At 37.7% G+C, this 144,179-nt stretch overlaps 2 protein-coding genes, 1 long non-coding RNA gene, 7 other non-coding genes and 1 pseudogene across 11 annotated transcripts; 2 read left to right on the top strand and 9 right to left on the bottom strand.

The window, feature by feature from the left end:
* Positions 1 to 1,203: 1,203 nt before the first annotated feature.
* TRNAA-AGC lies at positions 1,204 to 1,276 on the top strand. Its single transcript has one exon. It is a non-coding gene; the product is annotated as a tRNA-Ala (tRNA).
* A 6,371-nt stretch (positions 1,277 to 7,647) lies between these two features.
* On the top strand, positions 7,648 to 7,720 carry TRNAF-GAA. Its single transcript has one exon. It is a non-coding gene; the product is annotated as a tRNA-Phe (tRNA).
* A 9,817-nt stretch (positions 7,721 to 17,537) lies between these two features.
* On the bottom strand, positions 17,538 to 27,296 carry LOC105749528 (annotated as a pseudogene).
* TRNAF-GAA lies at positions 20,483 to 20,555 on the bottom strand. The gene has a single exon. It is a non-coding gene; the product is annotated as a tRNA-Phe (tRNA).
* TRNAA-AGC lies at positions 24,308 to 24,380 on the bottom strand. The gene has a single exon. It is a non-coding gene; the product is annotated as a tRNA-Ala (tRNA).
* Positions 27,182 to 27,255, bottom strand: TRNAN-GUU. The gene has a single exon. It is a non-coding gene; the product is annotated as a tRNA-Asn (tRNA).
* Positions 27,297 to 28,891: 1,595 nt separating the features above from the next.
* TRNAR-CCG lies at positions 28,892 to 28,964 on the bottom strand. Its single transcript has one exon. It is a non-coding gene; the product is annotated as a tRNA-Arg (tRNA).
* Positions 28,965 to 40,697: 11,733 nt separating this feature from the next.
* Positions 40,698 to 56,283, bottom strand: LOC100935028 (caspase-14). The gene is made up of 11 exons (XM_012543129.3): positions 55,659 to 56,283; positions 55,351 to 55,500; positions 55,031 to 55,253; positions 54,797 to 54,882; positions 52,200 to 52,313; positions 51,733 to 51,900; positions 48,434 to 48,656; positions 47,784 to 47,912; positions 43,313 to 43,387; positions 41,107 to 41,210; positions 40,698 to 40,924 (listed from the first exon to the last, which is right to left on the bottom strand). Exons 1-11 carry the CDS (start codon positions 55,731 to 55,733, stop codon positions 40,811 to 40,813), a joined length of 1,461 nt encoding a protein of 486 aa, XP_012398583.3. The 5' UTR covers positions 55,734 to 56,283; the 3' UTR covers positions 40,698 to 40,810.
* Positions 56,284 to 58,538: 2,255 nt separating this feature from the next.
* On the bottom strand, positions 58,539 to 71,392 carry ZNF213 (zinc finger protein 213). Of its 2 annotated transcripts, none has more exons than XM_012543185.3 (6): positions 71,251 to 71,392; positions 68,137 to 68,675; positions 67,219 to 67,378; positions 66,830 to 66,885; positions 61,039 to 61,162; positions 58,539 to 60,132 (listed from the first exon to the last, which is right to left on the bottom strand). In XM_012543185.3, the coding sequence occupies exons 2-6, from the start codon at positions 68,536 to 68,538 to the stop codon at positions 59,465 to 59,467; spliced, it is 1,410 nt and encodes a 469-aa protein (XP_012398639.1). In that variant the 5' UTR covers positions 68,539 to 68,675; positions 71,251 to 71,392; the 3' UTR covers positions 58,539 to 59,464. The 2 variants fall into 2 exon arrangements, with proteins under 2 accessions (XP_012398639.1, XP_003761966.1); XM_003761918.4 differs by having other exon boundaries at positions 66,800 to 66,885.
* A 3,684-nt stretch (positions 71,393 to 75,076) lies between these two features.
* Positions 75,077 to 87,467, bottom strand: LOC116420478. Its single transcript, XR_004230814.1, has 3 exons — positions 87,335 to 87,467; positions 83,212 to 84,259; positions 75,077 to 75,341 (listed from the first exon to the last, which is right to left on the bottom strand). It is a non-coding gene; the product is annotated as an uncharacterized LOC116420478 (long non-coding RNA).
* Positions 87,468 to 98,811: 11,344 nt separating this feature from the next.
* Positions 98,812 to 109,332, bottom strand: LOC100913581. The gene is made up of 5 exons (XR_004230815.1): positions 109,193 to 109,332; positions 107,594 to 107,794; positions 107,212 to 107,303; positions 105,124 to 105,244; positions 98,812 to 100,185 (listed from the first exon to the last, which is right to left on the bottom strand). It is a non-coding gene; the product is annotated as an uncharacterized LOC100913581 (transcript).
* Positions 109,333 to 144,179: the final 34,847 nt, after the last annotated feature.

A 144,179-nucleotide genomic window follows, 5' to 3' on the forward strand; every position in this document is an offset into this window, starting at 1 on the left:
ATGCTAAGTGAAATGAGCAGGACCAGGAGATCATTATATACTTCAACAACAATACTAGATGAGGACCAGTCCTGATGGATCAGGCCATCCTCAGCAACGAGATCTACCAAATCATTTCTAATGGAGCAGTAATGAACTGAACTAGCTATACCAGAAAAGAACTCTGGGAGATGACTAAAACCATTACATTGAATTCCCAGTCCCTATATTTATGCACACCTGCATCTTTGATTTCCTTCACAAGCTAATTGTACAATAATTCAGAGTCTGATTCTTTTTGTACAGCAAAATAATGTTTGGTCATGTATACTTATTTGTGTATCTAAGTTATATTTTAATATATTTAACATCTACTGGTCATCCTGCCATTTAGGGAGGGTGGGGGGTAAGAGGTGAAAAATTGGAACAAGAGGTTTGGCAATTTTATGCTGTAAAGTTACCCATGTATATATCCTGTAAATTAAAGGCTATTAAAAAAAAAAAAAAAAAAAAAAAAGATCTTATGTAACTCCATCCTACTCAATTAGCCCCACCTTAAGGAGTTGCTAACTTATTCTCAAAGAATTTCTTGATTACATCTCTAAACTGTGGGAGGTGTCTCTTCCCTGATTCTAGCAAACTTGAAGTCCACAAGGCAGTTTTCTTTGAATTTTTAATGATACTTATTTCATACAAGGTGCTTACACTGAGTATGCTAAGGAGAAAAACCAAAGTCCTTGCCCTCAGAATTTATATTCTCCTGGAGACAAATAGGATAACTGTAAGCGAACACAAATTTATGCACACAGAGAGAGAGCAATCAAGCACTACCAACTCATAATGATAAGCTTCCTCTTCCACTGGTCATTCTCCACCTCCTAGCCCTGCTGTCAGTGCACTTCTCTGGTCCACAGCTTGCTGCCAGTCCACTTTCCCATGTAGTTCTAATACAAATCTAAATACCATGCCAAGGAGCTAAGCTCATCTAAATTTAGCGTTCCTGGGACCAAGAAGCCTCCTCTTCACTCTATACCAAGTATCCTCTCCTCTCCTCTCAGTTTGGTAGTTTTGTTTCATTCCCTCTCTCCAGCTCTACTACTTAACGATTCTTAGTTTTTCTTTCTTGTTGCATTTTACTTCAAATTTCAATTTCACCATAGACTCCAACTCTATTTCACGAATAATATCGTAAGAGGAACAAGAAGAAAAAGCCTTTTCGACCTTGGGGGATTAGCTCAAATGGTAGAGCGTTCGCTTAGCATGTGAGAGGTAGCGGGATCGATACCCGCATTCTCCATGCCAGTTTTGTCCTCTGGCCTGCAGCTGGGACTTAAGCGGGAAGTTCTCTAGATGTGTCTGGGAAAAATTAAGTCAGTTCTTCATCATTAATACAATACCTTCTGTACCTGAAGTTCACAGATTGGCCCCAGGCTGTTAATGAGACCAAGAGTTCCTGATTTTCTTTACCAGCCAGTGTCAGATGAAGCTGTGCATTGTTCACCTACAAGTGTTCAAGATCGGGTTTTAGGAGACCCGGTATCGCTGATATAGTCCAATAAGACAAGGTCAAAGGACACTAAGACCGTGCAGCTAATTCGCGGCTTGGAAACTTTTTCTAGGTGTAGAGCGATCCGTACCCCAGATAAAGTCAGAGAAATCCGTCTTCTCCCATCATCCTGTGCTTGGACTGTGCAGTCATTGTGGAAGGGCCTCGGGCGGCCGGTTACCCAGCACTCCCTCTCCACTTCTTCACTTAGAAAAGCACAAGTTCTCTCCTCAGCAAAATAGCTCCAGTACGAAATAGTGGAAACGCTGACCGCGACCGAATGCGAGTCTTTCCCGCTACCCAGATCTGGGTGTTCCTGCAAGGGAGGGAGCACTTTGCCCTTGTGCCAGTGGAAGGAGATTTCACGTCGGGGACCCACACAAAAGCATCTCGTCCTCTGGCCCAGAACAGGCCTCCCTCTCAGAAGGAGGGTTCCAGAACAGGACTTCTCAGTCCTCCAGTGTGAGAGTCCCAGGGGAGAGAAGGGGTATGGTGGGAATGGGGTGAAGGTGGAAACCTTTGCTGCGTGTAGTGAGAAAGGAAGTTCAGCTGTGGGAGCCACTGGAGTTTCGTTCATAGCTGTCCTTCTAGGGAGTAAGAAGGGAAGGCTCAGGCAGAGGAGATAGAGAGGCTGAGATCACACTGAGACTGAAGAGTAAGATAATAGGTCTAATCTATAGGGAAAAGTGATAGCCTGACAAGGAATATTCATTTATTATTTTTATTATTATTCAAGGCACATATTTTAGGGGCAATTCAACAAGCATTTAACGAGAATTCTCCATTGCCAAGGGTGGGGATAATATTAATAATGAAGACCTTGCCTTGGATGTGATGGGGAAATGAAATAGATAAAAATACTCCCCGAGTATTGGGGGAGGAAAAGGATAATCTTCCCTCCTGTCTTTTGGGGAAGGAAAAACAGGACTACTGGAACCTGAGCTAAGCTTTCTGACAAAAGCTGTAGCAGCCTGAAAGCAGAGGTATATGGACATTTGTAAGAAGGCCCTGAGGAGACTCTTCCCAGATACCTGCAACTGGTATTTGGAGAAAGGTGAGTGGAAAGGGAGAGACTTCTTACCTAAACTATCTCTTTGTGGGACGGGATAGCCCGAATCTTTGCTCTTCATCTACCCCTAGCCTTCCTATAAGACTGTCCAGAGAGGACTAGGAGGTAGTCTGCAAAAAGCTACCAAGATTCTGGGCTGCATGTTAGAGTTGTTTCAATTGTTTGTCTTCTTGCAAAAGATCCTAGACTCATGATTGCAGGACAAGTCTGCTTCTTGTTCCATCTCTTCTTCTATTATAGGATCCTAGATACTAACTCAAACTTAGTGCCCTCTCTATTCAGTGGCTATAGATCAATCCTCCTGACCCCTGATTATATGTAAATTGATTGGGAGAATTGATTAGAACGAGGTAGGGAGAACTAAAATATTTATTTTTGATTGTTCTGGAATTAAGAATGGCACAACATCCATCAACTAGCAGGTTGGGAACATGAGATACATTGTTTTATACTCAATTCAATCCCATTTCTCTATTGCTCCAATAATTCTTTAATAGGATGTGGGGGACAAGGTGAGGAGGGACACCACATAAACACATCTCTGTGGTTAGATTCTATGTTGGGTAGAAACCAGGGACTGAAATGCTATCGGTAAAGAAGTAAGCTTTTGAGGGGAAGGGCTGTCTGTGACCCTTCTTTGTCTCTCTTAGTACAGTAACTAACACATCAGAAACCCTTAACTGTTATGGGCCAGAACTTGAAACAAGGTGCTAACTCACTGGAATCGATAGAAACAATGTTTATGTACTTGGTTCACACCTTTGGATTTCACACCTTTGGGAGAGTTCACATTAGCTTGCACATTAGAGTTCATACCTCTCACACCTTTAGAGTTCACATCTTTAAGAGATCATATCTAAGGAGCTTTCACAACCCAACTAGAGACTTCGGGAGATTTACAAGTCTAACCCACAATTCCACTTTGGGAGGAGGAGTCAAGATTCATTATAACTTCTACAATGGAATTTGAAGACTTTGGATTCAGAGAGAGCTGGAGGCTGAAGCTGACAGAGGCAAAGGAAAAGCTGCAAGAGCTCTTGGAACCAAGGAGAGAGATAGGCTTTTAAGAAAATTAACCAGGCTATTTTGAAGGAAACAATAAAAGATCTGGATTTTAACTCCTGGCTGCATTTGGGGTGATTATTGATTTGAACTGAACCTAAGGCTGCCTCCAGAAGCCCCCCAAGAAACCTGCTACCAGCAAACCACCATATTTGAGAAAAGAGAACATTACACTTAACTATTAACTTGGGGAGAAAAAGAAAGACTCACCCTGCTACTTATCTCCTGTTTGACCTTGAACAAAGTCCTTTAATTCTCTGGGCCTCAGATTCCTTATCCATGAAATGAAATAATCTCCCATCTTTAATGATTACTTATAGTTCTATTGATTACAAATTAACTATAAAATATCCTATATTACATGATAAATATTTGAAGGCAGGGGGCAAACAACACTGTGTGAGGTCTCAGCAAATTGGATCCATCAAGGCTGGATTTCCGGAAAAGGTGGCAACTTTAGAGTTGAGTTGTAAAGGCTAGAGAGAAATTCAAGTAGACAATAGTGAAACTGAAGATATTAGAGAAAACCATGTGAGAGGCTAACAACCCCACATCTTCTACCTTACCTCTCTTCCTGGAAGCAAGAGCTTCATTTCTCCTGACATCTTCCTTTTTTGCTCCATCCCTCCTGAATAACCCTACAAGTTTGCAAAACCTTTCTCAGAGCCATTCTTTATGGAATTAATTATCAGAGAAGTTCAGTTTTCAAAGTGTCCATTTTCAATTTTTAGAAAATGTTTTGTTGGAGCACTCTTTTCCCCACCCCACCCCATCATTGTCACTTCTCAAAGATTTCTCACACATACATAGAACCTTCCCTTATAATAAAAAGAGTCAAGCAAAACACATCAATTCTTTGGCCATGTCTAGAAATGTGTGCGTCCTTATATTCATTTTCTCTACTGAAAGATACAGTAGATGTGCTTCACCTTCAAGTTATTCATTCATTGTTACTTTTTTTCACTACATTGGTTAGAGTTCTGAATTGTTGCAATGTTGTTTTTTATTACATTGTCAATAGCGACAGATAAATTATCCTGATGAATTTCTTCCTTCTCCATTACTCCATACAGGTTTTTTTCAATTAATTGGAGGGGAGGGAGGAGGAGGGGAAGTGTTTATCAAGACAAGGCCAAGGAGAATTCGTTAAGTATTTCACACTAGGTGATTTTGTTCAAGAAATTCACACTCTAGAATTGAGTACTTGAGCCAATTCCAAAATCGTCTGTACTTCCGTGCAGTCCTTTGCTCCACTTTGCTCAGGATATGATTTGGTCAAAGAGAGACAAGACATACGTTATGATTATTCTGCCTCTATAACCTTCCAACGTTGATAAAAATGCACTTTCCTCCCTCCTGTGCAGAGATGTGGGACTGAATCTCTTTTCCCAGTCTTTCTTTTTTTCTTATTCCAAAAGAAGGTTCGGTGCCAAGATAAGGTCAAAATGGGTTCATGACCTAGGCATAAAGAATGAAATTATTAATAAATTAAAGGAACACAGGATAGTTTACCTCTCAGACCTGTGGAAGGGGAAGGACTTTATGACCAAAGCAGAACTAGAGATCATTACTGATCACAAAATAGAAAATTTCGATTATACCAAACTGAAAAGTTTTTGTACAAACAAAACTAATGCAGACAAGATTAGAAGGAAGCAATAAACTGGGAAAATATTTTACAATCAAAGAGTTCTGATAAAGGCCTCATTTCCAAAATATATGAAATTAACTCTAATTTATAAAAATCAAGCCATTCTCCAATTGAAAAATGGTCAAGGATATGAACAGACAATTCTCAGATGAAGAAATTGAAACTATTTCTAGTCATATGAAAAGATGCTCCAAGTCATTGTTAATCAGAGAATGCAAATTAAGACAACTCTAAGATACCACACACCTGTCAGATTGGCTAAGATGACAGGAAAAAATGATGATTGTTGGAGGGATGCGGGAAAACTGGGACATTGATGCATTGTTGGTGGGTTGTGAACGAATCAACCATTTTGGAGAGTAGTTTGGAACTATGCTCAAAAGTTATCAAACTGTGCATACCCTTTGATCCAGCAGTGTTACTACTGGGATTATATCCCAAAGAGATTATAAAGAAGGGAAAGGGACCTGTATGTGCACGAATGTTTGTGGCAGCCCTTTTCGTAGTGGCTAAAACTGGAAACTGAATGGATGTCCATCAGTTGGAGAATGGCTGAATAAATTGTGTGTATGAATATTATGGAATATTACTGTTCTGTAAGAAATGACCAACAGGATGATTTCAGAAGGCCTGGGAGACTTACACGAACTGATGCTGAGTGAAATAGGAAGGACCAGGAGATCATTATATACTTCAACAACAATACTATTGATGACCAGTTCTGATGGACCTGGCCATCCTCACAACGAGATCAACCAAATCATTTCCAATGGAGCAGTAATGAACTGAACCAGCTATGCCCAAGAAAGAACCCTGGGAGATGATTAAAACCATTACATTGAATTCCCAATCCCTATATTTATGCCCATCTGCATTTTGATTTCCTTCACAACTAATTGTACAAGATTTCGAGTCTGATTCTTTTCTACAGCAAAATAATGTTTGGTCAGGTATACTTATTGTGTATCTAATTTATATTTTAATATATTTAACATCTACTGGTCATCCTGCCATCTAGGGAGGGTGGGGGTAGAGGTGAAAATTGGAACAAGAGGTTTGGCAATTGTTAATGCTGTAAAGTTACCCATGTATATATCCTGTAAATAAAAGGCTATTAAATAAAAATAAATAAATAAAAAAAGAGAGATTATAAAGAAGGGAAAGGGACCTATATATGCACTAATGTTTGTGGCAGCCCTTTTTGTAGTGGCTAGAAACTGGAAACTGAATGGATGTCCATCAGTTGGAGAATGGCTGAATAAATTGTGGTGTATGAATATTATGGAATATTACTGTTCTGTAAGAAATTACCAACAGGATGATTTCAGAAAGGCCTGGAGAGACTTACACAAACTGATGCTGAGTGAAATGAGAAGGACCAGGAGATCATTATATACTTCAACAACAATACTATATGATGACCAGTTCTGATGGACCTGGCCATCCTCAGCAACGAGATCAACCAAATCATTTCCAATGGAGCAGTAATGAACTGAACCAGCTATGCCCAGAAAGAACCCTGGAGATGACTAAAACCATTACATTGAATTCCCAATCCCTATATTTATGCCCATCATTTTACGATTTCCTTCACAAGCTAATTGTACAAGATTTCAGAGTCTGATTCTTTTCTACAGCAAAATAACGTTTTGGTCAGGTATACTTATTATGTATCTAATTTATATTTTAATATATTTAATCTACTGGTCATCCTGCCATCTAGGGAGGGGTGGGGGTGGGGTAAGAGGTGAAAAATTGGAACAAGAGGTTTGGCAATTGTTAATGCTGTAAAGTTACCCATGTATATATCCTGTAAATAAAAGGCTATTAAATTAAAAAAAAAAAAAAAATCTACTGGTCATCCTGCCATCTAGGGGAGGGTGGGGGTAAGAGGTGAAAAATTGGAACAAGAGGTTTGGCAATTGTTAATGCTGTAAAATTACCCATGCATATAACCTGTAAATAAAAGGCTATTAAATAAAAAAAATAAAATAAAATAAAAAATAAAAGTTAAAAAAAAAAAAAAAGAAGAAGTTTCGGTGCATGTGCTTAGTGTATCCGTATTCGAAAATGAAACGAGTAAAAAAATAAAAATAAAAAGCATACCATTTTCCTCCCCAAAGATTGTATACCAGATGCCTGTTTCCTATTCGCGATAAATCGCTTTATTAAAAAAGTTATGCATTTTCCTAGATGAATAATTGTTTGGTCATTCACAACAAATTGAATCCCAGTGTTTCCTTAACCCAGAAAATTCACCCTTTCAATTAGGAATTCTTCAAATCTAGAAGATTTTAGAAGTGCTTAGAGAAGATGTGCTTCAAAAATCTTGAAAGAGCTGCCGAAATAGCTCAGTTGGGAGAGCGTTAGACTGAAGATCTAAAGGTCCCTGGTTCGATCCCGGGTTTCGGCATTCCTGTTGGTGTTCACTTGTTTTCCTTTTTTCATCTCGGTTACTCATCTCCTTTTAAGTCCCTTCGGTATTGCAAGTGTTTCTGTGAGACTTGAGAGCTCCATAGTGCCCTTTCTCCCATGGACTGAACGTGCAGAAATTAAGGTCACTGTGTGGAGTGGGCTGCGGGCTAGGCGCACTAATGGAAACCAAACCGTAGAAGAGGAATTTTGGGCCTTCTCTTTTCGAGGTCACGTGGTTATTTTTGAGCCCAAGAGCACTTGTTTCCTGAACTTCTGTTTCTCATCCTTCGTTACTACAGCCAACATCATCTTTCTCCTTTCTTCAGGAATGCCCCGGAGCGGCCGAAAGGGGTTGCCGGAAGACTGGGTATTGACATCTGCCACCTTCCTAGCTTTCTAATCAAGTGAACATTTCTCCACCGCCTAGTAAATGTCAAGCACTGTACTAAGCTCTAAAAACACAAAAAGAAGCAAAAAACAGTCAAGGAACTTATAGTATAACAGGGAAGATAACATGAGAATTAGTATATAACAAGCAAGCTATGTACAAGATAAATAGAAATAACGAAAAGGGGAAGTCACTGGAATTAAGAAGGGTTGGGGAAAACTTCCTGTAGGGTTAAAATTAGGATTCAAAGGTCAACAACAGGAGGAGAGGAGAGGAAAGAACGTTTGAGGGAATTGTAGATGTTCAGGAAGAATGCCTGGAGTAGATAGAGTGCCTTGTTCATGGAACAGCCAGGAGGCCAGTGTTACTTGATAGAAGTTCGTGTTGAAGAGTAAGGAATAAGAAGCCTGGAAAATTGACTCAGCAGTGCCCAAGGAAATCATAAAGGAGGGAAAAGGACCCACATGTGCCAAATGTTTGTAGCAGCTCCTTTTGTGGTAGCAAAGAATTAGAAAATGAGTAGATGCTCATCAGTTGGGGAATGGCTGAACAAGTTGTGGTATATGAAGATAAAAGAATATTATTGTTCTAATAAAAAAGGATGAACAAGCTGATTTTAGACAGGCCTGGAATGATTTACATGAACTGATATTGAGTGAAACATGAAAAATGACAACAATTGTCATTACTTCATCTCCATTATGGTAATAATGGAGATGAAGTAATGACAATTGTATAGATATCAAAAGAGAGAATGGAATACAAATGAGAGGTTTTATAGAGGTGAATTCACAGACTTGGCAGCAGGTCAAACATAGAAGATGTGAAATCAGGGATACCTCAGAGGGGTAATGAGGGTCAGTCAGTTGTGTCAGCAGGGAAAGCTTTATATCTGAGAGATGTCTTGAAGAGTAAAGACAAGAAGATTTAGCAATTGATTGAATATATGGGATGAGTGAGAAGCTGAGGAAGAAGCAAATGTTGCAAATCTCAGTGACTAGAAGGATGGTGGGACCCTTTGAAGCTATCAGCTAAGGAACACATGAAATTCTGGGATTGATTCAGGTAATTTTCCTCCCAGTTTCTCTGGAGTCCTGAAGGCAGAGACAGCAACTTTCCTTTTTATTCTTGGCCTCTAGCCCAGCTTGAGTTTATTAAGAGTTCCATAGTCCAGAAAGCTTCATGCCCAACCTCATTCATCCACAGTTCTTCCAAGTACTGAGGGCTGTTCTGACCCCAGATACCCCTATTCAGAGACTGCAGTCACTGACTCTTCTATCCTAACCAGAAGAAGACTCCCACTTATCTATTCAATTCTCTCTTCCTTCTTCCATATCCCTAGGCTTGGCCTAGGAAGCCAGAAGACTAGGTACCAGAAACCTAAGTGTATACCAGGATAAAGCCTATATTTCCACTCTCCAGTCTGGAAGTACAACTTCTTATTGTTGTTTCTCTGCCCAGATGGGAAAAAAATCTGAGATCTCTAAGTTCTATTGAATTTAGAGAAATGAAATTAAATGAAAGTCATTCTGAGCTTATACCTCACACTCATTAGATTGATTAGCAAAGACAATAAAACCAGAAAATGAAAGTTAGAGGGCTTCAGGGAAATAGAAATATTATTGTACTGTTGGTGGAGTTGTGAATTGGTTCGTCCATTCTGGAAATCAATTTGGAACAATGCACTTCAAATTATAAAACCATGTATATTCATTTTTGGTCCAGATACTAGGTCTATACTCCCAAAGAAATAAAACAATGAGGAAAATTACTAATATGTACCAAAATATTAGGAGCAACTCTTTTTTTTTATGGTTGCAAAGAATTGGAAATTTAAAAAGTGTCTCTCTACTATGAATGATTAAGCAAATAATGATGTGTAGAAAAATACTGGAGGGGGTCATCATTTCCTTTTCTGGCTCATTTTACACCTAAGGAAACTGAGGCAAGCAAAGTTGAGTGACTTGCCCAGGATCTTATAGTTTGTAAATGTCTGAAGTCAGATTTCAATTCAGGATCTCTTAATTGCAACTAAATAATCTATAAATGTTTACATGGAATTTTAAACAATCAGTTATCTCTCTAGGGCATTTGAGCTGGCTCTGGCTCAAATAAAAAATCACAAAAAGAATAATTTCAGAGAAACTTGGAAAAACTTCTAAGAATTTATGTAAAATGAAGTGAGTTGAACCAGAAAAACTGTTTATAAAATAACAACAACCTTATTAAAAAAAAAAAAAACAATAACTTTAAAGTAGTTAAGAATTCTAATTAATATATTAAACCAACCACTGATTCTAGGACCGGGCAGAAAACTATCCACATACATTTTTGGACACAGGCAATGTTAGAATTAATTTGGCTTGGTTATACATATTTGTTTTGTTTTGTTTTGTTTTTTCTTTTTCAGCTGGGAAGAGAGAAAAGAAATGTTTATTAATTGTAAAAAATAAATTTAAAATTAATGTGAATGTAAATGTAAAAAGAAATGTAAAATTAAAAATTTTAAAAATACCACAGCCAACATGGAAATTGGTTCTGCTTAATTATGTATATTTGTTACAAGGACTTTTTATTTGGAGAGCATATGTAAAGAAATAAGAAGAGAAAAAAAGGAAAGAAAAATGGATCATTGAAACATCATTTTTAATTGAGAGGAAAGAACAAAAGGAAAGCCAGGGAGAAAAAAAAAAGCCCAGACAATCAGAACAGCTTTGGAAGCAACAGGTTAATTAAAGACTTCAAAAGGAAAGTAAGGTATATGTAATAGTATATACATATATATATATATATGTATAATCTTCTTTGTTCTAAAACATGTAAATGCTTATTCTATGTGTTTTTAGGCTTAGAATGATTTTGTTTTTAATGAAAAAAAAAAGAGAAGAGGCAAAAAATGTTTTGGTGAGAGTTGGAGAAAAGAACACTAAGATATTTAAATTAATCATTCATGGAGAGTCCACATGGGAGAGCAGAAAAGAGGACAGCCTTAAAGTCAGTATTAATCAGGATTAAAATTCCAACCCTGATAAAACTGACTATGACTATGTAGGAGTTTCTAGATAAGCTCTGCTAAGTTCTCTCACTAATATAAAGTAATACAGCCCCTGCAGTGACCTACTGTTTTAAGTAATGAATCTTTTGATCTTTGAAATTCATAAAGATCTTTGAAACTCCTCAGTAAGGAGACCAAGAGAATCCTGCTCAATTGAGTACCACTTGATGAAATTATAGGATGTAAATAGGTAGGCTAAAGAGACAATGAGGTGGCTGAAGTTTTGCCTATTTGAAGTAGCCCTAATCTGTACCTTGTAAATGTATAAGACAATTTCACAGGTTGCAAAGGAGTGCAATGAATTGTTTATACTTATTTTTACCCTTAAGTATAAAGAAATCAAAGTTTATGAAATTATGAGATAATTAGTTACAACTCTTCTGAAAGATTAGCCATACCTCTGGTGACTTTTGAACAGCCAGTCAACTTTTCAGAGCAGTAGAGAAAAAAACACATCCCTGATAATTAAGGAAGTCTGCTTTTGATGAGGTCCTAAATAGTCCTGAGAGAAACTAAAGATCCTCAAAGCAGAGAGGAAGAAGGCACTGATAGAGATCATTTTAGCTCTATGGTCCCACTCTCTGGGGAGATGTTCCTGTCTGAAATCCAAGTTATGTCAAACCCTCCCTCTGTAGAGGAATTGAGCAGTATCACCTTGCCACACCCTGTTAGAAATCCTAGTCACATTCCTGAAATTAAATTTTTCCTATAAAATCTACTTATAGGTCATCCCATGACTGCTGCCCTCCTTTGGGTCAGTTCTTCCCATCACTCTGCCTTGTGGTGTCTTTCTCCTTACCCCACCCTACCCCCATGCTACATGGTATTTCCCCTAACTCCACTATACTTCCCAATCCCACTTCTCATCCTTACAGCTAACTCTTTTAGGATGTTAAGTCCCTTTCAGGATTTAGCCTGCCAGCTGAGGGAATGCCCCAAATTTGTGAGGTGCTCCCTTTCTACTGGATAAGTATGAAGTCTACTGAGGAACTTTCATATGCTCTCCCAACTCTATTTCATATTTATTATTCCTGGTGTCTATTTGTATTTCTTCATTTTATCTGTAACCTCTTCCCTGAATAAATCTACCCTTCTGCCAAAAAGAATGGCCATTGTGAATACTTCATATGACCAAACCCCAACTTTTGGTGCCTACCATCATCTGGTGTCTACATCACTCACATCATGTTGGTCGTTAGACCACATCATTTTGACAGTGGAACAACTATGGAGGGAGCAAATAGTCCCTGTGAGGAAATGGCTGTTTGTCTTTTCCTCTGAAGCAAAAATGACTTGCAAAGCAGCAGCTTGCTGGGGAGGAGATGCTTCACTCAGCACAGAATAAATCTAGAACTAGAACCCAACAGTCTCAGAATTGAGCTACAGAGAGAAGAAGGGCTAGGAAGCCCAAATAAATGTTGTGACCTACCTTGCAGAGACTCTCTCCCTGCCTTTCCTTCCTTTCTCCCATCTCCCATCTCACCTTTAATCACACTAATAAAAAGAAAAGATGAAGGAAAAGTTGTTGCAGTAATGGAGATTTAATGTGTACTCCAAGTGTGTGCTTGCCCTTTCCATTGATATTCTGTATTTTGTGGGGACAATAAACTCCAAATGTTTGGATGTATGGATGAATGTTTTCTTTCTACAGTTCATGCTATACCACATGAATAAATCACTTTGGTTGAGAAAATTGTGTCAATTAATTAATTATTGAAGTTAAGTTATTAAAACTCTGAGATTTGTGAGCTAGGATTTTGGAAGTGCAAAACTCACAGAGTATCCACCCTGAAATTTTCTGTGAACTCAAATTCATGAATTTGAATTTCAGGATACTCTGGAGGAAGTGTTTTCTATGAAAAAACCAGCATAACCTATCAGTTGTGGGTTGGGAAGACCCGAAATCAAGTTCTGTCTCCAGCATTTTCTAACTGTGTGACACTGAATAAGAATGAACCTCTTAGTGTCTTAGTTTCCTCAAATGTAAAATTAAAAGGTTAGATTTGATGGTGCCTAAAGTCCTTTCTAGCTCTGAATCCATGACTCAAAAAAAAAACAACAACAATTGAAAAATCAGCTTCTGGGGTGGTAGGAAAGTAGAGGGAAAAGGAGAGGATGTTAAAAAAACAAAGTTTTTTTTTTTTAAGGTGAATGTTGAAAAGTATGCATATTTTTGAAAATAAAAAGCTTTAAAGAAAAAATAAAAGAGAAAAGAAAATTGACGCACTAAAAAAAAAGGCATCTACAATTATTAACTTAAATTGTTCTCTAAGTGAAATCCTTTTCTAATAGCATAGTTTAACATAATATTGGAATAACTGGATCATAATAGCATTTACAATTTGGCTATAAATAAAAGGAAATATATTCAACAAGCATTTATTAAACACCATTCCATCAAGTACTCTTCTGGAAGGGCATACAGTGACAAAAGGAAATAATTCTTGCCCAGAAGGAGCTCATACACTGTTGGGCAAAAACTATGGGAAAAAACAAAAGATATACATCAAATGATAAATACATAGCAATTTGGGGAGGGGATTAGTATCTAAAGAAGCATGATTTGCTTCCTATTTTGATGTGACCTTTGAACAATGAATTTTTTTCAGTTTTTTGCAAGGCAGTTTGAGTTAAGTGACTTTCCAGGGCAGGTGCTCTATCCATTGAGTCATTTAGCTACTCTCAAGAGAGAATTCTATAAAATGGAGATGTAAGAGAATTACAAAAGCTAGATAAAAGAATAGTTCACAGATATTCTTTAGAGAAGCAAATAAAAGAATTGTTTTTATTCTCTGTTCCAAGATAAGAAACACATTTTCTGGAATATTTATCATTTTGCCTTTCAGAATATATGATGAATCAAGGAATACTATCAAAACATATTGCAACAGAATGGGACAAAGATAAAAATCTAAGAACCTGATAAGATCTTCTGAATTAAGTAAATATCTATTTTAATCTACAAATCATTGTACAGAAAATTTTTATATTTTCCCAATTATATATCAAAACAATTTTTAACACTTGTCTTTTTAAATTGTGAGTTCTAAATTATCTGCTTTTTTTCCTCCTGTTTCCCTTTCTTGCCAAGACAAGCAGTTTGATATAGATTGTACATGTAGTCATACAAAACACATTTCTAGATTAGTCATGCTATAGAAGAAAACACAAACCCTCCACCCCCAAAAAAACCAGAAAAATAATATTTAAAAAACACTTCAATATGCATTCTAACTATTTTAATTCTTTCTCTAAAGATGGATAACTTTTTTCATCATGAGTTCTTTGGAATTGTTTTGAATCATTGTCTTCATCAGAGTAGCTCAGTCTTTCACAGTTGATCATCCTACAATATTGTGGTTACTGTATACTGTGTTCTTCCAGCTCAGCTCTTTTCACTTTGCATCAGTTCATTTAAGGCTTCCTAGGTTTTTATGAAACCATCCCTCTTGTCATTTCTTATAGAACAATAGTATTCTATCACAATCATATTCCATAACTTTGCTCAGCCATTCCCTAATTGATGGACATCCTCTCAATTCCAATTCTTTTTCACCACAAAAAAGAGCTGTTATTAATATTTTTGTACATATAGATTCTTTTCCTTCTTTTAAAAATCTCTTTGGAATGTATTCTTAGTAATGATATTGCTGGGTCAAAAGGTATTCACAATTTTATAACCCTTTGTGCATAGTTCCAAATTGTTGACCAGAATGATTGGATTCATTAAAGACTCTACCAGTAGTGCTTTAGTGTTCTAATTTTTCCATTTCCCCACCATTTGTCATTTTCCTTTTTTTTTCATCTTAGTCAATTTGATGGGTGTGGGGTGGTACCTCAGAGTTGTTTTAATTTACAAAATGCTTGTTAATTTTTAAAAATAGTAATCTATGGTCTTTGGTCTCTTTCATTCTTTCTTTCTGAACCTTAATTTCTAATATATTTGGTGGTGTCTATGAAAAGGTAGTCTAGAAAAGGACTGCAAAATTATAGTGGAAAATGTGAAAGTTGTCAAACATACTTATGATGGCTTTCTCCTATCTAAAAGAAAAAACTTAGTGAGTTATTAAGCACTGTATTTATTGATCAGATCTAATAGAAACAACATCTCATTGGTAAATATTTAAACTAACATTTGGAGGACTGTTGTTCCACAGAGATTTACTTTTTACCAATCAAGCATCCCAGTTTGACATAATAAATCTGGTTCTTATATATTCATTTGAAAAATCTACTGAAAAATTTCTAGAATTTATTTCAAACTGTATATTTTACATTAAAGTTAAAAATTTAGGAATAGCATTTTTATAAAAGATAAATTTTGTGGTACATAAACAATAAATGCTTAGTTCATTTAGTTTTAGATACTTGAAAAGAATCTAAATCACAAGCATTCAAACAATTGAGAATAAATTAAATTCTCCCTTACCATGTATACAAAAGTATATCTTGTATTTCTTACAGTGTGCTAATATTAGCACATTAGTTATTTTGCTTTGTTCATGAACTACTAGTGTTTAAATTTATGGGTCTAGTAAGTTTATTGTTAAGCCTTATGAATTACTTAATTCTTCTATAAATTTGAGACCCATTTTGCTTCTACAATCTCATGAATACTTTCATCACAAAGAACATTATTTTGAGATTGGACATTGTGATTACAGAATACCCCCCCCACACACACACACAAAAAAAAAATATTCCCCAAATAAAGGATATAACAAAATAACCTTTCATTTTGAAATCCAGCATACTAAGTACTGACTTGTTAGAACAAACTTATAAAATCATTACCCAAGTAGAAGGAAGAATAAATATGAGAATAAAATATGCCATACTGTTAAAACAACACTAGTCTGATCTACTTAAACAAGTTATTGACCCTCAAAATGGAAAGGGATTACGATCTGATATAGATATGGACCATCTCCATTTGCTATAAGAAATGGAAGTTTAATTAAAATAAAGCAATTGCCATAATAGGAAGGCAAAAAGAATAAAGGAATTTCCTTAACCAGCAAAATTCCATTAATTGGTAAGATGTAATAGCAAAGCATAAGGCAATTAAAAAGTATAAACTACACAGATAATTTCACAGTTCAGTGGAAGGACAGATTGATATGCTAACATTGGGTTTTTTCCCCCTTTTTTATTCCACCTGTGATGGGAAGAACGAATAATATACTGGGAAATATGGTGTCAACACACAGCATATCAATAAAATTTATTTATTTATTTGGAATTTACAGTCTAAATTTTATTGTGGCTCATGAACTATGACACTTCATGAAACATTTTAATATTTTCTGTGGATCCACCTTTTCCTTTTCCCTCAAAATGACATCCCAGAGACTGCCTTGATTTTCTTTTGTTCCACCTCTGACTGTGAAGCTTCCTTCTAAAACTGGTCCTGAATTTCCTGAAAGTAGGGCCTGGGTCTGCTCCATTTTGATAACACTCAGCAACAGTACATAAATGCCAACTTTTGTTGCTTGAATTCTATGATGTTAGCAGTGTAAACCCCATTCGTATGCTACCATTAGCATCTGGGACTGTCAGAACAAAAAGGACTTCCTTTCTGTGATTGACTAAGATTAAAGTAATCCCTGCTCTTTAATCTCCACCATACCCTTCACCTTTACTTCTAGAGTTAAGGGGCAAAATTAAGAATATGTGATTGTAGAAATGCTGAAAGAATAAGCCTTACTTACTATGGTACTCTGAAGAGTAACTCCTTTCCTTCGGACATTTGTTTCCAAAACAATAAAAGGACTAAATAAGGGATATGAGATTTGCATTTTAAAACGGAAAGGAACCTTAGAATAGATCTTTCTCTAATGTTTCAAAGATTAAGTACGATTCCTATTTTATCCCTTATAACAAACCTTAATATTATTTTTGAGACCTTGTGGGTCATTTAATCCAATAACCATTTAGAAAGGGGCCAATTAAGACCAAGAGGAAACAGGTTACCTTTGGTCACAATAAATTTTTACTGGAGTCTAAGCTGGTTTGTTAGGGTATAAAATACTCACAATCTAGTATAAAAAAGCCCCAAAACACAGGGCAATGTGAAGATCAACTTTCACATTACAATAGTTAGTGCAGAATATAATAATTTAGGAATTAACAGGCAAAAAATAGTACCAAAGCACTGATTTTAGTCAAGCAATCCTGACTGGTCAGTTATTTTTTTTATCTTATAATATTAATAATACCACTGCTAAGTGTCTTTCCCTAATAAATGCCCTGGACATGGACCCTAAGACACAAACAGAATCCTTGTGAGAAAAAAAAAAAAGTATACCCTTCGAAGCAGACAGCATCAGAAGAGAATGCTGTTTGAGAACACCAGAGGCAAACAGACTATCGTACCACTTTTATTGACAAAAATAATCCATCAAATGATATTCACAGATGGCAACCACGATGACCACCCTTCCTACAAGAGTACTGTCAAGGGAGATTGGAGTGACATTCTCAATCTGCCCGATCTTCATTCCAGAACGCTCTCTTAGGACTGACTGTGCTAGGGCCAGGTGCTTTAGTCCTATTTCCCCCCTGTGGCCCGAAGTCTGATGTGAAAGGCAGCGATGACTAATTCTTTACATCTCTGGGCAACATCCTGAGCAGCCAACATAGCATTATAGGGAGAAGACTCATCTCTGTCACCTTGACCTTCATCCCATCAGTCACTCGAAATATGGTTTCTTTGCCACAGAGATCAGTTACATGGACAATGGTGTAGTTGAAGGAAGCAAAGATATGGCAGACATGAAACACATTCTCTCTCTCTGCAACTAAGTCCGGGACTGATGACCTGCTCTTCCTTCTTTTCCTTCCTCTTTCCAGGTGCAATCTCTGGTACTCCACTTGGACTGCCAACACCAGAAAGGGTAAAATTTATTTTTTAAAAGCACTAAAATGTTATTGAAAGAGCTGTGTGTTACTCCCACAATTCTGAAAAATAATTTTTAATTAAAGGAGGAAAAGTCACTAACTGCTTCATACTCTTTGTTGTAGCATTCTTATTTTGGGTGTATATTTCCATGGAGATCAAAGACAGAAAGTTCCTATTTATGCTAAAATATTCATAACCAAACTGAATGGCTATGAATAACGAAAAGAAGGAAATAAGGAAGGTGCCAAATCTCTAAGGATCAAATTGTGGTATATGAATATAAAGGGTTACAGTTTAAAAACTAATAAAACATTAACTTTTTCAATGTTTTCCATAAATTCTGATCTCTGTAGTTCTGTGACCTTTTGTAATTATTAATATTAACATATAATTTGTCTTTTTAGAAGTTTATAATGTGAATACTATCTTTCCTCATTTGGAGAATTGTAAATAAATTAATATTGCTTCTTATAGACTATATGTTCAACTATACATTCATACATAGCTTTATTAACAAATAAGGCTTTCATCCCTTGTTAAGATTTTTGTGTATGAGAAATTTATTCCTCCTTCTTTATAGAATTTAAATTTTCTGAATAATTTTATGGGGTTTTTTTTTTTTTGGCTTTCATTATTTTCATTTTGATTTCACTTTTTTTTTCCTTTCACTCCTAAAACGATCCCAGATTTCTTATTCTTTTCACCCCCTCAAATTTCATAGCCCTATTTAATTGTCTTTCTTGATCTCTTCCTTCATCTGCTCCAAATCTTGGTGCTTCGGTAACATGAAAAGATTTCAAATCCACCTCTTTTTCTCCTTTTCATCAGAGTTGGAGATCACCTGATTCCTAGTTTTCAGCCCTGGAATGTCTCTCTTCTTAGTGTCAGAAAGTTTTTAGTTCCCTCCAAAACAACTGATTTTTTCACAATAAAGAAGACTTGTAATATTTTTTCCAGTAATTTATTTTACAGTCTTCATTTTTCTGAGGAGCATAATTATTACTGAGTACAACAAGGATTGAATGTAAATCCAGAACTAATTTAATACTATTTTTGAAATATAGGAGTGAGAAAAAATGAGTCTTGGTTCATAGGAGTGGCTCATAATATCCCTCTTTATATAATCTTGCCCTCACCTTTAAAGAGAAAAGATTGAAATTTTTGTGATCAGGGACACATGCGTTCTATTTTGTTCTCTGTAGAAAGAGAACAAGGGAGTATATGCCTAAATTCACCAATGCTTATCTCCAAAATACAAAGGAGTACTCTATTATCTTTTAGAATAGGAAGTTGGTCTTGTTCTATTGTTAATCATTAAAGGCTTCTTTCTGTTCAGTCTTCTGACAGTCTCAGATGGAGACACTGAATTCTGAGAGCCCCAAAAGGATTGATTTCTTCTATTTATGGTGAGAAACTGGAAACTCCACCTTAAAGATGACACAGTGGGATTTTCCAGCGCAATGAAAGGCACACTATTTAACTGGTATTTCATTTTGTCCTTTTCTACAAAAAGTCCCTGGCAAGTTCACTTTCAGTCCCTACTCTAGAATAGTGGGAGAGCTACAGAAACTATATTACAAGTTTTATGAAATTTGGTTCAAACTGGAAACTGAGTGGATGCCCATCAATTGGAGAATGGCTGAATAAATTGTGGCATATGAATATTATGGAATATTATTGTTCGGTAAGAAATGACCAGCAGGATGATTTCAGAAAGGCCTGGAGAGACTTACATGAAGTGATGCTGATGCTGAATGAAATGAGCAGGACCAAGAGATCATTATATACTTCAACAACAATACTATATAATGATCAATTCTGATGGACCTGGCCACCTTCAGCAATGAGATGAACCAAATCAGTTCCAATGGAGCAGTAATGAATTGAACCAGTTACACCCAGGGAAAGAACTCGGAGATCATCCGAGAACCATCACATAGAATTCCCAATCCCTATATTTATGCCCACCTGCATTTTTTAATTGCCTTCACAGGCTAATTGTACAATATTTCAAAGTCCGATTCTTTTTTTTTTTTTTTTTTTTGTACAGCAAAATAACGGTTTGGACATGTATACTTATTTTGTATTTAATTTATACTTTAATATATTTAACATGTATTGGTCATCCTGCCATCTAGGGGAGGGTGTGAGGGGAAGGAAGGGAAAAATTGGAACAAAAGGTTTGGCAATTGTCAATGCTGTAAGATTACCTATGCATATAACTTGTAAATAAAAAGCTATTAAAAATTAAAATAAATAAATATACAGGCTAAAAAAGAAAAAAAAGAAAGAAAACACATCACTTCCAGTTGAGTTGTTGGGGTGTGGAAGGAGAAAGTTTTGGCACCTCGACGTGAATTGGGACTATAAAGGGATAGTTCTGCAAACATTCAAAGAACATTGCTTATTAACTCCTTGCCGAAACCCGGGATCGAACCAGGGACCTTTAGATCTTCAGTCTAACGCTCTCCCAACTGAGCTATTTCGGCCATGTTATGTTGATAAATAAAACACTTAAAAGACTTTCTTTTCAATTATTCTTAGACCATGGCATTTCATGGATAGAAAATTCCTCAAAGCCATCTTACTGATCATTTCTTTTTTTTTTTTTTTAATTTAATAGCCTTTTATTTACAGGTTATATGCATGGGTAACTTTACAGCATTAACAATTGCCAAACCTCTTGTTCCAATTTTTCACCTCTTACCCCCCCACCCCCTCCCCTAGATGGCAGGATGACCAGTAGATGTTAAATACATTAAAATATATTAGATACACAATAAGTATACATGACCAAAACGTTATTTTGCTGTACAAAAAGAATCAGACTTTGAAATATTGTACAATTAGCTTGTGAAGGAAATCAAAAATGCAGGTGGGCATAAATATAGGGATTGGGAATTCAATGTAATGGTTTTTAGTCATCTCCCAGAGTTCTTTCTCTGGGCGTAACTGGTTCAGTTTACTGATCATTTCTTACAGAACAATAGTGTTTCGTTACATTCATATACCATAACTTATTCAGCCATTCTCCAACTGATGGGCATCCACTCAGTTTCCAATTCCTTGACACCAAAAAGAGCTGCTAGAAACACTTTTGCATATGTGGATTCTTTCCTCTTTATTATGATCTCTTAGGAATATAGACCCAGCAGAGACACTGCTAGAGCAAAGGGTTTACACCGTTTTATAGCCCTTTGGACATAGTTGAATGATAGAAAACTTATATTTCAGCTCTCATTGATGTCCTTCTTCCAGTTTTGTTAATGTATGCTCTCTGAAGATAAAATTTGTTGGGATCATTTGCCAACATCTTTCAAAAAATTGCTTTTCAGTGTTTTGTGAAGTGATAGTGCTCAAAGGCATCCACCACTGTATTTTGCAAATGAGTTTACATTCTATTTGTAAGCAACCTCCACCATATTATCAACAATGATCTACATTTTAGAAGTAGCATGGAAGAAACATTAAGGACACAAATAAGGGGGGAAAGTGAGCCATTCACTTAGGGAGAGGATACCAGAAAAAGAGTCCTGTTAAAGTCACCAAATGGTTGCAGTGGTTTGGAGGAATGGGTGATGGGCAGGAACCAACTCTGAGAAAAGGATTTAAAACGTGATAATTCACTTGTTGCTTAAACAAGGCTAAGAAAACTTTTTCAATTTCTACTTTGATACTAAGTGACTTCTAGTGAAGGGGTGAGGGGAACTTCAATGAGGTCAGGAGAAAATTGTTAGTATTTATGGTTCATTCTCAAAGAGAACAATAACATCAGGGAGTTGATTCTGTGACAAGCCAGTGAGGGAGGGCTGTGCAAAGTCACCTGCCTCACTTTCTCTCTAGGAGCCATCTGGCTCCAGTGATAAGATATAATCCTTTCAAGGGGAAATAGCCAGACACAAAAAGATAAGAATTGGAGCAACTCAGATAGGGAGCTGGTCTCTGAATGAGAAAGATTAGATCTCAAGTCCCACAATTGACAAATACTGGAAAGTCATTTAACCTCAGTCAGCCCAAGCAACTCTCCAAGATAAGATGTAGAATAGGTACCAGCATGAACTGGTAAAGGAATTTTCATTCATGGGAACTTCTTTAATCCATGAAATTACAGGCATGAGTAAAGAAAAACTATTCAATAAAGGGAACTTTGATCCTAAGAAGAGGAATTTTACTCCTAAGAAGGTACATTTCAATTCAGCCCTTTTCTTAAAGAGATAGTTCTGGAAAGGAGTTTGAAAGCTAAAGTCTAAACAGACGTCATGACATTCAAGTGAATTGGATTTAAGTGAGGGAGGGCTGTGCAAGGTCACTGCCTCACTTTCCCCTCCAGAGACTTCTGGGTCCAGTGGCAAGATATATAACAGGATGTCTGGATATGGTCCTGGATGCAATGGGAAAGCTTGGCTCTTTTAAGCTAAGGTCTTCAATAAGTCTCAGTTTATATAGTAAGACAATGACAAAAGAACTACTATAGGGAAGGCTTTCTGTGTGTGCTGGGCAAGAAAGGACTTAGAAAGAAGAAAATACAGCTATCTGGGGATTTGACTTTACTCACTTTATTTGTTGTGCTGGGAATTTCGTTTTTTACTGTTCTACAATTAAGTGTATTTATCTCTTACATCTCAACTCAAATTCATATCCTTCATGAACTTTCTTTAATTGCTCCTGATGGTATGCCTTTTCACCTTCAGACCTCAGATAACAGTTTCGCACACACCCACCCTTATTCACTTATCATGTAATAGTGCATATTGTATTTAACAAAAGGTGTATCCTATTCCCAAGAAATGTTCAATTATATTAAGAAAGATGTCAAATCACTTGCCTTCTGGGGGTTGGGGTAGAATTTAGAACTCTTAAAAAAAGTTTTAAAAACTGTTTTTAATTGTAGTTTGAAATGCTTGTATACATATAATACAATTTTACATATATTATATGTGTGTATAATATATATAATTTTCCCAAAAAAGTCAGGAAGGAAGGCAAGGAAAGAAAGATGGAAAAAAGAAATGACATAGAAGGAAAGAAGGAAAGGAGAAGAAAGAAAGGGAGGGAAAAAGGAAGGGAAGGAAGGAGAGAGGGTAAGAGAGAAAAGTCAGTAATAAGAAAAAGGTCATTTGGTGACTATTATTGCATCAGTAGGGAAAAGAAAGGGTCAACTTAAGGCTGAAATTCATGCCTCTCATCTAGAGTCTTGGGGATCTGCCAATTGAACTACCAAAATATCTGGCTCTCTGTACCTTCAACTTCTATTTCAACAATCCACGTTACTATAAAATTATCTTCCCATTCTCAGTATATCTAATCCATCCTCATTCAGGCATTTTGTCAAGCAAGCATTTGACTGCTAGGGGGAGGGAAGGAATGATAGTGCCCTAGACAGAGGAGTGTTTTCTTTAATGATAGATTTTACACACACACACACACACACACACACACACACACACACACACACAAACAAACACACATACAAGACTGAGTAATAGCCCGCCATTTTCTTCCCGTAGGGGTCCTTCTCCTAGGGACAGTTAGATAGTAATGACTCAACCAGAGGGAAAATGTAGGAGCGTGCTAAATGAAGGCTCCCTTAGCGTCTTATTCTTAGGTGGAGATTCCCATTTCTTCACATTAAAAATGAGTAAGAGAACGGCGACTTTTCAGGAAAGATGTCAAATCCAGCTAGCAAGATTAGAGAAAGTTTCAGTTATGAGAACAGTGTTCAGTTCACCTTGAATTGGTATTCCTCCCTCCGCTCAGTGCCTTATGTCGGTGGACCTGCATTTGTGCCCGTGCCCATCGATGTTTCTCTCAGCTCTTTACATTACCCAATAAACAAACGGATTCTAGGAGGAGCAAAGGGATCTCCGAGGACCCTGTAGGTCCTATTCTTCTGCTTTCAATCTCCCAGGTTTTCTGGCTCCCTCAAAATATCGATAGACCTCTAGGATGAATACAGTATCTCTTGATGTCTTGGACTTCTGGAGTCAAACTACCAAAATATCACGTTTTCTCCTTAATAAGATATATTCTGGATGAAGGGCTCAAAATAAAATTATGAAACTTTAAAAGCACTATGTAATCGTTATTCTTGTTTACTGTCCTCCGGATTTGGAAGAGGGCCATAGGTGTCTATTCCATATTCCAGACCCTTTAAGATGCTTTCCACCTCCTGTCCATTCTCTTTCCAAGTGACCCTTGTGGCTGGGGAATTTGCCAGCTATCACACTTGGCAAAAGGTAACTGGAGGATGCGGGCATCGATCCCGCTACCTCTCGCATGCTAAGCGAGCGCTCTACCATTTGAGCTAATCCCCCACATTGTTTTTACTTTTATACTGGCTCATTCGAAGGTGTTGGTAGGCAATAATGCACTCGATTTTGTTCGATTCTAGTTTTCAAGAAAGAAAACACTAAATAAAAGGGGAAAACTAAAAAAAAAAAAAAAAAAAAAGTAAATTAGCAGTGATAAAGTCGGAGAACAGATTTCGGAATATCGGAAGAGCTCCAGCGACAAGAAGGCAACAGGCAAATTGGGGCAGCAAGGGGAAGCCTCGGAAACGATTTCTCTAGGGAGTGGTGCAGCCAGACTCCCCCGCCGAGAATCCGTTCCCCTGGTTTTGCCCTCCCGAAGATCAGGTTCTTTACAGCGCCAGGCTTCATACTCTACTCTTGAGGGATATGTGTGCGTGGAAGAGGCAGGATGCGTTTTTGCTGAGAAAATTATACGGGCTGATAAAGTGACTGAAGAACCTGCCTGAACAGCTGGGAGTGGGAAGAGGATGGGCTTGGTGGAAGATGTGATTATTGCAAGAACAAATTAACAAATAACTATGAACGCTAAGGCTAAAAATGAGGACTATCTGTGGCCACCGACAAGGATGGGTAGGTGAAGGAAAGCTTCCTATGTCCCCGATCCAATGAGATGACATGTTTAGTTCAGTGTCTGGCCCATAACAATAAAAGACCTTTCCCCTTCTTTCTCCCTTTTCTCCACCAACCCAAGGTACAATCCAGGGCCTTCGTAAATTGAACACTCACCCCTTCCATTATATGATCATTCTGTCGATCAAAGTCGAGAAATGGTCCCCAGATCCAAGAAACAAAACCCGGTGGACTGAGCACTGCTGCCCCCCACTGTTTTGTCCAAAAAGGTTTAGGAAGTAGAGGGAGGCAGTGAATGAATGGGGGGAAAATGGATTTCTTGTTTAGAACTGGAAAAGATGAGACCAGCCAAGCCACTGAACACTGTCACAATACAGTCTCCAGAAATTAGACTGAAGAAGATAGTATGTGCTATCAATTAACTCACAGGTGCCGGGATAGGTGAGATGAGAGGCAGATAATAAAGATTATTTAAAGATAATAAAGATACAACTGACAGTGCAGAACCTGTCTGAGTAGGACTTCCAATACCAGCGATCATGGAGTCAGTAAATTAAACAATGAAATAAAATCAGATCCCCATAATCCTGCCTCAATGTTCTCCTTAAAGAAGTGATAATTTGTAGTTGGTGGAGTAATGGAGAAATTTGATTGCTCGTGCTAAGACTCCAACTTCTACAAGTGGTTAGCTAGTTATCTGTTTTATGAAAGGTACTGGAAATTTTCCTCTCCTTTTGACGAAATCACTTGGAGATTACTTTTGCATCCACAAAGAGCGGACTGTACAGTACTTGTTCCAAGCTTTGCCTTCACCTTTACTTTTGATATTTGGGCCTGAATTCTCTGTTAGGGGGATTTGCTAAGAATGACCAGTTGGTTTGGCAATAAGAGAAGAAAAAGAGATTAAAGGAATTAGAGAAAGTAATGAGAAAACCAAATTATCACTCTTTGCAGATGATATGATGGTATTCTTAGAGAACCCTACAGAATCGACTAAAAAACTACTAGAAACAATCCACAACTTTCGCAAAGTTGCAGGATATAAGATAAATCCATATAAATCATCAAAATTTTATATACTGTCAACAAAGTGCAGCAGCAAGAGATACAAAGAGAAATTCTATTCAAAATAACTGTAGATAGTATAAAATATTTGAGAATTTATCTGCCAAGGGAACAAGAATTATATGAATACAACTACAAAACACTTTCCACATAAAGTCAGATCTAATCAGTTGGAAAAGTACCAAGTCCTCATGGGTAGGCCCAGCAAATATAATAAAAATGACAATACTATCTAAATAAATCTACTTATTTAGTGCCATACCAATCAAACTCCAAGGAAATTATTTTATAGACATAGAAGAAATAATAACAAAGTTCATCTAAAAGAACAAAAGGTCAAGAATTTCAAGGGAATTAATGAAAAAAATGCTAATGAAGGTGACCCAGCTGTGCCAGACCTAAAATTTATAATGCAGCAGTTATCATAATCATTTGGTTCTGGCTAAGAAATTGAGTAGTCGATCAGTGGAGTAGGTTAGGTTCATAGAATAAAATAGTCAATAATTATAGCAATCTAGTGTTTGACAAATCCCAGCAATCTTACTGGTAATTTTCTCACTAGTAACACAATCAGGAAACTTTTCAACACTAGTCCTGGGGGATCTTTGGAGTTAAATGAAATGCAACCCTTAAGACCAAAGCAGGAAATCTTAGGAGACCTCTTCTGGGAAAGAAATTGTTTCTGCTGGAACAGCTTTTTATGAAGGAGAATCACAAGTTTTTCCTCTTCCCTCGGACTGTCATTTGCTTTCTCTCAGTCATCCTTAATTCCATAAGATTCTAGAGGAGAAAGGCTGGTGAGTTTGCACAATCTCTCTAATTTAAATTCAATTCACTCTCAAGTTATGGCATAAATTTCCTGATGTCATGGTCCTTTTCGAGAACGAAGGACAAAACAATAGTCAAAAAGCCAACCACAACTACCATGAATTTGCTTAATTAAATCTAGTTACCTTTGGAAATGAGAAAGCGACTCGAGGGGAACTGATGCAATTTCTTAAACTCACAATTACTCCCCCCACTAAGGCCTTTGCAGCTAGTTGAATTTCTAGGTAGTTGTTTCGGTAGCACCCTTGGTCAAGTTCGGTGCATAATCCTTTTTGCAAAGTTTGAATTCAGGAAGTTCTAATTTAGCTTATCAATTTTTAATAGAAACTAACGGTAAAACACGTCCCTGGGTGGGCTCGAACCACCAACCTTTCGGTTAACAGCCGAACGCGCTAACCGATTGCGCCACAGAGACTGCCGATTGTGACATTTTAAAGAATTTCCTTTATTTGACATAAAGCGTTGTTCTCTGGCTATATATATGTAAATGAATAGGATTTCCGCAGAAATGCAAGTCTACGAAGGTATTTTATCTACGTATAAACTGTGACATAAATTTAAGACCCCACGCAAAGGCAGAATGGAGAATATAAAGACTCGTTTGCCAGTTCGAGAAGCTTCTGAATAGGAATTCTTCCTCTCTAAAGAAAAAGGCCACCACTACCCGACCTACCTGCACACAGGTACATAGTAGCTTTACAACTCTGGGTAAATTCTCCAGCAAACTCTAAAACTACAGGCTGCATATAAGTTGCAAATGTACATTGCTTTATATCATTTACGCCGAGGAAATCACTGTTAGGAGGAGAGGTAGTCTGGGGAGGTTCGAGGAGGAAGGGGCGAGGAACGTGAGGAGATACTTGAATATACAAGGATAATTGCAATCCAGAGCAATAACAATGGAATTTAATTACATTTAAATTCCTGTTAAATGAACAGGAGGGTCATTTAAGGTTTTCCGAAGGATGTGGCACTTGCAGTGAACCTAAAGCAAAACGTTTTCCGAGAGGCGAAGAGGAAGAGAGCAGATTAGAGATGATGGGGTGGAAGTGGGGAAAAAATAGACTGAGCAGTTAAAGCACGGAAGCGGGAGACTGAATTTGGAAATCAGCTGGTTGCCCCACTATGACTGGAATATAGAAGGTATGAGAAGTAATAAAGCTGGAAAAATCGAGAAGAGATTGTGGAAGACCTAAATGTCGGTTTATCTTATAGTCTTATAAACACTGAGGAGCAAACTTTCATTTTATACAGGAGCAAACTGAAGCCCGGAGAAGAGCTTGGTTTTCTTTCATTCCAAGAGCTCTCTGAACTAGACCTAGGTAGGATGCCAAGAAAAGAATGAACGGACCGCTGTCCTAAAGGACATACATCAGTGCATGGTTTGGAGGTCAATTCCAGGTCCTCCTGGATTCCAGTGGGTACCTGACATTTCCCCAGATTTTTCCTCTTTCAGTAGAGATTCTCTTACTTGGAGAAGTAAAGAATCTTGGCCCTCCCCTCTTTAAATAGAGCCCCTTGGTCGGGAATTCACTTGAGTCTCTTTGGGCATCTCAAGGACGTAAGAAAATAAAATAGCTGAGGCCTGGGACAACCATGCGGGGAGCATAGCTCGGGTTTAAGAATACACGAGAAAAAAATAGGGGGAAGGTCGGGTCGGATCGGGTCTAGCCTTGGGGGGAGAGGGAACAAAAAGGGGAAAGTAGTTTTTTTTTTTCACTTCTGCTCCTATGAAAGCTCTTTCAGTTGCCTTTTGCACTTGTGGTCTTTACGTTAATGGCAAACACCAGCTGTTATTGCTCCTGGAATCAGCAGTTCGATTTCCAACCCAAAAGGGAAGGGTGAAGGTGCCTCATTATGTTTCGTTCCTTTTCCCTTGTTGGAAATTTCTCCTCCGGGTCTATCTTTTCCCTGATGAGCACCCCAAGAGTCATGCCATCTCGAAAATACTTTCTGGGATTCTCTACTTTCATCAGTTTCAAAGGAATACGGAACAAAAAAGGTCAGGACCACAAGCTGACTAAGGAAAAAGGAATGCAGAGAAAAAGAGACGACCACGAAGGGACTCGAACCCTCAATCTTCTGATCCGGAATCAGACGCCTTATCCATTAGGCCACGCGGCCTCTTACGTAGGCTTGCTTCTGCTTTCCCTATAGAAAAGAGGAAGGGCGGAGCATTCCTATCCCTGATTCTGTGAGTAATTTCCTCTATCTGTATGTGGACCGTAGAATCCGAGCCCCAGCTGGAAGGAAAAAAAATCTGTTATTTCCTTCCTTCTGTTAAGCTTTTTTGGAAAGCTGAAAGGCGGAAGGCTCAAGCGAAGAGCGAAATGGAGAGCACAGGTCTCAGCCCACCACCCACTCCAAATTGAGGAGCTCGAGACCACGGGACGCTCAACAGCAGGAAACCTCAGCCCCAATACCCGGCTCTCCGACCGACTCGAACCGTATTTCTCCGTGGGAAAGTGAAACGGCCCCCACTGCCTGGGGCCAGGCTCGCCGCCGCATCTCAGCGCAAAGGCGTCACGGGTTAGTACGTTACCAAGGTGCTGAGCTGAAGCCATTCCAGAGCCAATGTTCCATCCAATGATTCATAATGATAATTATATATTGCTAGAGTGAAAGGATGCTAGTGTTTTCTCCTTTAGGGCAGTTGTCCATTCATACTTTTCTTAGCATCCTACCTAAGTCATAAACATAGTCCCATTTCTGCTGGGAATTTGGCTTGGTATATTGCTTGGAACAACAAGGAGCAGAGGGGACTTCCACATAACCAAAAAACAACTTCAGACTCCACCAAAAAGTCAGCTTCCAGAGGAAGGTTGGCGCTACCTTGGGTGGGGATTCAATCAAGGACATTCTGCTAGAACAATGTTCAAACCTCCCCAGCTCTGTTCTCCAAACTCTGGTCCTTAGATCCATGTGCAAATAGCACAGATTCTGAATCTCCTACTTTGTTTTCAGGGGGAATTGAGGTGTGGAAAGGGTGAATTGCCCACAATGTCATCCCCCTGGTTCCATGGAAACTAACAAATAGATTCACACCAGCTTATTTATTCTTGCAATCTTCAATTAAAACAGGAGTTCTTAACATTTTTGTGTCATGAATCCCTTTGCAATCTGGTGAATATGGATCCCTTCACAGGAAAAAAAAAAAACAAAAAACAAAAAAAAAACAACTGTTCTTAGGTGAATAATAAAAAGAAAGCAATAGGATTACAAAGTAAACCAAGTATATTGAAATATTACCCGATTAAGAGGCCCTTAGTTGAGAGGAGGACAACCCAAATCTACCCACTTGACTCTCAATGAAATTTGAGTCCAAATCAAAGTCCAAATTTGAGAAATGGAAATCTTCAAATATAAACTGGATTATGAAAAATGTGTATAGGATTTCTACTCAAGCTATGAATTCCCTTCCAAGTCAGAATCTATGACGCTAATTCCAATCTTATCGATTTAATAGGCCATATTTTGGGGTCTCTTGTTTCTTTTTCACAGAAGAGCAGAAGTGATCTGGATTTTTGAAGGCTCTGCCTATTGAATACATGCTTTTCCAAGTCCAACATAGAAAAGCTTCCAGGTCTCCTTAGCAAAGGATTTTACCTTTAAAGCTTCAGTTTTAAGTTTGAAGAAACTAGCGGACAGAAAGTTTTCCAATGAATGATTTTTTTTTTTCAGCCACAGAACTCCTAAAGACTAAGTCATGAAGATTTTAACCCACACAGATGGATCAAGGATCCTTAAAATAGGAATAAGGTTATTGAGGATGATAATCATTTTTGTTGTGCTACATGATTCCCAAAGAATTCTGAGAATTAAATGAGCTAACTCGCTGAAAATGTTTACACATAGAAATAAGAGGAATCTTATCCAGAGAAACTAAGTGCCACTTGCAACAGGAGCAAAGTAATCCACTCCTTTGTTAAATGATCAGTGACTCTTTTTGCCCTAATGATGAGGAATGAGAGTACTGATGAAGAGGTTCGGCAGGAATGGATGGGGTTCCATCTCTCCTAGCTCAGTTCTGAGCCCAGAGGCTATGGCACAAAAAAAGCTTTTATTGTTAAAGAAATACCCAAAGGGATTCTCTTGGCAGGCTTATCATTCTCAAGGAAGAAATGATCTGCAAAAAGTTATTTTTTGAAGACCCATTTTATGTATGAGTCTAAGGGAAGTCTCAAGTAAATGTGAAATCTTGCCTGGAGTTGTGACTTTGAGATGATGTGAGACCATTTGGGTTTGTAGATCAAAGAAAACATATTTTTTTGTGATTTTATATAATTTTACAGGACTCACTGAGGTCATACTGATTCCAGTTCAAGCTGTACCATCAAGAGCAAACCCCACCTTGTAGCCAAGGCTTCTATTATAAAAAGAGCCAATTTTAAGCTCAGTCCTTGTAGAGGACTTAATATGCCATGCCAAGGAGACTCTCTCTCCCTGGCATAGCAGCAAACCTCTGCATGCTGAAATGATATTCTCTTTCAGTGTTACCCTCTCTTAACTCTCACCTATTTCCTTAACAAGACTTTTCAGGCCAATTCCAATAGATTTGTGATGGAAAGAACCATCTACTTCCAGAAAGAGGATTGTGGAGAATGAATGTGGACCACAACATAATATTTTCATGGTTTTTGTTGTTTGCTTGCTTGCTTTTTTTTTTCCATTTTTTTCCCTTTTTGATCTGATTTTTCTTATGCAGCATGATAAATATGTATATATGTGGAAGAATTGCACATGTTTAACATATGTTGGATTGCTTGCTGTCTAGGGAAAGGGGTAGGAGGAAGGGAGAGAGAAAAATTTGGAACACAAGATTTTGCAAAATTGAAAACTATTATATATTTTAAAGATAAAAAGCTATTGTTTTTTTAAAATTGTTCTCAAGAGATTTGGCAATTGTCAATGCTGTAAAGTTACCCATACATATAATCTGTAAATAAAAGGCTATTTTAAAAAAATTGTTCTCATCCAGGTTGTACTAAGATTTCTTCTCCCTCGTAGTGTTGTACCAAAGTTCCCTTTTACCCAGTTTCTCCAATTGTCCTATTTAGTTATTCTGCCTCAGGTTATAACCTTTCCCTCTTAATGTTTGATGAGATAAAGGTCTACCTCAGTTGCTCTGCCCCCAAACCCCAGGATATAATCATTCCCTCTTAAATGGTTGATGAAATGAAGATTTTATATCTTTAGGTTATAGACATTCCTTTTTAATGTTTGACAGGATAAAGGTTTATCCATTTTAGATGTCATTAGAATATCAGTAACCTCCCTCCATTGTGTCATCCTAAGGGCCTCCCCCATCATTAGGTTATCCCCACCCAGGTACCTCCCCCATTAGATCACTGTTCTTGTTATACTATAAAAAAGCTTGCGGCCCCAGTACTCAGGGCTGGATTCTTTGAGATGATAGTCTTGTCCAGCCCTAGGACCAAGATCCATCTGGTCCCAGTATCTCTCTCCATTTAATAAACTATTGAATTGGTCTCTTAACCTCAGTCTTGCTCAGTTTCTTCGGCATTACTTTAGATAACAGAGAACTCTTTACTCTTGTGCATTCTATCACTTAAACTAATCTGTACAGCTTCCTAATTACTGTTTTACTATTTGCTTTGATAAGTATGTTTACTTTTTCTCGTATCTAACCATTTATTTCCCAAGTCTCAGTGGAAGAACTATCTCCTCTCCCCACTCCAGTAACTAGTAAAGTAAACCCTCTGAAGGCAGAGATTGTCTTCTTCATTTCTTTGTATCCCCATTTATTGAAACTGGTCCAACCACATAGTAGCTGCTCAATAAATGTTTATTGACTATTCCCAAACTAATTTCATGATTCAACAAAGTAAGAGAAAGGTCCAAGTATGATCAATTTATTAGTTAGGATAGCAGTAACCAATAAATTGGGTCAATGGCCTCTCTGAAACTGAAGGCTGGCAGTTTTTTTTGTTTTTTTAATAATGATTAACAAGATTACAAAGCAAAATCTCCCTCACCATAAGTGTGTCTTCTTTTGATTGGACTGACATTACATCATGAGAAGCTCTATTGGTAGACATTTTAATGAAGAGGTGATTTAAGTTACCTCAGCTCCTCCCCATTAATTTCTCTTTGGGAGATATGAGTAATAATCCTCAAGGAAATATATTAGTTTGTAGATTTAGGGATAGTCTGCTACTGCTTTGATTTAATCAACTTGAATTTGAATTAATTATGTAATAGGTGAGGTTATAAAGGTAGACAATCCAAGGAATTCACCATAGAATTGGGTACTGAGGGGAGGGATTTGGGGCGTTTTGTTGTTTTCATTGTTGTGGTGTATGTTTCTTGAGGATTGGTTTGGTCCTTCATTTTCTTTTATTTTCTTCTTTGTAATAATATTTTATTTTCCAAATATGTGTAAAGATAGTTTTCAACATTCCTTTTTGTAAGATTTTGTGTCCAAATTTTTTTTTCCCTCTATCTGATGTAGATTATATATGTGCAATTCCTTTTTTTTTTTTTAACTTAATACATTTTTTTTTTGTTTTGATTGATTGAGACCACAGATAAATTGAAATATGTGAAAGGTACTGAGTTGGAAATAATTGAACTGCCTGTTTCTTAAGGTGTTTTTAAATAGCTTTTTGTTTTTCCAATTACATGCAGTTAGTTTTCAGCATTCACCTTTGTAAAACATTGTGTTCCAAATTTTTCTCTTTCCCTCTTCCCCACTCCCTCCCATAAAAGGCAAGCAATCCAATATAGGCTAAACATGTGCAATTCTTCTAAACATATTTCCATATTCATCATGTTACACAAGTAAAATCATATCAAAAGGTAAAAGGAAAAAAATAATGAAAAAAAAACAAGCAAGCAAACAAATAATGAGAAAAAGGTGAAATTATTATGCCTTGATCCACATTCAATCCTCATAGTTCTCTCTCTGGATTCACATGGCTCTTTTTGTCATAAGATCATTGGAACTGGCCTGAATCATCTCATTATTGAAAAGAGCCAAGCCCATCACACTTGATAATCACATAATTTTGTTGTTGCTGTGTATCATGTTCTTTTGGTTCTGCTTGTTTCATTCAGCATCAGTTTGTTGAGGAGAAAGATACCCTACAAAATTAGAGTCCCCCTTGGTCTGTGTCTTGGGTTTGGTGAAAGAATTCACATATACAGTCTCCAAGATTAGGAGCAAAGATTTGGGGGTTTTCTTTGTTTATTTTTTATCTTTCATTATTTATTATTAAAGCTTTTTATTTACAAGACATATGCATGGGTAATTTTTCAACACTGACCTTTGGAACCTTCTGTTCCAAATTTTCCCCTCTCCCCCCCATCCCTGCCCCTTCCCTAGATGACAGGTAATTCAATACATTAAATACGTTAAAATATATGTTAAATCCAATATATGTATACATATTTATACATTTATCTTGCTGCACAAAAAAAAAAATCAGATCAGGAAGGAAGAAAAAAAACTGCAAAAGAAAACAATGCAAGCAAACAACAGAGAGAATGAGAATGCTATGTTGTGGTCCACACTCAGTTCCCACAGTCTTCTCTCTGGGTGTATATGGTTTTCTTCATCACTGAACAATTGGAACTGGTTTGAATCATCTCATTATTGAAGAGAGCCATATCTATCAGAGTTGATCATCTTATAGTCTTGTTGTTGCCATGTATAATGATCTCCTGGTCCTGCTCATTTCACTTAGCATCAGTTCATGTAAATCTCTCCAGGCCTCTCTGAAATCATCCTGTTGGTCATTTACATTATTTACAGAACAATAATATTCCACAGTATTCAAATGCCATAATTTATTAAGCCAATCCCAATTGATGGACATTCACTCAGTTTCCAGTTTCTTACCACTACAAAAAGGGCTGCCACAAACATTCTTGCACATGTGGGTCCTTTTCCTACCTTTAAGATCTCTTTGGGGTATAAGCCCAGTAGAAATACTGCTGGGTCAAAGAGTATGCACAGTCTGATAACTTTTTGAGCATAGTTCCAAACTGCTCTCCAGAATGGTTGGATCTGTTCACAAGTCCACCAACAATGTTCACTATCCCAGTTTTCCCACATCCCCTCCAACATTCATCATTATCTTTTTCTGTCATCTTAGCCAGTTTGACAGGTGTGTAGTGGTATCTCAGAGTTGATTTAATTTGTATTTCTCTGATCAATAGTGATTTGGAGCAACTTTTCATATGACTACAATAATTTCAATTTCTTCATCTAGAAATTGTCTGTTCATATCCTTTGACCATTTATCAATTGGAGAATGGCTTAAACTATTATAAATTTGAGTCAATTCTCTCTATATTTTAGAAATGAGGCGTGGCAGCCCTTTTTGTGGTGGTTAGAAACTGGAAGATGAATGGATGCCCATCAATTGAAGAATGGTTGAGTAAATTGTGGTATATGAATGTTATGGAATATTATTGTTCTGTAAGAAATGACCAGCAGGATAAATACAGAGAGGCTTGGAGAGACTTACATGAACTGATGCTAAGTGAAATGAGCAGGACCAGAAGATCATTATATACTTTAACAACAATACTGTAAGAGGATGTATTCTGATAGAAGTGGATTTCTTCAACAAAGAGAAAATCTAATTCAGTTCCAATTGATCAATGATGGGAATCAGTTACACCCAGAGAAGGAACACTGGGAAATGAGTGTGAACTGTTTGCATTTTTTGTTTTTCTTCTCAGGTTATTTTTACCTTATGAATCCAATTCTTCCTGTGCAACAAGAAAACTGTTCGGTTCTGCACACGTATATTGTATCTAGGATATACTGTAACATGCCTGCCATCTAGGGGAAGAGGTGGAGGGAGGGAAAGAAAAAGTGGGAACAGAAATAAGTGCAAGGGATGTTATAACAAATTACCCATGCATATGTACTGTCAATAAAAAGTTATTTAAAAAAAAGAAACGAGGCCATTATCAGAACCTTGGAATGTAAAAATGTTTTTCCAGCTTATTGCTTCCCTTTTAATCTTGTCTTAATGCATTAGTTTTGTTTGTACAAAAACTTTTTAACTTAATATAATCAAAATTATCTATTTTGTGATCAATAATGATCTCTAGTTTTGCTTTGGTCACAAATTCTTTCCTCCTCCACTGATCTGAGAGGTAAACTATCCTATGTTCTTTTAATTTGTTTATAATATCATTCTTTATATCTAGATCATGAACCCATTTCAACTTTATCTTGGTACACAGTGTTAGGTGTGAGTCAATGCCTAGTTTCTGGAGCAAAGATTTGTTATGCTGCTTGACAGTGGGCTAGAGTTCCAAAGGAGTTTAACAAAGAGGCAAGGAGATAATTGTGAAGCCAATCGAACTGGGCTAAAGTTCCAAGGGAACAAAGAGTCAGAATTAAGAAGATAACTTAATGGGAAAGAGAAACAAAGATTAGGTTGATATGTTATTATGGTTTAGAGATACAATTGTGGAGTGGTGGGGAGGGGGTAGTTCCCATCATTGAGCTCTACAGCTTACTGATCATCCAAATCAGTATTGAATTACTGAATTTAGTCAGCAGTGTTTGTGCCACTCTCAAAGCCTTCTTGCCCTAGGGTTCCTCAAGCTTTGCTACTTTTTCATACCAAGTTCATATAAGTCTTTCCAGGGTTTTCTGAAATTATCCTACTGATCATTTCTTCTTTTTTTCTTTAATTTAAAGCCTTTTAAAATATATATACATGGATAATTGTCTACATTCACCCCTACAAAACCCTGTGTTCTAATTTTTTCCCCTTCCTTCCCCTGACCTCCTCCCCTGGTCGGCAAGTGATCTAATATATGTTAATATGTGTAATTCCTCTATACATATTTCTACAAATATCGTACTGCACAAGAAAAATCCAATCAAAAAGGAGAAAAAATGAGAAAGAAAACAAAATGCAAGCAAACAATAACAAAAAGAGTGAAAATATTATGCTGTGATCCACATTCAGTTCCCACTGTCTTCTCTCTGGGTGCAGAGGCTTTCTTCATCACAAGACCATTGGAACTGGTCTGAATCAATTCATTGTTGAAAAGAGCCATGTCCATCAGAATTGCAAGGTCAGTAGAGGAGTGTAAAGTACAAACTTAGAAACACAAAATTATTTAAAAACTCCCATCCCCCCTAACCTTTTCTCCCATTGTATGGGGGAGTCCAGGCTTACCCTCTATATGTGGAAATCCATCCCAAAAACAAAAGAATAAATAACAAACTCTTAATTCAAATTTCCCTAGAGAACTACTAATGTAAACTGTGTCTCCTTTAATCTTTTGGGAAGCCCTGATGTAAACTGTGCCCCCTTTTGGGGGGGGAAGGGTGCTCCCTGGCTCTCAAACCATCTGTCTGGGAGGGGCCACACCCATTCATGAGGGTAACTTCCAGATGAGTAATCTCATTTAATTGGAAATTTCAACCTGGGGTATGGTCAACTCCTCTATGGAGTTGAAGATTAGCCCCAACTCTGGGCCAGGACAAACCCGATAAAGATAAAATCAAAGGCCTGTCAATCCATCTCTGCTAATTCCTAATCAGGAAAGCCCACTGGGAAGTTGGTTCTTCTCAGTATAAACCCATCTTTGCTAAAATCTTTGTAAAAATATCCTAACAGGATTTTCCCCACTAAGAAAGCTATCTTCTTAGTGTAAATAAATCCCCCTTTCAAAAAGAATCTGCCAAATCGACCAGGGCAGGATCTCTCAACCCTCAATGCTCACCCCTCATCACTATTATGCAAGCAGACATTCTTGGATGAGAGAATTCTGTTACCTGAATTCCCCAAACCATCATCACTTTTAAAAGAAGTACTTAAATGCTAATTAAGTAGTGAGAGAAACAAGAGGGAAATGTTCATCCAAGATGGTGAACACACAGATTTTTTTATTTTAGCTATAGCTCAACTTGTTATTGCAAAGTCTCAAGTCACAATTAGGGCATATTTCAAGGCCACATTCCCCTGAGAGGTCTTCACTCATTTTATAACATTCAATCCCTCCTCTTTATTTATTAATCTCTGAAGACTTCTCACAGCATTCTTGGTACATTTCTTCAACTATCTTGTTCTCAGTCTCCAATCTCTTTGTACTTGGTTTGTCCTTTTTCTCTATTGGGGTCCATCCTCAAGGAGCATCCAAAGAACCTCTTTTAACTCCTCCTCCAGATTGTCCAATCTTTCCCTTGTGGAAATTCCTTTCATGTCCCTTAGGTTAAATTTTCCCTTAAAAATATGCTTGTGGGCCATCCCATGGTTGCTGTCTTCTTTTGTGTCAGCCTATCACAGCATTCTGCCTTGTGATGTTTTTTCCCTGTCTGCTAACAAGTCCATTGTTAGTTTGGTTAGTAATTATAATTTACAAATAAATTGTAGTTTGGTTAGTAATTATTTCAACCATGGCCTAAAGTCTAATGAGCCTTTTCAGTGTACAAATTGGGATTCTATACCCTCAACTTTCAACAGGTTTGAGAGAACATCAAGGAAAATTAGAAATTAGTAATAGCAAAACACTTGCTGTTTCAGCTATAGCTCTTATAAAAATTGTTCAGATTGCTCAATTTGCAGATAAATCAGGGAAAAGTATATCACAAGCTTTTTAGAACAAAGTAATATAGATTATGAATTAAAACAAGAATTAAACTTAGTGGAACAATTATTAATATAGTTAGGAAATCATGTAAACAATTTGGAATCTTGATTACAGCTAACTTTTTAGCAAAAAACATGGCAAGAAGCAATGTCCATGGAATTGATCTTGATAGTGTAGCTAACCAAATTTTTGAGGGGTCAAAAAAGATAAATCCTGTAAATAATCTGACCTCTATGCTTTTGCATTTTGTTCCTCTCACATGTTTTTGCTACTAATTGGCTTAGCCCCTTGTGCTGTCAAGTATGTTCTGCAATCATTCTCAACCATGAGAACTGAAGTTCACAGACTTCATTTTTAATTAAAAAATGGAAGAATTGTAGAGGGCCAGGAGGTAAGACTCCATTCCAGCTTTTGAGTCTTACAGTAACTTGGCTCACCAAAACTCCCCTATTGAAATAGCAGAGACTGCTTGTCAATATAATAAATTAATAATCTAGCGACTGAAGCAAAATGCAAACACTACTTTTTGGACTAAAAGTTAAACCTTTGAATTTAGGACAGAAAAGAATATCCATAAGGAGACTAAAGTTATTTGGGAGAAAGATTGAGTCTATGGTATAATAATGGTATAATGGTATAATAAATTTTACTCTGATGCATATCTCAATTAATTACATTTCTGTCTAAATAACCAAGATCTGGTGCTTAAGGGGTTTAATCTTTTACATCATAGCAGAATTTTGTTAGACTATAGAAATTTTAAAAGAATGTATTTTGTACCAAACTTACAAGCATTTGAGGTATATATATATTTGTATCTCTGATCAATAAACTTCGAAGAGTCCATAAACAGGACTGCTCCGCCTGGCCCCGATATGGACATCCTTCATCTCACTACAGGAGCTGGACTCCAACAGATAAATGGTCAAAGGATAAGAGCAGACAATTTTCAGATGAAGAAATTGAAACTATTTCTAGTCATATGAGAAGGTGCTCCAAATCACTATTGATCAGAGAAATGCAAATAAACACCACTCTGAGATACTACTACATACCTCTCAGATTGGCTAAGATGACAGGAAAAGAGGATAAATGTTGGAGGGGATGTGGAAAAACTGGGACACTAATACATTCTTGGTAGAATTGTGAACTGATCCAACCATTCTGGAGAGCAATTTAGAATATGTCCAAAGGGCTATTAAACTGTGCATATCCTTTGATCCAGCAGTGTTTTTACTGGGCTTATATCGCAAAGAGATCTTAAAGAAGGGAAAGGGACCCACATATGTAAAAATGTTTGTGGCAGCCCTTTTTGTAGTGGCAAGGAAGTGGAAACTGAGCGGATGCCCATCAATTGGAGAATGGTTGGGTAAATTGTGGTATATAAATGTTATAGAATATTATTGTTCTATAAGAAACAACAGGATAATTTTAGAGAGTCTTAGAGAGACTTACATGAACTGATGCCAAGTAAAATGAGCAGAACCAGGAGATCATTGCACACAGCAATAGCAGTATTTTATGTTGATCAATTCTGATGGATGTGACTCTTTCACAACAATGAGATGATTGAGGCCAGCTCTAATGATCTTGTGATGAAAAGAGCCATCTGTATACATTCAGAGAGAAGACTGTGGGAACTAAGTGTGGATTACAACATAGCATTTTTACTCTTTTTGTCATTTGCTTGCATTTTCTTTCTCATTTTTTTCCTTTTTGATCTGATTTTTCTTGTACAGAAAGATTATTGTATATATATATAGTATTTAACATATATTTTAACATGTTTAACATATTTGGGATTATTTGCCATCTAGGGAAGGGGATGGGAGAAAGGAGGGGAAAATTTGGAATACAAGGTTTGGTGAAGATCAATGTTGAAAAATTATCCATGCATATGTTTTGAAAATAAAAAGCTTTAATAAGAAAATTTTTAAAAAAAGAATCTGATTCATTCTTTTCACTGATGATGAGGGGCAGATTACCAAGTATATGGAATTGTCACTTGATTTGCAATCCGTTCCCATTATTTCTTATAGAAAGTTTGGAAAATTTGCTACCCATTTCCTAGCAGAGAAGTGATAGTCTTAAAATGTAACAATGAGATGCATTTTTGGACAGGATCAATGTGTGGATGCATTTATTTGTTATATATTTGTTAAAATATATTTAAACGGGTTTTCTTTTTTAATTGTTCAACATAGGATGGAAAGGAAAATTAATAAATGATTGGAAAAACAAATAAGATTGAAGGGGGGAAAGAATTTATTAGACATCTACTATGTGCCAAATACTGGGGACTGAAAAACAAAAAAAGAGGAGTAAAAAACTGAGGGTTAGAGTCCTTGAAAGTCCAGATACACTGTCTTGCTTTCCAGCTCTCATATCTTTAAACATAATTGTTTTCTAAGGGAGCTCCTAATTTCCAAGTTCATCTTTCGTATTTCATCACTGTCTAGACCAAGCACATCCATTTCACACAGTCGCCTGTTTACCTGCAAAAATAAGATTAGGTATACAGTTCTCTGGGGAGCTTAGAGTTTGCATCTAAGTTAAGTCCCCCCCCCAAGTTTGGGCTCCCAGGGTTAATGAGATTATTATTTTTAGACAAAGGGGAGTATATGTAAGTATTTGGGACAATTAAAGAAAGGAGTTCAGCTGCCCTTTAATTACTCACTTCAGTCAGAAGCTCCAAAAGGTCATGGTCAGGATCAGCTATGATAACTTCTACAAGAGTCTGGATGAAGTCTGAGCCATTCTCATCTCGGTATGCCACATAGCCTAAAGAGCAATAGATACCAATCAATTTTCTATCTCATTTAGGGGGAGGCTAAAAGGAGGGAATTCCAAGCATGATAAAAGATGAAGGCACCTGGGATCTAGTAGAGGACTGAGTCATAGGATAGAGAGTAAGGACTTCTTTTAAGACCATAATCTTTTTTTTTTTTTTTTAATTCAAGCTTTTTATTTACAAAACATATTCATGGGTGATTTTTCAATACTGATCCTTGCAAAGCTTTTTGTTCCAATTTTTCCCCTCCTTCCCAACCCCCCAGATGGCAGGTAGTCCCATACATGTTAAATATGTTAAAGTATATGTTAAATCCAATATATGTATACATATTTATACAGTTATCTTGCTGCACAAGAAAAATCAGATCTAGAAAGAAAAATAACCTGAGAAGGAAAACAAAAATGCAAGCAAACAATAACAGAAAGAGTAAAAATGCTATGTTTTGTTCCACACTCAGTTCCCACAGTCCTCTCTCTGGGTGTATATGGTTTTCTTCATCACTGATTAATTGGAACTGGTTTGAATCATCTCATTGTTGAAGAGAGCCATATCTATCAGAGTTGATCATCTTATAGTCTTGTTTCCATGTATAATGATCTCCTGGTTCTGCTATTTCACTTAGCATCAGTTCATGTTTAAGTCTCTCTAGACCTCTCTGAAATCATCTTGATAGTCGTTTCTTACCAAACAATAATATTCCATAACATTCATATACTATAATTTATTCAGCCATTCCCCAATTGATGGGCATCCACTCAGTTTCCAGTTTCTTGACACTACAACAAGAGCTGCCACAAACATTTTGGCACATACAGGTCCCTTTCCCTCCTTTAATATCTCTTTGGGATATAAGCCCAGTAGAAACACTGCTGGATCAAAGGGTATGCACAGTTTGATATCTTTTTGAGCATAGTTCCAAATTGCTCTCCAGAATGGTTGGATCTATTCACAATTCCACCAATTTATCAGTGTCCCAATTTTCCCACACCCCCTCCAACATTTGTCATTATCTTTTCCTGTCATCTAAGCCAATCTGACTATCCTATGTTCTAATTTGCTTATAATATCACTCTTTATGTCTAAATCATGAACCCATTTTGACCTTATCTTGGTATTTGATGTTAGGTGTGAGTCAATGCCTAGTTTCTGCCATACTAGTTTCCAATTTTCCCAGCAGTTTTTGTTAAATAGTGAATTTTATCCCCAAAGCTGGGGTCTTTGGGTTTGTCAAATACAAGATTACTATAGTTATTGACTATTTTGTCCTATGATCCTAACCTATTCCACTAATCAACTACTCTGTTTCTTAGCCAATACATGGTTTTGATGCCCGCTGCTTAATAATATAGTTTTAGATCTGGAACAGCTAGGCTACCTACATTTGCTTTTTTTTTTCTCAGTAAAATAGTTTATTGGGAGTCTATTGGTATAGCACTACATAAATAGATTAGTTTAGGTAGTATTGTCATTTTTATTATATTCACTTGACCAATCCCAGAGCACTTGATGTTTTTCCAATTGTTTAGATATTACTTTTTGTGTGGAAATTGTTTTGTAGTTTTGCTCATATAGTTTATGACTTTCCCTTGGCAGATAGATTCCCAAATATTTTATGCTATCGACAGTTTAATTTTAAATGGAATTTCTCTTTGTAGTTCTTGCTGTTGGATTTTGTTAGTGATGTAGAAGAATGCTGACGATTTATGTGGATTTATTTTGTATCCTGCAATTTTGCTAAAGTTGTGGATTATTTCTAATAGTTTTTAGTTGATACTCTAGGGTAAGACCACAATCTTAAAAATATAACAAAATCAGCAGGTTTTGATCCTCTGAACAACCTGAACATTGGTTGGTTTCAGACCAGGCACAGAACCAAAATCCAGAAAAATGTATTCTAGATTAATAGCTTTTGTTTTTCCTTGGGGTAGAGCAGAAAGCCTACCCCATATATAGCAGCCATTTTTAGGGGGAAAATGGAATAACTTGCTTGCCTATAATTATCTGCTGGGATAGGAATCCAAATTCTCTTCCTATTGCCCATAGTTTTTTGATGTTTTTTTTTTTTAAACAGTTGTGATTTCCCTCATACCTTCTGCAGCTGAATAGACTCTCAAGATGTCCGCTTGGTCTGAGTTCCTAGGAAAGCACACCCTGGAGGAGTTATCTAGAGTAAATCAAAAAATATTATTTACTGTAGAAGAAAATAATTACTACCACCCTTATATTCTACCTCAAAGAAGTCCGATATAGGACTATCAAGCTATCAAGAAATCAAAAGATATTTCAGTCCTTGACTTTGGGGACCTTTTTAATTCTACTATTTTTTTACCCATATATTCATGGAAATGATTGCCTTATTATGCATATCAGACATTTACCCTGACTTTCTGCTGCCCTCATTTCTAGTCCTTAGCCTTTTTTTCCTCCCAGATAAATAATCTCATTCAATTGGAAATCTCTGACAAACTGCTCCCCAGCTCCCGACCAGGACAAACCTTATGATAAAACCCAAGGCATGTCAATCCACCTTTGCTAATTCCTAACAGGAGTTTGCTGGCTAAGAAAGCTGTTTCATTAATGTAAATAAGCCCATTCTTTGACACAAACATTGTGTCTGTATTCATTGGGGTTTGCAAATTTTTTCACAAAGCCTGCCACTAGCCAAGGGGATCCCACTGCTGTTGGGGGTTCTCTTACCCTCCATTCTCACACCTCATCATTTGGTGTAAACTGTCCACCCGGTACAGGGATCCCTGAGAATCTGGCCAAGGCAAAGCCTTTTCTTGTCTATTCTATAACTAGGATGATCCAAATTCCCAGGAAAATTTGGGTTGTTGGAGCTCCATACTTGAGTAGAATTCTCTCAGAGATGCCTGAAATGGGAACCAAAATGAGATTAGGGTTTCTGGTGGTCAGGGAGTTAAATGATAAGGTCTAGTGGCAGGTTTTGGAGAGGTTTGGCTTCCCTACAATCCCTTGGGATTCAGCGCAAGGATAGGGAGTTTTGAGGATTTCCTTCTGGCAGTGTGGAAGTTCTCTGTAAAAGAATTTACAGATCAGAAAACCTAGATTGACAAAAGAGATTTATTATGGGGATTGGAAGTAAGGTTAAAATCCTGACAGAGAGGTATAAAGTTTGGTTACGGAAATAGGTGAGGATAAGGAGAGGATGGCACTGGAAAAGAATATTATTCCAGTGGGCAGAGGTTTCCTTGGCATAGATAGCATGGCATAGCATGGCATGTTTGGAACCCCTGCAAAGAGAGGGTTTTAGTTTGGCTCTTTTATAATGGGAGCTTCAGCTGAAGGGAACTCGTAGGTGGAGTCCCAAATTGGCTCATAGCTGGGTTTCCATGAGTTTCAGGACTGAGCCAACCCCACCCAGATAACAAGGATGAAACTGTTTGTCCTTCGGGGCAGGGTCCCTCACTGAAGCAGAGTTGAAGATTTTCTCCTTTAAGGATTTTTAAGAGTTTCAGGGTCCCCTCTTGCAAAAGTCTGACAAAAGTCCTCTTAATCAGGGAGTCCATCTCTAGGGACACTTAGAGAAGGATGAGGCGCTATAGAACTGAGGAAATCTGGGGCTTGTGGCAAAATGGGGCAATCTCTTAAAAAACAAGAGACAAATTCGGCTTGAAAGATCTCAAAAAAGGCTTAAATTAAAACAGCACTGCAGGATGCTGCTTAAATTTTCTAGATTCAAACTCCCTCCTTCTTGCTCCTCTAAGGACCCAGGCTCCCTCCTTTGCACTTCTATGCAGTCCTTATCAGGAGGAGGCTTCTGAATCCCTTCCAGCATAGGACCTTAGGTTCTACAATATCTCTTTAACTCTATCCCTCTCACCTGAACCAGATACTGAGATTTCCCAGCCCCTATTCCTCACTCCCTCTGATACATGGAGTGGGACCCTTTTATCTCCTCCTCAGGATATTGATTTCAATCTCTGCTCCTTACCTTATAAGCAGCAGACTCTCAGGGAGAGACACTCAGAGCAGAGGTACCTCTTTCAATGTCAAATTTCTCCCAGATTAAGAAAAAAACTGGCCATTACTCTGGGGACCCCACCCACTTTTTTAAGGGGTCCAAGGCCAATGCCCTCCTTGATCTGTCCTGGGGAGATATTAATATTAAACAACCTGCCTCAGATATAACAAAGGAGCTGCAGAAGCCAGTTTGGGGCCCTCAAATTTCTCCCCCTCAGCTGCTAGAAACAGCTGTTGGAGTCTTTAATGATAGGGACTGAATTGCAGCAGAGGACAGAGACTGAAGAATTAAAGCGATGTTTGGAGAACAGTCCCTACTCTTGGCTGCTGACACTTCCAAGAACCATAGAGGTTCATGCTTTAGATGTTGTGGAAACTGTCCGAGGAAACTCCCCGGTCCTTGCCCCGAGGGGAATTGGACAAGAGATTGCCCACAGGGGACAAGCTGTTCCCCCCACACCCTCCCCCCCATACCCTGCCCTCTGGCAAGAGTTTGGGGCTTGGTCAAGCTCTCCCTCACTCCACCACAACAGCCCAACACCCAGTGGTCGATAAAACAATTGAATCTCTCTTTGCTATGGGAGAGACGTCTTCCTTTTTGCTCTGGCACTCTGGTCTCACTTGCCCCTCCCCCCATAGAATGGGGATAAAATTGTTTAGAAACTTTCCCTCTGCCTTGCCAGTTTTGTGACCTATTATTTAAACATTTGTTTCTTATTATTTCCTCCTATCCTGCTCCCTTATTGGAGTGTGATTTAATGGTGAAATTGGGGACCCTCTTCTCAGACCTCCAGAGTCTCCCTGCAATACTCCAATTCTTTCTGTTAGAAAACCGAATGGTGCAGGACCTTGGGGCAATTAATGAAGCAGTCATAGAATGGTTCTCCACCCTATACCTTAAAGATGCTTTTTTTTGGTATACCTTTGCATAAAGACTGGCAATTTCTCTTTGCTTTTGAATAGGCAAAGCCAGGGGAACATCCCCATCAACTAACTTGGACAGTTCTGCCCCAAGACTTCCAAGATAGCCCATAAGTACTGGGACAAGCACTCGCTAAAGAGTTAACAGATTGGGAGCCCCTCTCGAATCTGAGCGAACTTGGGATTCCACCCACAGGCCTCTCTAGCTGAATCTCTCATTATAAAAGAGCCAAACTAAAACCCTCTCTTTGTAGAGGTTCCAAACATGCCAGCCTTATGCTTGGCATCTCAAGGAGCCTCTGCCCACTGGAGCCCTGTTTCCGGTGCCCTTTATCCTTACCTATTTTCTTAACTAGATTTTAATCTTACTTCCATAGATGGCCCCTGCCAGCAGTTAACTCCTTCTTAGCCTTTCTGCTAGGGAGCTCCATGGGCAGTGGGAGAATTCAGATTGTTGGGTGGGCCATCAGCACCCTCAAGGCAGCCCACAGATGGAACCCAATGAATTTTTTTTTTTTTGCAAAGACCCCATTCCCAAACGTCACCATCTTCACCCTGGATGACACCCCAATTTTAATCTGCTCCTGAGATTTGTTTCCTCTAGGCTCCAAGTTCTTCTACTTCTAACTATTCCTTCAGCCTGAAGATCATGGAACACTCCACATTTCCTGCACTGAGCTGCTGCTTCTTTAGATCTCCCACTTCTCCTAGCCTGGACCCCCATTGAACATGGGGATAACTCTGCGACCCTTGTCAGCTTGAAGCAGCTGCAGACAATGAGACCTTCATCCTGTTACCCCAGATGAATTTGGAGGGACTGCTTGAGGGGGGGAAATGATGTAAATTGTGTCCTCCTTTAATCTTTGGGGGTCCCTGAAACTTCATCCCCCTTTGGGGGGGGAATACTGAGTCTCAAACTCTCCCAGCTTCTTGGGAGGGGCCACACCCTTTTGTCCAAGGGAAACTCCTAAAATAAATAATCTCTTTTCAATTGGAAATCTAGGCCTCCAGCATAGTCAACATTGAGTGGCACATTAGGGAATGGATTTATACACAAACATTTGAATACATGGGAATGGGTGAGGTTCAGAAGAGAGATAGTATAAACAGATGAGGACTGAGAAGAGAATTTGATTTAATAAAACTATGTTCCCCTGATTTTGGGGCCATGGACTTGGATTAGAAAAACCCCGAATCTCAACCCCTGCAGGCTCTGGGAAAACTACCTGGTTCCCACAGGAAACTCCCACCTCCAATTGATCTGGGAATCACTTTGGTCTGGAAAACAATCACCATCCTTATTGTTTGAAAATTAGCCCCTCGATTGCTCCTTAGCCCCAAGCAATAGAAAGCTAAATAAAATCAAGACTCTATATCCCAAACTTTGCTATCTTCCTAATCAGGAAGCACCCCAGTGAGAGAGTTGTTCAGTGAAAATAAACTCATTTTTGCCAAACCTCACTTGCAGATTAGGACTGTGACCCGACCTGGGACCCCCTTCACTGTTAGGGTATTTCACCCCTCAACAAACTCATTTTAAGGGATTGAGAGGAAGAAGAAGGACAATTAATGAAGTAGATAGACCAAGACTAAATAATCTCAGAATCTTTCAAGGTTCAACCTCAAGACCCCTCAAAGAAGAAGGAATCACTTACCTTGCATGTCAGCATAAATCTGAAGGATGTCTGCTTGAGAGGGGAGAGTTGAAGGCCTCTGGAGCCAGTGCTGGAGCCATCGTCCTAGCCAGGGCAAAGCTCTAGGTCTCTTGCCTGGGTCTCTGTTACCTGAAGGCCGGTAAAAGGGGGTTAGAAATGAGAATAATTTTGTGAGTGAGGAAGTTCAGAGAAGGCTGTTGCAGGACATTCAATTATAAGTAATAGGATTAGAACTGTCCCGTTGCCTTGAGTTTTAAAGTAAGTAATAACCTACAGACATTGGTTTCAAATTCATTGTTCTTTTCTCTACTTCCATAGAAAACCTGATGATACAATTTATTGCTCCTGAGGGATAGGACAAACAGAAGACAGTCTCTGTCCTTAAAAAGCATATAGTTTCAAGTAGGAGTCAAAATTTGCAAATGTGCAACTGTTAGAAACAGTACAATGTGTGAAACAGATGATGACAGAAGGGCTTGGGAGAGTTCACTTTTGGCTGGAGGGATCTGAGAAGGCTTGATAGACCAGCTGGGGTGAGAGTCACTATCAGAGAGAAGAGGGCCTGAAGCAAGAAGTAGGCTCAGAAGGGAGGAGTTGGGTTGGAAGCGGAACTACCACCAAAGATACAAGAGGGTGTGTCTCCCACTCACCCCCACGGCAACCCTGCAGCAGAAAAACCTTGGCCTTGCCCTGCAGGACCTGACAAGCGCTCAGCTCTCTCACCATCTCTTCCACTCCCACCATCTGTCCATCAGCCCCCAGAAGCTGCCCCTGAGGTTCCCCATGGGCCATAAGGACTATCAGAGCACAGCTCACAGTGGTCCCACAGGCATCCAGATGTTCCCGGAACTGAGCCAATTCCTTTCGGAAATCCTGAGAGCAAGGAGAAAAATTAGTGAACCTCCCAAGTCTGGGATCTTTTTCAGAAGGAATCCTTATTTTCTTTGAGACCATGTTAAATTTCCATGCACATACACCAGTGCTGACTCACCTCCCTGATCCTAGATGAAGCCTGGCTCATTAGAAATTATTTTGGTCACTAATTACTCCCTCCAGGCTCCTTATTTCAAATTCATCCCTTCCAAGGAAGACAAGCACATTGAGTTACTCTTTTCTGATCCATTTCCTCAATAATAGGACAGATGTAAGAGGTGAGGGGAAGGCAAAAGGAGCCTGAATAGGGGTTAGCATCTGGGAAGAGTCACGTAAGTCACTCTGCCTCTTTCACAATTTTGACAAGGGTCAACGTGGCTCATCACAATGAAACTTAATGTGTGTGGGATGGGGCGCTAGACACTCCTTACCCAAACTGACTACTTGGAGGTGTCTCCAGATACAAACAAAGTTTCTATTTGGTTCTTGCAAGAAGTGGGCCAGCATAGCAGTTAGGCAATCCAGCATGGTGTGACCCAGTGCAGAGGCAGAACCCGGATTATACAGCAGAAAAGATGGGGCTACATCCCCCCTTTCCAAATTCACTGGATGGACTGAAAAGAAAGTAACCATTGACCAATGGTCAACAACAATGCCATCTACTTCCTGGAGATCACATGAGTTCCTGTAACTTAGGCCTAAAGTCTGATCGACTTCATCCTATAGTCTGAGAAATCTTCACTTGTCCCATTCATTGTGGATAAATATACTTGGACACGAGTATAGAGTGTGGAGATATGACTAGTCAATAGCATATGAGAGGGAAAAAATATGCAATTGGGGGATTTTACTTAATGTTGAACAATTTCGTATGAACCCACAATGTGTTATGACAGTTTTTTAAAAAGTAAATATAATAAGAAGCTGCCTTAACAGAAATAGAAAATGGAAAAATGGCAGTCCCACTGTATTTTGCTCTCCTCGGGTTACAAGTAAGATATTGTTTTCAAATGTGGTAATCATGCTTTAGGCAAGATACTGATAAGCCAAAATCTAAAATTTTGTCTAAAATGAGGGTAACTTGGACAGTGAGGGGACTGGAAATAACAGCAGATGAGTCTTAAATGAGCTGGGCATGAATGATGTGACTTATTCTCTTCCCCAATCATGAAGAAGAGATTATCAGATAATTCTATTATCAGAGAATTCCCAGACTATCTAGGAAGGAACTCTTTAGCAATCTCCGGTGTCCATTCCCCAATATCTAGGTATCTTCAAAATAACTTTTGAGATACTGATTAGCATGTCTTTAGTCAAGTCTGGAATCTGGTTCCAATCTGGCTCCTGACCCCTTTCATTTGGGTTCTGGCCTTTATATATATATTTCCCCTCTAAAAGATGTTTTCCTCCTCATAGTATCTTCCCTCTAATGGTGCCTTTCTTTTTACTTTAGCTAACTCTGGTTAGTCTAATCTGATAGTCAATGGCTTATTCCCATTTCACAGAGTATTTCCTTTCTCCTGATTTATTGTAAGTTCCCCTGCAAAATTTGTCTTTCTCTTTGCCAACTATATGCTTTTCCAATTCTGTTTCATATTAGCCACTTCTGGTTCCTATGTCATTTCTTTATTTTGTCTGTAATCTATTCTCTAAATAAATCTGCCTTTTGCTAAAGAGAAGGGCCATTGTGAATTTGTCATATGTCAATTTTGAACTAGGTATTGCAACCCCAACCACATCATGAATGAAGTGAGATAGGAGCAGTAGTACAGGCATCTTCAAGTATTTGATGACTATCACGTGGGTGAGGAATATGATTAGATCTCCTTGGCCTCAGAGGAAAGAACTCAAAGCAATGGACTGAAACTATTTATAGGTAGATAGATTTAAGCTCTAAATAAGAAAAATTCCTAACAGTTAGAACTATTCACAAGAATAGGCTGCCTTGTGTGTAAGTCTTCAGGTAGGAGAAGGATAATACAAGTATCACTTGTGAATTCTCTGCTTCCTTTGCCCTAACTACTCTCCATCTATGCTTGTTGAAAATTGGGAAATCGCTATTAATTAAGAAATACCCTTTCCTAGGTTTAGTGATTGCTCATGCAATAAACCCTACTGCCATAATTCTTGGGTTCCAGCTCAAGCATTTACTAAGTACCTATTTTGTTCCAGGTACTGTGCTACATGCTGAAGATAGTAGGGAACTAAACCCAGGGTTCCCCCATGCAATCAATGCTCTGAAGTATTTCACAAATCTATTGAGAAAGACAACATACAAATATGCTATGTTCAAGATATATACATAAAAGACGGAGATGATCAACAAAGGGAAAGCCCTAGAATTAAAGGGTGTGAGGTGTGGAAAGACTTCTTGCAAAAGATGGGATTTTAGCTGGTACTTGAAAGAAGCAAGGGAAGGCAAAAGGCAGAAATGAGGAAGGAAAGGCTTGTAGGCATGGAAGATGGCCAGTGAAAATGATTCTTATTGTCTTGGGCCAGTGGAAGAGAATCTCAATCCAAAATTGGGAATTTTGAAAGAAGAATAAGAAGAAAAGGAGACAGTTATTGCCTTCCTGGTTTTCTTATGGAGAATGGGTATTTTGTGATTTATATTTTCTAGGAGAAGCTAGACACCAGAAAATTTAGATGGCCAATGAGGGAAAGAATAATGAAACAAAATGGAAGATGTGGTTGCCAACAAAGGAAAAAGGGTTAGTTGCTATTGCAGGAGGAGGAATAGAGAAGGATCTTAGAATTTTTTAGGTGCCAAGAATATGGGATGTTAATTTAGATTTATTAATTTAATTCATTAATTTAGATCTGGAAAGGACTTTAGATATCATCAATTTTAATCCTTTTATTTTACAAATATGGAAAATTAAAGCAAGAAAAGTGATTTTTTTTCTGAAAGCATATAGAACATAAGCTATAGAACTGAGATCTGAACAGTTGAGTCTCCCAACAAGGGAGGTTGGGGAATTTCCCATGTACTTGGGCCTTCATGAAACTCTAGGTAAGTCTAGTTCATTCCTTACTTCATTGTCTCCATCCTTTTTGCACCCTTCCAGTACCTCACCTGGGCAGTAGGATCCATCTTTAGAATGCTCTTAAAACCCAGGATTTGGAACAATCTCTTCAGGGCTTTAAGATCCTGTTCAGCCCCAGGACGATCCTGGGTGACACATAGGACGAGGGCTACCTTTGCCCCAGACATGTCATATTTTCCTTCGGGAGTGGGGCTGAGCTGTCAAAGCAAAAAGGGAAGAGAAGAGAGAAACATGACGGGTGTGGGGGGGAGTAGCTGAAGGGGAAATAAGCTCAGGCTTAACCCTGAACCTTTGTTCCCCTGCTCTTCTCACTCCTTTTCTCCCCTTCTCTCTCCTGCTTTTTCTCCTCACTACCTCTAAGCTCCAGCTCACTGTCCTGGGCTCTATCCACACAGATCCCTATCAGTACCTTCTTTTTCTTCGCCTGAGGTTTCTCTTCTCTTCCCTTTCACCCTAGGCCCTATCCCTATCAATAACATATCCAGTTACTTCTTACCTCCAGATCCTGTGACCTTACTCTCCCAAGGTATAGTGCACCTCGAAGGGAGCTCTGGAAGACGGGACACTTATGCCCTATGGTAGGCATCTCTTGAGTTACCTTTCCAATGACCTGTATAGGAAGAGTAAGAGCAATGAGCCAAGAGGAACCTGAGATTTAGCTAGAGATTTAGCCTGGAAAAGTATTAAGGGAAACATGAAGAGAAGACTATTCTGCCTAGCACAAGAGGGCAGAAGTAGGACCACTGGGTGGAAATTACAGAAAGATATATTTGTAAGAACTTGGTAACAATCAGAGCTGCCTAAAATGGTATGGACTACCTTGGTAAGTAGTGAGCTTAAAGACACTGCAAATTTTTGGGTAGAAGACAACTTTTTGTTGAGCATATTATAAGTACCTGCTTAAGATAGGAGCTGAACAGATTACTTCTGACATATGAAACTTGCTCATGATGGGATGGGGTTGGGGGGAACTATAACAGATTTCAGAACTCTCAGGATCCCTCAAAATTAGGCCTTAAATGGCCTAAAGATGAAGGCAATGGTAGGACCTAGGCCTATGGCACACGTTGGGTTCAAGGATCTTGGGAAGTTGTGCATGGCTCTTTCATTGATCTTGCTTTTAATTACAATTACAGTAATCATAAAAATGGGGAAAGTGGGGGGAAATCTGGAAAGGAGGAGGTTCAGCACATATTTACCACTAGACAGAATCTAGTGTCTAGACCTGACTTCCAGTACAAACTTCATTACCTTCAAGGCCTTTTGTGATCTGATGCTGCTCTAGTTTTCCAGCTGTTTCTCCCAAGAAGCACCCAAGTGACACTGTGGATGGATCTATGCCTGAAGTCAGGAGGACCCATGTTCAAATCCAACTTCAGATATTTACTGGCTGTGTAACCCTATGCAAGTTTCTCAACCTCAGTTTCCTCAACTGTAAAATGGTCATAATAATAGCACCTACCTCCCGAGCTGTTGTGAAGATCAAATGAGATATTTGTAAAGCACCTGGCACACTGTAGGTGTTTAATGTTTGTTATGGGCAGTAGATTGGACAATGGATAGAATGCTGGGCCAGAAGTCACAAATGAGATTATTTGTAAAGCATGTGGCACATTGTAGGTGTTCAATGTTTGTTTAGAGCAATAGGTTGGGCAGTGGATACCAGCTTATTTTACAGATGAGGAAACTGAGGCAAACAGGATTAAGTGACTTCCCCAGAGTCACATAGGTAGGAAGTAGCTGTGACCAGATTTGAACTCAAATCTTTATGACTTCTGGCCCAGCATTCTATCCACTTTACTTTTCTAAACTTGAATTTTGCACCTATGTCCAGTTTTGTCTACAACGTTTTCCTTTATTTCCCCCCATCATTCAATGCTTTTCATTTTTCTTTCCTACCAAAAGCTAACTATCTCCAAGACCCATTCATGAAGCTTTCACAGATCCTCCTACTCAGACGTTTCCACCTGCCCCACCTTGCCCCCATCCGGAACTATATGGCTCTCACTTCCTAGTTGGATGATGAAGATATTGTCTGATCTATTTCTTCATCTGCAAACTGAGAATAATAACTCATACACTGCATACCTCAAAGGTATTGTAAGGTACTTATTCAATCTTAAAGTATACTATTTATATGCTTTTTGTGATCTCATTAGTATCTCATTAAACAAGTTAATTCACAGTATCATAGACAGAGCTGGAAGGGATATTAGAGATCATCTAGCACAATTTCTTATTTTTACAGAGGAAGAAATGAGGCCCAGAGAGATTAAATCACTTCCCCAAGATAGTGACAGAGCCAGGATGTTTGACCTCAGGTACATGGACTTCAAATCCATTATGTTCCTCATTAAGCCATGCTGCCTAAGCTACTCCCATTGCCTTGACCTTAAATTTTCTCTCAGTATCAGGTCCTATGCAAGTCCTGGTCCTGGCTTGTATGATTTTGAACAAGTCCCTTGTTTTTTTTTAAATGGACTAGCTGATCTTTAAGCTTCTTCCTAAGAGATGCTGAATAAACAGTGCTAGTTAATAACATCAAAGAATTCTGAGTTGGGATGTAAGAGATTGGCTCAAATTTATCCCAAAGATTTACAAAGTACTTTCCCCACAATTCTGAATTTATACCAGTTTACAGATGAGAAAACTGAAGTTCAGGAAAGTCAAACCACACAACTCGGAATGAAAATTCAAATCTAGATCCCTTGACTGACTTCAGTTCTAAGATGCTCTCCACTAAACCACACTGTGCACTGTTTTTCACACACCAATTATATGTGTGTATGTATATGTGTATATATTATATGTACATTATACTTATTTTTTTTCCCCTGAGTTAATTGGGGTTAAGTAACTTGTCCAGGGTCACATAGACAGGAAGTGTTAAGTGTCTGAGGCCAGATTTGAACTCAGGTCCTCCTGACTTCAAGGCTGGTGCTCTATACATTGTACCACCTAGCTGCCCCCTTTAAATATATGTATATATAAAACTGATTATTGCATATATATATTTGAGAAATGAGGCAAATTAGTTGGGCCCCAGACATCATGTTAGGACCCATTCATCCATTATAACTAAGGGGTCCAGACCTGGGTGAGCACCTCCAAAAAGTGCCAGGGGGTAGACTGCCTGTAGAGGTCTGTCAGGATAGGAAGAAAAGCACTGGATTCCAAGCCTGCCGGAGACAGGAAAAGAAAAGTGGGTTCAGTTCAGAAAGAAAAGCTGGGACATAAGTGGATCTGGGAAGATATTGAACATGTTTCCAGTACTTCTGTTCCTGCCCTTCTCCTCAGACCCAGGTGACCCTGCTGGTTCTCACTCACTGTTGTTGCTGCCCAGCAACAGAAACATCTTGGCTTTGCCCCACAGGGCTTGGCAGCGGTTCAGTTCTCCAACCAACACCTTCTCTTGTATCTCCTTCCCATCCGGCCCCAGCAGCCACCCTGGACGTCCACGGTGGGCCATGAGAACAACCAATGCACAGCTGACAGGGCTCCCATGGGCATCCAGCAGCTCTCGAAAATGAGCCAGTTCTTCCTGGAAAGACTGAAAGAGCAAAAGTCCCAGAGGCTAAATTGCTTGAGCTTTGGGTGGGAAGTTAGACCCTCAGAGGGATGCAGAAGCCATTGGGAAAACCACTCACCTGGGTCTTGATCACTCTTCTAAGGTAGTTCTCAAAGCCCAGTGCTTGGTACATAGCGTCCAGAGCTGCAACTGCCCTATTCTCTCCAGTTTGCCCTTCCAAGACACAAAGGGTCAGGGCCACTCGGGCCCCAGACATGTTATATCTCCCCTGGGAAGACAAGTACAGAAATGGGGAGGGACATAAGAGAAGGAGAGCCTTTCTTTCGAGACTCAGGAGTCCAGAAAGGAAATGGGGGTCAAGGTTCAGCTTGAACTGGGGGGAAGAGCCTAACATCAGGGTGATGTCATTAGGTTTGCCTCACCTACCTTCCTCTCCAGGCAGTTCCTAGCCTCTGCCTTTTCCACTGCCACCTGCAAAGAGCCTGCCACCAGAAAGGCCATGAGCAGGATCCCCGTGCCTCTGCCTCTTGGACGCTTCTCTATTTCCCCCCACTAGGTTCCGATTCCCAAGTTCCCTCTTCCCTAGGTCTTGCACCTTGGAACTCAATTTATGACTTTCCCAGAGCTGGACTCTGCCCTCATGACTGAGATCTGAATGGGGAGCCGATTTCCTGATTCCCCAGTAATCCAATTCACTGCCCTGGACCTCATATCCAGATACCACTCCCCTTACAGGAATGAGACAGGCAGTTGGCCAGCACCTGGCTCTTCTCCTGGACCTTCAATCTCTTTCCCCAAGGCCAATCCTGTCCCTGGGTTATACTTAGCTCTTGCCTTCCTCTTCCCTGAGCTGGTTACACTTTAAGATCCCATTTCTGTTGAACTTCAGAGTATATTCTCACTCCCAGCAAGAAGAAAAGGCATTATAGTGTTTCATTGCTCTGTAGGTAATGTAAGATGGGTCTTTTCATCTGATTGGCCATTGAAACTTCCTATCATCTTACCCACAATTAAAATCTAAACTTTTTGTTGTGATTTGATCCAACCATTCTGGAAAGCAATTTGGAACTATGCCCAAAAGGTTTTCAAACTGTGCATCCCCTTTGATCCAGCAGCGTTAATACTGGGCTTATATCCCAAAGAGATCTTAAAGAAGGGAAAGGGACCTGTATGTGCAAAAATGTTTGTGGCAGCTTTGTAGTGGCCAGAAACTGGAAACTGAGTGGCTGCCCATCAACTAGGGAATGGCTGAGCAAATTGATAAATATGAATGTTATAGAATATTATTATTCTGTAAGAAATGACCAGCAGGATGATTTCACAGCGGCCTAGAGAGACTTACATGAACTGAAACTCACTGAAGTGAGCAGAACCAAAAGAACATTGTACACATTAACAAGATTATGTGATAATCAACTGTGATGAATTTGGCTCTTTTCAACAATGAGGTGAAACAATTCCAATAGACTTGTGATAGAAAATAGCATCCACATTCAGAGAGAGAACTATGGACACTGAATGTGGATCAAAGCTAAGTACTTTCACCATCTGTTGTTTTTTTTTTTTTTTTTCCCCTTTTTCATCAAATTTTTATTGTGCAACATGATGAATATGTGAATATTTTTAGAAGAATTGCATATGCTTAATGTACATCAGATTGCTACTGTCTGAGGAAGGAAGAAGAGAACAATATAAAACACAAGGTTTTGCAAAAGGAAATGTTGAAAACTAACTTTGCATACATTTAAAAAAATTTTTTAAAATGAAAAATCCTTGAGAGTAAGAACTGTCACTTAACTGTCTTTCCAACACTTAATACAAACATATATTTAATAGTAAATAATAAATACTTTCTCAATGATTTCTTTAACTTTCTTGTTCCATCTATAACATACTCATTGTGAGAATTGCTGGACTCAGTGACAATATGAAACTTTCAAGAAGGAAGGGCTCTCAGAGACCATCTAGTGCAATTGGTGCCTAAGCAAGAATTCTCTATATCAGGACTTCTTAAATTTTCTCCACTCTGCAACCCCTGTTTGTCTGAGAAATTTTTATGTGACCCTGGAGTATACATATATATAAAATAGATATACAAATCAAACATTTGCTGACAGAAAACCATAATTTTGCAACTCTCACAGTTAGTTATAAGACTCCATGTGGGGTCTTGAATCATAACACATCCTACAAGGTGTTATCTAGAAGACTTTGCTTGAAGCCCTCTGGTGAGAGGGAATGCACCACCTCTAGAACCAGCCCTTTACACCTGTGATAGCATGATTGTGGTAGGAGGGTTTCCTCTTCTGCCTTCTGGGATAAATCAGAACAAGCTGGACCCCCTTTCTACATGAGAACGCGTCAAATACTTGTAGACAGTTATAATTTCCTTGCTAAGTCTTTTATTTTCAAGATAACCATCTTGTCATTTTTCAATCAACTTCATGGTCCTTCAACATCTTGGCTGTTCTCTGTTTATCAATGGCCACCCCATAAAATGTGGGCCCCAGAACTGCACATGGGGTCTGACAAAGACAGTGGGACAATTACCTTCTTAGTTCTACCCATAATATTAATATTGAACCTGCAATATAGGTTAAAACATCCAGATTTCAGACAAAATGCTGTCTAAATGTTTGCCCCATCTTGTCTTTGGTGAAACTGCTATTTAAAAATCAATGATAAGATTTTACACAAGTAATCATCAAATGTCATGTCATCAGATTTGGCCCAACATTCTAGCCTTTCAATAGCTTTTAAAATTCTGTGATCCAAAGTGTTGGCTGCTCCCCCCCTGAGCTTTCTGTCATCTGAAAATCTGACATACATGTCACCTGTGACTTTAAGTCACTGATAAAAATGTTATAGTCCAGGACCAAGCACAAATCCCTGGGGAACACTTCTAGATACTTCTTTCCAAGCTGGCATTAAACCTCTATGAAGAGACATGCCCTGCCCCAGGTCACAGAGCATAAATGGCAGAGATCACCTAGGTCAAGTGACTCCTACATCAGGCATTACACTGCAGCTATGTTGGTTTTTACAAGGGTTTGGATTATAGTAGGCTCCTGAGGTCAGCCTTTAATTTTTGCTATGTTAACAAAGACAGAGATCTAGGGGCCTATCCAAGTCCATTTCTTTCCCTTTCCTTATATGCAAGAAGTTTACCCTCTCCCAGTACAGGTTGAGGAGCATTGGCAATGCCCCAAATTCTTGTGGGCCATAACCTTCATTCTCTTCTTCCCCCTATATTGTGTCTTACTTCTCTGCTCATAAGATAGCTTATTACTGAATGTCAGACCTGGAAGACCTTTTACAAAAAAAAAAAAAAAAAAAATATCAGATCTAACCCTCTCATTTTACAGATCAAAAAACTGCCAGAGGGGAAAGGAATTCTTTCAGATCATCTAGCAAGTAAGCAACAGGAATGTTCTGAAGAATGAAACTAAAATTCCTACAATTTCAATACACTCTAAAAGTAAGTTCATGGCTAGTAAAATCCTGGGAATGTCAATTAGAGTGTACTTTCCTCCCCCTCTATGGAGCAAGGATGACTCTACTAGAGAACTCATGGACTCTTAATCACTTGGGAAAGATATGGAGAACTTAAGGGGGATACAAAAGATAGCCACAGAAGGGCAAAAAGGTATGGGAGGCAGTTCTCTGCAAAATGTACTAAGCATGGAGAGGTAAGGGAGCTGTCTCAATTTCCCTGCATTTCTCTGTATGTCCTTATCCCTTCAAACTAGTACATATCCCCAGGCTCCAGGGAGGAAGATGGAAAAGAACATAAAACAAAAGAGAAAGGAAAAATAAACAAAATTTTAAAGATAGTAAAATTATTTTCTTGGTTTGGGAGAATTTGGATAGACGTATATGTCCCACAACTACTTCTGAAGTTGAATTTTAAAGGGACCAAGGAAATAGTAGTTTCTTGTGAAAGTCAAGTTTTCTTTGTTTGACTGAAGCAGTTATTTATTATAGATGGGTGTTAGGAGTTGCAACATAACCATCAGGGAAATGAAGGATGAGGAGATCCTCATGATGTCCTAAGGGGAAAAGAATGACCTTCAATTGGAAAGGGAAATGTCCAGATATTTTGGTGTGTGCTCAGACAGGCCATGGGCCATGGGCCCCAGCATCGACACTGGGAGGTCAAAGAAATCTTTTGTTGCCTTCCTTCAGAATCTCCTTTCTACCTGGAGATTCCCCCTCCATGGAGAGACCCATGGTTATCCCACTGACTGTGCCATCTTTGCATGAAGGCTCTGGTGGGCAATGAGGTGTGCCCGCTGCTTGAAGCTCTTGTCACATTCACTGCAGCCAAAGGGACGCTCACCAGTGTGCACTCGACGGTGGTCCAGCAGGTAGGAGCGGAGAGAGAAGCTCTTGCCACATTCAGTGCACTCATAAGGCTTCTCACCGGTGTGGATACGCTGATGATCAGTGAGGTATGCACTTCGGCTGAAGCTCTTGCCACAATCAGCGCAGGTGAAAGGTTTCTCACCTGTGTGGACACCTTGGTGGCGAACAAGGTCTGAGGAGCTACGGAAACTCTTCTCGCATTCCTGGCACTTGTGAGGTTTCTCACCTGTGTGTGTACGCTGGTGCCGTGACAGGTCTGACCCCCAACGGAAGCGCTTCCCACACTGCTGGCAGCTGTGAGGTTTCTCGGTTGCCAAGTCTCGGAACTGTCTCTGGCGTGTGGGAGGGCGACCTCTCCTTACCCCGATGGGGCGCTCTTGCCCCAGCTCTCTCTCAGGTCGAGTCTCACTTTCCCAGACTTCACCTTCCTCAGTGCTCCAGGGCAAATCACCTGCAGATCTGCCAGGCAATGTCTCCACTTCTTTCAAACTAGGCTGGGACGAAGCTTTCTCATTCTGGCTCTTGATCCCCAAACCTGAATGGAAAAACAGATTATCTGGCACCTCATTTGATAGAGGGAAGACAAATTAAACCACCGAACTTTAAGATAAAGGGAAGGACTAAGCTTTTAAACCATGTGAGGGCAAGAGACTGAAAAAGGAACCATCTTATTGAATGCTGCTATCTACTTTATAACCAACATGAAGTTTCTTTCATAACAAGGAAAGATTTGCATCCTTCTAATGGAATCTGGAAAACCATATGGGCAAGAGAAAGCACACACACATACGTGTATGTATATACATATACATACACATATATACATGTATATATCTATATGTATATGGCATATGTGTATGTATGTATATAGCTTCTCAGGAATTGGAGGAGGGGGGAGTTATTTGCTTAAAAGGTCAGCCAGTTGCACTTTCATTGCTATTAACCAAAATGTGAGGAGTCACCACTTTAAGTGACAGAGGGCTCAACAGCCTATAGAGTTCAGAGAACTGAACATGATAGATTTAACTATGGATAAAAACTATCTTTATAAATTTATTTATATATTTTTTTATTAAAGCTTTTTATTTATGCATATGCATAGGTAATTTTTCCAACACGGATCCTTGCAAAATCTTTTGTTTCAAATTTTCCCCTTTTCCCCCCCCCCACCCCTCCCCTAGCTGGCAGGTAGTCCAATATATGTTAAATATGTTGAAATACATGTTAAATCCAATATGTGTGTATATATATATATATATATATATATACACATTTATACAGTTATCTACAAGAAAAAACAGATCAAGAAGGAAGAAAAAGAAAAACTGAGAAAGAAAACATAATGCAAGCAAAAAACAGAAAGAGTGAGAATGCTATGTTCCACACTAAGTTCCCACAGTCCTCTCTCTGGGTGTAGATATGGATGAAAACTAGTCCTTACCCTGAGAGATATTGCGGAAGTTCTCCCGTTTTATATCCCAGAAGAGGTCCCTCTGAGTAGGATTCAGACACCCCCATTCTTCTCGAGAGAGATAAAAGGGCACATCTCCAAATGTCATCGGTCCCTGAAAAAGTAGAACAGTCTGGCTCAGTATAAATTGACCTCAAGACAATTGTACCCCTCAGGTCTGGATTTACAAGGCTGGGATGTGACAAGATAAAAATATCAATAACAACAACTAAATTTTAGATAGTGCTTTGGGCCATGCAAAGAGTTTTATAAACATATCTTAATTCAATTATCATGATAACCTGTGAGAACTACTGTCCCTATTTTATAGATGAAGAAAATGAAGCTCAAAAAAGAAACATCTGTCACTTAGCTTATAAGTACCAAAGGGTCTTTCCTGCTTTCCTATCCAATACTCTTGCTATCACACTATGCTGTGAAAGGAGGGGAATAAATCTGAAAAATAAAATGAAATGGAATCCCAACCTAAAAGGATAAACTCTGGGTCCTTTCTTACTCTGTTCTTTTAACTAACTTGCCCTTTCTCAGTTTCTTTGCCTGCTAGGTTCCTCCTCTACCCTTTTGGCACCCTGAAAAACTTATGGAACCCTTCTCAGAGTGGTTTTAAATTCATAAAATAAAATACAGAGGAAATCATTATATTAAAATATAGTTGTTATATTTTAAAAAAGAAACCCAACTATATGAATCCCAGTGAAGAATTATTACTTTAAAGCCATCATTTCTACATTGATCTGTATCCCTATTGCTGTTCTCTCTCCCTAAGTTCACTTCATCTCCAACTGTCTATAAGATATCTTTGCCTGGATTTCAAACATGACAAAATCAAGTTTTGCTGACAAAACTTATTCTTCCTTTTGATTTCACTAATGGGGTAGAAGAGAAAAAGACAGAGAATGAGAATGAATGAATTCTTTGGTCTGTGTTCAGACACCATTAGTTCTTTCTTTGGAGGAGGATAGCATTTTTCATCATGAGTCCTTTAGGGTTGTTTTAGATCACTGTATTGCCAAGAATAAGTCTCATGCACAGTTGTTTGTCATATAATATTACTTGTTATTGTATACAATGTTCTCCTGATTCTGCCCACCTTACTCTATAAATTCATGTTAAGTCTTTCCAGTTTTTCTGAAATCATCCTACTTGTCATTTCTTATGGTACAATAGTATTTCATTACAGTCATATACCATGACTTGTTAAGCCCAAATGATGGGCATCCCCTCAATTTCCAATTATTAACCACTACAAAAAGAGCTGCTATAAATAGTTTTACACAAGCAGGTTATTTCTCCTTTAAAAAAAATCTCTTTGGGATATAAACCTAGAAGTGGTATAACTAGATCAAAGAATATGGCACAGTTTTTTAGTCCTTTGGGCACAGTTCCAAATTGCTCTCCAGAATGGTTGGATCAGTTCACAACTCCACCGTCAATGCACTGGTGTCCCAGTTTTCCCACATCCCCTCCAGCATTTACCATTTTCCTTTTCTGTCAAATTAAGTCAGTCTGATAGGTGGTACCTTAGAGCTGTCTTACTTTGCATTTCTCTAATCCATAGTGATTTAGAGCATTTTTCAAAGATGAATGGATATAGATAACTGATAATTTCATATCTATAAATAGCTTTGATATACTATATCTGAGATCCTTTGACCATGTATCCATTGGGGAATATCCTCCGTTCTTATGAACTTGCCTCAATTGAGTATATAGTTGAGAAATGAGAAATGAGATACTTGTTATAAAAATGTTTTCCCAGTTTTCTGGTCTCCTCATTTTTGTTGCATTCGTTTTCTTTCTATTTTCCAGTTTTTCTTGCAGTTTTGTCCCCAAAATTGGGATCCTTGGGTTTATCAAACACTAAATTATTAGGATCATTTATTACAATGTATTGTATACCTAATCTATTCCACTGGTCCATCACTTTTATTTCTTGGCCACTACAAGATTGTTTTAATGACTACTACTTAGTTATACAGTTTGAGATCTAAGATGGCTAGGCTACCTTCCTTCGTGTTTTTTTTTTTTCATTGATTCCCAAAATATTTTTGACATTTCATTCTTTCAAATTAACTTTGTTTCTTTTAGTTCTATATAAGATCATTTGTCTTTTGGTATCACACTAAGGAGATTAATTTAAGCAGAATTGTCATTTTTATTATATTGGCTCAGTGTGCCCATGAACAATTAATATTTTTCCAACCCCTTAGATCTGACTTTATTTGTATAAGAAGCATTTTATTGTGTTCAAATAGTTCCTATATTTGTCTTGGCAGGTAGACTCCCAAGTATTTCATAGAAAGCACAGGGAGGGTGTGACCGCCTTCTTTTTATGGTGTTTTCACTTCTTTTTTGAGCAGTCAAGGGAGGTATGGACACAAGCATTATTGTCTATCAGTATTAGCAACCCATCACCCTGCAAGGATTCACTCTAAGGTGTGAACCAACAAGCACTGTATCAATTCTATTGAGTTAACACCAGGACCCTGACATCACCCTTGAGTTTTCACCTTGTTTCAAGTTGAGTTGACACTAGGATTCCAATAGCCTAAAGTTGTTTCAAATGGAATTTATCTCTTGTTGTTGGACTTTGTTGATAATATATAAAAACTGCTAATGATTTGTGTGGGTTTATTTTTATATCTTGCAATTTTGTTAAAGTTAATTATTTCAAGTAGTTTTTTGGTTCTTTAGAATTTTCTAAGCATACTATCATATTCTTTGCAAAGAGTGATAGTTTTGTTTCCTCACCACCTATTCTAATAATTTCAACTTCTTTTTTTTTCTCTTCTTGCTACAGCTAGCATTTTCAGTACATTTCAATATTCCATTGAATAATGTGATAACAGATATCCTTGCATGTTCACCCCGATCTTACTAGGAAGGCTTCTATCCCCATCACAGATAATAATTGCTGATGGTTTTAGATAAATTTTTTTTCAGGGACATCATGGCTGAATTTTTTATTAGTGATAACTTTATACTCTTAAAATGAATACTTTAAGTTTTTTCTTTTTTTTTTATTATAGCTTTTTATTTACAAGATATATGCATGGGTAATTTTTTAGTACTGACAGTTGCAAAACTTTTTGTCCCAATTTTTCTCCTCCTTCCCCTCATCCCCTCTCCCAAATGGCAGGTAGACCAATACATGTTAAATATGTTAAAGTATATGTTAAATACAATATATGTATACATGTCCATACAGTTATTTTGCTGCACAAGAAGAACTGGACTTTGAAATAGTGTACAATTAGCCTGTGAAGGAAATCAAAAATGCAGGTGAACAAAAATAGAGGGAGTGGGAATTCTATGTAGTGGTTCACACTTATTTCCCTGAATTCTTTTGCTGGGTGTAGCTGGTTCAGGTTTTAGATAAATTTTAAGGAAAGTTCCATTTATTCCTATGTTCTCTAGTGTTTTCAGTAGGAATGGGTATAGCATTTTGACAAAGGCTTTTTTTAGCATTTCTTGAAATAATCATAAGATTTTTATTGGTTTTATTATTGATGTGGTCAAGTATGCTGATAGTTTTCTTAATATTGATCCAGCCTTGCATTATTCATGGTATAAATCCCTCCTGACCATTGTGTATAATACTTGTGATACATTGGTGTAATCACCTTGCAAGTATTTTATTTAAATTTTTAGCATAAAAATTCATTCGAAAAATTGAATTATAGTTTCTTTCTCTGTTTCCTCTTGATGTAGGTCATCAGAATCGTATTTGTGGCATAAGTGGAATTTGGTAGGACTCCTTTGCCTATTTTTTCAAACAGATTATATATAGAATTGATTTTGCTTTTTCAATATTTGGTAAAATTTACTTGTGAATCCACCTGGTTCTAGGGATTTTTTCTTATGGAGTTCACTGAAGGTCTGTTCAATTTCCTTTTTTAAGATGGGGTTATTTAGGTATCCTATTTCCTTTTCTGTTATTTTGGCAATGTATATTTTTGTAAATATTCTTCCATTTGACTCAGGTTGTCATATTTATTGGCATATAACTGGTCAAAATAGCTTCTATTAAATTTTTTAAAATTTATTTGATTTTCCCCAATTACATGTAAAAAATGACATTTTTTAGTTATACATGTATTTTATTTTCCTAATATTTGTTTTAACTTCCTCTTTATTGGTGGTAGACTCACCTCTTTCACTTTTAATATTAGTAATTTGATTTTCTCTTTTTCTTTTTAAAAATCAAATTAACCAATGGTTTATCTCTTTTATTGGGTTTTTATATATATGTAAAACCATCTTCCAATTTCATATATTAGTTCAACTGTTTTCTTACTTTCAGTTTTATTAATCTCTCCTTGGATTTCCAATTTGGTATTTAATTAGAGATTTTTTAATTTGTTTTTTCTAGCTTTTTAATTGCATGCCCAAATTGCTAATCTGCTCTTTCCCCATTTTATTAATATAAGCATTTAGAGTTTGGTTTTGATGCATTTTTGTATTACAGATCTAAACAGAAGTTTTTAAGTTTCTTGGTCAGCTGATAGAAACTGAGGTGGTCAACCCTAAGCAATTTATAAAATCATTTGAGTACATGAAGAAATCAGGGATTATTATGTTAAAGTTCTAGAAGATGTCATTACAGGGCAGATTGTTGCTACAGGTAGCTACCCTGATAATAGAATATAAATCCATTCATTCATGTGCAAAGAGGAAAGTAGAAGATGTCGTAAGTGATGAATGCAGAAGAAAGTAACTGGGAAAACTGTTGTCAACTTTTACTTTGCTAAGTAAAAAACCAAACAGTTACAAAAAAGTCTGGATATATTGTATCTGAAGACTATATCCTATGAAGCTTGTATCCTGTTTCTAAGTAATGATACCAAGAATCATTTTAAGGATCAAAGCAATGAATTTTATTGTTACCAGGTTATTCTTCTGGAAAATTAAAATATTTTATTCCTACAAAAACAGTGACACTGCCCTACCCCTTCAAATATTGGACAAAAATTTTACTCCATAAGTTTGGCATATTATTAGAAGATTAATTTGGATTGGTGGAACATGATGTGATATTAGACTGTAGATAAATGTTATGAAGAGGATTACTTTTAATCAAAGGAGTTTTTTTTATTATATTTTTCTAAAGCTGTGTTTTATTTTTTTGTAAATTATAGAATATTTTTTTCTCATCCAAAAGAAATGCTGTGTATTAAAGAATATATTATAACATACAAAAATTATTAGATAACTAGTTTCTTTAGTTATAATCAAATACTTATACTGACAAAAGTTTAATTGCAGGCTATCTCTTAATATTAAATATACTATCCATTTTAACTTACTAAATAGAGAGATATTTGGGGGAGCTAATATAAATATTGACAAATATCAGATTATGACTTTATAAAAACCTTCCACTTGAAGTAAAAAAAGAGAATAAAAAGCTAAACTCAAATGTTATTTCCTTCATGAAATCTACTCTTATTCCTCAATTTGGCATTTACCTCTCTTTCCCTTATACTTCATGTAGCACTTTCCTTGTATTTCTTTGACTAATATTATTATTATTATTATTAATTCTTATCATATCTTATTAATAGACTGTAATCTTCATGATGGCCGGGACAATGTCTTAAACTTTGTAACTCCCTGAACATCTAGCAAAATGCTCTGTAATCAAAGTCAAGGCTATTCTCAGAGTATAAAAGTAGTTTCATATGATGTCATGTCATATCAGCCTGTCAAAGTCCTGAGTTACATAACTCACATGGGTCCCAGAAGAAAAGAAAGCATCTACCATCTCTCTGGTGCTCCCTTCCTTTAGAAGGGCAGGAAGCCGAGAAGCAGGTTGAGCTGTGGACAAAGAACAGAATCATTAAGGAAACTGGATCAAGTCTAGAACTAGAATCTCTCCCTCTAGAGCACCTGGAGGTCAATAGGAGGCACAAATGGCTTCCATGTATATCTACACCATCTGTCGCGTGGCCTAGAGAACTAATACTGACCCTATACTTAGAAGCATTAAAGTAACTATACTGAGTCCTTCTTTGACCCTAAAGATCCCACTGATCATACCACCTTCATCTAGGGTCAAGAAAAAAGTCTCTTCCTCACAAAGTCTGTGCTGAAAACCCTTCTCCCCTGCCCAAATGTTCCCAGTTCCTACAAGGATGGAGACTGACTTACAGCCACGACTCCTCTGTTCCTGGGGTTCTGTATCCGGGTTTCGGTTCCATGCCCCTTCTTCTTGAGATACCCCCTTGGTCTGGATCTCCCCCTGTGCCAGTGTGGGGCCTGAGGAGCCCCGTCTTCCTCCCTGAGTCTCCATCTCCTCTGAGGGCTCTTCCTGTCCATGCACAACATATATGCCCATCAGTGCAAGGTCCAGTTCAGGGAGTCTAAGTTAAAACCCCCAAAATAAAACACAGGGTACATACATCAGGGTTGCAAGAAAGGGGAATGAGGAAACAAATCATCTGCTTCCTGGAAGCATAAAACAATGTGAAATGACACACTATACTCCCAGTTAGAGACCAATGACAACCAAAAAGCACTGACTAGAACCAGAACCAGCCCCAGAACCATAGTATCAGGGCTAAGACCAGCCTAATCCCCTGTCCTCTGCAAAATCTTCTCTGTAGTTCCCCCAACAAGTCTTCAAACCAACCTCTGCTTGACGTATTACAGTAAGTGAATTGTCTCTCACTCAAGGTAATGAATCACATTCCTGGACAACTATGATTGCAAAGCCTTTTGGCTTTGCAATGGACTTGGGTTCAAGTCACAGCTCTATTTTTTTTAGCTGTATGAACCTTATGTTCTCTGGGCCTCAGTTTCCTATTCTATAAAATGGGGATAAGAATATTTGTATTACTTAGCTCTCAAGATGTTTAAGAAGACATTTTGTAAACTGTAAAATGCTAGAGAAATATGAGCTATTAGTATTGTTTTTGTTTTGCATCCTTAGCATTTACTTTTCTGAACAAAGATGCTTAAAAATACGGAAGACCAGAATCCAATGAGAAAATCTACATATACACCAAGGATGCCAAGCCCCTCAGTTTCTCCACTTTCTCTTTGCTCAGGTAGTGTCTACCAACTTACCTGCTGGAGTGGGTTTCTGGGATGTTTCTGTAGGTTCTCCACCATGGCTACAGCTTCCTCCCCACTCATTGGGCACCGATCTCTCACCCAACCCTGGATGCCTCCGGGAAGGACAGTCAGGAACTGCTCCAGCACCAGCAGCTCCAGAATCTGTTCCTTTGTACGGGTCTCGGGTCTCAGCCACTGACAACAGAGTTCCCACAGTTGTCTGAAAGCTTCGTGAGGCCCATCTGCCTCTCTGTAATGGAACTGCCTAAAACGCTGACGGAAGATTTCTGAGTCGGTGTCTTCCTTCAGTTGAGAAGCTCCCTGCTCCCAGGAGGAATCTTCCTCCACCTTTACTATCAGGAGTCCCTCTGGTTCCACTGAGGCCTGGACTTGTGTGCCCAGAGTTGTAGCCATAACCCCACACTCTGAGTCACAATATCAATTTAATTCTGACTTGTGTTCTGGACAATGACAGTTGTATTTCTGGGTACTAGATACTTGTGTTTCCCAAGACAACAATGTCTAACCTTTAGAGACTTATGAGAGAACTTCTGAGGAAAGAAAAAAAGTCAGAGTATTAGCTGATGTGTCACACTAAAAAACTCAGCCTATTTCATTTGTTACCAAGTGAGGGCCTTAGGAATAAAGAAATACTTCTGTGGGACAGCTAGCTGATGCAGTGGATAGAGCACCACCCCTGAACTTAGGAGTTCCTGAGTTCAAATGTGACCTCAGACACTTAAAACTTCCTAGCTATGTGACTCTGGGCAAGTTACTTAACCCCAATTATCTCAGCAAAATAAACAAACAAACAAACAAACAAATAAATATATACATACACACATACATACTTCTGTCAAGATCCCAACTCAGATAGTCCATCTATCATAAAGCCTTTCCTGATGCCTCCAGTGGAAAACTATATATTCCTTTTCAAATTTCTCTTGCCCTGCCTTATATTGTAGTTATTTGTACACATGACTCATCCTACCTCTTATCTTGTATAATACTAGTAAGCAGAGTTTTCACCTGACTTCATCTTTGTATTCTGAATGCTGAGAAAAGCATTTCATAAAAACAATATATCTGTTTACTAAATGTGAGTTGAATTGAAACTTTGTAACCTCAAGGGATCTTGACCATCAAAGCAGTTGAGAAAATTTGGTATAGAGGGATATTTTCAAACCTCTGATGTAATATTATGTGAAAAAAAGAAGCATATTTACCTGTATAGCTTCAGGAGCTCATAGATTTAGAACTGGAAAAGTCGGTCATCGAGTTCAACTACCTCATTTTACAAATGAAGAAAGTGAGCCTCAGAAAAATTGTTACTTAACCAAGTCACTTAGATAGAAAATTGAAGAATCAGAATTCAAACCCACATTGGATTAGATCAGAGAGTGATAGATAGATAAGATAAAAATCTTAAGAATGCAAATTAAACTTAAAATGTATCTTATATATATATATGTATATATATATATATATATATATATTTTTTTTTTTTTTTCAGAGAGCCAGTTTGTGAACCAAATTTAGGTCTGAACATAGAAGGAATTTTCTAACACACGGACCTATCCAACAAAGGAATAGACTGCCCTTTTAATTTATTAAGTCCCCATTCTGGTCTGGATGATCACTACTCTGAAATGTTAAAAGAGGGGACTCCTGCATAAAATGGAAAGTTAACTTGAAATAGCCTTCCAAATCTAAGCTTCTTTGGCTCTTAGCTACAAAAAATTTAGTCTCAGTGTTTTTCTTCCAACTTAATAAAAAAGAAAATGAGCTAGGATGCCACCTGCATAGAGAAAAAGGGTTCCACAAGGCAAGTGCAAGACTTTTTTTTCAGAATCTTCTTCTGGATCCAACACTGGGATAAGGGAAAGGGGTCCCAACCAGCCTACCTCCTTTCCAAATGGGAAAGGAAATTTCCTGAAGGCCCCAGAAAATGAGCCAAAGAATACCTGTCATCATATGTGATGACTCTGCATGCCTATCTGGACAGGAACCCTGTTATAATGGAAACAGCACAAGACCTGGTCAGGACTCCAGGGTCTGAATGTCATTTCTCAGACTTGCTTAGCTATCTCTGTGGGCAAATCACCTCACCTGTCCAAATCTTGATTCAATTCAACAAGTATTCATTAAATCTCTACTTTTTGCAAGGTCCTGTGGATTCAGAGATGTAAAACAATATAGTCAATGTCTTCCATGACTTTACAATTAAAGAAGGAAATTCTTATAAAACTAAGACAGATGGCTGTAAATTACAGGGAGACAGATAGGTTCAACTGAAGAAAGAACTTTCTAACAATAAGAAACTCCCTCTAATTCAATCCAATAGGCATTTGAATGCATTTAAATGTCTATATGAACAAAGCACAGTAGTAAACACTAGTGTTACAAAAGGGGGAAAATGTCCTTGTCCAAAAGAAACTTATTTACATTACATTGGGGAGGGGATTCAATATATACATATAATTTGAGAAGGGAGAAACTACCAGAAGCTTACTTGTATTCTATTAGGGGAGGGAATTCAGCACTCAAGGAGAGAAATAAATACACATAATTTGAGAAGGGACTATTGGAGGGAGAAGAGCATCAGCAAAGACTTGTCTTAGGAGGTGGCATATAAGCCAATGCTTGAACAAAGATGGGAGTTCTAAGAAGTGGAGATGAGAGCAGTACGATTTAGACATGACAAAGGCAATTAGAATGTCGAATTGGGGGAATGGCGGGGGAAGAGAATAAATATTTATTAAGTCCCTACTAAGCCAGTGTTTTGAAACAGTAATCTAGCACCTCACTATTACACCAGGGAGAATTTATTAAGCACAGAGGCTGAATACAAGGAGAAATTCACGAGATAAAGACTCATTTACAAACGGACAACTTCAGTTTGCATGCTTGTGTAAAAGAAATGTTAACTGCACTGGGCATGACTCCACCTAGTTATTGAATAGTAGCCTCCGGGAGAACAGATAATATGTACAAAACTAAAAGCTTTGTAATTTTTCAGAGCCTATTGCAACATCAACGCTTAATCAATGCTTGACTAACTGAATACAATTTGCGTGACATCACTGACATCTGTAAAATGGGTACGATATGAAATACCTGCCCTACCTCACTCAGAAACTTGGGCAGCGGTCTCTGGAAACAGCAGAGCATTGCGGGCGGCAACGCTGACATCGTTACTGCTAACGTGGTTGCTGTCTCGGCTCCGCGCTCCTCCGTCAGTCCGTCCGCCAAAGGGCGGCGCCTGGGCATCCAGCCTCGCCTGGGCGCAGTCGGTCGGGGTCCCCATTTCGTCCCCTCGGGCTCTGCCCAGCGGCTCAGGGATCCGAACCCAACCGACATCAACCGTTCACCGGGACCCTGCCAGTCCCTGGGGCTCCGCGGGTGGCGGGGACCAGCACTGACTTTCTCGGGACGCCGCGGGGGGCTCTCGGAGGCGGGCACGGGGAACGCCGAGCCGCCCCGGCCGCGCTTGGACGCCGCACCCCGGCAGACACTCACTGCCCGCTGCAGTGGAAGCGGCGGCTTGGGGTTCAGCTGCCAAAACCCAGACCCCGATTTTCCCGCCGAGCATTCTGGGAAACGAAAGTACGACCTGGAGATAGCCAGGAATAGAGACTGCAACACCCAGGATGCACCGAAGCACCATTCGGAAGTTGGAATTTCCTCCACCTAACCAATGGGCAAGAGGATAATGTATCTGAACCAATCACAGCAGGCTTCATGATTAACTTCATGATTAACCCCGGGTACCACAAACTGCAGCATATCCCTCCCCCTCTTTTATAATTATAATCTTTTATATTCTAGGATATATGGTTCTAGAATTGAAAAACTTGAGTGAAGCTGTAAATGTTCCTACCGCGAAGAGGAAAAGGCTCTTTATTATATATATATATATATATATATATATATATATATATATATATTTTTAGCCCTTCCTGTTCTGCTGGAAATGTCTTGGGAATTGTAGCCCTGGGATATTTGTGGATGACCTCCCCCTCTCTCAACTCCTGTCACCTAGGCTCCACTAGACTGTGAGTCGATTGTCCCTCGCGCGTATGGAGGACGGTTAAGATTGTCTGGGCTCATTCAGAAGTGAGACAGAGACTGGGAAAACGACCCTCTTTCGAATCACTCAATCTTTCCCACATCCTTCCTTAATTCCTCTGACCTCACGGTACAGAAGCATACTGGAAGTTATAGTTTGGAAGGAGGGACTTCCTGGGGAATGTAGTCAGAACAGGCTAAGAGAGAAGTTTCCTGAGGGTGGGGGACTTCCTAGAGATGTTGTCCCAGAAGGAGGCACTTCCCTTCTGCCTCTTGAAGGGTATGGTCTGTGAGGGAAGAAAGTCACATATTGGTTGTTGTCCTTCATTCTGGAAGAAGGACCAAAATGACATCACTATGTTAGAGTGGAGTTACAGTATGTCTGACTATGGCTGATCAAACCAATACAAGCTCGGGATGCTCTGCCACTGGTTGGACACAAATAGTCCCTATGGACATTTGGGGTAGACTCTCTACTTTGTGCGTCTTGCGTTTCTTCTGAGCTAAATGATCGTGAGGGAAGAAAGTCACATATGAGCCTCCACTGAGCTCTGGGAGTAACATTGGAACTATCTGGGTTTTTTGTTTATAGCTGAAGAAAAGGAAGTTTAGAGCGGTGAAGTGACCTGATCATGCTCTCAAAAGAGGAGGATCATGGGGGCTGTAGTCTGGTTGAGATGGAGGAGTGTTCTGAAGGATGTCTGCCACACAAGAGAGGAACTTTCTGGGAAATGTAGTCTGGGCTGGGGGGGGGGGGGGTGTAGGAGTATTCCCCTGGGTATAAAATTTTGGAACTCGTGTACATATGTGGTTTTAGGAATGAGCCAAGTAAGACCTCCATTGAGGACCGGGAAGATTCGGGCTAGACTGATGAAGCACATCCTTTTCTTTTCAAAATTTATAATCTCTGCCTCCCCCATCCCATTTTTCATTCATTGCTTCAGAACCTCATTATTGTATATATGTATATATGTATGTATTACTTGTCAATCTGTTAAAAAAGAAAGAAATGCGAGTTGCTTATATTTTTCCATAATCCCCCAACTGAAATTGTTTTCTGAAGAATTTCTGAAGAAAATTTACCTTAGCAAAACCTTAGCCTTGTTTCCAAGGCCCTCTGCAAACTCACCCCAGCCTATCTATCTGAACTTATTAATCAATCAATCAATCAAAAACAAACATTTATTAAGTACCTCCTATATGATGCGCACTATTAGGTGTGGGATTATAAAAACAAAAATATGAAACAATTTTAACTTTCAATGTTTGTAGTCTATCAGCATGTAATGTGTATATTATTAAATATATAAAAATAATTGTAAGGTAAGTACAGGGGAGAAGCACAGAAAACTTTTGGAAAGATATAGGAGGGGATAGTTGAGCTGAGTTTCAAAGAAAATAAGGAATTCTAAAGGACAGAGTAGAGGAGGAAGTGCATGGCTGTTGATAAGCAACAAGATACAAAGGGAGATGAGTGAGAGAGAAGCAGTAGTTGCTGAAAGTGGGACAAACCCCCAGTGGAATCAGGTGATAGGATCAGTGACACAGATGGAAGACTTGATATTGACCAGGAAAAAAACATTTTTTTCTTAAGTACTGTAGCAAAGGTAAAACAAGTGGTTGAAAATGTATATAGATTTTGAGGTGTGGATTAAGAAGATAAAAAAGCTCATGATGGATGATCATTTAAATTTTCTCAGTAAAGTGACTGGTGAGGTCGTTTACTTAGGAGACTACTAGGGGAGACATAAAAGAATCGAAGAGAAAGAAAAAGTTTTGAAATAGCCTCCACGTTATAGTAATTGGAAATATATTTTAAAGAATTACACATTTAACCTGTATCAGATTGCTTGCTGTATTGGGAAGGGAGAGGTAAGAAAAGGAGGGAGAAAAATTAGGAACACAAATTTTTACAAAAATGAATATTGAAAATTATCATCATATGTATTTGGAAAAATAAAATACTATTGGGGGAAAAGTTTATATTAAAGAAAAACAAAAGGATTGCTTTGCCAGAGTAAAAGATCAATTGAGATTAGATAATATGAATTTTGGTGCACCTATTCTCAATTCTAAGTTTAATTAGTGGTATAGAAACACAAAGCAGATGGCTGGGGAGGACAAAAAGGAGGGATATAGGATTGAATGATAAAGTATGAGTAGAACTAGGGGGAAAGGGCTTTCAGAAAGAAAAATAAGTATATAGTAGAAATTCACAAAATAAAGACTGAAAACAGTAAAGTGAGGATTCAGGAGGGGTGATAGATTGGGAAAATGGAGAATATAGGTCAGGTTTAGGAGGAGTAAATAAAGTAGGGGGACAGATGAAAGGAAAAGAGATTATCATAGAACCTCAGAATTAGAAGGGATCACTAATCCAAGTGATAACAGAATAAGAATCCCCTATTAAATATAACCAAGTTTCCCCTTGAACTATTTCTCAACAGTAAAATGGGGATAATAATAGCATCTACCTGGCAGGTTTATTTTGAGAATCAAATGAAATTTTCATGAAGAACTCAGCACACTGAGAGATAGTACTATATGAATATTGGCTATTACTAATAATAATGTTCTGTGGGATGGATGCATTGGGAAATTTAGGTAATGTAAAATGTAATGTAAAAACAGAAGCAAAGAAGTAGAGAGGGTATGGGAGGAGAGCATCAGAGAACCTTTATTAAGCATTTGCTATGTGAAAGCACTATAATAAGCACTGAAACCTCAAGACAGAGATTTTTCCAAAATGGAATGAGTAGCTGTTAAAGAAATTAAGTGGGAAGGGAACAGGTAAAGGGAAGACATTACTTAAAAACTAAAACAAATTGTAGTGCCCAGAACTGAAGACTCCAGGTGTTACCTGACTAGGACAGATTACCCTGGGATTTTGATGTTCATCATTTAATGCAGCCCTAAGGCTGCAATAATTTTTTTGGCTGCTAAATCACACACTGATTCATTATGAGCTTATGATTCACTAAAGTAATTTTAGATGAATTGCTTGCAGATTGAAGTTTATTTTATTTTTCTTGGGGTTTTTTTTGGGGGGGGAATCTCTATTTTCTTTTACAACATCACTTCTTTGGAAATGTCTTGCTTAACTTCACAAATGCCTTCTCAGTAGTGGGGAGGAGGAAAAGAGAGAGAATCTGGAAATCAAAAGTTTTAGAAACAAATGTTTAAAAATGTAACTGGAGAAAAATGAAATATTAAATTAAAATAAGATGAATTGCCTTCTAGACTCCTCTCCCATCCTTGTGCTGTAGAAACACAAGTTTAAGATTGTATCCTTCCTATTAAGTTAAGTGCAAAGTTTCAGCCTGGCAAAAATCTGTTTGAATCCTCATTTACGTTCAAAACTTTGTGATCTTTTTAGAGTCTGTCCATTTAACCAGTTTCAAATTTACCTAAAGGTAAAATTTACCTAAAGGTTCAGTCCACATGTCTAATCTTTCCCATAGTGATAGCAGTAGATACTTTGTCAAATGCTTTGCTAAAACCTTAGTAAATTATATTACAGCATTTCTCAGATTTATCAGTCTAGAAAACATGCCCCCCCCAAAAAAAAAAAAAACTGGTTTAGCAACATCTGTCTTGTATATCTATGTAAATTGTGGTGACTAAAAAATTCATCTTCAAACGATCAGTCTTCTGCTAACTAGCCACTCTAGCTTGATCCTTAGATAGCAGATATTCAGTTTCTCACTAGCCATTATCAAATCTATACTCAAAGCTTTTCCAACTAGGTAGGATATACCAGAGTTATACTTCATGTAATCAGGAAGCTTTCCATTTCACAAAGAGGCATTAGATTAAGACCTTAATGGAGGAATAACTCACATTTACATAGTACTTTATACTAATCTCATTTGATCCATACAATATCCTTGCATCATAGGTAATAGAATTATTATGCCTTTTTAAAAGATATAGATTTGCTGAAAGTCACCTAAAATATAATATGCAAATATTTGCTAAATGTTTTCATAGACACCAGAGATACAAGGTTTATGTAAAACATAATTTCTATTCTCTAATTAAACAAATTGCACTAAAAATGGAAACATTTTTCAATCTCCTTGTAGTTGGCTGCTGACCTATCTCATAGATAAGACATCTTGATGTACTTTACAGTACTAAACAGAAGCTCCAATGAAGTTAACCTGTTTACTACACTTATACAGCACTCTTTAGAATTCTGATTAGAAGAGTTAAAACTTAAATCAGAAATCAGATCTTTTTTTCTTGTACAATGTGACAAATATGGAAATAATGTTTAAAAGAATTGCACATGTTTAACCTATAAAGGATTGTGAAGGAGAGGAAAAAATTTGGAACACAGTCTTTCAAAAATGAATGTTGGAATGAGGTAATACAAGGCCATTCCAATAGACTTGTGATGGAGTCATCTGCATCCAGAGAGATTGAATGTGGATCACAGAATAGTATTTTTTTACCTTTTTTGTTGTTGTTTGCTTGTTTTTTTCTTTCTCATTTTTTCTCCTTTTGATTTGATTTTTCTTGCACAACATAATAAATGTGGAAATGTGTTTAGAATTACAAATGTTTAATCTATATTATATTACTTGCTCTCTAGGGGAGGGGAGAAAAGGGGAAGAAAAGGAGAAAATTTTGGAACACAAGGTTTTGCAAGGATGAATGTTGAAAATTGTCTATGTATATCTTTTGAAAATAAAAAGCTTTAATAAAAAAATACATGCAAAGATAGTTTTCAGCATTCACCCTTACAAAACCTTTGTTCCATTTCCCCCCTTCTTCTCACCCTCTCCCCTAGATGGCAAGTAATCCAATATATGTTAAACATGTTTTGCATGTATTTTAAAAAATAAAAAGTTATTATTTTTTAAAAATGAATGTTGGAAACTATCTTTGTGTATTTGGAAAAATAAATACTATTGAGGGGGGAAAAAAGAAACTCAGGTCATAGACTTAATTGTATCTTTATTCTTTATTTTGTTGCTCTGTGTAATCCTCAGTTCTGGAACTAAACAGATAAAATTTCATACAACTTATGAATGTCATGAAGTCAGATACCCACATCAATGCAATAATAAGATAACAAGATCAGCCACTGGGCTCTGGCAGTCTTCCTACTTTTTCTGTATCTCCTTCCTTAACCTAATCAACAGATTTAGAAGTATAGGTAACAAACAAATAGATATGGCAAAGGGGTGAAATCTTCATCTTTGAAATATATCTGGGATAGGATCTTGGGAAAGAGAAATATTGGCACTTTTTTGTGTAACTGTGTCTCACAACCTGATCTGGGGATATTGGTATGAGATTTTATCTTTATATCAAGACATATAGGTCCTTCCAAAAGTATCTGGAAGTAAAATCCATAGTATTTTTCAAAAGAAGCTATCAGCAACATTGTGATGCTTCAGCACTAATAAACAGTTACTGGAGTATTCTGATGACCAAAGATCTGAAAAAGGTTTCTCTTCTTGAAGGCTCAGTGACATGCCATATTTAAATTTTTTTTTAATTTTAATTTTTTATTTTATTAAAGCTTTTTATTTGCAAAACATATACATGGGTAATTTTTCAACATTGACCCTTGCAAAACCTTCTGTACCAAATTTTCCCCTTCTCCACCCTACCCCCTCTCCTAGATGGCAGGTAGTCCAATACATGTTAAATATGTTAAAGTATGTTAAATCCAATATATGTATACATATTTATACAGTTATCTTGCTGCACAAAAAAAAAAAATTGGATCAAGGAAGAAAACAATTCAAGCAAACAACAACAGAAAGAGTGAAAATGCTATGTTGTGGTCCACACCCAGTTCCTACAATTCTCTCTCTGGGTGTATATGGCTCTCTTCACCACTGAACAACTGGAACTGGTTTGAATCATCTCATTGTTGAAGAGAGTGATGTGCCCCATTACACAGATAACAGTGTTGACTGAGCCAGAAGAGACCACGTTGATTAAGCTTAAATGGTGGCCCATAAAAGAGACAGAGTCAGAAATCAACACTAAGATATTCCAGGGTTTAGTCTGCTGAGTCTAGTTTTTGGGGAAAGGCAATGAGTGCAGAGGGGCAGTCAAGCTACCAACACATTTCCCCCAAATCTAAGAAAGTGCAGTCTTATACTCTGAGTCTTAGAGGACTGACATTTTCCACCTAGGTATCCTGATGGACTGTTTTTTTTTCCAAGTCATTCTCTCAAGTGGAGTCCCAAACTGGCTACATTCCTTAAAGATCTAAAGCAGGCTGTCCAGCGATCTCTCCTTTGAGTCCTTATGACTCTGCAGGACACATATTTTTGGACTTCTCTGTCCATGAAAGTCATAATAAGTATAGCTATTGGCTAGCTTTTAGGGGTGATTAGACTAAGCAGTTGCTTATTAAGACTTCTAGAATTGCAACTTTTCCCAAAGCACAACTTATTTTTGAAAACTAGTTTCCAGGCAGCTAAGTGATGCAGTGAATAGAATAGCCTTGAAGTCAGGAGGACCTGAGTTCAAATCTGGTCTCAGACATTTAACATGTCCTAGCTGTGTGACCCTGGGCAAATCACTTAACCCTAATTGCTTCAGGGGAAAAAAAATCAGTTTCCATACTCAGTATTCTTCAATTAATAAAATCAGGATTGTGTCCATATCCCTTTTCCCATTTTTCTGATATTCATAAGGCTACAGATTTATAATCAAAATTTTCTATTTTGTAGTCAATAGTGATCTCTAGTTCTTCTTTGGTCATAAATTCCTTCCTCTTCCACAGGTCTGAGAGGTAAACTATCCTATGCTCTTCCAATTTATTTATGATCTCATTCTTTATGCCTAGATCATGAACCCATTTTGACCTTATCTTGGTGTACGGTGTTAATGTGGGTCAATGCCTAGTTTCTGCCATACTAATTTCCAATTTTCCCAGCAATTTTTGTCAAGTAATAAGGCTACAGATCTAGAACTGGAAGGAATCTTCGAAACAATCTAGTCCAATCCCCTTATTTTACACATGAAGAAACTGAAAGATTGAGAGACCTACCCAAGGTTACCACTATGAATAAATTTTTAGTTTATTTAGGAAACCTGCTTTCCACACATGCATAACAACCAAACTTTCAGTGATGGAGGAACCTTCTGCCTTCAATGGCACTTACACTAGTTTTGAACTTGTTAGTAAGTTTTCATTACATCAGATCAAAATTTGCCTCTTTGTAACTTTTAGTTCTGACCTCTAAGAATCAGTTAAACAAATCTGATCCCTTTTCTCTATGAGAATTCTTAAAATATCTGAGAACAACTTTTATGTTCCCTAGACCTACTATTTTCCAGGTTACACATCCTCAGCTCCTTTAACCAATCCCACATGCCATTTTCTCAATTTCTTCATCATTTTTGTCACTGATCTATAGGTGCACATCAAATTGTCAACATCATTCCTAATCCCCCAGCCCAGGTCTAACCAGAACAGAGACTTGCATTAATTCACAGTAAGCAATTTAGTTCTTTGTAATTTGTAAAGCCTATATTATAAATGTGGACTTTTATCATAAACACCTAGAACATTATGAAAATCCTCCCGCTATACTTGACATGTAAGATCCTTCATCAGTTATGTATTGCTACAGAGGAAAATAGTACAAGAAGAGCATTTAGGACAAATAACTACAGTAGAAGAAAGAAAAAATAAAAGCTGTTGGGTTATTTGATCTGTTTAAGAAAAAGCGTTTTAAAACAACTGTATAGTGTGGGTGTTCACACTAGAAATCATGACTTTTGCCTTCTCATCTTGTACAATTCTTTTCCATATCTTTTCATATTTACTGTTCAGAGGGTCCGGGCAATGCCATTCTCTTGATTTTTAAAATTTTAACTAGGGGTTCCACGGAGGCTATTCACATAATGACTCACATTTTGGCCATCTTATCACTTCATTTTCTTTTCGGGTCATGTATGTCATTATTATCTTTTATACTACTTCCATACAGCTTCATTGCTTACTTTTACCATGTATTTACCATTCATTGTTCTTTGGCAATAGTTTTCTGAGACTGTGATGGTACATAATTCATAGCCATCTTGCTTCAATGGAAGAATGGCATTAAAGATATAGTATTTTGTTGAAGCAAACTGAATATAACTGAAAGTACTTAAATCCAGTGATATTCTCCTAATCTAATTTGGGTCCAGCTCACTATCTATCATTCCCTACATTTTTTAATGCTGAAATTGAACATATACACAATTGACTATTGATAATGAAAAATTATTACAAATTGTCATCCACTGAATATAAAAATGTGCTTACAATGTAGTAATATGCAGTCTAAACACTTCCCGATAACAAAGTTTATTAGGCCTTAGTGGGAATTATCAAAAAAAAAGTTAATATTCTCACAAATTGTTAGAATGGACTTTAAAGACAATTTAAACCTCTTCATTCTGGTTAAGGAACAGGTCCAGAGGGCTAATTTGACTTGCCCAAGAAAGTCAAACTTAGACCCAGATACCCTAAATCCAGGGTTAGTACATTTTCCATTCTATTATACTAGCCTTCCAAAAGATTATCAGTGGATTATCAGTACCTTTTAACTTCATCACTGTAAAGATGTAGTCTGCTGCAGACCTCTAGAATGCCTCTCTCTAGACCTCAAGAAAGCCTGCCTTTTATTTCAGATATCTTCATAATAATCTCACTATATGTGTAGATAATTCTTGTAAAGATTTAATGAGTAAGTACAGATGTAGATTAGCATTGATGTTCTCATTAGTACATTTAAAGAACATTAATATTGTCTGTGATTTTTTTTCATATCCCTCTCTAAGGCTGTAAAACAATCCTTAAATATAACAAAGCTATGCAACATGTGGCATGGATTACATTTGATGTATTCTTAATCTGGTCAAATCACATTTCCTGACTTCATCTTCTAAAATTCCTCATATAACACACAAATGTGATGATCCCTACAAAGTGCAAAGTGCTATGTATGCTAGGTGCTTGGGGAAAAAAAAAAAAAAGAAAAAATTGTCCCTGCCCTCAAGGAATTTATATTCTATTATCAGTGATTATGGAATTAACATATAATTGTTGGAAAACATATTCAATTTTCTATGTATTTCTCCTGAGATCTCATCTATCAACAGCCTTGGAATTCTGTAACTGTTGGGTCACACACCAAAGTTTCATTTTTTAAATTAAAATTTCAAAAAATTAAAAATTTTAAAAAATGTTTTATGCTAATTGTAATTCTAAACCATCTTCCTTTATAGTGTTTTACCAAAAAAAAAAAAAAAGTATTCTAAATCATCTTGTTTCTGGCTTCACCTCTCCCTGATAAGACTGTGGGATAAGGCAGTTTTTGGGTTCTTTGATCTCTACATTGTCATGACTGTTTTACATTGGTTAAGCTTTTGCAGGAATTAGTGATATTCAAAATCATTAACTTTGCTTTTTTCCCATTTCTGATTTTTATTAACAACTCATCTAAAGCTATTCTAATTCTTCACAATATCTTTGCAATATTTTATCTTTTCCCTTCTTGTAATGCTGATTTTTACCTTAACTAGTTGATGTTTTAGTTCAGATACTGCTCCCATATAAATAACCAATAATCTTTAGTCACACAGTCTATTTCATTCTTTTTGTTGTGTGTAGTGCTCATCAGGTCCAGAACCTTTTGACTTTCTTCTGGAAGAGAAAATTCCTGATATATAGTGATGAAGCATATGACATCTAAAAGCTTTTGGCCTCTTGCATTTCTTAAACTGGAGCATATTTGCCAATATCTTCCTATATTTCTTTTCCATTGAAATCACCAAACATCAAAGTAAATGTTGGATTGTTTTGCATAATTTTATCAATTTCTTGGCAGAATTTCTCTGCATGTTCTGCAACCTATGATGATTGTTGACAACTGATTGTTATCTTTGTGGTGATCTTCCTGTGACTGCTTACAATGAGCACTGCAAGATGATATAACCATGTGCTTTAAAAAATACTTCTTGTTGTTTTAGGATACAAAAAAAATCAACTTCACCACTTTCTTTGTTTCAAAATAGATGGGGATTCTTCCATTAACTGAAAATTCCTTTTGTTTTGCTGTATTAATTGCAAGAATATAAATATTAATGTAGTTCAGTTTTTCTAATATTATGGCTATTTGCTGGTCACCAAAGATATCACATTTAAAGGATCTGAAGTTATTATTTCTAAATGATCTAAAAATTATGATTTTTAGCATCCCATGCTCCCTTTTCCATCATTGTCACTGTGGCAGTATAAAAGTGCTTCACTGGAATGAAACTGTTTTTAACGTTTTCTTTGCTACATTTATATATGTCTATATGGCATTTGGGATTTTGTTGTTGTTGTTTTTGGTCCAGACTTGTGATTTAATTAATTGGTTTACAGAACTCCCACTAATACAGACTAGCAACTCCCATGCAACTTATGTTCTTAGCTTTGCATCTATAATTCTCTGTGTATATAAAAATACACGCAAAAACATGAATGATATTAGATACAACAACTGAGTTACATGAAGATCTGTATTTTGATATCAACTTTTAAAAAGGATTTCACAACCTATGTTAGGTTGTCTAATTGAGAAGTTAAAATTAGGTAGGTTGGTATTCTACAAAGGCAAAAACAATTCTGGGAATTCTGAAATGGTTGAAAAGCCCTAAAACAATAGTGTGGGGTCCTTTAGGTGAAAGTATGGATACTTAAGAAATCTCATCAAAAGCCAAATTCCTCCTCTATCACAAAGTAGTTTGCTAACCCAAAAGTTATTGTGAAAAACAGATTAGACAGTGAGAAAAGGCGACTTCCTTAGCTTTATCTAGATCAGGTGTTCAATATTTTTGTTCTGGGAGCTCTAAATATGCTTACATAATGAGCTTCAATGTTGTACTATAACTTTTTGGGAATGTTCTGGCCAAGAATAGAAGACACTTGCTTTAAAATTCTACAATTCCACCCCCAAAAAATTATTTTATTTCTCACCAAGGCTCCCAGAATTGTTTCCTTTTACTTACCAAGTAAATTCCACTTCATGTTCCAAATAAAGGTCTCCCTTCTCACTCTATCACTTTTTCCTTTCTAGTAGGTGAGGCAGTAGAAAAATCAGGATCAGAAGTATCGAAGTTGGGACTGGTACCTGGTGATTGTGCCACATGACAGTGCCACTGATGCTGAATGAGATTTGAGCTTTTGCTAAAGCTTTTCCCACAATAGTTGCATTCATAGAGTTTCTCCCTCATATATACATGATGAGGTCTGAGTTTCAGCTGAAACATTTTCCACATTCACTCCATTTGTGAAGTTTCTTTCCAATATAAGTTTGCCAATGTTTCCTCAGGTCAGAGCTCTGACTGAAGCTTTCCCCACAATCACTGAATTTATGGGATTTTTCACTTATATGGTTTGTCTCATATTGATAAGATTGAAGCTCTAGTTAAAAATTTCCTCACATTTATTACATTCATAGGACTTTTCTCCCAGGTAGTTTCTCTGATGTTGAGTAAGATCTATATTCTCATGAAAGCTCTTTCCACATTCATTCCATTTATAAGCTTTATTTTCTATATGGTACCTCTGGTGTTGAATAAGATTGGAACTCCAACTGAAAGTTTTCCACATTCACTGCATTCATGTTTTTTTTTTCTTTATGAATTCTCTGGTGTTGAATAAGGTATGAGATTTACATGAATATTTTCCCACAGACTTGAAATTTATGTAAGTGTTTCTCCATTGTGTGTGTTTGCCTGTGCTGTGTAAGCTCAAAACTCTGGTTGAAACTCTTCCCACATTCAGTACATGTAAAGTTATTTTCTTCTACAGAAATTTTTTGGTGGAAAATCATATGTACAAGATGATCCTTGAAGCTTCTTTTCTAGAGATTTAGTTTCCCCCATTTCTCTAACAGAGAAGTTTCTAACATATTCTCATTCTCACAGGCTCTTCCTCCTTTCAAATTCTGAAAGTGTTCTTTAGGCTTCTGTGATATATTCACACATGTTCCCACTTCCCCAGATATTTTTTCCTTTAAATTCTCTTCTTCATTTTGGCTGGTGATCTCAAAACCTGAAAAAAAAGAAAAAAAAAAGAAATTGTATGCATACAGTTAACTCATTTCCTTTGAAATGAAGAAAGAAAGCCATGGGAGAAAGAACAGATGATAGGCATATTCCAATTCTTCAAAGAATTATGATATAAAATGTGAAATATGATATAACATGTGAACGGAAACAGTATTACCAACAGTTAGTTCCAGAGGAACAATGTTATAAATGAGCCACAAAAAAGAATGATAGTCAGGAAGCTGTTATGTATTAGAGTAAAGGTAGTTATATCCCAAGTTCTAGCTTAGATAATAAAATAATGCAATTATTAATAATAATAAAACCTTGCTGGATAAGGTTCACTAATACAGATCAATGAAGGGAGGTGTTCTAATCTACTTTATTCTGAAGTAACAATACTATCCAGAATTTCCTTCCTACAAGCCCAAAAGGAAAGCTTTCTGGATGTAAAGACAATTAGGTAAAACTATTTTGTAGGAAAAATAACTGAAGTAAATTTAAAATTATCTCCTTATCTAGGCTTAGTTGGCCCAGCGATATTTATTCTAAGAGTCAATAGTTTATTAAAGAATCTAATAAGAGAACACATATAAATATGTACAATAAAGTTGATTTTAAGTATCATTTGCATATTGTCTTTCATAGTTTCAACATAAGTTAAAGTGCATAAGGAATTAAAGATTCCTAGGCAGGTCTCAAATATTTTGTATTTACAATTTTTATTATTCAGATATTTTATATGAACAAAACAGGATGGAATGGATAATAAACTAAAATATTTGGGAGAGGAGGATTTCAACTTTCTGTAAGAGAAAAAGGTGGTAAGAGATTGTTCCAGGCATATGACAGCAGGGAAGAAGGCAGAGAATCTGCAATGTGGGAAAGAGACAGACAAAGTAAAAGAGAATTTGTTTTATTTTATGAAACGGGAGAGATGAAAGAGGTACATGTAAAGTATATCAGTTGAAGATTATTTTAAACTTAAAAGAAGAATGAATCTCAAGAAGACTAGCAGAGGATTTGGAATGATAGAATGAAAATCTCACACAGGTTCAGTCTAACAAGCATATATGTTAAAGAGTTCCAGGGCTTAATTTCTTCACTTATCCAAAGACAGAAAATATTTCAGAACTGTTTAGAAAGAACACCTTCATGGGACCAATGAATTACTAATGTGATAACATTAGCATAGTGTTCCTGCAAGATATTTCTGGAGAGATCTCTCTGAGCAAGATCCATCTATCCCTATTCTTGCTGAGAGAGGTAGATAGATATTCTCAAATGTCACTGGCATCTGGAACATCAGGAGACCCTACTCAGCACCTGCTGCCCCAAGAACAGTATCACTGTTTGGAGTGATGGCAGCCATGAAAATAATTTTTAAATGCCGTTCTTTGCCAAGCAACAACACATAGTTTTTCACTTTCAAGTACCTTTCCAGAAAAAGGGGAACATAATGTAATGATTCATTACTCCCAGCCAATCAAATTCCCCAAATTCTCTCCTATGGCTCTTGGCTCGTGGCTTATGGCTTCCTTCCTTTACCAAATACAACCGGATACTTAATTTTAACAAAAGAATTCTGTTGAATCACATGATAATAATATTTATAAATTACTTCATAGCTTGCAAAATGCTTTACATTACATTATCTCATTTGATTCACACAAGAATACATAGATACTATTATCAAGACAAGGTTATTTTTTTTATCTTTATTTTAGAGAAAAGGAAACTGAGACTTATAGAGACTGAATAAATTGTGCATAGTCCTAGAGCTGTGATTCAAAACCAGATCATTTGACTCCAACTCAACTCTATCATTCCTTGTTACTTCCTCACTTCCTCATGTTCTTCCCAAAGTTGTTCTTACCCTGTAAGGCAAAGAATGGAACTACTTCTCGTTGGTCATTTTCCAAAATCCTTGCCACTTTAGAATAAATAATTGAAGACCATGGGACATTAAGAAGTGGAACCATTAGGGCAGCTAGTAGATGTAGTGGATAGAGCATCAACTCTGAAGTCGAGTTCAAATGTGACCTCAGACCCTTAACACTTCCTGGCTCTGTAACCCTGGGCAAGTCACTCAACCCCAATTGCCTCAGCAAAAACAAACAAGCAAACAAACAAACCAAAAAACCTTAGACTAGCAAGACACCTTGCTATTGACTCTGAAAGCATCCCTCCCACACAAAAAAATAAGTAAATCCTCTTTCCTGGCAAACCTTGTAGAGCTTAACTACTAAGGTTCTGATTCTTTAAAAAGTGGACAACCCATATCAATGAAATAATAGGTCTTATTAAGTTCTGAAGTGCAATAATTAAACATAAATGCTAAGCTACTCTTATATATGAAATTCATTATTTAACCCTGTAGCCAATCCTAACCATGACATCATCTGGAATTCTTTCTGTCAACAGGACTTTCTATATTCATACCTGACATGATATTTTGGCAATCTCAAGCTCCCTTGATAGAAGAATCACTATCCATAGTAAAGGATAAAAAGAATGGGATGAGGGGGTGGGGGGAGGAATCCTAGAAGTTACCAAAGGGCAGAAATTTGAAAGATTATAAGAATAAAATGCTTGAGCTGAGAATAGCCTTAGAAAAACAGAACATAAAATATTTGAGTTTGAAAGGACTTTAGAGCTACAATCTTCCCATATTACAGATGAAAAAAATAAATTATAAATTAGCCAAAGGAATAGGATCAATCCAAGACTTTTCCCGGGAGCCTCCTTAGATAGTTCCTCCTGTCTCCATCCAGCACACTAATTCTGTTAAATAGCATCAGGTCACATCTTAAGGACCACAGCCTGCTTAGATAGGCAGTCCAGGTCTAAGTTTCCACATAACTGCAAATAAGGTAAGCAAGGTCCAGAGAAGAGACCCGGGCCATACCGCAAGTAACAGGCAGTGCTAGGAATCGAACCAAAGTCTCTGGGCGCAGCTCAGGGCTCTTCTCAAAGCTACACCAGCCTTGCTTATCTCGGCTGGATCACAGGCTTCCCGAGACAACCTCTCCCCAATCCCACCCACGCCGGTCACTTCCCTGTCCCTGTTCCCCTCCACCTGGGGCGTTTCCTGGTTCTCAAACTCATTCAGATTGAGAAGTTAGGTGACCAGGAGATTGCAGACACGGGTGACTCCGGCAGCCAGTCCATCAATTCCGACCCCGAAACAAAGTCACAAAGCTGCAGGTGAAGGAGGGGACCGGAAGTACCCACGTTAGGGCCTCTGCTCAAGACCCAGGACCTCTCTAGGCTAACGGGAGGAATTCTCATCTCAGTGGTTTGACCGGGAATCATATGGTCCACCTGGTAAGCATGGGGGGCGGGGGGGGGGGGGGGGGGGGGGGGAGGGAGAATCCTAGGTGTTACCAAAGGGCAGAGATCCCCGAGATCCTTTGAAAAATTATAAGAGGTAGGAGGAAGAAACAATCACACCATTCTGGAGATCACAGAGGCATACTTCTGGAGCTGGAAGGTGACCCTCCAATCCATTCCCTCTACAACATCCCCAATAAGTGGTGGCCTAGCTTTTGTTTGATGAGTTCCAGTGATGGGCAAACTCACTGTTAAGTTAACTCACCCCTTTTTGGGATAGCATTGACTTGGAAGTTTTTCCTTTCCATCAAGCCAAAAACCTGCCTCTCTGCAACTTGCAGTCTTTTGACCAAGATTTATTAAAAGTGTGTTGGTTTAAAGAAATCAAAGAAAGAGGAAGAGGACAAAATATACAAAAATGTAAAAAATATTTATATATTTTCCTATGGTGGTATAGAATTGAAAAACAGAGTGCCCATCAGTTGGGGAATGGTTGAATGAGTTATGGTATATGAATATAAAGTGATGAAAACTTGCTTTCAGAAAAACCTTGAAAGACTTGTATGAATTGAGGAAGACAGAAGTGAGCAGATCCAGAAGAACAATTTATACAATAACAACAATATTGTAAAATCAGACGACTTTTTAAAACTTAGTAATATTGCTTAATTCAGTGACCCATCACAATTACAGGAAACTCATGATAAAACATGTTAACAGATATGGAGATGATGGACTCAAAGTAAAAATTGAGACTCCCCACTCCCCGTGGTTAATTTGAGAGTTTGTTTTGCTTAACTACACATATTTGTGAGAGGGATTTTGATTTGGGAAGGTTTGTTTGGTTTTTTCCCATGCTATAAGGAATTTTATTTTAATTGCATTCTCAATAGGGGCAGAGGGAGAAGGCAGATTTTCATTTTTAGACATTTAATTTTTTTTTTTAATTTGACTTTTTTTCTTGATCTCAGAGGTGTTCTTGAAAATCTAGGACATGTGATTGTCATATGTATGTCTCATGTATTCATTAGAGCTCATCCACAAAACTTTCATAGGCCACAGGATTCATGCAGACCTTTACAGGACTCATAAAGGTGCTCTTTTTAGTTCAAGAAAAGTTTCTTCTCAAATATCATTTTGCATTTGGGTTGGGTCCATTGACTTCTCCCTTAAAGACAAAAACTCCAGAACTTCAGATACAACAAGTTCCAAGAAATAGTAATCAGATTTGTTGTTTGGTTTGGGAGGGCAAGTCCAAGAAAAAATTACCAGAAGATAGAAGATAAATAATATTCTTATTTATTTTCTTAATTACTATGCTAAAATTGTGCTAGAACATGATTTATTATAAATAAAGAAAATTCTTATAATTAGAGCTCCTGATATTTCAGGAGGATAAATATCCTCCTGAATAAATAAATATCTAACTATATTTAGTTAAAATTGACAACAAAGAGTAAGGATCTAGAAAGCAGAGATCAGTAGGTTGAGAAAAATTCTTTGCTGGGGCCATGAAATCTATTAATCCTCTCATGACCAAACAATGGGATTCTTACCAACATTTCCTAGTAATTCCAGAGGAAAACACCATGCTTCCCACTTCATGTATGCTTTCCCCCCTTCCATGTCCATCATCACAAAGTGAAATGTACTGTGTACAAAATAATACCAATGTTTTGGGATGACTAGATATAAGTGACTTTACTTTTCTCAGTAGTATGATGATCCATGACTACTCTGAAGGATTTATGATGAAAAATTCTATCCCTATCCAGAAAAGGAATTGATTATGTCAAATACAGATTGAAACATTCTCTCTCTCTCTCTCTCTCTCTCTCTCTCTCTCTCTCTCTCTCTCTTTCTTTTTAACTTGAGAGTTTTTATTTTCATTAGGGTGGGAGATCTATGTTTTCTTTCACAACTTGACTTTTATGTTTTGCATAACTTAACTTGTGGTTTCTTAATTGTGGGTGGGGATGAGAGAATCTAGAACTCAAAAATTTTAAAACAAATATAAAAAATTTGTTTCGAATGTAATTGGGGAAAATATTAAACAAATAAAATCAAATAAAAAGTCTCCTCATCTTTCTAAGAACTAGGTCAAATATAATCTCCCATTAATCTTTTCTGATCCCGATGGCTGGAAATAATATCTCCTTCATCTGAATTTCTATAGCACTAAATGTGTGCCTCTCTGAAACACTCATATCTCTACTTTGTATATCTGTTTTAGCTGCCTGAGAATAGGTCTCTGTCTTTCTCAGATTGGGATCTCTAAGGAGAGGAGCCAGGCCTATTCCTCTTGTTTCTGCAGCAAGCACAAAAAAAAATTCTACAGTATTCGACCTGGGATTGATCAAGTTCAGGACACCGCACTCCCCACTTTCATAAAAAAAACTCGCATTTTCTTCAGTATGTTGTAGCAGATAGAAGAGAAGGGTCAAATTTGAGGATGAGAGAAGTAAGTCAGGGTCTTGCAAAACATCAAAAAGCACATTATCTTCTCATTTAGCAGTTTCCCAAGAATAATAGTCAACACTGATATACTGCTCTTTATATATTTTACATATTACTTCAATTTGATTCTAATGACACTGAGTCCCGTACTATTATCCTCATATTACTGATCAATGAATCTTAAAACTTTGGTCCTACAAGATCCCATCTTTCCTTGTGCAGTTATCATAGTGAATAAAGTGAAAATAAAATCTATTGCAGTAAGGACAAGTTAGGCTAGATCAACCTTAAGAAAGAATATGAAGGAAAAATAGAAATAGAAAAAAATACACCCATCACCACCTCAATGAGATCCTTTGTGGAAAATACTTAGGAACGTTATTGCCAAATTTTGAAACCTTCAGATCAAATTCAAATATGCTGGAGATACAATTAGAATTATATAGAATTTATCAGCAGCCACAGTAAAAGACTGCAGATCCTGGAATCATATCTACTGACAATCCAATTAAATTATAGATTTTCAGAACTTTTTATCAACCAAATCTGACTTAATAGAAATTTTAACATATAAAAGCCAATATTAAAGATCAATTTCAAGGAATTCAACATGGATAAATTGGTTTTTTTATATGGGAAATTTATAGCATATGTTCAACCATATGACAGCTCAAAAGAAAGATTGAGGCAGAGTTAAGGTGAAAATAATAATTATGTCAAACAAATGAGGTGCAGAGGGAGGACAGACACAGAAGCATTATAGTAGGGAGGAGGGCTCCTAGTTCTGAAAATGTACTCACATCAGGAATGGGTTAAATAGGCAACACTACATAAATACTATGAAGGGCATAGCAACCTTCAAATTCTATAAAGAAATAAGGAGGAAGGGATGGGGAGACAGGGAAGCAAAATGTAAGGGAAGAAGACAAGGGAGGGATCCATGGGTGGGGGAAGGTTAAGTAATAACAAGGGAAATTAGGAGCAGAAATAAAGCAAAGGATCAGCAGGGATAGGAAAGATATGTGTGTGTGTATATATTTACATATGCATATATAAATATATCTTAATTATAGCCTGCTTGGGGGTGTGGGGTGGGGATGAAAGGAGGAAAAAAGAATAAAGTAAAAAAGGTGTGCAGCAGAGAACAAAAGAACAATTTATAATAAAGAAAAGAAAAGATGGACACTCATGAATATAATTGCTTCTACTGATATATATATATAATATATAATATATATATACTTTCTCAAACTTGTATTTGTTGTTATATATTTTGAATCCTCCTTGGTGTTCTGCTGGGCACATGACAATGATTTATTTTGTTTTGTATTCCTTTTCTGTTTTTCATTTTTCTTATTCTGTTTCTTTAAAAAAATAAATTTTGGGGGAAAGTTTTTTCTATCACTTTAAGTCGAGATAATCAGTAAAACAATAAATCAATCCCTAATATGTAGAGTTTGCACAGATATAAATTGTCATACTAAAATTTTAACTATTAGAAACATCCCAATAAGATCATGAGGGAAATAAGCAATTATTATCACCAATATTATTCAATATTGTATTAGAAATGCTAACAATAGCATTCAGTGAAGAAAGAACAATTGAAAGAATCAGAATGGACAATGAGATAATAAGACAATCTTTCTTTGCAGACAATATGATGACATAATTGAAAAATCTTAGAGATTCAGCTAAAAAGTTAGTTGAAACAATTAAAAATTTTAGCAAAATAGCAAGATATAAAATAAATCCACATAAATTATCAGCATTTCTACATATTACCATTATTGCCCTGCAAAAAAAAACAAAACAAACAATAAAAGATATCTCATTTAAAATAACTGTAGGCTATATAAAGTATCTCAGAATAAACCTACCAAGACAAACCCAGGAACTACATGAACATAATTATAAAACATTTTTATACAAAATAAATTCATATTTAAATAATTGGAGAAATATTAATTATTCATGGATGGGCAGAGCCAGTATGATAAAAAGAAGAACCTATTTATTAAATGCCATCCTAATTAAACTACCAAAACATTATTTTTTGAGCTAAAAAAATAATAATTTGGAATAACAAAAAGTCAAGAATATCAAAGGAATTAATGAAAGATGTAAAGGAAGGAGGTTTAATAGTATCAGATCTTAAAACTATATTATAGGACAGTAATTATCAAAACTATTTAGTACTGGATAAGAAATAGAGTGGTAGATCAATGTAAGAGAGTAGACATATATAATATATAGCAGTAAATGACTAAAATAACATTGTGTTTCATAAATGTAAATATTTAAGCTTTTCAGACAACAATCATTTGGTTAAAAAAAATTTAGGAAATCTGGAAAGCAGTCTGGCACAAATTGGGTTTAGATCAATATCTTACATAATCTATGAAGATTAAAGTCAAAATGAATATATGACCAGCATAGAAAGGGAGATATTATAAGAAAATTAGAATTATCCATCAGACTTATGCATGAGAAGAATTTATGAATAAACAAGAGATAGCATTGTGAGATATGCAATGGATAATTTTAGTTACATTAAATTTAAAAAGGGGTTGTACAAATAAAATCAATGTAGCCAAAATTAGAAGAAAGCAAAAAATTGGGGAGAAAGTTTTTAGACAATTTCTTTAATACAGGTCTCATATCTCAAATGTATGGAGAACTTTGTCAAATTTATAAAAATAAGAATCATTCCCCAATTGTTAAATGGTAAAAGGATATGAATGGGTAGATTTTTAGTAGAGAAATCAAAACTATTTATAAAATATATATAAATGTTTGTAAATATACTCTAAATTATTTGGTTAGAGACATAAAAATTAAAATACTTTGAGATATAACTTCACACTTATTAGATTTTCTAAAATAATAGTGGGGAAAAATGACAAATATTAGAGGGATGTGAAAAAATTGGGACACTAATCACTGTTGATGGAACTGTGAACAATCCAACCCTTTTGGAGAATAATCTAGAATTATGTCCAAAAAATTATAAAACTATGTATTCCATTTGACCCAGCAAAACTACTATTAAGTATGTTTTCCAAGGTGATCAGGAAAAAAAGAGAAAGTAGCTATATGCCCTAAAATATTTATGGCAGCTCTTTTTGTGGTAGCAAAAAACTGGAAAATGAAGAGATTCCCATCAACTGAGAAATGGCTAAATGAGTTGTGATATATAATTGTGCTATAAAAAGAAATGAGTTGGTTGGTTTTATTTTTTTTCTTGGGACAAAGATTATCATTTATTAGAGGAAATAGCTCATGGACTTAACCAAATATGACTACGTCAGGCAGAGTATATATGATTAAGCAATGTGCTTTAGGGTATGAAATAGCTTTTTATTGACAGAACATATGCATGGGTAATTTTTCAACATTGTCCCTTGCAATCACTTCTGTTCCAACTTTTTCCTTCCTTCCCTCCACCTCCCTAGATGGCAGGCAGTCTCATACATGTTAAACATGTTAAAGTATATCTTAAATGCATTATATGTACATATTTGTACAATTCTCTTGTTGCACAAGAAAAATCAGAATCAGAAAGGTAAAAATAACCTGGGAAGAAAAACAAAAATGCAAGTAGTAAGTTGGTTGGTCTTAAGAAAACATGGAAAGACTTGCATAAAATTATGAAAAGTGAAATAAGCAGAAGTCAAAACCTCTGGTTTTCTTTCCACTTTGCCTTACTAATTGGGGGAAGGGAATAGAAAGTGAAGGATGGCATATACTTTCTAGAAGTGCCTGAAATTAGCAATCTTGTTATCCATCTGGAAAAGATATATCGGTTTCATAAACTATAAAGCATTCTGTGCACATGTTATAGCTATTATGAGGGTGATTTTGTATTAATTTAAAAGAACTTCAGTTTGACAAGCAATACAGCAGAATGAAAAGAAACGAATTTCTGATACATAAGACTAACAAAAATGGGATTTAGGCAATGATTCAGGGTTTTCTTGTGCTTAGAAACTCAGTGGATACATTGAAAAGCGTCAGCTCTAATGACTAAAAACCATTACATTGAATTCCCAATCCCTATATTTATGCACACATGCATTTTTGATTTCCTTCACAAGCTAATTGTACAATAATTCAGAGTCTGATTCTTTTCGTACAGCAAAATAATGTTTTGGTCATGTATACTTATTGTGTATCTAAGTTATATTTTAATATATTTAACATCTACTGGTCATCCTGCCATTTAGGGGAGGGGGTGGGGGGGGTAAGAGGTGAAAAATTGGAACAAGAGGTTTGACAATTGTTAATGCTGTAAAGTTACCCATGTATATATCCTGTAAATAAAAGGCTATTAAATTAAAAAAAAAAAAAAAGAAAAGCGTCAGCTCTAGAGCAAAACATTTATCAAATATTCATTTATGGAACTATGGTCATCCACCCTTTCCCATTGCCTGCAGGTGGACAAAATTGTTGTGAAATGAGACCAAGGTGATTTGGACCAGCGGTGAACAAGCAGAGAAGTCAAGATTTGAACCCAGATTTTTTTTTTTATTCAAGCTTTTTATTTAACAAAGCATATGCATGGATAATTTTTCCAATATTAACCCTTGCATGATCTTTTCCAAATTTTCCCCTCCTTTCCCTCATGCTTCCCCTAGCTGGCAGGTACAGTTGCCATTACAAAAAGGGTGCTACAAACATTTTTGCACATGTGAGTTCTTTTCCCTCTTTTATAGTTGAGGAAATTGAAGAAGAAATACTGATTAACCAAATATCACACAGCTAACTCTACCCATTGTATCACTTGGCTATCTCAAACATCTTTTTCCTCACAAATCTGAATTGTACCTTCGGTGCCCCTCAAGTCTTCCCAAGGTTATGATAATGGGTGGTGGAAACAGGTTTGAAGATTTAGTAAAATTGGCTTTGGAGGCAAAATATCTTGGTTTCAATCTTGACTGCTCTTTACTGTGTTGGCAAGATAGTAAAAACAAATTGTTTAAGCCCTCTGGAACCCAATTTCTTCATTAGTAAAAGTTGTTGGATGTATTGTTTCTAAGATTCCTTATAGCTCTGGATCCCATATCCTACTTTAGTATGATTCCAAGTATTTTATCCATTATATAATATCCCATGAAAGCAGCTGACCTTGAAATCTGATTACACCATGCTACCAAGTAGACTGGAGCCTAGAGAGATCAAGTCTGAGGAAGAAAAGAAGTTGGAAGGCAATCTTTAGAAATGTCTTTATTTCTTCTTATGATAAATATTAGAAAGTAGAAATCCCAAGGGAAAGAAAAAATTCAGATCCACAGTGGGGAATTGACTAAAGTGAGGATTATCATTATTAATTATAACTATATGTAATAACATATTAATGACATGTAATAATTATAATATTATATGATTAATTATAATAATTATCATTAGGACTTATAGAACATGTTAAGGCTTTATACACATTTTTATGCACATAAAAAGCATTTTATACACTTTTTTTTCTTTGAACTTCACATTTACTTCTTGGAAAGAAAGTACAACATGGTGGACAAGAACCTGCCTTATTCATAGGATCATAATTCCATCACTGCTATTAACTTCAAAGACCATCTTGTCCAGTTCTCATTTTATTTATATATATATATATATATATATATATGTATATATATTTATACATATATGTATATATATATATACATATATATACATTTATAACCTTATGAGGTGAGTGCCATTATTATCCCCATTTTATACTTAAGGAAACTAAGGTAGACAGAGGTTAAATGTCTTGTTTAGAATCACACAACTAATAAATGTTTGAGATCATACTTGGATTTAGGTCATCTTGATTCTATCCATTACAACACCTAGCTGATAGAAATAGAGATAGGAACAGAATAGGATGGCAGAATAGATAGCAGTGTCATCTTGTAGGTAGCTATATACATGGCTAAGGGGAGAGTGTCCCATTCAGGGAGTTTTGGAGCAGGTTTGCCTCCTTTTAAGGTTGCTACCACGCTAATAGACATATAGCATTATATGTAAAGCTAGAGCTGGAAGAGATTACAGAGAAAAGGGCATTAAAACTTAAAATTTTATATTTATATTTAGAATATGGTATGCTAAAACACCTTTCTTTTTCAAAATACTTGCAGAAGTACTACAGAAACAAATTTTGGGCTCAGATCTTATTGCTTTACTGTTTGGATTAGCTTAAATTTTTTTTTCCCTTTTTGACAAGAGACAGCCTATTTATCATGAGCTCTGTTCTCCCAGGTTAAATCATACCTTCCACAGGAAACTTATCTCCCTTAACACTACTGTCTTCCCTCTGATGACGATCTCGAATTTATCTTGTAGATACTTTGTCTGTACATAGTTATTTGTATGTTGTCTCCCCCATTACATGCTGAACTCCGTGAGAGCAGGAACATTTTTACTTTCTTTTCATCCCCAGTGCTTAGCATAGTGCCTGGCTTAGGAAGTAAATAAATGCTTATTGACTTGGTGGGAGGGGAGAAATACTAAGAAATAAATGTCAATAAAACAATAAATATAAATGTTATATACACATATGATATTAGGTCTGGAAAGGACTTCAGAGATCACATAGTCCACCTTCATCATTTATAGAGCAGGCTGAAGTCCAAAGAAAATGTGTCTTTCCTAAAGCTGTATAGCTAGCAATGCCTTGACTGTCTTAGAACTAGCTGTACTGTATCCTCTGAGCCAAGACCTTGAGGGACATGAGGGGTATTTCAGGGCACACATAATTCTATTTCTAGGAAATAGTTGCAGTTAGCTTAGCAACACCAGTACAGAAGAATGGGAACTGCTCAGTCCGGACCCATTCTTCTCAGATGGCCTCTAAGTTATTAGCACTATGCCTGGGACATAATAAAGACTATATAAATGTTAGTTATTTTTAATGTCATTATTTTAAAATTTCCTCTTCCATTTTTGTGGCTCTCTTGTTCTGTTTGTCCCTGGAAAATTCGGGAAGTATTCAAGGCATTTTGCAAGGTGTTCTCTGAATAAGTAAGAACTTAATAAAATAAAAATGGTCAGGAAGCTGAGTTGTCAACTCAGCATAACTCAATTTCATTTTAAGAATAAAAATGAGGACTAGGTTTAACTTGTATCTTTGAAATGTAAATAGTTGTGTGACCATAAGTAAGTACTTAATCTCTCAGTATTTTGGGCAGTTCTCTAAAACTAGATTTATAGAATGTGAATCTTCATTAGTAAAGGAAGTTTCCTCTCTAAGAGTTCCCTACAGTGATGAGATTACAGGACTAAACAATACAGAGTGAGAGCAAGAGCATCTATCCACCTATACACATGTGTGTATATATATATATATATATAGTCATATGTAACATACATGTGCATATAAATACACACATATACATGTATATATTACTTTCCTAATAGCAAATCTATTGTCTAAGTAGTAAAATGATATCTCCATTTTACATGTGGGAACATAAGTTTAAAAATACAAAAATTTTACCAAGGTTCTGACCCTAGTAAATAAGAGAGCCAGGAGTCTAAGCTTGGTTTGAACACCAAGTTCCATGCTCTTTTCCCTACACTATATTATTAAAAAATGTTGGGGAGGGGGGTTTCACGTTTGAGAATGGGGGATTCTCCAGAAGCAGGGAAACACAACTGGGAATAGAAAGCAGAAACCCCATATCCTGAGGATGACTCGCTTTTCTTGGGCCCGAGGGCAGGTAAAGTAAATGCTGCTGTCCAAGGTACAGACTGTCCTCGGAATTTCACCCTCAGCGCAATTCTGCGTCTGAACACCAGAGGGCAGACACATTGAGAAGAAAAGGCTGGGAAAGGTGCAAGGGAAGACTGAAATCTGAGATGTCTGCATGAGGTTCTCTAGTGCAGTGGACAGAACAGAGGAGTTAGTCAGAAAAATTCTCTTGCAGTCCTGAATGTAATATTAGCTATTTGACTGAGGATAAAACCTGCATTTTCTTCAGCTGCAAGACAAGGATAATAACTCCTGTATTGCTTGACTGAAAAAAGTGACATAAAACTTAGAGCCATCTAAAAAATGTGAGCTGTTATCTCCTTGTCTCTGGATTTTGCTAAAGTCAGTGAGGGAAATGGGATGAATGATCACCAAGGCACAGAGAATAACTCTCAGGGTCACATAGCCATTTACCATTTCAGAGTTAAAACTTAAACCTTGTCCTCATTTTTAGTATTAAAGTGAAGTTGAGTTACACTGAGTTATTTGGCTTCCTGACCATTTTTATTTTATAAGACCTTAATCAGAGAATTCCAGAGATCAGAGAAATATCCAGGTAGGTGATGATTGGGGGGAGGGAGGATTTCTTCCTAGTGATGAATTTATCTTAGGGGAATAACTATGGTATTTGGTATCTCTTATCCCAAAGACTCTTTCTCTCTATCTTTGCAGGACTTCCTTGTCTTGCATGGAGGCCTTACCAAGATGTGCCTTTGGCTAAAAAGGAAAGAGTCTAGAGAGAAGAAGAAAGTGACTGTACTTTGAGAGAGGATGGCTGCATAAGACATGATTTCAGGTCAGCCCAGTACAATGTCAGCCCCAAAGTACATCCTTTTATCTTCCAGACTTAACAGTAGGTTGGGACCACATTGGCTGGAGTCATAGATTGGTTTCAAAGGCTTTTTTTTTAAGATAAAAAATTATTTAAAATTTTTTTTCCTGAGGCAATTGGGGTAAAATGACTTGCCCAGGGTCACACAGCCAGAAAGTGTTAAGAGCCTGAGTCACATTTGAATTCAGGTCCTCCTGACTTCATCTATCCATTGCACCACCTAGCTGCCTCAAAGACTTTTAATTAGAAGATTTACCACTCTTTCTAGCCCTAGCTCCTCTTTCACATTCCTATTCCCAAGCCCATCTCTGTCAACTCCCACCCTGATCCCCATAATGATCTACCCCTCTCCCTTTCTGATTCCATGTGGCTGTCCTCTTTCTCATCTTTTCCCTCTCTCGCTGCCTCTGGCCCTTGGATTAGACCTATCCTGAGAATAAGCTCATCAGCATTTGCTCTGGAGTCCATATTCTCACACCATTCTCACACCTTGGTTTGTTAGGGAGGAGTAGGTTTGGGGTTGGTGAGAATTCCCCCTTGTCTCCAACACCAGCACAGCCAGGCCTTGGGAACTGTGTGAATCTTCTAATGTCGAAGAAGATTAGAATGCCGGCTAAAGCTCTTGCGGCATAGGGGACAGGGATAGGGCCAGACACCACGATGAGTTCGCTGGTGTGCAGTGAGGTGGGAGCTATGACTGAAGCTCTTGCCACAATCACTACAAGCGTAAGCCTTCTCCCCTGTATGGGTACACTGGTGAGCAGTGAGGTTTGAGCACTGGCTGAAGTGCTTGCCGCACACTGGACAGGGGTAGGGCTTGACTTCCGTATGGGTCCACTGATGAGGGCTGAGCTCTGGGTGAAACACTTGTTGCATTCTGGGCATCAATGAGGCTTGGCACTTGTGTGGGTACCCTGATGGGTCACCAAGTCTGAACGCCGGGTGAAGCACTTGGCACATTGGTCACACAAATAAGGCTTCTCCTCAGTGTGGATGTGCTAGTGTTGTACCAGTGTGGAGTGATGGCTAAAGCTTTTCCAGCAGACAGTGTGGATGATCCAGTGCTGGAAGAGGTGGGAGCTTCGGCTGAAGCACTTGCCACAGTCTGAACACAGACTGTATAAATGCGCTGGTGGTTCACCAGATGAGAGTGCCAGCTGAACCCTTTGCCAATATTTGGGTCTTCACATGTGTATGTTTTTTTAGTGGGAAGGATAAGCTGGGGAGCAATGAGTTCTGGTTCTGGTCCAAGTTTCTCCCCTCCTAGGGCTGGGCCGTCCCCATTGCTCTTTTGGCAATATTTTTCAGGGATGCAGGGTTTCTTCAGAACAAGAATATCCATCAGTTTTTAAAGATCTTTATCAAATAGGACCAGTGTCTTCTGGCTCTTCTTCAGGAGATCAAGCTGCTGACTTTCCTCTGAGCTCTCCCTCCTGTCTTCCTGTCCCATGGCTTGTGGGACATCCCCATGGACTCTTCCCAATCCAGTTCCATACATCTTTGCATCACCAGCACCTTCCAATGGAGGAATAAACCCTACTTTTTCCATGTTTTACAGCTTCTAGATAAAGAGAGAATCAGATAAAGATTTTAGAAAGCAAACTGGGAAAATATGCTAAGTTCTAAAGGGCAGCACTTCAGTTCTAAGAAGGTAAGGAAGAATTTAAAAGGGAAAAAAGTACTTTGAATGCTATCTAATTCAAATTCATTTGACATAGAAAACAGTAGCCCAGATAGGGAAAATGAGTTATCTGGAGTCAAACAGGGGAAAGAGAAAAATATCAGAGATATTCCAGAAAATCAGGAATCAAATTCTTCAGAAACCAAGAGAAAAACTCAGAGCAACTACAGCCCCAAGGAATGGGGTGAGAAGTGAAAGTTAAGTGGGGGAAGGCTCCTTCCTATACAGACGGGGAAAGACCTACATAAAACAAATTAAATTTGAGAATCCACTGACTATTATTATGCTTTATCTTTCATTATAATGAATGGGAGGAGCTAGGTTGATTTATAGAATAAGGAGTAGAGAATAAGCATTTATTAAACACCTACTGTTATTAAGCACTTACAACTATAATCTCTTTGGATTTGGCTCTTTTCAGCCAAGATGTGATTCAGGGCAATTTCAAGAAATTTGTGATGGAGAACTATGGAGACTGAATGTGGATCAAAGCATAGTATTTTCATGTTTTTGTTATGGTTTGTTTGCTTGTTTGTTCCTCTTTTTCATGGTTTCTCCCCCCCCCCCCCTTTTTGATCTAATTTTTCTTGTGAAGCATGATGAATATGGAATTGTACATGTTTAACCTGATTGCTTGTTGTCTAGGGGAGGTGGTGGAGGGACAGAGAGAAAAATTTGGAATGCAAGGTTTTATGAAGGTGAATGTTGAAAACTATCTTTGCATTTGGAAAATTTAAAAGCTATTATGGAAAACCCAAATATTTGGAAAAATTATATATGCGTATGTGGAATAGAGAGAGATCAGATAAAGAACTTACAGGAATGTATGAATTCTTTTTCTATATTTTATTTTCATTATTTCTGAGTTTCCCCTATGACCTGTATAACATGTGCAGGCTCATATTTACTTGAGCCTTGGCCAGCTAGAAACATATTTACTTAACCTGAACTGATGACATTTATTGGTATTTGACATTTATCAATATGTCCACTATCTGCTTGATTAAGCCTGCAGGCCTGATTTTGTTTCCTAGGAGATTTCGGGGAAACAGAAACCTTCCATTCCAATTTCTCCAAATAGCAACAACCAATTAGATGCCTCCCCCTCCACTTCTCAATGCTCTCTTACTTGTGATGTACTGTCTTGTATAAAAGCTATGTATCTTTACTATTTCTTTAGCCCTCCTACCGGGAGCTTTCTCTTTCTTATCTCAAGATGGGAGGGGCTCATCCTCCGGAGGTTTTCAATAAACAACTTTTCTGTCTTCTACTGAGTGATCTGAGTAGTCATTTCCGGTAAGGTTCTTCTACATCCTTCACATATACATATATGTGTGTGTATATCTATTTATCTATCTATCTATCTATCTCTATATGTAGAGAGAGATATATAAAGTCTCATTTGATCCTCCCAATATCTTGGAAGTGAGTGCTATTATTATCCTAATTTTACTATTGAGGAAACTGAGGCAGAAAGCAGTTAAGTCACCTTCCAAGTGACCCAACAATTCCTTAACACCAAGTGACCCTTGGCACTAAGGAATTCCAGCTGAAGTTGGATTTAAATTCAGGACTTCCTGACTCCAGGTCCAGAACTCTCTCTACAATCTAGCTGTTTATTCTAGGATCATAAAATTCAAGCTGTGATTGCAAAGGGCTTAAGACATCACCTAGTCTGGGCTAGCTGGTTGGCACAGTGACTAGAGCACTGTTCTTACATTCAGAAAGACCTGAGTTCAAATCCAGCCTCATAATTTAACACTTACTAATTGTGTGACTGGGTAAGACACTTAACCCTGATTGCCTCAAAAAAAGGAAAAAAAAGAAGTCACCTAGTCCACCTACTGGTGGATTTCATTAATGGAAATGACTTGCCTGTGGCTATGCAAATAACAAATGAAAGAATTGGGACAGATCCATTCCTTGCCCCTGTAAAAGTCTTTCCTCTACTTCATGGTGACAAAATCTAGGTGACTCCCCTTTCTCTTCTAAGGGAGGTACAAGGAAAGCCTGCAGAAAAAGATCTTGGCCATCATTATACCTGGCACCAAACATTGCCAACTGCCAGGGAGTATTTTAGAGTTCATGGACCATTTCAGGAATTGTAGCTGTAGAGTTAGACAGAACTTTAGAAGTCATCTAATCCAGTCCATCTGGAATGTCTTCGACAGATCTCTATTTGAAAACTTCCAATGATGGGGATTTTGCCCCACTTAAGATAGCCCATTTTATTTGGGAACAGCTTTAATTGACTGTTTTTATCAGAAATCAACCTTTATTGTAGTTACATCTTCTGAACTAATCGTCTTTCATGTGTTTATCATTCAGGGTTTTTTGTTGTTGTTGTTGTTGTTGTTGTTTGTTTGTTTTTGCTGAGGCAATTGGGTTTAAGTAACTTGCCCAGAGTCACACAGCTAGGAAGTGTTAAGTGTCTGAGGTCACATTTGAACTCGGGTCCTCCTGACTTCAGGGCTGGTGCTCTACCCACTGCTCCACCCAGCTGCTCCTATCATTCAGTTTTTTGATGACACTTTATGGCTTCTTTAGATTCCCCAAACTCCTTCCACTAATTTTCAAGTTATCTAGTTCCCCCATCATCCCAGTTGCTTTTCTTTGGACATGCTCTAGCTTGTCTGTGTACTTTCTTAAAATGTGATGCCCAGAACTAATGTGCCATACTCTGCTTATAGAATGTCAGAGTATGTGAAGAGCCAAGATTTGGGGAGCCGAGGAAATTGGGAATTCGAAATCATTATCATTGAAAATCATTTCAAAACTACCTATTTCGATTTCCTGGGCCAGTAAATACTCTACTACAGAAGAGACAGTAGGCTCTTGAAAATTATTTCTCAAAGTGCATTGTCTTCTGTTGGTTTGGACAAGCAAAAAACAGAGTTGCAGTGGTGGCATGGTGCCCCAGGCTGATACTCATAGGGCAGAGGCTCTCTATTTCTGTAACTCCCAAATAGCCACTGTAAACATTCAACATCAACATCTGTCCTGAAGGTCCCTTGTACATGCGGATTATAGTCAAAATACAAAGACATATTTACTTCAGCATACATGGCAGTCAACTAAGATACATGAGGGGAGGAGGGTGGCTGGAGAAAGCCCAGATGGGTTAATGTTTCTTCTGCCTATAATCTTCTGTCTGAACTATTCCTTATAATTTTCCCAGCTAAATTCCTCCCCATTTTTCAAGGACTAACTTAAATGTCAAATCCCCCAGAAATACTTTCTCTGATCACCCATTTGGGAAGGACTTTTGCTTCTTCAGACAAGCAATTTAGCTGTTCCTTTGATTTTACAGAGAAGTCAAGTGTTCACTGGAAGTCAGAAGAAGCAATACAAGGACACTCATTTGGAGCCCAATCTGTGATAGAGGCTGCTAAATTCTGTTGGTGTGATCAGCCAGAATCAGACACATTGTACTCATCATAGTGCTGTCATTGTGATCTTCTCTGAGCACAAAGGACAAAAAATAACCAGTTGTTCCTCTGTTAGGCGCTTATCAGGTGTCATATTCACCTGCTAAAAAATAAAGTCAATAACACTGCAATGGGGACAGGAACCAGCCATTTATCTAAACTATGCATCTCCTTCATCTCTTAATGTAAAGCTCTGCAAAATTCCACTGAATTAAATATCTATTTATATAGTCCCAACTCAGATGTTAATTTTTTTATTGATTCCACCAAATAGAAATGATTCTTCCCCCCAAAAGTTTTCAATTGAAGTTCTCAATATATTCTATTAATTGTTACTGTTTTTGTTATGATTTATTATTGTTTTGTTGTTATGTTTGTTTATTAATTGTTGCTAAATTTTGTTATGTCTATCTGTACATAAATTCTGAGGTTTATATGCAACAGCTACAACAAAATTTATAAAATGCAGTATGTTGTAAGTTCTCTGAAAATAGTTACTTTCTCCTGGAATTCCAGGTCCCAGAACAATACATTGTACATATAAGACACTTAGTGAATATATGACTAATTGAATTGAATTGGTTAGAGGAAAAGAGATGGAGAATTTGAGGTGCAGAAGAATGAGGTAGCAAAGATATAAGATTTAAATTTTTCAAATGAAAACCCCTCTCCTCATAGGAAAGACTAGTCAGGAATTGGAAATTGCTTTTGTTTTCTTCAACATTATAAGCCAACATTATTTGTATTCTGGGTATCTATATCTCTCAAAAATGGTAAGCTGAAAGAGTGCTAAATTTAAAACCAAAAGACCCGGGTTCAAGTCTTATCTATGCTACTTGTAGGGCTACATGACTGAACAATTCCTTCAACCTCTTTTGACCTTTCATTATAAAATAGGGATGTAATTTGCACTCCTTACTTCAAAGGGTTGTTGTGAAGAAAGAATTTCACAAACTATGAAGCACTATAAAAAATGTGATGTTATTATAAAGCAGGGTAATTTGCTAACGGTGGAAAGTACAAAGTGGCAAATTTAGCTTTGATGTGAGGAGAAATGTCCTAGAAATTAGAACTGTCAAAAAATTACTGCCTTGGGAGATAATGGATTCCTGGTTCTTTCTTTAACATTTTTAAGAAGGATTCAGAGACAGAGTAAGCATGAAGGGAAAACTCAAAGAATATAGACCTCCCAAATGGACATCAAAAGGTAGTTCCAGACTCAGGGAACAAAATATAAGTTTCAGTAGAAGGAAATATCATTTGGAAGAGAGGAATGGATTGTCAAAGTCATGAGTTATATGGATCAGAGTTTAAACTCTCCAAACTTCAGGGGCACAGGGCACTTACAGGCCATCCCCAGTATAGAAACCACAAGCAACTGAATCCTCACCTAGGGCCAGGACATTTTTCTCTTGCACAATATCTCGGTAGAAATCCCTCTGAACAAGATCCAGCTGCCTCCACTCCTCCCTTGAAAGGTAAATGGCCATATCCTCAAAAGTCACTGGCATCTGGAAAAATAGGACAATGCACCTCTCAGTCTCCACAAGCAAAAGTCAGGGACCCACAAACATGAGTCTTACAATTCTACAACAAAAATGATTTGAAAGATCCAGAAAGCAGCGCTGTGGGACAAATGATGGGAGCTATGATGACTAAGATAACCTAAGGAAGAAGAGACTAAGGGATGACTTTAAAACATTAGTTTCAAGATTTAAATATAGAAAGTAGTTACAAATTATATATCAAAGAGAGAGTATCAACCAACTATATTTCATCTCCAATAAGGGCAAATCAAGAACATATGTTTCCTTGGTGTGATTGTTTAGAAAAAAATTGCTTTTTCAGGTCTTTCCATCTGAATCATCCTCAGACTTAGTGCTCCATAGAGAAAACCTGAGAGTCTTCCCCTTCTAGATTCATTCATTTATTTAGAAAGCGAAAGTGGGAGTGAAAGGGGAGATTCTTTGCCTCAATTGCTACCTAATCATAATCACTGAATGTGGGCGGCTTCAGTTAAACTGAGACCTGTTGAAGACCTCAGCTTAAAAAGGCCATGGTCTCCCATTGCATCCAGGGCTATCTCCAGCCATCCTGATTTATATCTGGCCACTGGATCCAGATAGCTCTGGAAGGGAAAATGAAGCAGGTGACCTTGCACAGCTCTCCCTCATTCAAATCCAATTTATTTGCACATCATGGCATCACCTCCCTGATATCATGGTCTTCTTCAACAATGAAAGACAAACAACAACAGTCCCACCATTTTTCTATGCCTGAAATTTTTCATGTTAACAATTTCCATGGCCCTGCAGCCCTTTGACAATTGGTTCTACCTGTAATGTCAGAATTAAAAACATAAGCTTTTCCTGATCAAGACTCCCTATAAATCCTAATCCTGGCCTGTGTCAAGACTGCTCCAGTCATTGGGCTTCCCTAGGTTTCCTTGTTGAATGTATTGTCTCAGTAGAGGTGTCATGTTAGTCCATTGCTTGAATCTTGAAGGTACGATTCCCAGCTTCTATGTGTGTAGACCCTCTTGCTGTTCTAAAGGAGGATACAAAACCCCAGTCTTCGCCTATATCAATTAGAAATGCCTAGAGAGCTGAAGTTGGGAGTGCCAAAGTAGACTACTATTGAACTCCCTTACTCTTCTGTCTACAATCCAAAGACCATCATGCACAGCATGTTGCTCTGGTCTACTTTGGGCTCCCACACTCACTTCTCCTTGAACTTCAACATTTCTCTTACTTGAATTAAACGAAGTCTTTCCTGGGTGCCAAGATTCCATTAGGCCATGCATATGACTTTGCCTGGGTAGATGCATTCCTGCTTCAAGATGACCTCTGAAGGTCCTTTCCAATCCTTTCCAATTCTGAGAGAATGTTCCAATTTATAATCCAATCCTATTATGCAAGCCCCAATATTTGGTAAAGTGTCTTAGATTGGAAATGATATTATCAGTGACTAAACATGTCAAAAGTAAAGGGGATGTGTAAGGGAAGAAAGGCGAGAAAGAAAGAACAGTACTATTTTCTTTCAATTTGTCCCTGAAAGATGGACTAATACTCCTCTTTCATATTATTCATGATACTCATACTCCTCTCAGGATCCTAACAACAGTGGTAGAAAATCCAGTTTCAAGTTTTCATATTGACTGGGAATTATAAAAAATGCTTTTAAATTCTGATTTCTTTTCAGGAAACAGAGAACCTCTCTGGCTCTGGAGCCTCACTAAATCCAGGACTGAACAGAAGCTAACATCATGATTTTCTCTTCAAGTCCCTTGGCTTCTGGCACAGTGACGTAATTATGTGAGTCGGGACCTAGGGACCCAGGTAGCTCAGGAGGTGACTATGTCAATGTATCCATATAAGCATCAGAAGCTAGAGTGGGCCACTGCCCTCTGCAGCTAGAAAAGATGAAGGGAGAAGGATGCAGGGAGGAAGACAGTCAGAGAGACAACAAATATACTCACCTGGGACCAAGTAGTAAAAAGTGCAGCTGCCATTTCCTGATTTCTGGTGTTCCCCTCCCAGAGTAAAATAGGAATCTGTGGAATGGGAAGAGCTGATGGAGAAGAAAGAAGTCCTTAGGAAGATCAACCCTGTCTTACTGCTTCCTTATTCACCATAAATAGGAGAAGAATCTATTCTCAGTCTAAACATCTAGGTTATAGAAACATCAACTATCTGACTACACATAAGGAATTCCTATAGGAAGCAGGTACAGAGTCATACCTTTAGATCCCAGCTCATCTTCCCCATCCCATCTCATTTAGTTTTCTTCTCTCTGTCCCAAAGTCCTCTGACTTTTCATAATCTAAACCCAATTCCTCTCCCTTTGACCCTGTGTTTCACCTTTGTCTGAAATGAATTGGGGTTGCTCCTTAAGACAGCAATCCAATGTCTCTTGTCTCAGTTATGGGTTCTGTATCCCTTCCTTCTAGGATAACATCTCAGGCTGGCATTCTTTCAACTCTGACTTGAAGTCTGATGATTAGTGGGCTGCTCCTGAGAGTACCATTTTCCCTGAAAGTACTTCTTTTCTTTGCATAGTGCCTGGAACATGGAAAGAACTTTGTAGAAAGTTACTACAAGACCATACAGTGAGGAAGATATTCTTAAAGAAATTCCTGTTCCCTCATACCTTGATTACTATAACAGCTTTTTAATGACTTTCATCACTCTAGACCATTTTTTATACTACTACCAAAGTAATTTTTCTTAAGCATATGACCATGTGACTCCTATATTTAACCATGGCCTCTAAGATAAAATAGAAAGTCCTCCAGGTTTTAAAGCACCTTCCCCAATCAATCTTTCCAATCTCTTTAGAATGGTTTGGATTATTCAAACCAGGCTACAGTCCCCGCTGTGCAATCCCAGGCAAATCTCATAATCTTGTTTACCTCAGTTTTCTCATCCATAAAAATGAATTAAAGAAAATGGTAAACCATTTGAGCATCTTTGCCAAGAAAACTCCAAATAGCATCATGAAGAGCTAGACATGATAAAAAACAACTGAATGACAATAAATTTATGAGTAGAGACAAAAAAAAACCCCCACAAACAAACCTTACCCAGTGGTCAGTTTTTTAGAGATGTCTTGGAACTTAGCAGGGCTGATACTTAGATGAGAAACACATAGACCATCCCCATACCCCTTCTCTAAATTTTTCCAATTTTGTAGAAACTGTCAGAGCTCATGCTCAGATAGCTAATATAGATTTCAGTAAGAACATTAACTCTCATCTTCGATGAAGCATGAGAGCAGGACTTTTAACAGAAAATCATTAAGTCATTAGATTTGTCATTATTTTCTTCTTCATGGCTCTCATTTATTTTTTAAACATGTGTCAATTTGCTACAACATGAAGATCTTAATACAGGCCCTAGAATACAGAAAGAAAACATCAGCATGGTCCCCAATCTTAGAAAAGTCCTACTTTGAGTTGGGGTATCACCAGGGAAAGAAAAAGGTGGGAGATAAGAATGCTGTTTTAACCAAATTCTCTTGGCACTACACGGAAGAGAGGAAGCATTTTACTTTAAGGAAACCAAATATTACTATCTCTTTTTTTTTTTTTCTGGCTTCCTTTCTCTGCCTGGGAGCTCACTGATCAAAAGCAAAGGCTTTCGTGGGAACTGATTGCTGATTTAATAGATTTTTCCTCATCCTGTCACTATCTATAGCTTTCCCCTTCCCCTGAAAATATCAGTCTTATTGTAGTACAGTAGAAATAATATTAGATCATAGTCAAAGGATTCTGCTTTTTCCTATCTTTGTGATCTTGGGGCAAGACACTTGTGAAATGAGGGAGTTGTAGCAAATGATTTTGAAGGTCCCTTACATTTCTACCATTCTATAATATCAGTAGTTCTAATGCTTCTATCAGTCCGAGGAATCTGGACAGGAAGTCCCAGTCCACTTGCCTTGGTCCTGTCATTATTTCTTACCTAAGGAATTCTTTCCTTGTCCCAAGGAATTAGGAATTTAGAAGATGCAGCCATCTTTTAAGTCTGATGGTGATTTCACTCCAGTTGATTATTGTATCCTTTTCCCCTCTTATGGTTCCAGGCATGGCAACTTCTGACGAGGTCCTTGGACAGAGGCAGAAAGCAAAGAGGATCAATAGGGGACATTCTTGTCTATCTAATTTCCTAGGTTACTGCAAACAAAAGGAGTTTTTAGGTACTTGTCATATAGCTTCTAAATGTGTCTTCTCTTCTAGAAGTAATGTGAGATAGTAGTCAGAGCACCATACTTAGAGTCAAATGTATGTATGTATATTCTAAGTCTCCCACAGGGCACTTATTAGTTGTGTGATTGTGAGTAAATAATTTAATTCTCTTGGTCTCACTAATCTCAACTATAAAATAGGAACAAAAATACCTATACTATCAGGAAATGTTGAGGGAAAAGAGCTTCATAAAACTATAAAGGATTATGTAAATATGCATCATTATCTAAAGAACATTATAGAATATTTTCCTGCTCATCACTACATTAAGAGATACAAAGCCCAGACTACCCTAAGTGAGCAAGTGGGTTTAACCATAGAAGGCTGAAGCTGAAATAAGAACCCATATTTCCTGGAGGATGGGAGTCCAAAGCAAGAAAGATGGCAGCTGAAGATTCTTAGAGCCCACCAACACCTGGACTAGTACATTAACTATAGCAGTCACTGAAGTTTGTAGAGTTAAGCTGAGTGTGTCTAGACATCTTTCCCCCTTGTCCTTCAAAGAAGGGGAGGAAGGAAGGAAGGAAGGAAGGAACGAAGGAAGGAAGGAAGGAAGGAAGAGGAGGGAAAGAAAGGAAGAAAGAAAAAGAAAGAAAGAGAAAGGGGAAAAGAAAGGGAGAAAGAGAAAGAGGGAGAAAGGAGGAAGGGAGGGAGCAAGAAAAAGAACTACAGCCCTTAGATCCAAGCTTAACAATCTGTCTTCTCACTCTCAGCAGTTGCAAGATCAGAGGATTTAGGGTCAAGAAATCTGGGTTCACAGATCATTACACATGGCAACAAAACTATACAATGATCAATTCTGATGGACGTGGCTCTTTTCAGTGTTGGGATGATTCAAACCAGTTCTAGTTGTGCAGTGACAGAGAACCATGGGAACCGAGTGTGGAACACAACATAGCATTCTCACTCTCTGTTGTTATTTACTTGCATTGTGCTTTCTTTCTCAGTTTTTCTTTTTCTTCCTTCTTGATCTGATTCTTCTTGCACAACAAGATAATTGTATAAATATGTATGCATATATTGGATCTAACATGTATTTCAACATAGTTAACATGTATTGGACTACCTACCAGCAAGAGGAAAGGGTTGGGGGAAGGAGGGGAAATTTTGGAACAAAAAGTTATGCAAGGATCAATGTTGGAAAAATTACCCATGCATATGCTTTGTAAATAAAAAGCTTTAATAAAAAAAAAAATCTGGGTTTTCTGCATCCTATGTGTAACCATAGGAAAGGGACTATGGCTTTCAGTTTCTTAACCTGTAAAATAAGATTGAACTATAAGTCCTGTCCCCTCCCAGCCTTAACATTCTATGATCCCCTCTAGCCAGACTTGATTACCCACCTTCAAGAACCTCAGTATAGTGCCTGCTTAACTCTAGATCTTCCCAAAGATGAAGCCTCCTGTTCATCCATTCTCTCTTCCTGTGCCTCCTCTTCCAAACCCAGGTGTTGGCCCCTCCCAGCTCCTTATTCACAGTCTGGCATCCTCCCTGACCCAGTCCTCACCTGTTCCTGGTCCCAGGTGATATTCCCCAACCAGCCCCCTGGGCTCACCTATGTGAGGGCAGTGGGGAAGGGGATACCTGCAAGAGGAGAGAGATGGAGAGAGGAGTGATTCCCTCTTGCCTGGGGAAAGCAGGCAGGCTGTGCAGCTTGCACTGGTTGCTGGGAGCCAACAATGGGGGCTGGGATCCTAGACACAACAGGAAGTTGCCTCCCAGATCCTGTGCCCCTGCGCAGCTGTAACCTTGTAAGCTTCCAGGGTCTAAAATTTATGAGAACCATAGGATCCTCCTATTTCCAGTCCCTTGACCTGCCTCAGGAGCTAGGGGAAAGCCTGTATTTCAGCATATGGAATATTAACTAGCTTTTATTCCTGAGGCATCTGCAGCTTCCCAGAAATCCCAGAGAAGGCTCTTATATTGTTCATCAGCTTCCTTTGAGTACACACACACACACACACACACTCTCTCTCTCTCTCTCTCTCTCTCTCTCTCTCTCTCTCTCTCTCTCACACACACACACACACACACACACACACACACACACTCCTAAGAAGCTGAGAGTTCTAGCCCTAAACCTTCAGATATCTTTGCCTTTCAGATACTTGGCTCTCCTACTCTCTGAAATGAGAGAAGAATATGTTACCAAGTTGATGGCTGTATTATGGTATTATGGTTAACTGCCCCAAAATTTCTGGCATCAGACAACAGTTCTCTGCTCTGACTCTGATAAAGTCTCTGAGAAATGATATCAGAGTCAGTGAAAGGAAAACTTTTCTTTTTTTTTTTTTTCATAATTCTTCATAACCCAACTGGACATGAGAGGATAGGAAGGACACAACACTGCTATTATAATCCAGAAAGGTTTCTGGACTCTTCTTAGAAACAGATGGGGAGCAACAGATATTAATCCCTTCCCTAAGAACCTTTGCCCTCTTTTAAACCTTTAGGAGTTTAATAAGTTCGGAGCTTCTAACTCAAATTTATCTCCCTTTCTTCCTTCTTCCTTCCTCCCTCTTTCCATTCCTTCTCCCTCCCTTCCTTCTCCCTCCCTTCCTTCTCCCTTCCCTCCTTCCCTTCCTTCCTTCCTTCCTTGCTTCTTTCCTTCCTCCTTCCTTTGCTTCTTTCCTCCCTCCCCCCTTCTCTTCTTTTCTTCCTGGTTTTGGTGATTCTTTACAATCAACCTCTGAGGCCTGTTCACTGAGCTCAACTATTAAGCCTTTTCCAAACTTTTCTACCCTCCTTCACAGAAGGAATCCTTATCAGGGATAGTGATAGGCTTTCTCATAGAGTTGTTTCTACCTCCAAGAGTGGAAGTATGATTGGCCCAAGAGAAATACTCATTTGTTAGGGTTTATTATTGCTATTGTTTTTAAATACTTAGAAGTAGGGAACCTTTCATTGTTCTAGCTTCCTTAAATACATGTAGATAAGGTTACAGAAGCCAGTCAATAACTTTTTTCATATTTGATGAATTTAATTAGATTATGTGAAAGTATAGTAAAAAATCAAAGCAATAAGTAAGTGAATCAGAGTGAAGCATTCCATTCACTTCCCAGTTCCTACCTCACAAAAAAACAGACACAATTTATTCAGATTAAAGTCTGATTTTTCCAAATACTGCTTCCCAAGACTTCCCCTTTTAATTCAATTACTATTTTCCTAATTCTGGTCCCTCTCTAACTCTAACCTGAACTGTTTTATTGTTGTTTTAACTTCAAGAATAATTCTTTACATAGAGGCAAAAGTTAGCCGATGCATCTGGAACTAAAGATGTAAAACCTGGGCAGTTTTCCTGTGACTAAAAAAACCAGGGGGATATACAGAGAAAGAAAATATAACAAAAAGGGAATTATTTGCTCCAGTAGCAGATCCCAGAAATGGATTGTGAATGAATCTGGTACACAGACTAAAGTGCGTCCAGCAGAAGTATAACTAATCTAGGACTAGCAGTGCTTTGCCAGTATAGCATACTTCCTCCTAAAAAGGAGTTGTCACCAAACATTACTTCTCAAAATTGTTGAGCAAGATGTCATGGGGTACAACCACTGTCCCCTGGGTCACACATATTTTCTTTTTTTTTCTTTTTTTTAATTTTTATTTAATAGCCTTTTATTTACAGGATATATGCATGGGTAACTTTACAGCATTAACAATTGCCAAACCTCTTGTTCCAATTTTTCACCTCTTGCCCCCCCCACCCCCTCCCCTAGATGGCAGGATGACCAGTAGATGTTAAATATATTAAAATACAAATTAGATACACAATAAGTATACATGACCAAACTGTTATTTTGCTGTACAAAAAGAATCAGACTCTGAAATATTGTACAATTAGCTTGTGAAGGAAATCAAAAATGTAGGTGTGCATAAATATAGGGATTGGGAATTCAATGTAATGGTTTTTAGTCATCACCCAGAGTTCTTTTTCTGGGCATAGCTGGTTCAGTTCATTACTGCTCCATTGGAAATGATTTGGTTGATCTCATTGCTGAGGATGGCCTGGTCCATCAGAACTGGTCATCATATAGTATTGTTGTTGAAGTATATAATGATCTCCTGGTCCTGCTCATTTCACTCAGCATCAGTTCGGGGTCACACATATTTTCAACTTCATATCTCTCAAAGGGCCACCTTCCTCCCCACACTCTGGGTGGACAAAGTGGACTGATCCATTCTCAAAGAGACTATCTCTCCTGTCTCCATCTCTATTCTCCTGGTTTGTATTTCTTGATACTATGCTCATTTCTCTTATGGATCCTTTAAAATCCTTTCCTGTTTGTCTGTTAATATTCACCTTTGATGTTTCATCATGATGTAAAAGTTACTACAGGATCTCAGAATTAGAAGGTACTTCAGAAACCATCTAGCATGATACAAATATGAATAATAATCCATCCCCACTCAAAATAATCAATCAGCCTTTCCTTGTTTGTACATAGTTTGCATGTCATCTCCCCCATTAGCTTGAGAGTTCCTTATGAATGAGAGATGTGTATCTTTACATTGTTTTTTCCTATGTCCCAGTGGGACATGGGCAGATAGGCTCTTTTACAGATCTAAGCCCAAGGACTGTTTAGTTTGGCCTCTGAGCCCATGAACCTATAGAGGAAAAAATAACAAGCATTTCAAAGCCCATGTGAGGGTATAATGTCCAGGCTAGCTTTCTGGAGGGTCTCTGGACTGGCCTTGGTCTTTAGGTGGAGAAGTGATGAAGGCACGAGAGCCACCACAAGGCTGATCAAAGATGGAGTCCGGAGTCTGGAATCTGGAGTCTTCTCTGTTTCTGTGATTGAGACTCCCTTAAATACTTCAGTATGATTACATTACAACAGCACACTGAACATTCGACAGTTTCCCTCTACATAAAAGAGTGACACTCCTTATATATAAGGAAATACCAAAACTTCACCTTCAGATTGCTGTGTCAATCACATCCGTTATCACATCTGTTAACACTTATCAGGACCTTGCACTAGACAGTCCCTAAATTTTCTTTCTAAGCTTCCTTCTGACTCCCTAGAAGGGAACAAACTTGGGGTTATTAAAGCAGTAAGACCCTCTTCCATCTGATTTGCAACAACCAGAAAACTCACAGAAATAGTGAAAAACAGAGTCTAGGTTTTTTGCTTCAAATCATGGCTTAGTCTTTTGCTGATCCTCCAAATTCAGGGCCATGTGAAAATCTTCAGTCTAAGAATTTTAACATTCTTCCCAAAAGCAGGGACATAGGAGCTCCCATAACTTAGGCACATGGCTTCCCTCTCCATATCTGTTCTCTCTGGCTTTAAGACATTCTACCATTGTCTCTCCATGGCTTGGGTCTGGTGCTACTTCCAATCCTTGTGATTGAGAAAACGTAACCATATTGTATCTCTGCTCCAAAGCTGTTGTTAGAGGTTCCCCAGGGTAGAAATTGCATTGCTGGACTCTCTTCCTCTCTGGACCTCTTCAGGACACAAAAACATTCACCACTACTATAGTTCTCTAGTTTGACCTCTGATCTGTCAGAACCCCAGCCCCCCAAAAAAGAATAATTCTGCCTCCTCCTTTCTTTTTTTCCCTTCAGTTTAACAAATAATTATTAAACAACTACTATGTATTTCTTGCAACATTTGTTACAATATTAATTCACCTAGTGTAAGAAGGAAAGTGGTTGAGTGTGGAAAAAATCTATAAAGTTTCTCTAAAAAGAGTTTGTTATTTAAGATATATAAAAATACTTTGTATTTATTACATAGTAGTTGCTTAATATTTTAATATACACATAGTATACTGTCATCCATAATAGTTGCTTAATAAAAAAGAAGCTGTGGATAGAGAACTGGACCTGAAGATAGGGAGACCCTACACCTCTTTTTTTCACACTCCTAGCACAAAAGGATCTGCTGTACAAAGTGCTGAGTCAATATATTCATCCTTAATTGATTCACAATAAATCAATCAATGTAGCCCTATGACCCATTATCCCAAGTTCTGCACTTACAGAGGTAAGTTAGGAGGCCACTAGGTGGCGAATGGATAGAATACAGGTCCTAGAATCAGAAAGACTCCAGTTCAAATGTAGCCACAGACATACACTATCTTCATGACTTTGGGCAAGGCACACAACCTCCATTTGCCTCAGTTTCCTTAGCTGTAAAATGAGACTAATAAGAGCACCTACATCCCAGGGTTGTTCTGAGGATCTGATGAGAATATTTATAAAGTTCTTAGCACAGGGTTTGGCGCATAATTGGTGCTATATAAACGTTAGCGGGGATGGTGGTGGTGGTGGTGGTTATATCTTGGGAGCTCTTCCAGGATGCCTACAGACTGCAGGTTCATAGGAAGGGGGTTGATTGACTCCCTAATAGCCCTTAGTTCTTTCTCTTTAGTTTGAAGTTTTCTCCCCTCCTTTTTTTTTTAATTTCCCTTTTTTTTTTTCCTGCGTTGGGGTAGATCCTTGCAAGTACCAAAACAGACATGAGCCTAAAGGAACTTTATATAATTATGTGTTGAGGGTCCATATTATCCCTCGGCTCACTCAATTATGGAAGGTCTGAATTAAAACAATTATAAATAATTATAAAGCAATTATAAGAACCCTGAAATATATACGCGTGTGTGTAAAATGTTTGACCCAAACATGTGCCAGTTTGTGAGAAACTGCAAAAACAGACACGGTTCAAAACAATTTAAACTTAACGTAAAAAGCTTTGTGTAACTTTAGTTACCCAGCAAATTGATGCAATATCTGATCCATCCACCAGGTAGCAGTCTCCTCTAGCAACTGGTCCAGGAGCCTCCTGGAATATTTTGGGACAACCCCCTAAAAAATGAATTATTTCCATTTGCTGCCAGAGGACACTGTTTGAAAATGCGTATACTACTTCTCTCTTGCCAGTACATACAGCCCCAGGTGGCTGCTGCGCTGATTATATTTTGAATATAAATCAGAAGGTGATATTACTGCTTAAAAATATTAAACGTGGGAGACCCACAGATCTAGCCCTCACCTTGCATTTTGAATTTCCTCTTTAAGTCGATTCATTGGAGGAAGGAAAGGACGGCATGGTGGGGCATGCCTGTATCCCCTATTACTGAAAGAGGTGAGGGAGGGGAAACTGAGGCTGGTGGATTGCTTGATTTTAGGAGTTCTGAGCAAGTCCCTGGGAGTGAAGGGCCACCAGATTATGCTTGCTATTATTCCCTAGTATGTCCAAAGAAGGACGAAGAGGCCCAGGTGGAAAAAGGCAGGTCAAAGTTTCTGAGCCTGGGAGTGACCCTGCACTTCCACCTGGGTTGACTGACATAGACAAACCCATTCTCTCGCCTTTCCACAAATAAATGTCTAGTGCCTCTATATGGATTCCTCTCCCTTCAACTGTCCCCAGAATATTCTCCCAGCCAGGTCTTTCAAAAACTCCAGCCCCAAATCATCCATTCCTGAGTTTCACTTGTAACTGGAAAGGTAGAACAAATCAGGATACTATAGAGCGAAGGCAACCTCCATCATCCTAGAGTGGCAGGAAATGCTTTTATATGGGGGAAAAGCCATACAGAGGGTTTCCGGTGACTTGCTCTGATCATTCCGGATCGGTCTCCCCCAGCCTCAGCAATGAAACCGACTGATGGGGGGGAAATCATATTGTGGAGGCTGAGGCCTGGGGTTCTAGAGGGAACGCAAACTGTAATGGCAGAGCCAAGTTAGAAAAGGCGTGCTTGAAGTTTCGAGGGGTTTGGTTTGCAGGTTACGTTTGTGTCTGTGCACTGCCTGAGGGCAGGCCTGCCCCTGCTCAGCTGGGAAAAATCATATCTGGCTCCGCAGAGTTGACTGAGCCAAAAGTGGGATATTAAGTCTTCATTTCTGCCCCGTGAGTAACACTGAGCACCTTTGTATATGTCTGTAGCTGAGAATTAAAAGAAGAGCACATTTCAAACGATTGCTCATAATCTAGAGATCAGTCTCCAGCCCACCCTTTCTTCCTATTTAACTTTGGGGGAAATTGAGACCCTGGAAGATCACATGGCGATGACATCTCTGGGATGTGAACTTTTTCTTATAAAAGGAGGTGAAAAGAGCCCTAGATTTGAATCTGGGGGGCCTGGGCTTGGAACCTGGCTTCCAAAAATTACCTTCTCCTAGTTGTGCCCTACTCCCACTTCCCCCCTTTCTATCTGTAAATGGGGGTAATAACATCTATAGTCCTTATCTCACTTACCTTTTGTGAGGATCAAACAAAATACTGTATGTAAAGCACTTTCCAAATCATAGATCCCTGCGTAAGTGTATTTTTATTCATTAATAACACATGAACTACTTAACTTCACAGCGTTGTTGTGGGGAAAGTACTACTTAAATGAATGATGCCAGTTTAATCGTTACAACAACTACTACTTTCACTAATATATTACAACAGAAAACTGATGGAAGTTTCTTCTCTGGAACCGAATTAGGGGTGGGGGTGGAGCTGGGAAGTATCCCTGTGCTTTGTCATTTCCTACCCAATTCTTTCCTCTTCACCACCATGGCATCCTGAAACAAAAGAAACCAAAACCCAGTGATTCAACTAACATGCAGTGTATTAGGTGCAGAGTAGCTACCAAAACCAAGGAATAGTTCACAAGTTTACTCTTTATTAAAGAAATTTACAATCTGTTGAACCAAGAATTATCTCAGATTAGTTTGTCCCCCAAAGAGAATTCTTCCTTATTCTCCGTCCATACTTAAACTGAGTAATTTCCCTAAAGAGAGTGAGTCTTACAGTAGTGAAGGAGAGGACTTAGATATTGTGAGAGGTAGGCTCTCCCTGGAAGTGCCTTCTTTGTTTTGTTTTATGCTGATGTCGTTTTAATAAAACTGAAAGAAAAAAAAATGGTACTAGTGGACCCTCAGCTACTAAGGGTATATTCTATGACTGCTTAGTCTTTAATTATTTAAAGATGTCCTGACCCCACCCTACCCAAAGCAATGCAAGGCCTTATCGTTCCTAGTCCATTCTCTTTTTGCCTTCAAATCAATACAGAGCACTGAAAAAATATGAAATATTTTGAGACTCATTTTCGTTTCTGCCTTCTCCCTCTCCAAGCTTGTTTCTAACTTTTATTAGAATCACTAACTAGGGAAGAGGTCTAGAAATCTAAATATGTAAAGGCTGATAGAAGCAACAATCAGAGAAACAAAGAATAAAAGGAACAGGGCAAGGAGACCCCCTGCCAAAAGATCTGGACTCCAGAAGTTACCTATTTTCTTCCCACAGATTTCCAAAGAACCTTATTTTCTGAACAGAACAGGGAGCAAAGACATGGAATGTGGAAAAGTGGGATGTGAGCAGGAGTTTGCACTCAGGTGATACTCTGAGAGCCTGTTATCATGTTCCCTTTGGTATTGCTACCCTGTGTTTTGTGCATATACCTGCTTCCTCAGAGACTCCTCAGTTCCAGTGACCTTTAATTTCATATCTCACCTACAACCATTTGCTAGAGCCAGATAATTGAAACTCAATATGCCTGCCTTTCATTCCTTCAGCAAATAATTATTGAATGAATACTTCATATGCAGAACTGTGATACCTTCTTTAAAGCAAATAATGAAATGTATAACAATTAATTGGTTTATTATAGTTATGATTACATTTGAACCTCTCATAACCTAAGGTAGGCTTTATTATCCCCATTTTAAAGATGAGGTAACTGAGCCTGAGAACCCTTAAGTAACTTGCCCAAAGCCATACAACTAACTGTCAGAAATAAAAGTTGAACCTTAGTCTTAGCATTCTAGCCATTATGTCACCCAAAATCACTGCTATTAAGGAACATAACAAAACTAAATTATTAACTCCTTAAAAAGAAATTTGGACAATAAATACTGTGCTTAGAGGAGAGTATTCTAGCCTCAAGTGGAAAGGCCTTAAACTTAATGGTAAATATTCTATACTGAAAAAAAAAAACTCCAATTAGGAGATAGAGAAAATCAGTTTTAAAAAAATCAGTTCCAATTTACTCCATGTCATGTTGGACAAGTCAGTCTTATATTCCTCACCTATAACATGAAGGAACTGGACTAGATGATCTCCTAAATCTAGCCCATAAGTTGGGCCTTAAAAGATGAATAGAGTCAAGAGAAAATAATGAACAAGAAAAACAATTATGGACTATTAGCACTATAAAGAACCTTAGAGATCTAGTTCAGGTCTCTCATCTTACTGAGAAGGAAAAGGAGGTCCAGGCAAGACAATATGCCTAACAAGTAGCAAAGCCAGCCAAAATACCAGTTTCTTGGTTCTAATGTAAGCTTCTTTTTAGGAAAAGGAAGGAATAAGCAGGATGGACTGTCACTGTCTGACACAGAGAATTAATATAAGATAATGGTGGGAGAAAGTTGACTAGATTATGGACATAGTTATTTTTCATATATAAGGGGAAGGGAGAAAAGGGAACATGGATCTATTAAGTGCATGCTATGTGCTAAGCTCTCTACTAAACACTTTACAAATATCTCATTTTACATATATAGTGTGTGTGTGTGTTATGTGGGCCCAAGGAGGAAACAGGCCCAGACTGTTTTATCTTTCTACAGGAGCTAAAGACAAGAAAGAGGAATAATATCCAATGGGAGAAGTACTTCCAGAAAAGCAATATGATTGGATATTATCTGAGGCCCACCTTGGAAATTTGGAATCTTACATGTTGCCTTCAGCTAGCTTAGCCAAATTCCTGTTCCAAAGGTCAGAGGCTGAAAAACCTCAAGGGATTCCCTCAAATCAGACTGTTGGAGTTATTTTGGAGAAGAGATGGAACCAAACCAGTTCTTGGGGGAAAAAAATTGAAACCTTTCTTCTTCAGCCCCTTTCCACAAGTATCCATTCCTCAGGGAACTCCCTATCTCTGTGCTGACTGTGGAAAAAACTTTTGTCTGAAGTCCAACCTTTTGACCCACCAACAAACGCACACTGGAAGGAAACTATATCATAGTCCTCAATGTGGGGACAGTTTTGGGAAGTATACCAGCCTAACCACCCTTCAGAAGGACCACAATGGGGAAAGGTCTCATACTTGCCCAGAGTGTGGAAGATGCTTCAATGATGCTACCAATCTCAACACTCACTTTAGGGTTCATACAGGAGAGAAGCCCTATCAATGCCCTGTGTGTGGGAAAAGCTTTAGCCAGAGTTCTAGTCTCCCCTGACACCAGAGAATCCATACTGGTGAAAAACCTTATACATGTCCTGAGTGTGACAAAGGGTTCTGCCAGAGCTCAGATCTTGTGGAACATCATCGTACTCACACTGGTGAGAAGCCTTACACCTGTGGGGACTGTGGCCAGAGCTTTGCCAGACCCTCTAATCTGGTCCATCATCAGTGTACCCATGCTTCTGAGAGGGTTTTCTGTTGTTGAGAATGTGGAAAGAGCTTCCAGCACAGCACCAGCCTAAGTCGCCACCAGAAAACTCATACTGGAGAAAAATCTTATAAATGTTCTGAATGTGGGGACAATTTCAGCCAGAGTTCCAACCTCCTAACCCATCAAAGGAGTCATACACTAAAGAAACCATGCAGATGTTCAGACTGTGGAAGGAGTTTCAACCGAGCTTCTAACCTCCTCTAGCACCAACAGACCCACGGTCCAGACAGACCCTATAAATGCCCATATTGTGAGAAGGCCTTTAGCTGAAGCTCCAACCTCATCACTCATCAGGGTGCCCACACGGGAGAGAAACCATATAAATGTCTACAGTGTGGGAAAGGCTTCAGATCTGGTTCCAACCTGATTCAGGATCAGGAAACCCACATGGAAGGCAAATCCTAAAAAAGATCTAGAAAGAAATAGGTAACAACAGGGAAGGGGAAGTTGAGGGAAATATTTGTGTTGCCAAAGAAAAATCTATGTTATATTTAAATGAAACAGTAGTGAAAGTGAGAGAACCACTGCTGAAGGAAAGGAGAAAGTCCTGAGAATTTGGGAGAACCCAAATCATTAGCTTACAGGAACCTGGAAAAAGTTTGGGGGCAGAAGATGTAAAAATAATGTCCTATTTCTACATTCTGTGACCTGAGTACAACGTAAGAGTTCTATAGGAAAAATTTGTGGGTTTTTTTTTTTAATGACTTTTTGATCTAGATGGGAAATGAAACTATGTTGTACTCAGGTCTAGAAGCAGAACCACACATAGCTACTCTAGCTTCTGACCCTGCCTAAAATATCCCCAAGAATATTATGTAATGACATAGAAAGTACCTTTTCCCTACTACAAAGTTGTAAGGATCTTAAGGGATCTGGCCTTCCTCATTTCTTTCAGGAGACCAGGCTGATTCTAAGACCATTCTAAAAAATACAGCTCAATTCCAGAACAGGTTTTAGGAACCTGATCTCCTTAAAATCATTCAAAATCTCTAAGCTGGGCTCATATATGACCCAAAGACTCATCCTTTCTGAATCAGCGCAGTTTCATGTAAAGTTGATTGGACTTTTGGTTCCAGTTAATAGGATAAGTAGTACAATTCCCTTTGTATCCACTGGAACAGGTAAGGTTTGAGACTTAAATGAACCAATTTGTAAATTGGTAGCCGGTGATAATTAAGTGGGGATATGTGACACAGTCCTTTTCTCATGTTATTGCCTCTTGAGACCAAAACTACTTTCACTCCATTGGAAAATGAATCTTGGGCATGTTAGAATATGAAATTGAGAACTTTATTCAGTTTGTACCTACTATGTGCAGGACACTGAGGAAAGGGGAGGATACTATCCCTCACTTTTCAGGGAATTTACAATTTTAAAGACTAGATTGTAGACTGTGCTTATGTGAGGTCACTGAACAGCTGTGCATCAAATGCTTATAGACAACTAAACTAATTGGGATGTAGCCAGAAGGAAAGCAGACCAGAAGCTTAAGACTCTGGGATTAATTCAGGACTTAAGAAGAGATCACCCTGAATTTTATCTCAGTTTCTTTTGCAGCATAGTTGACCTTTGAGAGATGAATTTTAAGATTTTTCTGACACAAAAACATCTTCTGGAGCTTGATAACTGGCTTCTTGGATTTTGTATCATCTTTCCTCATATCTGTAACATAACTATTTAAATGTCATTTCAAAATTTGGTTCAAAAATCGGAAGTGCTTAAAATGTGCAGTGCATTAGAGAAGATACAAAGATGATTAAAATTAAGTATCCCAACTACTTTTTCCAACTATCTTCAAATACTTTATAATAAAGGAGACATATACAGATACACACAGAAACACACATATATAGGAATTCAGTGCATTAGAGTGAAAAGTACTGTGAAATCAGAGGATAGAATAACTCATTCTAGCAGGGAGAGATCAGGTAAAGCTTTATGGAGGTGCTGGGCCTTGAAGAATGAGTTAGAAGTAAACAGATAAGAGATGGGACAGGAAAGGTATTCTAGGGATAAGATACCATGTGGAGAAAAAAAAAGTAAAGCAAGTACTCTACACTGGGTAAAGCATAAAATATGAGGAGTAAGCTAAGATGACTGGAAAATTAGAGGGAAGTATGATTAACTACTATGTTTGGTCTTTTTCATTATGCATTGGGAAGGTAGTGAAGATTTTGAGCATATGAGTCAATCATGTAGTGCAGTAGGAAAATTAAGAAAATGGGAGAGGGAGAATATTAAGTAGAAGATAATTACAATAATCCCAGTTCCTGGGAATGTTAAGTAAGGAGAGGGCAGATGTGACATCACAGTGAATAATAAAGATTAAGTTGGTGGTAAAAATGTCACCACACTAAGGGCACACAAATCTTTTCACTTCTATGGACCTTCGTGTGAATGTGCACATCGTATATGTTAAACCAAGGAGTAATTCAAAATGAGTGTAGGTGACTAATAATGTATAGTAGCTTCCTGCAAAAGAGAGGGAGATGTCTCAAGTGGTAATTACACTTAGGCTTAGTCAAATGAGAGAAATTTTATTAAAAGGGTGGGCAAGAAAGAAAAGATGAGAATAATAAAAATGACAGTGAAATAGCCAACTAATAGAATCTTAGAGATAAAAGAACCTTCAAGGATTTTCATTTACTTCTATCTTTACTCCACTCTTCAAACAAAAATGAACCTATATCAAATGATACAAATAAATAGGTCGATGTTTTTCTGCCACATAAAAAAGTTAGATTCCTTCTCTAGAATTCTGGGGGGGGGGGGATTGTTAACTTCTATTATTTAGATAACAGGCAAATTAGAAAGTAATCATTCTCTAAGTTCAGAAGATCAAGCAATAATGCTGAATTCAGTTCCTGTACATCTTCCAGCAAGTGCCACAGCTTCTCAGCAATAGAGTGATCTAGGTCCTTCTGTCATATCCTAGTATTCAGGATATTCATATTTTTGACACTGAGGGTGACACACTTAAAACACAAGTACAATTTAAATAGGATCATAGAGTTCAGAGAGCTAAAAGGAATCTTATTAGTCTAGTCCTGTCATTTTCCAGACAGAAAAACTGAGGCCCAGAGAAAGGATGTAATTTGCCCAAATTAATGATGCTCAGTGATAAACTTTATTGGAAAGATTCTATATTGCTATAATCAAATGTTGCTAACTTCTTGAGTCAGACTCAAATCCCTATTTTACAAATACAAATCTATCCTTACTATTGTACAGATTCTTGAAGGAGAGGTAAAAAAAAAAAAAAAATAGAAGCAGCGAGAACAAATATGGAAAATAAAATAAAACAATGAGAAAAGCTAGTGACATATGGGGCCAAGCAAACCATATTACATCTCACAGCAGATCTCTGAAAACAAAATGAGAAGACTGAAGAAAGAGGGTTGTACCAACCTTGGTGACCATAGGTCACTGGGCCACAATTTTCCCCCCACACTCATAGACATATGGCTTTTCCCTAAAGTGTGTTACCTACGGTCATAGAGGTCATAGAGGAAAGACAAGTCTTTAACAAATATTTTTTCTACATATGTTACAATCATAAGACTTTCCCTCCAACAGCTGATGAACAGTGTTCTTTAACTAAAGATGGAGCCATAATACTGATAAGGCTTTTTACCTATATGGGTAATAGGGATAGAGCACTGTCTAAAGCTTTTTCCATTCTCTGGATACTTAGTTAAATCAAATCAACAAGCTTTTATTGACTAATATGACAAGCATAGTGCTAAGTTCTAATGAAGCAAAGAAAGATAAAAATGAAATAAAAACCCATATCTCTGATCTCAAAAAACAAGATATAAACATGATAAATGGGAAATAATCAACAGAGAGAAGGAACTTCTTGGCATTAACAGGGGAATAAAAAAAAAAAGCTTTTTGTAGAAAGTGGTATTTTGCCTGAGACTTGAAGGAAGCTAGAAGAACAGAGAGGAGAGAAAGAATTCCAGATGTAGGAAATGGCCAGTGAAAATGCATGGTTGGAGAAGAACATAAGAAAAGTAGTCTCATTGTTTCTAACTTCACCTTCCCAAGATTTTCTGGATCTTCACCCAGATCATGCCTATTTTACTTGGTGATCTCATTATCTCCTACAGATTCAATTACCATTTCTAATGATTCTCAAATCTATCCAGTTCTGACTATTCTACTGACCTCCAGCCTCATATCCAATTGTCTATTAAACATCTTGAATTAGCTGTCTTATAGATATCGTAAACTCAATATGTCTAAACCTAGTTTATCTCCCCCCCCCCCCAACCCTCCACCTTTCCAAACTCATATTTCTCTTAAAGGCACTGCGTTCTTTCCAGTTATCTAAGCTTGCAACCTAAAAAACATCTTCAACTTCTTACTTTTCCCTCATCCCCCATAGCAATCTGTTAAAATGATTTTATTTTTTAAACATCTCTCTCATATGTTCCTTTTCCTCCTTTGATACTAGCAGTACCCTAGTTCAGTGCCTCATCACCTCATGCCTGGACAATGTACTAGCTTGCTGGTTGGCCTACCTGCCACAAGTATTTCTCCACTCTAGTGTATCTTCCACTAAGCTGTCAAAACAGCTTTCCAAAGCACAGATCTGACTGTTACCACCATATTCAATAAATTCCAATCCAATCACCACCAGGGTCAAAGACAAAATTCTCTTTTTGGCAATCAAAACCCTTCCTAGTTTGCTTCCTCTACTTTTCAAGATATTTTTACTCTCGCCACTCCATTTCTCAACTCTAGGCATTTTACTGTCTGTCCTTCTTGACTGGAATGTGGTTCCCCCCTCAGTCTTGCCTTCTGGCTTCCCTGCCTGCCTTTAAGCTCCACTTAAAATCCTATATTTTACAGAAAACCTTTCCCAATACCTCTTAATATCCAGTGCTTCCCCTCTATTGTTTAGTTGTTTTCAGTCTTCAATCGTGGCACTTCATGACTCCATTTGGGTTTTCTTGGCAAAGACTCTACAGAGCCTTACCATTTCTTTTTCCAATTCATTTAACATGAAAAAAAATGAGGCAAACAGGATGGCTTACTCAAGGTTATATGGCAACTAAAGGCCTGCCTTGAACCCAAGAAGATGAGACTTTTCTGATTCCACACCTGCAATCTCTCTACTGCACCATGTAGCTGCCCCTCTAGTGATTATTTCCAATTTAATTTATATGCAGCTTGATTGCACATAGTTATTTGCATGTTGTTTTCTTCATTAGATTGTGAACCTCTCAAGAGTAGACTTGTCTTTTGCCTTCTTTGTATCCCCCGAACTGAGTGCTTAATGTTTGCTCACTGACTGGATCGAAGAGTACATAGAGGTGGAAAAGATGGAAGAAAATCAAATGTGAAGAGTCAGGTCATGAAGGGCTTTAAAAGCCAAACAGATAACTTTATATTTTATCCTAGATGTAACAGATATATATCACTAGATGTCACATAGTCAGGAAGATATTTTTCAGCTGAGTAGAGATTGAACTAGAGGGAATATTTGAAGCAGGGAAATTGCACAAAAGGCTATTGTGATACAGATATGAGGGGATGAAAGAATGTATCCAGATTGTGGCAGTCAGAGGAGAGAAAGCGGCATACATGAGAGATGTGACCTAGGCAGAATTGACAGGACTTGGATTTGACAAAATATACAGATGTATAAAGAGGTAAGAGAGGTCAAGGATGATACTCATATTGGGAGCCTGATTGACTGGAATGATGGTATTACCTCTGAAAGTAATATGGAAATTAGGAAGTAGGAAGGGCTTTTTGGGGAAAGATTATGAGTTAGGTTTTTTTGTTTGTTTTTTTGCTAGGCAGTTGGGGGTAAATGGCTTGTCTAGGGTCACACAGCTAGTAAGTGTTAAATGTCTGACACCAAATTTGAACTCAGGTCCTCCTGACTCCAGAGTTGGTGCTTTATCCACTATGCCATATAGCTGTCCCCATGAGTTGAATTTTGAACATTTTTTTTTTGTTTTGAACATTTTGAGTTTTGATGTTTACAGGGCACCCAATCCAATCCATGTTTATTAAGCACCGATAACCTGTCAAGTACTATACTAAATGATGGGAATATAATAAAGCCAATTTCTGCTTTCATTGAGCTAACCATCTAAACACAGAGATAATATGCAAAAGAAGGAGGCAGTAAAGTAAGAGGAGAAATGGAGCAGACCAGGTAGGACAGCAGATGCAAGATGAAGTGCACATTCATTTCAGTAGGTTATTTGTTAGAGATGTGAGAATGGAGATCAGGAAAGTAGTTTAGGCTAAACACCTTTAAGATAATCTGCATTAAAAGTATAATTGAATCGCAAAAGATCATTACATTTGGCAACTAAGAGATCACTGGCAACTAGAGAGAGTAGTTTCAGTGGAATAAAGGAATTGGAAGCCAGAAGATAGTGAGAAGAAAAGGAAGTATTGATTAGGGACAGGCTTCTCCAGGAATTTAGCCAAAACAAAGTTTCTTCTATATGCGTATTCTCTGTAAATAAGAAATGTTCTCTGGCAAAAGTTGATCCCAAACACTTTATCATATAAAGTTTCTCAGTTGTGTGGATTAAAAAAAAAAAATGAACTCTTTTTTAAAGTTTTTTGCAGAGTCATTGCATTTTTACAATTATACAAATCTGGTATTTCCCCAAGTCTTTTTCATGTAGTGAATTATTCCATCTCATCACTTGCTTAAGTGTTTTCAGGAGCCCTCGGATTGTCTATCATAGCTTCTACATCCATCTCCACTGGCTTCACCTTGTTCAAAGGAAACCTCTCCTTTGGTCCAGATGCAACTTTTGTGATGCTTTTGCAAGCCACTTCCCATTATTCTCATTTTTAAACTTGTGGAAAAAGAAGCACAACAGGAAACAACCTTGAGGAAGCAGAGAAATAAAAAAGTAGCCAGAGTAAGAAGTGGATGAAAAGGAGAATGATTCTAAGCAAGTTCCTTCAAGATCAAACGAGACCAATCCATCCTGAAGACCAGTGAGATATTTCATATTCTTCACATTTTTCTTCTAGAAGGAATGATTCAAGTGTTTGTTATGCTATTTAATCACTACAATACTTCATGTCTGCTGGAAATGAACAGCAGAAAATAGTCACTCATTAGAAGTTAGAGCTTGAGAAGTAGGCTCTTTAGTCCTTCCTCACTTTGAAGCTACCAAGAGGGTACATCAAATTCAAAGTCAGTCTTCCATAATTTAAGAAATCACAAGAGGGAAATTGTATGTCTTGGATACTGTAAACTTACATGTCAAATAGGGATACTAATTTTCAATTACTAATGCACACACAAAAAAGCCATCTATAATTTCTCTAAAATAAATTTTATAGATGAATTTTCACCTTATCTTACCCCTAAACCAGGCTTCCACAGTCTTTTCCTGTCTGCCTCCAAATCTTGCCATGTTATCACTCCCACCCATTCCTCTATGCACATATCTTTCTGGTTCCCCTTCACATTTTATCTTCCCCCATTAGAAATTAAGCTCCCCAAGGAAAAAGATTGTTTTGCTAGTACATAGTAGAGTTTGATAAATGATTTACTTTCTTAATCTCCTCCACTTCTACTTCTTGTTTTAATTCCCCTTACAACTTTCTTATCTTTAACCTAGGATACCTAACCCCCAGGAATCCACATCTAAAAATGCCCACCTCTGCTACCTTTGTAACTAGTTCTCACAAAAATTTGGCAAGTCAGTGAAGAACAAAAGACAAATACCAAGAATTAGAGGCTCCATTTGGCATTTCCACATCATGGGCCAAATCTACCTGCTAGGCAGAAGTCACAAGGAAAGGCTGTGTATATAAAAAGCCTTTCATTTCCAAACTGCCTAAGAGCCATCTTATTCTCCAATTGATCTTTATGTTTTTTTTTTTCCTGTCCTGGCTAGCTCCCAGGGCTCTTCCTATTGTTCAATTTAGAATATCTAGATAGGTTTAGTCATGGGAATTCCTATACAGAGGTAGTCATAAAGGAAAAAACTTTCTCTATTATCACTTATGAGGCTCATGTATCCCAACATGGGCTGGGCATTAACAACAAAATCTTAGGATTGTAATGGATTTTGGATTTTCTATCCAGTCCAGCCTATAACTGACCAAGAAGGCCCACCACAATGTTACTGACAATTGGGTATCCATTCACAGCTTGGAGGCATGCAGTGAGAAAATCTACTAGCTCCCAAGGCAGTCCACTCAATTTATGTATAGTTCAAATTGTTGCAGTTTACATCCAACCTATATTTACTTCTTTTCCATTTCAAATTTGCTTCCAGTTCTGTCATCTGAGGCCAAGCAAAAAAAAAAAAAAAAAATCTAACATCTCTACCCACATAACAGTTCTTTGGGCACTCAAAGATAGTGTAGAACTTAAAAGTCTTTAAAGACAGGAGTGTCATTTTGGCCCTTGTATAGTGCCTTGAGAAATGTACAGGCACTACAAATGTTTTTTGAAATGAATTATTGCCTTTAATGTCTTTTCCAAGCTCGGTCAACTAATCCTCATATGACATGGTCTCTAGTCTTCCCATTTTGATTACCCTCTTTTGGTGTGGTTCTAGCTTGTCCAGGCCCTTTCTAAAATGTGGTCTTTAGAACTGAATATCATCTGAAACATGGTGTTGTTCAGTCATGTCTAACTGTTTGTGAACCCATTGAAGTTTTCTTGGCAAAAATAATGGAATGGCTTGCCATTTCCTTCTTCAGCTCATTTTACAGATGAGGAAACTGAGGCAAATAGGGCTAAGTGACTTGACCAGGCTCACACAGCTGGTGTTTAAGTACATATTTGAATTGGGGTCTTCCTGACTCTAGACCCAGTGCTTTATTCAGTGCCACCTATCTGCCTCTAAATGTAGCCAAATACAAAGGAATTGTCTGTTAGCCCCCACATCCTGAATACTATAGTTGCTTGTCTGCTAAGTCTCCTGACTCACTGAGCTTGTATTTGCTAAAGTCCTCAGATCTTTCTTCACAGGAATTAGTGTGTAGCCACAGCCCAAGCCCTATATCTATTAATTTCTGAATCCATCTTTACATCTATAGCTATTAAACTTCATCTCATTAGATAAAATTAGCCCATTGCTCTTATTTGTTTAGAACTTCTGGGATCTTGCTTCTGTTCTCCAATCATTAAAAAAAAAATCTAAACTTAAAAAAATTCAGACTCCCAAAAAAGGTCATGAATGAAATTATACATAGAAAAGCAAGATTCTATATGAAAACTTAAATTTCTATTTCATACTGCTTTAAATATATATATACACACACATATATAATAAATTCTATCTTACTTCCAAAACCCTTCTGCTTCTTTCAGGTTTTTTTTTTTTCCTGTGTACTTAGAAAAAGTACACTGATGGTCTTTTCCCCTCTCACATCTGTCATGTAGTATGCTAACACTCTCTCTCAGCTTTAGCTCCATGTCACCTGCAGAACTGGCAAAAACATCATCTAATCCACTAATAACATTATCATATAACTTGTACAAAAGGCTAACATGAAACTATCAAATGTTTTGCTGAAATCAAGGTTGAACTCAATAGCTAAAGTTCCTGAGGTGGGTAACATTCTCCACAGATTGCTTCTCTGAATTATGGACGTAGAGTCCATGCTGGAATCAGGGCCACTTTTCCCAGGGTTCTTTACCTAGGAGTAGCAGATGGCATTGGCAGTGGCTGGCATGGCAGGTTCCTTCTCCATAAGTTTTGCTTTCTTCAGTGATGGCTACAAGGACTTAGCTAGAAGTAGGGTCCTTAGCTATTGATGTGGTGGAGCCAGGATTCTTAGGCTCTGGATCCTGACCAGTCCCTACTAGTTTGGAAAGATGTTGTTGAATGTGATTTAACCTGCCTCACACTTACTAGTTCCTGTTTCTTTCAGGGTACTGAGCAAGTAGGTTTATTTTTGTGAGCCCCAACTTTCTCATTTGTAATTACCTACTTACCTAGTCCCTTAAATTTGCTCATCATCTAAGGCCCCTTTTGGCTCCAAATCTACAAAATCCTAAAATAGGGATGATTATTCTTACTCTACCTATTTTGTAAGAGGATAAAAAGTAATATATAATGATACTTTATAAGGTGCTACATAGAGAGTTGGAAACAAAGTATTACATTTCTTCTCTAGTTCTATCTATGACAGGAGGATAGGCTGGGAATGTCCTAGGTAGGTATCAGTTGACAGGCTGCAGTGCACCAGACAATTGCAGGGCTTTGCTGGCATCTGAGCCTACGTCATTGCAGCCATGAAGAATGACTAACCCAGAAGCCAAGGTATTGTGTTCTGCAGCAAGGGAGTGATTTCAAAAGTGAATATGGTGGGTGTAGCAATTACTTGAAAGTTTGAGATCACTCTGCCCAAAGACTGAAATGGTAGAAAGGAGAATGTGTCCCAAGATGGGGTGGAGTAGAATGTTTGTACTCTGGTTCTTGCTATTTTTTAATTTTTGTTTTCAATTAATAAAAATTCACCTTATCTCCATCCCCCATATTAAAAAAAAAAGGAAGAACAAAGTTCTTATAACAAATATATATAATTAAGCAAAACAAAATGCCATCTTTTTTTCATTTTTTTTATTTATTATAATAACTTTTTATTGACAGAACCCATGCCAGGGTAATTTTTTTACAACATTATCCCTTGCACTCACTTCTGTTCCGATTTTTCCCCTCTCTCCCTCCACCCCCTCCCTTAGATGGTAAGCAGTCCTATATATGTTATATAGGTTATATAGGTTGCAGTATATCCTAGATACAATATATGTGTGCAGAACCGAACAGTTCTCTTGTTGCACAGGAAGAATTGGATTCAGAAGGTAGAGATAACCCAGAAAGAAAAACAAAAATGCAAACAGTTTACATTCATTTCCCAGTGTTCTTTCTTTGGACGTAGCTGCTTCTGTCCATCATTGATCAGCTGAAACTGAGTTAGGTCTCTTTGTCAAAGAAATCCACTTCCATCAGAATACATCTTCATACAGTATCGTTGCTGAAGTATATAATGATCTCCTGGTTCTGCTCATTTCACTTAGCATCAGTTCATGTAAGTCTCTCCAAGCCTTTCTGTATTCATCGTGCTGGTCATTTCTTACAGAACAATAATATTCCATAAACATTCATATACCACAATTTACCCAACCATTCTCCAACTGATGGGCATCCATTCATTTTCCAGTTTCTAGCCACCAACAGGGCTGCCACAAACATTTTGGCACATACAGGTCCCTTTCCCTTCTTTAGTATCTCTTTGGGGTATAAGCCCAGTAGTAGCGCTGCTGGATCAAAAGGTATGCACAGTTTGATAACTTTTGAGCATGGTTCCAGATTGCTTTCCAGAATGGTTGGATTCGTTCACAGTTCCACTACTATATATGTTTATACATGTTCTCTTTTACCAACTCCTGTCTCCATCCTTCTACCCTCATTTTTAAGGTTTCAACTTTCCAAAGCTCTATCTAAGCAACTGAATACTGCAAAGGAGGTCTTCTTATTCCAGTTCTTGTGTGTCTTCTTCTCAGAGAACTATCTGAGGAAAAGCAAAGTTTGGAAGGATATTGACCCTTAGGATCCCAAGAAAAGTTCAAAAGAGACAATTCCACCATTATTTTTCTACCTCCAATTATATCTCAAGGAGTGAATCTGAGGATGTGGAGTGTAGATCACTTGGTGATCTCCTCAGCTCCCCTGGATTTCATTACCATCTCTATGCTGATGATTCTCAAGTCTACCTATTCCGCCCCAATCTCTCTGATCTCCAATCTCACATCTTCATTTGCCTTTTAGACATCATGAAATGCATGTCCAGCAGACATCTTAGGCTCAACATGTCTAAAACAGAACTCATTATCTTCCCCCCTAAATCTTCCCTATTGTTGTGGAGGGCAATACCATCCTCTCAGTCCCTCAGTCTCACACCTTAGAGTCATCTTAGATTCTTCACTATATTCACCTGCCTTATATCCAAGGTGTCCCAAGGCCCATTTATATGACCTTTGCAACATCTCTCTAATAGGTCCTCTGCTCTCCCCTGACACTGGCACCACTCTAGTTCAAGTATTTATGACCTAGATTTTTGCAACATCTTGTTGGAGGGTTTCCTTGCCTCAAATCTCTTCCTATTACAATCCATCTTCCAAATTGAACATGGATAAAAAATTTTAGACATAGAAGAAAGACAGTACCAAATAAAAAGTTGTATTTAAAAATGTAGAGTAATAATGTTTGTCAATACACAGTAAATATTTGGAATTCAGTTTTATGGATGTAGATATCAAAACAATACAAAGACTTGATATTGTTTTCAGTTCCAGATTCATGTCAGTCTGAATTTTTTGCATTGGCTGCTTTTAAAACCAAAAGTAACATGGGATGTGAAGAGTAAGAAAAGTTATACAGAATAAAAGTTAGATGTTATTTCTAAATGTGTATTAACCTAGAAGCATAATAGGCCATAATTGTTGTAGCATAACTATAATACATATATGGAAATGTATTTTTCTACTTAATAGCACCTTTTTCCAATTACATGTAAATTTATTTTCAATATTCATTTTTGTAAGATTTTGAGTTCTAAATTTTTTTTCTTTCCCTCCTCCCTCCCCAAAATAGCAAGCAATCTGATATAGGTTATACATACACAATCATTTTAAATATATTTCCATATTAGTCATGTTGTGAAAGAAAAATCAGAACAAAAGAACCATGAGGAAGCAAAAAACAACAGAAGTGAAGATAGTATGCTTTGATCCACATTCAGTCTCCCTACTTTTTGTGGGATGGCATCTTCCATCACAAGTCTATTGGAATTGTCTTGGATCCCTGTATTGCTGAGAAAAGCTAAGTTCATCATAGTTGATCATCATACCATCTTGCTGTTACTATGTACAGCATCTTCCTGGTTCTACTCATTTCACTCAACATTAATTCATATAAGTTTTTCAAGGTTTTCTGAAATTTGCCTGCTCATCATTTCTTATAGAACAATAGTATTTCATTCCATTCATATACCATAACTTATGGTTATGGTATATGACCATATACCATATAGTCATTCCACAATTAATGGGCATCCTCTCAATTTCTAAATCCTTGCCACCACAAAAAGGATTCCTACATTGTTGTACATGTGCATCTTTCATTTCAAACCCAGAAAAAAATAATAGCTACTTATTGTAAATCTCCAGACTAATAGATAACCATCTCTTAAGTTGTTCTATATTAACCCCCTTAAAACAAAAATAAATCTTTAAGACTGGAGCCTATTGAGACTAAGTTGCCTCAAGTTATAATTTCAGTATGTACTATTCTGGGTATAATTTCACAATTTTCATAATTGCAAACCACAAAATTACTTCTATAAACAAACTTTTAAGTCCTAACTTTCCCCACTTTGGTGATGTTTGTGAAGGAAAAGTAGATCCTAGTTTCTCACTAAACTAATTATTTCAGAATTTTGCCATATTTAGCAAGTTCTTTTGTAGGACTGATAAGATTTTATGATCTTATCCAAGTAGAAGGTCCCAAGAAACTGGCAAGTTTACATGTACAGATTTTACCAAGTGTTTCTCTCTCTCCTCCTCCCTTTCTTTTCCTTAGCTATGAACTTTTCTTACACAGTAATTTTTTTTTTTTTTAATGTGGCTAGTAACTATGTTAAAGGGAAATAATATTGTGGTACAATCCTGATAATCCAAATATAAAAAACTAGAACATGAATCAGATGGTTACAAGAAAAGATATAGGAAGGATGTCTACATGTTCTCTTTTACCAACTTCTGTCTCCACCCTTCAACCCCCATTTTCAGGTTTCAACTTTCCAAAGCTCTGTCTAAGCAATTGAATACTACCTTCCCATCTCTGTGTCTTTGTACTAACCAACCCTACCTATACTGACTTGCTTCTTGCCTCCTCTTTAAAGGGTTTCTTCTTTTAAAAGGAAGCACTGGCACTATCTTCTGGCATCTTCCCTAATCCCTCAAATGATTAGTGCCGTCCCACCCAAACTACTTTGTATTTAGCGACTTTGTATATATTTGTATTTAAATTTATGTGTGTGTGTATAATTCAAACATACATATATACATATAGATGTATAATATAGGTACCTATTTCTCTATTAGAATACGAGGTTATTGTGAAAAGGTATTATTTCATTCACTATGCTTCTATCCCCATCACCTTAGCAATGCCAAACATGTATTAACTGTTTATTAAATATCTGTTGACTGGTGGATTAACACATGTAACCGACTGAGAAGCAGTAAGATGATATCAAAGGACATGTATGATTAGAAAAGGAGGTGAGTCAATCATGTATTAAAATTAGTAACTGCTGATTTGTCACTTATGCTGCATATGGTTCTAGGGATAATGTTGGCTTACTTCACAGAGTTATTATTAAGAGCAAATGAAAGCACATATATAAAGAAGTTTGAAAATATATAATGTTCTAAATATATAACCTAAAAATATAACCTCATAAATTTGACCATATTTATTTTCAAACTATTACTAATTTTTTATATAATATCTATATTGCTAATTCTTTTGAAGTTATGCATTTGGAGGTCCATTGGTAGTCCTTACATGGTCTTCTTATTACCATTTCTTTCTGACAAGCTACTGATAATTTCTTTGACCTTTACATTAGACTAGATCAATAAATTGCTACATGTCAGATTATATCTCTCTTTCTACTTCTATTTTATGGCTTATATTTTTCTTATAATTAATCCCAAAATAGTACTTCCCTAAGAGCTTTTTTGGGGGGAGGAGGGGATGCAGGGGGAGGGATTGGGTCTCCCTATCTTGATTGAGCTAGAAATTCAATCATTATCCAGAAATTTAGGCTTTCACCACTCTCATAACTTTCCTAATATTGAAGATTAATGACATCTTTAAAAATAAGGACAACATTCTTTTTCAGTTCTCAAGTTTCCTAGCCCTCTCTTCAGTTTCTGAACTTGTTGGCCATACTTCCTAATGGATAACACTCACCTCTCTTGGTTTTTGAAACACCACAACCTATAACAGGGGAGTAAATGGCCCCACTCTGTAGCAAGGGTGGCCAAACTATGGCCAGTAATGATAAATCTGGTCCATCTCATGTGTTTGTGTGGCCAATGAGCAAAGAATAATTTCAAATTTGTCTCCATAAAGTTTTACTAAAATATAGGCACATTCATTCATTTATGTATGTATGACTGCTTTCGTGCAACAAAAGCAAAGCTGAATACATAGAACAGAAACTATCACTTCCCACTGAAGCTCTGCCCAGGGACAAAGTTAAAATCTGATGTTTCAAATGCCTCACACAACACTGAACCATGAAGTTTTTTAAAATTATGACCAGGGTATACCATTATGTCACAACAAGAACTTTGCTTTTAATACATAGTGGAGTCTGGATTACAGACAATTCTTAATTTACACAAATTCACATTATGCAAATGTACTCACAGGATACTGCAGAACAGAAATGTGTGTGGGAGGGGATAGGTTTAGAATAGCAGTGCTGCATAGCCCAGGTGCAACAACACCACACCAAGGATCCTTCTTACTCCAGGCACTGAAGCCACTGAAGCTGGGAAAGCTGGGAAGGGGGTAAACAAGGGGCCAGACACTAAGACCTCTCTGTCAGTGGGGTGAACCCCACGGGGTGTCTGCTGGAAGAATTGGAAAGTGTATTTGTTTTCAAATTACATGGCCAAGGACTTTGATTTTTATGCAGTGGCACTGTAGTTCAGCTAAAAGAATACACTATAAAATGACATTGCATTAGCACTCACTACAAGAGTTTCAATTCACAGTAAAGCAATAGTCAGAAAAATTAGAAAATTTAAAACAAAATTCATCACAGCAGAATTTCTCGATTAAAAAAGATGAAAATCAGGCTTCAACCAAAATAATTTTCCAAGTGGTTCATTTGTTAGCCAAGGAAAACTGTATATGGATAGTGAGTTTATTAAATTGTGTTTGCAGTAGCCAAAGAAATGTGTCTAAATAAATTAAAATTCTTCAAGATTATTAGCCTTCAGTTAGTTTCATTCTATTATTTTATTCCTTTATTTTTAAAGATTTTATTTTTGCTTGGTTATTATTTTATTAGTTCAATTAAAACCATAAGCATGATTTGATATCAGTATTTGTCAGTATGAAAAGGAAATCAGCTATTTTTGATTACTTTGGTAATAGGAATAAGCTCCCTTCTTTAGGAAAAGCTAGCCCTAACAGCTAAAGTTATAGGTAGTCTCTTAAATCTAGGTTACCTATAAATTTAGTGAATAGATAGATTTTTAAAATTTTATCATTTAGTCACAGATAATTTCAAATAAAACATAATGACTTTAGGGTTATTCTTTGAAAAAGCTAGGTTTCCCTAAGCTGGCAGCTGGAGAAAGGTTAGCCAAAGGGGGCCTCTTTTCAATTTTAATGTATAAGCTCCCTTTTCTCTTGAGCTAGAGTAATGGACTCTTCTAAGGAAGATAGGGGTGACTGCTAACCATTGACCACAAGTTCCTCTTTCCCACCACACTTTCTAATTGCAAGAAAGGACTTCTGGCAAAGGTTTAGGAAAGTCTGGGAGAAGTTAAGTAGTCAGGTGACCTGTCTTGTCCAATTGAATTATGTCCCAAATAAGTCCTTGTAATTTTTTTATTCCTTTTTTGTTATAAAGATCAACTCTGTAAATTATTCCTTGTCTGTGACCTAATGATGCGGGAAAGATTCCAATCTTTGATTCCCAACCCCCCTAGTTAATGTAAATTATCCTTTGACTCACAAATCCTGGTCCCTTTGAATTCCAATAGAAGATTCGGACCTGTCCCAGCCCCACCCGGATCTGAGCCAACTTTGGGGCTACACCCAAAATCCCCTCGAGCTAAGTCTCCTACTATAAAAGTGCCACGCTGGGAACTCCTCTTTGCAGAGATTCCAAACATGCCAGCCATGTGAGGACCCTCTGTCCACTGGACCCTCTGTCCAGTGCCCTCCATATCTCTACCTTCACCTGTCTCCTACTTCTAAACTCAGTAATAAACCTCTTTTACCAATCTAGCTCTTGGGCTAATAAATGCTTTTATTGGGACTCGCGCCGCTACTAGACCTCATTTACCGCCATATCCTTGCGCCGAATCCAAGGGGGCTGCAGGGGAGCTCTGTTTGACTTCCTGAAACCCAAACCTGCCACTAGACCTTAACTAAACCCTAATTTCATTTAGGTACCCCAAATCTAGACCTCAACATTTGGTCTACACCTCAACACTATGAGGAATCCAATGATCTGGTTTAATATGCAAATGCCAAATTAAATTATAAATAGCTTGGTAACTTTGTTAACTTTGTTCTCACTTTTCCTTTTTATTTCAGAAAATCAATTCTAACAAGTATGAAAAGGCATTTTTACAGACGAAATACATACAGTCCCATAACAGCAGTATTAACAGATGAACATTTGTAATTTATTCTGATGATATGGAATACTTATTTTATTTTTTTGCTTAACAGTATTTTTTTTCAATTATATGTAAAGATCGTATTGAGCTCCAAATTTTCTCCCTCCCTTTCTTCCTTCCACACTCCCCAAGTAATCAGATATAGATTATACATATACAATCATGTTAAACATATTTCCATATTAGTTTGTAAAAGAAGACTCAGAACAAAATGGAAAAACCACGACAAAGAAAAAAAGCCCCCCAAAAGCTGTAAATAGTATGCTTTGATCTGCATTCAGACTTTACAATTCTTTCTTTCTGTGATGTAATCAGCATTTTCTAAACACCAGTCCTTAGGAATTGTCTTAGATCACTGCATTTTGGAGAAGAGCCAAGTCTAAGATAGTTGATCATTGTGCAATATTACTATAACTGGGACCACTAACTGGGCCAGGCACATAATAGGTACTTAACAAATGATCCACAAATGGATAAATTCCAGTTATATTAGTCCCCAAATGTCCCACTATACATTTATTGGCTCCTTCCATGACACTCTAGAATGTTGGCTTTATAGTTAACAAACTTGCTTTCATCTTAAACCTTCAACTTTTCCATTTTCTCAGTCTTTTTAACTCACACTAAGACCTGGTTACTTCTTAAAGGCAAGGCATCCCTAGAAATATTTTAATACTAGTTGTGCTTTTACTAATACCTTCTGATTCACTAATCACAGGGAAAGTCTGAATACTCTCTTCTCCTGATTGCCACTTCCAGACTCCCTCTCTTTCCATCTCTCTTAATCTAAATATCCAACACCTAATCGCCGAGATTCAGGTACATGTAGTTTATCAATTCCCAAGATATTCTCCTTTCTTTAGTTTAATAGCTGCTTTAAATCTCTTCTTCATGCCAACTCCTACCTTCAAACTGAGGGGTTTCAATAAATATATTAATATTCCCTCAAAAAGTCTAAGTTCTCAATTCCTCATACTTTTTATGAACTATTCCTCTACTCCACCTAAACTACACACAGAGATGATTATATCCTTGATCTTGTACAAGTATTACACTTCCAGATTCAAGAACTCTGAAATTCTTTTATGTGATCATAATTATTTTTATTACTTCATTTCCCTCTCTGCCTTAAGGCCCTTAGCCCTGTTCTTCATCATCTGCAGGAACTCTAATTCCAGTTCTTTCCCAGGCCATCCTTTCCCTAGCTCAATCCTTTGTGAACTAATTTAAGTCTAACACTATGGTCTACACTTGAATCCTATGCACCCATATCCAATCACCAGACATGCCTTGCCTAGCCCCAACATTAGATTACTCCCATTATTCATTGCCTTCATTCCAATTCATATGCCATTGAAACAGAACTAGAGAAAAATCATGAAAATATACTGAGTCCACTATTAATATACATTACATAATTTCACCTGGGCCCCCAGATACAGTAAGGCAAACCCTTTACACTTGCTAAATCAATTCACTATCCCACTCACCATAGTGGCTTTTTCAAAGCCTTAGGCTCATTTTTTCATTTTTCCTTAGGCCCCTATGGAATATTTCACTGAAAAAGAAAAAGAAAACGACCATTAACCAAGAACTCCCTCTTCTCCCCTTCTCATTTCACATCACTCAGATGTCTTCTGCCACCACTCCATACAAAGAAGTTCTCCTTCTCCTTGACAAAGCCAACACCTCTACATGCACCTTTGAATTCTATTCCATTCTATCTTCTCTAATATATTGTCCTCTCTTAATATCTCTACCTTTTCACTAATCTTCAAAATCTATCAAGTGGCTGTTTCACTGCTGACTACAAACACGTACATGTTTCCTATATTATTGAAAAAGGATGCCTTTCATGGAAAGACATACATGAACTGATGCCGAGTGAAATGAGCAGAACCCAGGAGGTCATTATACACGTCAACAACAATATTGTATGAGGGTGTATTCTGATGGAAGTGGATTTCTTCGACAAAGAGAAGATCTAATTCAGTTCCAATTGATCAATGATGGACAGAATCAGCTACACCCAGAAAAGGAACACTGGGAAATGAGTGTAAATTGTTTGCATTTTTGTTTTTCTTCCCAAGTTATTTTTATCTTCTGAATCCAATTCTTCCTGTGCAACAAGAGAACTGTTTGGTTCTGCACACATATATTGTATCTAAGTAGTATAACATATTTAACATGTATATTGTATATACCGCCTGCCATCTAGAGTAGGGAGTGGAGGGAGGAAAGGGAAAAGTGGGAACATAAGTGAGTGCAAGGGATAATGTTGTAAAAATTATCCATGCATATGTACTGTCAACAAAAGGTTATATTTTTTAAAGGATGCTTTTAAACCATCCCTGGCATCACGTTGTATCTCTCCTCTCTTTCATGGCTAAACAAATTGAGAAAGCCATCTACACTTGGTGCCTCTACTCTTTTCTGCTGTTGTACAGACCTGTCTGACTCTTTATGATTCATTTGGGGTTTTCTTGGCAAAGACAGTAGAGGGGTTTGCCATTTCCTTCTCTAGCTCATTTTATAGATGAGGAAACTGAGGCAAACAGGGTTAAGTGATTTGCCCATAGTCTCACAGCTGATATGGATCTGAGGCCAGATTTCAAGTCAGGAAGATAAAAGTTCTTGACTCAAGACTCAGCACTCTACCCTCTGTGCCACCATATATATACCTGCCCACTTTTACTCTTTTTCTAAATGCTTTGCAGACTTCTGACTCACTATCTCATCACTCAACTGAAATTGCTCTTTTCTTTTTTTTTTTTTTTTCTTTTTTTTTTATTTAATAGCCTTTAATTTACAGGATATATACATGGGTAACTTTACAGCATTAACAATTGCAAACCTCTTGTTCCAATTTTCACCTCTTACCCCCCACCCCTCCTAAATGGCAGGATGACCAGTAGATGTTAAATATATTAAAATATAACTTAGATACACAATAAGTATACATGACCAAAACATTATTTTGCTGTACAAAAAGAATCAGACTCTGAATTATTGTAAAATTAGCTTGTGAAGGAAATCAAAGATGCAGGTGTGCATAAATATAGGGACTGGGAATTCAATGTAATGGTTTTTAGTCATCTCCCAGAGTTCTTTTTCTGGGTATAGTTAGTTCAGTTCATTACTGCTCCATTAGAAATGATTTGGTTGATCTTGTTGCTGAGGATGGCCTGATCCATCAGGACTAGTCATCATCTAGTATTGTTGTTGAAGTATATAATGATCTCCTGGTCCTGCTCATTTCACTCAGCATCAGTTCGTGTAAGTCTCTCCAGGCCTTTCTGAAATCATCCTGTTGGTCATGAAATTGCTCTTTTCAAAGTTGCAATGACTTCTTAATTAACAAACCTAATAGCCTTCTAAAAATTCTCATCTTTCAGGAATCTAATCACCCTTTTCTTGTGTATACTCTCACCTCTTCAGGTTCTTCTTTCTCCTGATTCTTCTATCTGCTCATTCCTTAGTCTACTTTGCTAGATCTTCATCCAAGTCATGACCACTTGAGGGTGTTCCCTAAAGGTTTGTTCTGGACTCTTTTCCCCCTCTATACCCTCTTAATTAGTAATCTTATAAATTGTCTTGAGTTCAATTGTCATCTCTATGCAGACAACTTTCAGATTAATTTATCTAATCCTAATTTCTCTCCATACCTCTGGTTTTATTATTAGCAATATTAGAAATCTCAAATCGAATGTTTTATGCCTCAAATTCAAAATATCCAAAACAGAATTCATTGTCTTTACACTTCCAAGCCTTCCCTTCTTCCCAACTTTTCGATTAACTCTCACATGTCCCACCAATTTTCCCAGTCATTCATATTCACAACCTAGGTGTCATCTTTGACTCCTTACTTGCATTTACACCAAATATCCCAATCTGCTGCCAATTCTTGTTATGTTTACCTTCACAAAAACTCCCCTTCACATCCTCTCCTCTCCATTCACACAGCTACCTGATAGAGGTCCTCAGCATTTTACTTCTGTACTATTTCAATAGTCTCCTTGTTGGCTTCCATATCTCACATCTTCCCTATTACAATCCATCTTCCATTCAGTTGTCAAAGTGATTTTCTAAATCACAAGTCTGACCTTGTCACCTCTCATTAAATAAACTCCTAATGGTTCTCTGTTACTTCCAAAATCAAGTAGAAACTCCTATTTTGACTTAAAAACCTTTCACAATCTGACCCTTTTTTCCAGTCCTCTTATATTTTATTTCTCTCCATGTAATCTTTGATCTAGGGACACCGATTCTTTTTATTTTTAACTATGACTCTCAACTTCTTTCCCTGTAGGTATTCATTAGCTGTGCCTCATACCTGGAATGCTCTCCTCCTCCCTTCTACCTTCTAGGTTCCTCTAAGACTTTGCTCAAATCTCCCCTTTTAGAAGAGTTCTTTCTGAGTCCTCCTCACCACCTGTGCGTTCCCTTAGAGATTACTTTCCATCTGCTTATTTGCATCCTCTTTTAGAATATGAACATTCTGAGAGCAGTTAATCTGTTTCTGTCGTTCTTTGTAATGCCAGCACTTGGCACAATTCCTGGCATATGATCATCACTTAGTAAATGCCTGTTGACTAATTCTATTTTATGATACTTCAGTTATTAGTGTCATAATTTGTAAGATGGGTATACCTACATTATCTCACTGGATTATTGAGAAAAGTGCTTTATAAACAATTAAAGTACCACATACATGTGTTAGTAGTACTGAAACAACACTATGCCACACTGCTTAGTGTACTAGATTTGGAGTCAGAAACACTCCAAAGTTGGATTAAAATCTCACCTCTGATAGTAATTGTTTGGCCACAGACAAGAAAAACCTCTCTGTGCTTCAGGTGCCTTTTCTGTAAAAGACAGTTAATAACACCAGTTAATACTTATTTAACGCATTGGGCTGTTAAATAAGTTAAAATAAGTGGAGTGCTTTTTAAGCTTTAAAGCCTTATATAAATGACATGGATAAGGTAACACCAGATGATAGTATTTAGGCACCAAATATTGGTGTTTGGTCATATCCTAAATGGCTATACTCTTTGGCAAAATTAGATTTATTTAGGCGAAGTTATAGACAAAATGAAGAACTACAATAGCCACCAGAAATGGTAAATATGAAATAGTTAGGGGAGCATAAGAAAGGGGTTTTAATAATTAATGCAAGTTCCCTAGTGGAACCTTGGTTGGGGCATACCCTTAGCTGGCATGCAAAATCCTAAAAGAGAGTTAGCACCCTAAAGGAGTTAACTATAAGAAGGAGAAATGGAGTTGAGAAAGAGAGAAAACAAAAGGCATGGTGGCTTAGGAAAGATACCATATATCATGTGAGAGGAGTAAGAGGAAAGACACTACTTGGCAGAGTGTAGTGGTGAACTGACCCAAAGGAGTTCTGGAGAGATGGTATGCAGATTTATAGGGAAAATTAACCTCAGGGACATTACTGGGATTTCTGATAGGACATAGCAAGGTGAGACTGTCTAAGACCTCCAAAGAGTGGGCCTCAGAGGCTTGATATATCTTGGATTATTGACTAGACAACCTCAACAGGGGGTGGGACCACAGAACTAAACTGATTTCTAACAGAGGCTTCTCCCAACTTCTAACGTATTTATCTTTCCTACTAAATAAAAGGAGAATCCCAACCAAACTCATACCTTTTAAATACAAAAAAAGATCTGCTTAGCTACTGGGTCTACTTTCTTTTACCACAATTTCATACTTTCTAAGGTTTCATAATTTTCATCTCTTTCTTTGGTCATTTAAATACATTTCTCTAAGTTTCTGTAGCATTTCTGCCCATAATTTTGACCTAGTACAATTGTCTTTTCAGGTTTCTTTATATTAATT

The sequence above is a fragment of the Sarcophilus harrisii genome, chromosome 1, assembly GCF_902635505.1.
Source record: "Sarcophilus harrisii chromosome 1, mSarHar1.11, whole genome shotgun sequence".
NCBI lineage: Eukaryota > Metazoa > Chordata > Mammalia > Dasyuromorphia > Dasyuridae > Sarcophilus > Sarcophilus harrisii.

What these genes read in the sequence shown, in the direction of transcription:
- LOC100935028 (XM_012543129.3), bottom strand. Translation starts at nt 55,733, where the DNA reads ATGGCCTTTCTGGTGGCAGGCTCTTTGCAGGTGGCAGTGGAAAAGGCA. An exon ending in GTTGCTGGGCAGCAACAACA is followed by an intron (nt 54,883 to 55,030) that starts GTGAGTGAGAAC and finishes TGTCTCCGGCAG; the next exon opens with GCTTGGAATCCAGTGCTTTT. An exon ending in TTTTGGAGGTGCTCACCCAG is followed by an intron (nt 52,314 to 54,796) that starts GTCTGGACCCCT and finishes CTTCCTATACAG; the next exon opens with GTCATTGGAAAGGTAACTCA.
- ZNF213 (XM_003761918.4), bottom strand. Translation starts at nt 68,538, where the DNA reads ATGGCTACAACTCTGGGCACACAAGTCCAGGCCTCAGTGGAACCAGAG. An exon ending in CCAGAAACCCACTCCAGCAG is followed by an intron (nt 67,379 to 68,136) that starts GTAAGTTGGTAG and finishes GTGCATGGACAG; the next exon opens with GAAGAGCCCTCAGAGGAGAT. An exon ending in GGAACAGAGGAGTCGTGGCT is followed by an intron (nt 66,886 to 67,218) that starts GTAAGTCAGTCT and finishes CTTTGTCCACAG; the next exon opens with CTCAACCTGCTTCTCGGCTT.